We start from the raw sequence: 117,773 nt of genomic DNA on the forward strand, positions 1-117,773 counted from the left end.
GGACCTCCAGGGAACCCCACTATACAAATTCAAACTAATCCTTCATTGTGAGGACCCTTAACACGTAGCATTAAGAGCAACTATGCTATTGTAATTAAGGTACAGAAAGTACTTAGTAGCCCAGGCAATTAGGCAGTACATTTCACTGAAAAGCTGTTGGTGACTCAGACTCAGATGCACATGCACTCTGCATTACTGTTGGTGAGATTCACTCACCACAGTGCTCTTTATGATGGGGATATGGTAGGGATTTTGCTGTAGTTTCCTGGATTAAAAGCCCTATGATTAAGTGGGATACACTGAAATATCCTACATGACTTCATCCCACTGATCACCTGAACCTGCGCCCTGCAGCTATTTAGGCGCCACTGATAGCAAGTGCCGCTGACAGGGTCACTTCTAAACGCCGCCCTGACGGAGGAGGCAACGACTTGGTGCACAGGGAACTTCAGAAGGCTACTTCAATGACTCACTATATGTCATAGGCTGTATAAATATGGGATCTCCCCCCTGTGGATCACATACTTGACCGATTGCGCTGCGCAAGAGTCTGATGGATCGTTTGAATTCAGCGATCCTCTCTGGGTAGATGTGGTACAGTACAGTAGGTAGTTGTAGTGAGTGCGTGCGTGTGTGTGAGTGTTTGTGTGAATGTGCACTCCTAGAATAGAAAGCCAAAGGAAGAAGAAGGAGAAGAAGAGAGGCGGGATCGGTTTGTGCCTTGTTGAAATCCAGGGTGAAGCAAATAGATCGTCTGTAACTGATCGATCAGCAGTTCGCGCTCCCTTTGTGGATTTGATGGATATTTGATCAGTGGATGTGATGCCCATATATATCATCGACCGAAAATTTCCCGACACACCTGGTAAGTCGCTCACGCACCCGGAGCGCTTCTTATAACGCGGTGCCATCTGTGTGCGTCTCTGCCTGTGTGCGTGTGTGTGCATGTGTGTGTGTGTGTGTGCGTGTATGTGCGTGTGTGTGTGTGTGTGTGTGTTAATGCGCGCGCGCGTTATTTTTGAGTGTGCGTGTACGCGCCTGCCGGCTGGGTGACAAGGGGCAGCGTGCACCAGTTGATCATGCCACCCCTCCTTGGAGTTCCCGACGTGCAACAGGATACGAGGATCAGGCACGCATTTAGCTGCGACTTGCTCGATTGCAAATCACTGCACCGTGTGCCGCAGGTTAATATTGGTGTCAGTGGAGTTTTAAAAGCAAGATGCATTTCGGCCTATCAGAAAACACTTTAATCCTCTGTCATGATATTCCTGCTGGGTATCCCATGAGCTTACTTTGATTCACTATAGCCTATTTCAGTTGTGTTGGCACTGATGATGTGTTAGCTTTTGGTTGTTATATTCCTTTAAAAGTTATTTTTCCTATTACACTCCTATCAGAAAAAAACATTAGGAAAGCAATTTAAGAGGTGGGCTTCATTTCAGCTAGATCACAGCACCCTTGGGTATCTAGTCTCCTCTCTCAAAAATGGTTTTAAAATGATTTTAGTCTTCAGTGTACAGCCATAGGCCCAGTGCTGAAAATGATATCCCAGAGAAGGTGTTATTTTAAGTTAAAGTAGGGCACATTCCTGTACTTATTCAAACTCAATTAGTAAATGTGACATGTTCATGGCTCACATGGATGTAAAAGAAGTGACTGTGCAAGTAGTCCCATGTTGATTTGTGTGTGTGTGTGTGTGTGTGTGTGTGTGTATGTGTGTGTGTGTGTGTGTGTGTGTGAGTGTGTGTGTGTGTGTGTGTGTGTGTGTGTGTGCAGGCACATGGGTATTTTCAGGTGTCACAGTGAATGATGGGTTTAATTTCGAGGGGGGTTGTGAGGTCTCACAAGACATGTGGACTGTTTATGTTTTAGATATATCACGACATGGAGACAGAGAGCGGAGAAAAAGAGAAAGAGAGGGTTTTGACTTTTGGTACTCCTTTCATAAACCATTATCTTAAAAATGCAGACTCCTCGGCACACATACCTTCCAAAGAGCGCTCAGGAAAAAAAACATCAGAGCCACATTATAAAAAGTGCAAGAAAGAAAAAGAAAGAAAAAAAAAGTCACTGCATCCTGCAACAGAGGCGGTAACATCAGCAACAGAAACTGCAGCTCACCTTACAAATAACTCATGTTAGGCCTTACTTTCCCCCAAGAGCACACATCTTTAAAGACATCAAGCACATCTTACACTAACAGGTTTTGTAATGGAGCTAGAGGTGATGTTAATGGGTGATAATTGTATTTGTACAATCCCTGTTTCATTATGAGTTATGTAAAGAAACAACAGTAAGCAAGAATGATGCATAAGATGGACATACAGTAGCAAAGTCATACCTTACATGCCTCAGCACACTGAGAGGAAGTCATTTAAACGTGATTTAGGACCTCTCAGTGTCCCACTCTGTTTTTACAGCTTTCCTCCCCCCTCCCTCACTTTGTCACTCGCTTTTGCACATTCCTCCACTCGGTCTCTATGTCCCTTTTCCTTTTAAATAAATTTTCGCAGGCGTTCCATTTCTTGGCATGCACCGTGTCAGGATTAGAGCGAATGAATGTAATATACAGCCTCTCCAACGCTGACATGCACACATGGTTTTATTAGAGCCGTGGGACTCGCTGTCACTGTGATGTGTTTGCCTGCAGACAAAAAAATGGAAAAGTTGATGCAAAGTTTCTTGCCCCCCCCTCCCGCAGCCAGACGGAGCTTGACAGGAAGTTCTGATTAACATACACTATCAAGTTGTGTCATTACACCGCCTCATTGCTTGTTTTATGCCTTCAATCACTCATCGCCGTCCCATACTTTCAGTTGCCTTTATGACCTCACATCCGGTCACCACTCTCCGATAGTAAATCTTATGACCCATGGTGAAGTCATGCATGCTTTAGTGCTGGTGTGGAGTATGGAGAGCAGCCTGTAGGGAGCTGTGGGCTGGTGTGTATAATAATGGCCAATTACCAGGCTGGATAATAACTATTACCAGGAGAGTTTACTTTACATCGGGCTATTGTTTTGTCATAAAGAGGAATGACAGGGGATCTGACATTCAGCAGGACTGTGCGTGGTTGATGTGTGATACCTGTGGACTTGTGTGTACAGCAGGTAGCGTGTGTGTGTGTGTGTGTGTGTGTGTATGTGTGTGTATGTGTCTGTGGCTGTCTGCTCGTTCAAAGGAAGCTAAGAGACTTTGTCCTTTGGTCGTGCGGTGCTCTCATCTCAGCTTGACAGAGAGAGAAACCCACCCATCTACACAGGCGCCTCATGACACCAGCTTGTAGAAGTGTGGGACAGAGCATCGCTGTGGACGAATGTGTATGTGCATGTTTGTGTGCAGTGACTATATGTGTGACGTCGGTAAGGGATTAAGGATTAATTGCCTTCAGAGATAGACTTAACTGCTTGTTACATGAACTTTGTAAAGTTCTCGCTTGGCCCCAGAGAGGAAAACAACAGTGTTTAGTGAGGAGCAGAGGAAAGGTCTCTCCTGTTTTCTGTTCTTCAGAAGTGTGCGTTTCGTGTTTTGTTTTTTTTTTTGTCTGGAGTGTACTGCCACTAGAGGGTAAGAACTTCCATTGTTCTCACCTTTTGCTCCAAGCAAAACATGTTTGTCTTTTTTTCTCATTTGTTTTCTTATCACTGCCACATGTCTTTTATTTCCCTTCCTCTCTTTATTTTCTTTCCTCAGCGCTTGTTAAAAAATCTGCAGACTTAACAGAATGTTTGTTTTATTAATGTCAAAATGTCATATCATCAAATGTTTTGATTGAAAATCATATGTTGCTAAAAAAAATGCCAAAATCATCACATTTGAGAAGCTGCGACCAGCAAGTGTTTGGCGAGATGAACTGATTATCAGAAATGGATTTTTAAATGATGTTGACACAATGAGAATGTACGATTTCAAGATATATGTGTGGAAGAATGTCAAATGTACAAATTCTTTAGATTCTTTAGTTCATTTTTAAGTCCCTTTCTTTTCAGTTGTTTTGGGCTGCAGCTCTTTATTATTTTCATTATCAATCATTTTGCCAATTTAAAAGCGATAAATGCACACCACAATTTCTAAGAGCCCAAAGTGAAATCTTTAAATCGCTTGCTTTGTCGAACCAACAAATTATTCAGTTTACACTGATGTAAAATATAGAAAACGATGCAGCACATCCCAATAGATAAGAATCTGAAAACAACAAATGTTTCCCATGTTTGTTTGATAAATGACAATTTATTATCAGAATTGTTGTCGATTAAATTCCTGTCAGTCCACCAGTCACTACAGCTCTTCTTCTGTGGTTCCCCCTCTCTCCTCAGGTGAGTTGATACAGCCGGCAGCAGAAAGAGGAGACCTGAGAATGACAGAGACCAACCCCCCCAAGTCGGCTAAGAAGCCGCGCTGGACCTCCCTGGAGATTGGCCTCATCACTATTGTCTCCTTGCTCTTCATTGTCATCGTTGCCCTCATCATCCTGTTTGCCACACAGAAGACGGGTGAGTGCTGAGTCTGAGGACGGATAATAGATAGTGAGAAGTATCTTAAACCTTAAAGCACGTCTTGAAAATGTTCTTTTAAATCTTTATCAGGTTCATGTTAATGAGGGTTTGGTAAGAACCAGCTAGTTCAAAACAAGTATGTCATGTAATTAAAAAACTTTTTGGGGGCGACTCAGCCTTGAGGACAGTTTTTCTTGTCTCCTCAATATTAAGTGAACCTTTCAGAGCGTTTGAAGATTGCCTGCTTTAAACGGTGCACGTGCACTGGCCATCACTTCCAGCTGAGTTCATGGTTAATGGTGAGCACGAAGCAGCATGCTGAGGAGCAGGTGAACAGAAAACCCTTGAGTTGGGTGCTTTTAAAGCATAGTGCAAAAGTACAGTCACTGAGCCAGAAAGAAGAATGCAGCGTGCAAAGGTCTTTTTCAGTTTCCTTTGTGTTGTCAGGGATTTTTACACAACACTCAAACACAGCTCAAAACTGTCATGCTACTTCACAGTTCAGACATTTGTGTAAATTATGAAGAACTGTGCAACAGTTATTTTGCTGTGAATGGAATCAATTCATGTTATGAGGAATGGATCATTTAACACTGACACAGTGAAATTGAACCCCTCCATTTCCTCGCCATGGGAAACCTATCGAACCTGCTACAGATCAATATCACAGTATTAAGTATTACATGAGTTTTCTAATCATTAATGTGCTGACTGTTGCTTTGCCTGCTTTTTCTACTTAGATATCAAACTTATTACACTTGTACTTACAGATGACACGAGGTTTGTGTTACATAATATTATGAGTTATATTAATCAAAAGTACATCCAAGGGCAATTGATCACAGTGTAATTGTACAAGGTCTTTAATATTATCAGATTAACACTGATAATAAACTGAACCATAGACCTATTGATTAATTATTGACAAATGGAACAAGTCTGAAAGTCAGCAGGTCAAGAAAACAAAAATCAGTCTACGTTTGAGACACATAAAACAGGTTGTGTTGGCATGTGCAGCATACATGTGTGCTTGTTGAGCTATGATTCGCTTTTGCAGTCTTGTGCTCGATGAATGTGTAATCTGCCATGTCAGGGAAATGGGGAAGTTTAATGACTTTGTCTGTGTTTGCACCTGTGAGTGCACTGACCCATGTGCACATCATGTGCGTCCACACGTAACGCATGAAGTGTATTCAAGGTTACATGGCAGTTAGCTGGTGCGTCAGTACATGTCAGATTCAGTTTGATTAACAGTTTAGCCTCTAAATTATCCCCGACAGAGTGAAAGCAACACTTCTAAGTAGTTTAGGGTTTAATGTGTGATAAGGATGACAAAGAGATGAAACGAAATAAACGAAAAGGGGAAGAGGAGGGAGAGAATATCATTTGATATAATGAGTGATGACTGCACAGATCCCACTGAGTAATGATTTGTTTTGCATTTTCCTGTAGATGAAATCTGCACCACAGCTGATTGCACACAGTCAGGTAAGCATCCTGTGTTTGTTTGTTTGTGTGTCCTTTTCACTGTCTCATTCTGAAGGCTTTGATTTTTCTCAGAGGAGGACAGAATGAGAAAAAATTGAGACTGCCACAGAAGCCCGGGGATTTCGCACATACGTGGAGAAGAAGGCCACTAAAGCTGTGAATATGTTTCCTTTAAGTCACAACAGTGATCGAACAAACAGAAACAGTCCTGATCAGCAGACTTGGACTTATTGTCCCTCAATCCCCTTTGAATAAATATATAAGAAAAGATGGAAAACTGAGAACGGGTATAAGCATGTAAATACTGCTTAAGCAAATTAAGATATAGTGTATGTGTGTCACAAACTGAGGTAATTCAACATGGAGTTTTTATAACTTAACTGTAAATGGTCCTTGACCACATTACTGCAGTAAGGAGCTGAGACCCAAACTCTATTTTTGGATAATTTCAAAGTCCCTGTCTATGTAACTGATATAGACCAGTGGCCTAACATTTTTTAATTAAATTTTTATGCAAATAGACGCCCCCCTTCTCTCCAGCCTTTTCAATATAACATTAGATTTGATTACTTTATTTTCTCACTTCAGTAAAGAGCAGACAAAAAAGGACAACAGTTTATTTTCAATTAAAAAACAAAACAAAAAACAGACATAATAAGCTATGGATTTATAACTGTACCTCTCGTTTCCCACAACATTTCCGGTGCATTTATAAGGATCCAATGCCCCATTTCAGTCAGATTTGACAGACAGCCTTGTCACAAGACATCTCTCAGCTGCCTCATGTAATTTGTTTGCAGCTCAGAAAAGTGAACACTTTTCCATTACTGGTGCTGGACTGAAAACAATTACAGCCATTATTCTGTTCTACTTTTGCAAATGGCTACATATTAAGATTTTTTTTCACAGGTCTATATAAGATATCCCTATAATGAACTGTTAATTAAAAGGAGCAATTTTCTAAAATGGTACATTAGAGGTTTTTTAAATGTGATTTCTTTCTACTAGAAGAGCTTGAAATGTTTTGGCCAACATCCGAGGCTTAAGGTGGTCTGTCAACTGTGCTTCTGTCCAGGTTGTTCAACAACCTGTCAAAGGAGCCCTTACTTTTTTAATCTGCTCTATTCAGCCTACATGTTTGTAAAGGGATAGTTCAACATTTTCTGTATGTTTGGAAGGTTATTTGCTTTCTTGCTAATAGTTAGGTGAGAAGATCAACTCCATTCTTATATCTGTCCATTCGTATTAGGGTTTCAGCCAGCAGCCGGTTAGCTTAGCTGAGAGTAAGATCTGGATACAAGGGGAAGCAGCTAGCGTGGCTCTGTCCAAAGGTAACAAAATCCACCTAGCAGTCCCTGTTGGATCCCTGGAAATGTCAAAATGATGACAAGACTGCAGTTGGCCAAGAAATAGTCCAGCACATAACTTGGCGTAATACCACGTGTCAGTTTTACACTTTGGTTTTTGTGCATAGTTATTGATATAAAAAGAGAGTTTAATGAGCTTTTAGAGGTGCTGGGAGGTGGATTTTGTTTTCTTTGGGCAGAGCAAGGCTAGCTGTTTCCCCATGCTTACAGTCTTTATCCTAAGCCAAGCTAAACGGCTGCTGGCTGTAGGCTTATATTGAACAGACGCACGTGCGAGTTCATTATTCTTCTTGTCTAACTCTCGGTAGGAAAGCAAAGTTTGACATTTCCCAAAAGGTCGACCTATTAAAGGGTGAAATGTAAGGCATCTGTGATCTCCTTATACACTTGTTTAACAGGCTGGGTAGTTGTCCATAGACCTGGTTAGAGAACAATTCACCTGCATAATATCACACTACTAAGGTTTTTGGTAAAATTTGACTGAATCAGCATTTATACTTACAAATATAGCTCTACCTGAATTCCACAGACCGGACCTGTAAAATAGAGTGACTAAATCTAGCATATTTTAGAACAGATAAAGAATTATAGATAATAATATAATGGATAAATGAATAAAGAATTCATAATTCTCGTTAGCCTTTCAAAGAAACATCTGTTTATGAACTATTTTCACTTACCAACTACATTTCTTTTTTTGTACAGCTGGTAATTAATAGCTGTAACACTGTAACACACACATATTACATACTCCTTATAATTAGTATCAAATTAAATAGGCCTTTCTTGGAAAAATCTTATCAGCCAAATACCAGCTATTTTTCTTTTAGGAAATCATGAATCATATTATTTGTTTTGGTCGATTTGACATCATATTCCTCTATCCAGCAGTATATTGTAGTTTCTTCAGGTGAGGATTTTCTCCGTGTCTCTGAGCTTGTTTCCTCTCTGTCCGTGCAGCGTCTCGTCTCATTGAGAACATGGATGCTTCTGTGGACCCTTGTGACAACTTCTACCAGTATGCCTGCGGAGGCTGGCTTAAAAAGAACATCATCCCAGAGACAAGCTCTAGATACAGCACCTTTGACATCTTACGAGATGAACTGGAGGTCATCCTCAAAGGTTAGACACCCACACACACACACACACACACACATACACACACACACACACACACAGACAAAGAAACAAAGATCCACACTCAGAAAGACCTCAACACAGATTGACAGGGGGACTGTTTTTTTTTAAAGATATAGTGCCTGTTTTCATTCAAGTATTAATTCTGTATTTAGTCTAATTAAGAGTTTCTAAAGCACGCTACAACATGAAGTCTTTTTCAGTCTGCTTGCTTTGTAAGAGCACTTAGAACAGCTTGATTCAGTTACTCGAGAATACAAGCTAAAGAGGACTCTCCTTCAGGGACTGACGCTCTATAGATATCACAGATGCCATGGGAGTTTGGCTTCAGTGCTGCTTACCATGTGAGCTGTGAGTTTGTCAACAGAGCTGGCAGTATCACTGTCTGTGTGTATGTGGACATTACATTCAGGCTGTGATCAAAGACATCTACACATGGTGGTGAGAAAAAATTGCAAGTTTGTCAGCGGTGTTTTTACCCGTTTTGCTTGTTAGCGCTCTTGTGGAATGGTTGATACAGAGAGGATCAAGTTACACTGCCAATGTGTGTGTGTGCACTTGTAGATCTCACTCTCTCTCTCTCTCGCTCTCTATTTCTCTCTCTCTCTCTCTCTCTCTCTCTCTCTGTGTGCGTGTGTGGTGTGAGGGTCCATACTTCAACTCAAGTTGTCTATGAGAAGGCCAGTCGAGTCCTGAGCAGTTGGTGCTAAATCTTCAAGAGGCACAAACTTTCCACGGACAACCGAAACTCTTCATATACCATAAATTTACAATTTATATGCCAGTCACTCCCACTATAATGAAGACAGTGCAGATTGGCTGCAGGAGAAACCGAGTGATTCAGAGGGGTGAGAAAGATTGATCCTTAGTAGGGAAGGAAAACCAAGGTTTAAAGTGCAGCCCGTCTTGTGGACTCAGATAATTTACACCAGCCTTGAGCGCTTTATCTGTCCAATCTCAATGGAAAAACATGCGGTCTCCTGTCTCGGGGCACTGTATATCTGCTTTTTTTTTTTTTGCTTTTGCTGTCTGTGTTGTGTTGGCCATTGATGACATGCAGATTATTTTCCATTACGATAAACCTGAACTTGGGTGGTAATGGATAGATTTGTTCATTGAGTTAATATGATTGAATTTTCTTGTGTTTTTGGAAAAAAAAAGAAAATGCTCTTTTTGTAGTGACAACTCTGATTGTCCTCACTTTTCTTCTAATTCTTGATAAACCCTTTTTTACAGATCAATGTAGCATTCATTATGGTTTAGAGATTGCCTATAATATAGTCAACATTCATTTCTATGGCTTTTGTTCAGCGGATGCTTGTAGTGGTTAAAGTGCATCTTTATTCATTCTGTGTCGTCTAATTACAAAAGTGTGTTATTGGAATTCTTGCTTTTACTCCTCTACAATGATTCGCTTGAACATGAGATTCTGTATGATTCAAACATACTGCCTCTTTCTAACATACAACAGGGATTGTATGAAAACTAAACCATAGGAACTTTTTTGCATCGTACATTGCTTCATAATAATGTAAAGCCCGTCTGTTCTGTTCTGCTCTGTTCTCCCTCTCCTCTCCATGGCAGTCTTAACACCCATAAAAATCACACACAGGGGGGAAAGAGGAAAATAAACATTGCTCAACAAGGGCTCGTTTTAGGCATTTTGTTACTGTATGTGCATTTACGTACATAGCATGTTTCTGTGTGAATGTGTGGCGTCATTTTACACTTTTTGGTTGTATTTTTATTGCGATCCAGTGTGTTTATCAGGTCTTAAGGTGATATTTGCAGCCTTCCTGAGAAAGGAGAAAGAGGAAAAACACACTTCTGTGACTAATGAGGAAATATTGGGAGGTTCAAAGGTTGATGTTTAGGAATCATTGGCTTAATTGCTCTAAATGCAGCATTTATCACAGAAAGAAATGGAACAGCCAAAGAACTGCTTCTAATCAGTCGCTTAAATCCCCACCACCGTCAGTGTTGTGCTCATTCCCTCAGGCTGTCTGGCTTACCAATCAGAGTTTGTCTGTCTCCAACTGTACTGCATACACAAATGTTCAGGTTGACTTTGTATGTACATCTGTGTGCGGGTCTGTGTGTATTTTAGAGAGAATGAGAATGCTGTGTGTTTAAGATTATACTTGATCCTCCAAACCAAGGCCATGTGGGCAAGTTTGCTGTCTTGATCACTTTACAGTAGCAACTAAAACCCACTAGCTCTCAAGTTAACATTCATCTTAATGGTTGGTGTGTGTCGGGGTGTAACCCCCGGCAGTGCGAGGCCTCAGTAGAGTTGTGACCTCTACTCTGGAAGTGACATCAAACATGCGACCTCTGATCCTGCGGCTGGCTGCTGCTGCCTGCTTGGATTCCACCGCCCGCTGATGGACAGATCTTTTTCCTGTCAACAGCTGCAGGGGCTTGGAAACACCTGGACACTGCAGCGCTGTAGGCTGCATGACAGTAATAAAAAAGGTTGCATGCATGTATATGTATGTGAATAGCTGTGTAGATTTGCGGTTGCTTGTAAATGCCTTAGATTGTTCTCTGATGCTGTAAAAGGCCATAAAAAGGGCCATAATTCATAATGACGATCTGCATCCTGATTGTGGCCACAGCAGTGGGTAGACGTGTGTGTGTGCGTGTGTGTACACACACACACGCCTGAGCAAGTTTTTTTTTCTTCTTTTTCCTCCTACTCAGGTGTGGCATACTGTGCAATAATGGACCCAATTGACCGTGAGCCTTTTAATTACTAACTAATTTGTATCGGGAAGAGGAAGAGGAGGAGTACGACAGGCAGAAAAGGACGAAAGAAAGGGCTTTCATTCAAATGAAAAATGGTGAACGCTGAGGTGAAAATGAAAGAGAAATGGAGAATGATAGAAGAAGATAGATGGTGAGATACACATGAACCAGAGGGGCTTTGAGTTGAAGTGAGGCTGAGCTCTGTAGCCAGAGGATGATGGTATATTGAGAAAAGCTTTGAGGATAGGTCAGGAAATGTGAAACAGCATGTGGTAGTCATCTCCAAGCTTAGCCCTACGTGCGTACGTCTATCTGTGCATGTGCATGTGACTTTTATGAATGTGAGCACATACTGCTGCTTTTCTGTATTATTTGAGGGGCTTCTTGCATGGCTCCAGGTCTAAATCTCACTCATTAGATTTTTAGCCAGAGGCATGGAATACACCAACTTATTTTTCTTGTAGAATTTGGCATCACCGAGAGCGTTGAAGCATGACTGTTAGATGGCTGTGACATAAGAAAAGTGCTCAGATATTAGATGTTTTTCACAGTCTTTGACAAACAGTACCAAAGAGACTGAATATCTGTTTTTTTATGTGATAACAATAATTGAAACAGAACTTACGTCAAACAATACTGACCACAAAGAGACTTTTTTTGAAATAAATAGTTGTTCACATGACCCCCCTGATATCAAAATTCCAGTCAGAACCATTGCACAACACGATAGATATTGTATTTCTCATAAACATATCAAATAAAGATAGCAGACCAGAGTTTCCTGGCCAAGTAAAATGATTTGAATATTAATGCCGTCATTCTTGTCCAACAAAAACATATTGAATAAAAATCCTGAGTTGAATATGTTTTGCCAGCTAGGATGCTTATGATTAACAAGAAATAGTTTAGACCTCCACCAAGCTAATAATCTGCCCTGTTGGCTGTTTCATAGCCAACTGTGTAGTGGGTACACAACAGAACTTTTGCACATACTAGATACTTATATACTGACTACATGACAGAACTGTTACACGGTGCAGATGGCCAAAATTTGGCTTGATGGCAGTGCTTGTGGAAAAATTAACTTCAATGGCTTTCTACTTGTTTTGAGCAGATACTGTACTGTTCCTGGCAGTACATTAAAGGACACAGTTGAGCTGGATAACCCGCTATACCACTGTAATACCACTGTAACACCACTCTAATACCACTATAATAATTTTGGCTGACACCATAGTTATGAAGAATGAACATCTGGGTCTGGAAGTGTTTCCTCCCCACTGTAAATTCCAATTTTAAGGTTTTCTTTTAATATTATTCTTAATGTTTCTTAACATAGAAACACTGGAGTCTCACAGACAACTTTACAATACAGTAGGTTTATTTTATGGCTACCATTTTCAAATATATGTTTCAGAGAAATTTGAGAGATCATATTTTTTTGTGCCAGTTTGATACCCATTGGCCTTAGCTGCCATTTCTATGGAGAAGAAGCCAGTCAGAGGTTTGGATAACAGTTGTAGCAAAACTCCTATTGAGCCCAGAGACTTCAGTTTTGACTACATTTGCAACTTCCGCTTGTAATATACTCTAAATATCTGCTTCACAATAATAAATTGGAGGCAAAACTCGAACTAAAATCACTGCAATGCTTTGTGGAATGAGAGGTAGTCAAGGATAAAATGGCAAAGGGGAGAGGAGAAACTCAAAATTTCTGATTCTGTATCATGCCGAGTGGTTTGGTTCAAATTGACGTGACGTCTCAAACAAACATCAGGTGGCACAAAATCCATTCTCAAATAAATCCAAACACGCACACACATGGGGCGAGAGAGAGAGAGAGAGGGAGAGAGAGAGAGAGAGAGAGAGAGTTTGTGTGAGAGAGACAGTGAGAGTTAGTGAGAGGGTAAGCCTTTGCTGTGGTTAAACATAAGCACCAGGCAGTCAGTAATCCAATCACACACACATGATCTGTGCCCTTTTGCAGGAAGCGCCCTGTGAAGGGTCCCTATCCCAGGACTTCATTAAGATTAAATGAGCACATAAATAGTGCACACATGGTAATGAGAAAATGGAAGGATTACAAAAATGAAAGGGTAGGAAGAATCTGAAGTGAAATGCAGTCATGCAGGAGGTGAAAAGAAAAGTAGAAATACAGGAAAGAAATAACCCAAAGCACTGAGCAATTGAAAATAATTGAAAAAGGTAATGATTAAATATCGAATTCAATTTAGAATATTTTGGGGCTGCTAAATTGAATGACAAGTGGATTTTCCATAGATTATGCAATAATAGAATAGGTGTATTTAAGACACGTTGATCTGACCTGAAATTAGAGAGTTAATGTAAGGGATAAACCTTATCTTAAATATAGCTGCCTTATCTCCTGTCTTTATTATAACTGTTCTGTCACTAAATCCCCAAAATTACAAAGAAAGAAAAAAAAAATTTTTCTTCATCTTTATCTTGTGATCCCAACTTACTGTGACATGGGTGATGTCTTATTGGACTTATTCCATGTGTAACTGAAGATCCATCCTCTTCCCAGTATTGATCCCGTAGTTGCATTGAGTTGCACAGTGTGATGGTGTTTGTCGGTTGATCCCAATGCAACATTTATAAGATAACTTTATAAATGACAGGCAATACTGAAGCCATGTTGAGATGTGTGATGGCTGACAAAGTCAAAAGGTTTTCACACTAACATGATACCCCTTTGGGTTTCCTTTTAATGACATTCAAAGTTCATCATTTTGATTTTGAGCAATATGCTTATTCTCTTCCTTGCCAAGAAGCCTGGAAGTTGGATTTTGCTATCTTTGGACCTTTGGAGCTTCCCCCTGTTTCCAGTTTGTATGCTAACCTAAGATAACAGGCTGCTGGCTGTGAACGGACAGATATGAAAGTGGTATCGGTCCTCAGAAATAAGTCTTGTCAAGAATGTTGAAATAAACATAATTCTTTGCTGTAGTTAGGTTATTTTCATTTAGAAATTTAGTTTGAATGATTTTACAGTACATGTTTTTTGGTCGATTACTTCATTTTATTAAATTTTATTGCAAAAGAGGCAGGATTACTTTCAGGCATGTTTCTGTTTGTCTGGCACACTAAAAGCCTCATGCAAACAAACCTTAATCCTAGTTTTTGTATTCGGTAAAGACTAAAGGAGCTTGAACAATTGATTCAGTCATTGTTAATGATAAATGCACATTGTTTGCACAGCTTAACCTGGCTAGTTAACATGACTTGGTGGATGTCAACAACTGGCAGCTTTGTGAAGACAGAGAAGAGGCACATTCTGAAATGCTAATATGGCTGATACTGATGATTTACAGCTTTTTCAATCTTCAAAAACTAAACCCAGAGCAAAATACAGCTTAGAAATATTACTACAGATGACAGACGAACAGTAATATTAGAGCGCTCAGTTCATTTCCCTCATTTAACAACTCCATTAGTATGTTGTGCAATGAGGACTTGGGCATGTCATGTAAACACATAAATCATACAACTCCACAATTCTGAGATGGTTGAAATAAATGTATGATAATGAATTCATGCCACATCTATCACACAGATATCCAATAATGTGTGATATAAGGGGAAATCTGCATGAATTTTTAAGGACAAACTTTTTTTTTTACATGTGAAATTCACAAAGGCTCCAGGCTGCTTTTATACAAATTCAACAGTCCATTTATACACTTCTGCTAAATTACCATAAACAATAGCAATCACGAGGTCAACCATTTACATACATTTTGCATGTACAGGAAGTTTATTACAGGCACTTAGACTTTTAAGAGATTTAGATCATTCATAATTCATGATGCAGTCTTTATAACACAGTGGGACACATCATGAATGTTTCCTCCTCATACGTAATAATCCACTGGCTTTTGTAAAATCAGCTGTTACATATAGTTTTACATGGATAAAAACCATTGAGCCCAGAAATCATAAAAAAAACAATACTTTTTCACAGTCAAGAATGAACTGTCAACCTCAAAAAAATATAATGTACCTTACATAAAATTAAATATATGAATATGCTCTTTTGGCATACCACATTGGTTTTAACCGGTCCTCTCTCTTTGTGCCTGTCATTTGGGGTGTGTGTGAGAGTGTGAAGAGCATATGGCTGTATGATTGAGTTCAAGTAGATGGGAGCACTCTGAAGGCAAGGCACTAGTTACTTGAATTTGAGTCAGGTGGCAATGGGTAATCAGTGTAGGTCAATGAGTAGTAGAATGACATGCGCCCTTTTGGGCTAATTGAAGACCAGTCAGGCTGTCGCATTCTGGACCATGTGCAAGGGTTTCACTGTGCACAAAGGGAGGCCCGCCACAAGAGCATTGCAGTAGTTGAGGTGAGAGATAAGCATAGCCTGGACCAAGGTCTGGCCGTATACTGAATCAAGTAAGGCCTGATTTTTTGTGATGTCATATAGAGCAAAGCAGCACAGCTAAGATTCTCTTTAAAATGAGTCCTGTGCCATCCATGAGCCCCTGACTATTTAAATGCATTAAACTTGGTGATGAGAGACTCAAGAGGTCTTTGTAGTTAAGTAGTGCAAAGTGCAGGCACAGTTACATTAAAAATGTTTCATACTGAATGACAAACCACCATCAGCTGAAGTTGAGCTATAGCTTGAGATACCTGTTGAGATGGTGTGAGATTTCTTTTTCCTAAGGACAGAGGGCACAGACTGTTTTACTCCTTCACAACAATACACTTGCTTTCACCACAGTGGTTTTCAGCAAACAGTAAAATTACCATGTGGGCGTTAGATTGAACCTTGATGATCTGAACATTCATTTAAACTCACCCTCATGTTTGATGCTGCTGAAAAGCGACAGTGGATCCAGAAGGAATGGTTACACTTTAAAGCTACAATATGCAAATGGTTGCCTTGAGACGGTGCAGGAAAAGTGTGTTGTTAGTCCCATTCTCCTCCCCCTCAGTTGAGCAAGTTTACACCCATTCACTTATCACTCATTTTGATTAGCTGTCTACCTAGAAACACTATCTAGCTGGAGGCAGAGTTAACTGGCATCCAAACCCACAACAGGTGTTGAAGAGGCAATGAACACAGGCAATAAAACATGCAATGGTGTTCGCTCTTGTTTTCGAATGGCCCTTAACTGTCACACCTTCAGCTTTGCTGCTCCTTGATTTCTTTCCACCTAATTTGCTATGACTTCCCTGCTGAGGTCACTTGCCTCACCTTGATTACCGCTGAGAAGCCAATTTATTGCAACAAGAGATTCAAATATGCATGGCATATTCCCTAATTTGTGGTTTATATGACAGTGTTGACCTCTACAACAAATGACCCAAATAACGTTAATCACCTAAATTAAAAGATTAATTGCACTGCTACTGATAAATAGTTTGTGCTTAATTATTCATTCTTAAAGATTGGCCATAAACAGTACACAGGAACATTTTGTGATTGTGTATTGGTGAACTATTGCTATGTGCTCCTGGTTTCCTAGTTTATCAACTAATCAATGCAATTTTCCAATGCATGTCATCTTTACTTGTTTTCTACGTACCTTTAATATGCTCCCAAGAATATTCCATTTAAAGACCCCCTCCGATGAAAATCAAGTTTTGTCCATATGGTGGTTTTTATGTCATATCATATCACATCATATATCATGAGTGAAATAAGCAGTCAACGCCATGACTAACATATTTCCACCTTGGAACTGCAGTGAACTAATGACAGTCTCATACAAATGGATGCAGTCAGCCAGGGTTTCAGACAACATCACACACCTACGGAACCAATCCTGTCAATTTACGGGGACAAGGGCGAGCAGAATAAATCCGAAACCTTGTCAGAACAGCAAGAGTTTGCATTAGCACAGACACTAACACTGTGACAGCCATTGCCAATTAAAAAGTAACAAGCTATTTCAACAAATAAAAGATGCCAACTACGCTAACCGTTCAGATATGTCTGACTGAGGCTCAAATGTGTGACTGAGCCTCTCTGAGGTTTCCTCTAACGTGAATCATCTTGATATGCAGTGCTCTTTCACCGGTCACCAAAACCCATTTCCGTACAGAGAGCAAGACCTTGCATTAGCAAAACCGCGGACAATGTGTCAACCACTGTCACTGCTCTTTCACCTGTCAAAATAGTGCAAGCAGTGGCGGTGGGCCTAATCCAGAACTTCTCAGTGAGGAATTAAGCATAGATGTGCTTCCAGCTAGCCCCAGTTTCTCATTTTTTGTTTACTTTTTATTTGGGAAAACCATGTTACGGTAAATATTTATCATGGCTTTTTTTCATAGTATTTTTACATAGTTTAAAACATGTTTGATGAAGATTGATTGGTCATTGTTTACAATTCATAACAGCCGTCATCTGAAAATGTTCAAATTCTTAGTTTTTCAGGTAGCTGTTGTACACATTATGAAAAAATTTTATTAAATTGAGAAGAACTGATTTATGTTTGAGTTTGAGTTTTTCCCCCGTTTGAATAACATCATATTGTCTGTTTTGTCACTGGTTGCTATGAATTGCCTCAGTTTGAAGCCATCACTTTATTTTTTTGCTGGTGCTTTGTGACACAGGGACAGACAACATGTCTTAATTAAGATGATTTAATGCATCTGGACAACAGCTGGATTCTATTTTGAATCCACAAAACTGTATATTGTACCTGAGGTTATTTACACCCCTTCCTGTTTCCCCTCCCCTCTGTCCACATTGCCACATGTACACTCATACCTCCTTTATCTTTCTGTCTTTGTCTGTTTCTCTGCTCTGTTTGTAGGTGTCCTTGAAAAAACAGTGGAGGGGGAAGCTGCTGCTCTCATCAAGGCGAAGACCCTTTACAAGTCCTGTACTAATGAGAGTGAGTCAGCAGATTTCAGACCGACTATTTCTTTTTGTAACTTCTCTTGTTCTAAAGTGAACCTTTTGCTGTTATAAGTTGTGTGTGTCTCATTCAGTTTATTTTTTTGTCAAACTATTATAACTATATTAACATTTCTTATCAACCATCAGTTTAAAAAAAAGCATTAAAAGTGGAAATGAATAAATGTAATGTAAATGTAAAAGTAAGAATTGGTCATTCAGCTTTACAGCATTACGTTATGCAAATAAGTGCATTCTTCAAAAGCATTTTAGCTCGAAGTGTCATCAGTAAACTCCTGCAGGCTCAAATTTGCATAGATTAATTATGCTTGAGAAGTACAATATATAAATAATAATGAAAGGTTTCTTTTCTTTTTCGCTCATACTTTTCTGAATTTTAATTTGTAAGAAATAAACACACACATCCATTATTAAAAACACACTTGTGCTTGATTGTAACTACACTTCCTTTAAGGTTTAATTGAGCTCAGAGGAGGGACTCCTTTGCTCTTCATGCTGCCTGATGTGTTTGAGTGGCCCATAGCTGTGGACAACTGGGAAACCAACTATGGTAGAGTATTCTTTTCCACTGTCACGCACAGCAGATGTCATCCTCAGGCTTCTCTTTCTTTCTCACGTCTCCCTCCTTCTCTATTCTTCAGGTAAAACGTGGAAGTTGGAAGACGTCATCGCCAAGCTGAATGAGAAATATGGAACTCAGCTATTGGTTAACTTTTTCGTCGGCACCGATGACAGGGACTCCAACTCACACATCATTCATGTAGGTGTGCAACTGTAGCTAGAAATCCCTCATCTGTCCCTCTGGTTCATATACCTACATTCATACAAATAGTCATATGTCGTATTCATCCAACTTGAACATGACCACCCACCAATTTCTTCAAATCTGACCCCTTTGGCTTATATAAATAAATATGTATGTTTTCTTGTCTTTTCCAGTTTGACCAACAGACAAGCCTCGGCCTCTTGTCCAGAGATTACTACGCCTGCACTGGGCCCTACGCAGAGGTAGGATTAAAGTTCACACACACATACACATGCACACCTACTTGTAATTTAATTAAGGCTTTCAACCGATGCACGATGAAAACAGCTCCATGTGTTCGTTTGGACCAGTGCCACTGAGTATTTGTTTCATGTCCCCTGGAGTTCGTCCCGGGAAACACGATGCCCAACAAATGATGAGGGCATCAGCTTAAACATCAGCACCTGAACTTTATGTTAGTTTGTATGCTTACATGTGTTTGCGAGCGTATGTGTATAGGATAAATAAAAATGTTCTCTGAGGCAGTAAGTGATGATTAAAATCAATGAGGCAAGACAGAACAGATTTGGTTGTGTCTCAATACATACCAGATGTGTGTGATTGGAGCAGACATTCTCTGCTCTGGTTTTGCTTTACAGTTTACCATAGACCCTTGATTGAGATGCAGAAGGCAGCACTTAAAAGAGCTTGGGTTGAGGCGGGCTGAGTGTATGTGTGTGCATCTGTGTGTATGTGCAAGTTGTCACCTCTGGTTTTTGGTCACTGGCTAAATTCAAACCAGTGAGCCCCTTTCTTTCCTGTTAAAGTCAAGATGAGAATTTCATGAATGAATGTGTGTTCGGCAGGCGTGTCGGGCCTATGAGCAGTTCATGATCGACCTGGCTAAGCTGATCCGCACTGATCGGAGACTGGCCATCAATGAAACCCGCATCAGAGAGGAAGTGACACGAGTTATGGACCTGGAGAGGGACATCGCTAACGTAAGCGCGTATTCACATTTTGCATTTTCCCAGCAGAACCCTTAATAGCTTTTTCTATCTTAGAACTTCCTCTAGCCTCTAAAAATGCGCTCTTTTGTTCTTTGGAAAACTAATGGAAGGAGACCTTGTTTTCCAGCAGCACTGCATACCTTATCTTCTATCTCAGCTTCAAACAGCAGGAGGATTTTGTGAGCAAACCACTTTTGACAGTCTGACCTTCTACTCCTGCATTTGTAGCCCAAACCTCTCTCCTCTGTGTGTGTTTGTGGCTCCATTCTGGAGCAGCTGCTGTGTAAAACAAGCTGTTAACTAGCCTGATCCCTACACAACAACTTCTCTCAGACATCAACAGGTTTCCACAGTCTACGTTTGTCATTCTGTGCCGCTCGGTTCTGCTCACTGCCATGCTTCACTTCGCCTCCACTCAGCTGCTGGCTTTTACAAGGCAGTCACACTGTTCAAGCTCTGACATTTACAGACCTGAAGCCTCCTGGGACTCCAAATATGTTTTCTGCTGCTGGACCTGCACTGCATGTGTACGCATGTGTCAGGAGACAAGGAGGGTTGTTTTCTGACAGCATTCTTGATTTTCAACCTCTGTCTTTTTCTCTCCAAGGCTACTGATACTCCAGAGGACCGTAACAATCCAGTGTTGCTTTACAACAAGATGGAACTGGGTGATCTTAACGCCAACTTCACCCTTGAGGTTGAATCACAGGTAAAAATAAACTCTTTTTCTGTCAGAATTTGCTGTCCCTCTTTCACCTTTCTTCCTGTTCCTTATGTTTATTTCTCCTCTTTGTGCTTTCGGACTCATCCTGAAGGTATTTGACTGGAGTTACTTCACAGCAAAGATAATGGATACGGTCAACATCAGCGTTCCTGACACAGAGAAGGTCATAAACTACTCCCCCAACTATTACAGAAGACTCAACCTTATCTTGGCCAGATACACCAAGAGGTGTGTGTGTTTGTATGTGTCACTAGTTGTGCTTGTGTATGAAAGCCTGTTTGTATTGAGTGTGTGTTTGTGGGGGCAGAAGCGCACAGCGTGCAATGAAAACAGCACCTCACCCATTACTGATATCATGCAGCTTTGTGTGAATAAGACACTTTCTTTGAACATCATTCCTCTCCTCACAGGGATCTGCAGAACTACATGGTGTGGCGTTTTGCTATGAACATGGTGGTGGGCCTGAGCAGAGCTTACAGGGACACCAGGAAAGCCTTCCGCAAGGTACACCACCAGGACCCTGACACTGAACATGCTAGAGCCAACTGATATACTGAATTTTAGAGGTGGATAACAACATATCTTAACATAAGCACATGTAGGAACGTGTTTGATGCTAGTGGCTCCTGGAGCGAAATGCTAATGCCAGCATGACAACATGACTGCAAGCACAACACTAACATGTGTTTAGCCGGTATAATGTTCACCCTCCTAATGTAACACGTTATCATGTTGCTAATGAGCACTCAAACACAAAGTGCTGCTGAAGCAGATGGGAAGGTCATCAGGTGTGCAGGTATTTTCTCATGAACCAAAGTAGCAGGTGAAGTCAAACATTGACCTGATCATGGCACGAGATGAAAAGTTAAGGGATCACCTAAGTTATTAGAAGTAATTCTGGAGGGAACATGAATGTCTGTACATATGGTCTGTACCAGATTTCATGAAAATTTATCCAACTCAAAAACAAAAATATCAACTTCATTGTGACACAAAATTCATATTCTTCCTTACCATTTTCTAAGTCTTTCTAATCCTAGCCCTCTTCCTAATCTAGTCATTTCCCTTCTGCGCTATTGCTTATATTCCTTAGTGTAATGGTAATGTATAATGAAGGTGCAAATACAAAATTGCCATGAGACTCTTTAAACAATATGCTGAATTGTTTATCCTGCATCTCTAATTGATCTGTGCCTCATTACTTTCCCTGCAGGCTCTGTCGGGTACAACGTCAGAAGCAGCTGTGTGGCGACAGTGTGCACTTTACGTCAACAACAACATGGACAATGCTGTTGGACGACTGTACGTGCAGGAGGCTTTCTCCGAAAAGAGCAAAGAACTGGTCAGTAGAGGTCGGATTATACTTTATATTATTAGAATAGATTTAATCAGATTTAATCGAGGAATTCCGTCATTAGGCAGGATACATTCTGTGTGATAAATAATATATATGTTTACTTTTTATTGACAGTTGGAGCAGGTACTGAATCCTTCTGGGCACATGTTCTCAGTCTGTGTGAAAGTGTTGATGTATTCAGTTATTCATACATGCAGTTTGATAACATGTGTTACAGGCATATCCCACTGGGTGTATTTTTGTCTCTTACTCACCTATGTTTTTGTCACCTTTGTGTCTCCACCACAGCACTGTATTTATTTTTTGCTTGCACCCATTGAAAGCAGCTGAACAAGGTGTCCTTGTTATCATGCCCACACCACCTACATTGTAAATCTCATCTCTGCGTGCGTGTGTATGTATGTGCGCGCCTTGGCACATGCCTGTCTGTATGTGTGAGTCAGACTGTGTGTGTGTGAGACAGCGTACATCTGTCATACTGCTGAGTGTCTCACACACTTTAAATCTCTGTCATTTTTTGCAACTTTGCCTACTCCAGCATGTGATCTCACATCACACGCTGTGTAAACATGTCTGTGTGTGTGTTTGTGTATGTGTAAATTGACACACAACTCCTTTGAGCATGCAAGTACACATCAACATGCCTTTACCCAAATACATGGCCATACGTTTATGTAAATGTGCTGAGTTGACTGGCATCTTGCATATATGCTGCACCCCTCACGTACCAACCTTCTTTCAGCCACAAAGATATATTTCAGATATGGTTATTAGTGAACTGTAACTAAGTGTATTAAGAGAAGTATTGTACTTGAGTATACCTTACTACTATTGTTATGTTATGTTACTTTATACAAAAAGACAAAAAAGATTGTGCCCTTTTTCCACCACTACATTTATTTGAAAACTATAAGAACCAGTTATTTTGCTGGCAAACATGTCACATACATACAGTGATATATGATTAATTTATAAAATATGGCATCTTGTTTGGATTAAACTACCCAACAGTAAATACATGAGTTAAAACTAGCTCCACCTTGACCAGCTACAACAACAAAAGGCTTCTTACACATTGGCAGACTGGCAATAATGATCAAAAAATGTAAAATATAATAAAGAAATTCAAACATGGGCCATATTTTGTTCATGATGAGTTACACAAAATCTATATCTATATTTCAATGATAATAACTCTAGTTTCTCTGAAGGATTTCAGAGGACTTGAGGTAATGGTGCTGGGTACGTTTTTTAACCATTAGATACGCTACAAATGAACGGTTAAACAAAGACCAAAAAATTCTATAATCCAGTGATTTAAAATGGATGTGACTTTGTTTATTATGTAGAGACTGAGTAAATTAGATCAAATTGAATAGCAGTGGATTAGTGTCCACAATGGGGATTCATTATATTTCTAAAGCATACTGTTATGAAACATACTATTAAGTGGGCTTACCGTTGCATATAAACCCTGCATTTAACCCATGTAATAGGATTTTACATGCAAAAAGACCAGCATGCATGCAACCGCAAACATTTATGCATGCACACAATAAAAACTTACACACACACACACACACACACACACACACACACACACACACACACACACACACACACACACACACACACACACACACATACATACACTGTATGCTAAAAGGTTGTCAGAAAAACCTTGTCAGTGTGGTCCCTGCCGGTTTGTGGTGAACCACAGCGTGTTGTTCGAGTGGTCATGCAGTGTGTTAGTGAGGGGTCTGCTGATGTAATGAGACACTGGAATGCCTCTGTCAGTTCACTGTGGTCTCAGAGCACAACTTTGGTAAGAGGGATCTGGGAGGTTGACCTGCACTGTCATTATCATTTTTTAATTTTTGTCCCCTTCTTATTTTGCTTTCATTCCTTTATTGGTTCATGAACTTTTTTGGTGGATTATTCCAATCATGTTTTTCTTTTTGCTTGTGGACAAAAAAAAAAAACAAAACAAAACAAAAAAAAAAAACTTGGCTTTTCATTGTCCATAGACCATGGTACAGAATTATGCCGTCTCTAGTGGCGTCAGTCAGTCTGTCTCTGTGTGCAGGCGCATTCTTGTAAGTACTGTAACTCGAGAGCAATACATTATAGAAACACTAAACTTACACCGCAGGTTCCCACAGAAAACGGAGCTTTTGATGTGGATTTTGCAGCACCTTGCTGTGTGGATTTGCATATAAAAAGAAAATCTCATCATCATGAGACTACTACAGCTCTGCCAGTGTGTTATGTGAATACAAGTATGCTGACATGGAAGTGTTCGTTCACTTGCACCCATTTACTTGCTTAATAAGAATAGCATAACTTGTTTGTCTAATATATGGTTAAACATTGTGATCAATAACCTGTTCTATAACTTAGAATGATAAGGCTCAGGATTATTTTTCTAACAGAAAATAGAGCCCAAAAATGCTGGATGCATTTATAAGAAAATTTAAATTTTTAAAATATGTGAATCAGTCACAATATCAATAATGTATCTACAGTTTTGCAACCAGCCAGACAGCAGACATCCACTGTAGAGAATTTTAATACAACAAGATGAGCCTTTCATAAATAAGTAGGAATAAGTTTTTCTCACTCCACTCTGAGTTGTCATTGTTAATCACTAAATGTGGTGTATTTCTGGTTGTCTTTACCACATTCTTTTGATATAAAGCATAAAAATAGTTGATATTACTCATAATCATAGTCATATTAATCAAACATATTATTAGTCTACTGGTAATATTTCCCAAGCTCATCAGACTCCTACGCAGAGGGATTGCAAACCTGAGTGCTTCTACATTGATATGTGACTATGTAATGATGAGGCCTAATCCGGGGAAGTGTATTTTTATGACTTTGTTGCACAATGTGTTGCAAGATTGTTCTGTGTGCCTCTCGCTGGATCCTCTCTGCAGACCTTATGAAAAAACAACTCCCACACAATGGATGATTTGCACTGACTGACAGTTTTTTTTCATGATACACATTTGATTTTTATATATCAGTGACATATTTTTGGGATATATTGTTGTCTCATTCTCTCTTTGTGTGTCCTTGTGTGTGCACCAGATGGAAGAGATGATCAAAGATATTCGGGAAGTGTTCATTAGTAACCTTGATGACCTGACCTGGATGGATGCAGAGACCAAGAAAGCAGCTGAGGAAAAGGTATTGGTTATAATTAACTGTCTGTTGTATTATATGCTGCTCTTTAGAATATGTGATGACTAAGGTGTTTGTTTGTCAAATTTTCTTTTCTACTTTCTGTAGGCCAGAGCTATTCGGGAACGGATCGGCTACTCTGACAACATCATGGATGACGAATACCTTAACAATGAATACAAATATGTGAGTGTCAGAAAAGATGCGGTTGTGAATTTCTTTTCCTTCTTTCTCTGAAATAATGTAACAGAATAGAGTGTGGATTCATTGTAGCTGCATATCAGTTCAGTGAAAACATCAGTACATTCTTGGCTTTTATGAGTTTTGCAGGAGAATATATGACCGGGTGTTGATAGCTCTAATCACAGCTAATCCTCTTGCCTCTCTGGCTGTGTGTTGGTGTTAGCTGAGCTACAATGCAGAGGAGTACTTTGAAAACATCCTACAGAACCTGGAGTATGTGCAGAAGAAACGCCTGCGGAAACTCAGAGTCAAAGTCAACAAAGAGGAGTAAGATTCCCCCGTGGGGGCAGAATTAAATCAATGCTCAGCATACAGGCTTTTTCCAGATGTGTAGCAATTTAAAGTTACATTGTGAAGTATTTAAATCGCTGATAATAAATGTCTCATTCACTTATGGTAATAGTGATGTGACACACATTCATGCATTTAGCACAGTACATTCACTTTCTCCCACACAAACTCCTACTCACATATAGAGTTCAGGCTTTCACTAAGCACAGCAGGAATGCTAACATTAGCCTGGTTATTATTAACCACAAGTTAAATTTAATATCTTTCATCAAATTTGAATTGTGCCACACTATATATCTCCTCACCGTGCCATTTTTTAATTCTCCAGGTGGGTAACAGGAGCTGCTGTTGTCAACGCTTTCTACTCATCTAGCAAAAACCAAATAGGTATTTACACATGTGCATGTGCAAATACATTAATTTGCAAACAAACAGTAAATGTATGAATGATTCAACATTCTACATTTTGTAACGACAAACCACTTTAGTTCTTTTTTTTGTTTTTCCCTGCCGTCAGTGTTCCCTGCAGGTATCCTCCAGCCGCCTTTCTTCAGCAAAGGCCAGGCTAAGTCTCTCAACTATGGTGGCATCGGCATGGTAATCGGTCACGAGATCACACATGGCTTTGATGACAATGGTATGACTTTCCGCACGGTTGCTCTCATTTCCTCCCAGAGGCAGTTTTGCCAGATTACTTTGGTCTTTGGTTAGAAATATTTCCCTTTCTGTAACTGGTACCACTTCAGAAAAAAATGATTTTAAAATGCCATTTCTGTGTGCTGTGCTCAGATCATTTTTCACTGCGCTCCTTTTCATTGGGTTATATGAAGTTATTATGGTCAATTTGAAAGATGTCAGGATTCTTTTATACTGATAACCTCATCTGCAAGCCACCCAGAACTACAATGGCAATGAATTAAATGGAATGGAAACACGGAATTGACATCACATGCAGCATTTCAGTGCTGTCTCAGATAATAAGATAATGGGGGTTTGGGCATGGAGATGCATCACAATTTTTTTCTTGTTAATCAAATCCGACCAGCTGAAGCTCCATGAATCTGGCCTCTTTTTTTAGGCCGTAACTACGATAAGGATGGTGACCTGAAGGACTGGTGGACACCAGACTCAACTCAGAGGTTCCTGGAGCTGTCAAAGTGCATTGTCGATCAGTATGGCAACTTCTCTTGGGACCTAGCCAATGGACTTAATGTATGTCCTGGTAGACAGTCACAATCTCTCTCCTTCTCTCCTTTTTTTTTATTGAATTTACACCAGCATTTTCTCAAATATTTTCCTAAACCTTGCTTTTTGTCTCATTTATTTTTCTTTTTTTTCATTTATGAACTTTCCTGTTGACTATCTATTTCCCATTTTTCTATGTTTCCCCTAGTTTTGCAGCCTCATTGCTTCTCTGCTTCAGGTGTCTTTAATATTTTGTGTTGACATATCTATTCCACTCCCCGTCTTTGTCTCTCCTTCTCTGTCCTATTGCTTTGAACAATGCTTCTTTTATCCCATGAGAAAATTATTTCCTGTATCTGAAGAGTGATATTTGTGATTTGTTGAAATACATAGGACAAATTACAGCCCCCCTCTGTCCTTTTTTCCCAGCCAATCTTTGTGTTCTCTCTTCTTATATCCCCTCTCTAGTTAAATGGTAATAACACCCTCGGGGAAAACATTGCTGACAATGGAGGGATACGGCAAGCATATCAGGTAATGAGTCTCAATTCAAAGGAGGAAACTGGGTTTAAGAGTGTGGCTTTACAGCTGAGAGGGGAGGGGATTTGGTTGTGGTTTGTTATTGTGGTCTGCTTACGAACATTAATAGACATGTCATTTTGCCAGGTCACTGACTGGCTCATTAACTTTTGTAAACACAACAGTGAAGGACATGATGTTGCCACTGATTTCATCAGGGGTGAACAGCGAAAGGGATCCACACATCGCAATACAAGATAACAAATGTTATTATTTTAGATCAACCATTATTTCTTTTAAAATGTATTTTCGTTTTCAATTTTGTTGCCCTTTTGAGGCCAAGCAGAGATTTGATTTCCTTCTCAAACATGCAACATGCTGTAACAGAACAGGAAATGTGACATTGTATTTTTTTCTCCACATAAACACAGAGTGACATGAATTAGCATTTAGATGGTAATTTGGATGCTGAAAATATAGCTTATATAAGTTGCTGCAGCACCTTTCAATTTGTTGCAATAAATTCAGAGTTGACCAGACTATTTCCAAAACATCACGGATGTACTTTTAGAAAACACTTGCTAAGGCTGTGTAAAAGTTTGTGTTCGGACCCAAAAGCAGAGTCAGACTAAGGTCGGGTAATATAAGTGGTTTTATTGCCAAAAGAGTTACTCTGGGGAAGCTGATGGCTGGAGAGGGCTGATGGCTGACTGAGGAGGGTTGAAGCAGGGAATGGTGGAGACCGGCTGAGTATGAAAGCAAGGTTGAAGGCAGAGAGATTGGTAGTGGTGGCGGTGAAGGCAGACGCTGGCTGGCGCTGGGATTCTGGACACAGAGGAGAAAGACGTTAAACACAGGCAGGGAAAGGAACAACTACAAAAATATTTCTCAGAGAGCAAGTCTACCGCTAAGTGGAAGAAACAATCTGGCAATGAGTGGAGCATGGCCAGGATTCTTGAACAGGTTGCTTGATGAGTTGATGGGTAGCAGGTGAGGAATGATACCAGGTGCTGGGAGAGAGCAGCCACGCCCACAACAGACAAGAGGGAAAACAAAGAAACACAAGAGAAAAGAACTCAAGATGAGACAAAAGTCTAGAGCTGTGGCAGAGCGGTAACACACGTGAATCACATGGCCAGACAAACAGCCCAACACATAATACACATAATAATTTCAACTCAGTCAGATACTGTATAAGGGGTTTACAGGCAGTGCCCCAGAAATGAGTCACTTTGATGAAGACAATGGAATAACAAGCACCGAAACAAGAGTCAGTTTATTTAAAAATTAACATGCTTGGGGTTTTGCTTGTCTCCCAAATTTACCAGTATTAGTATAAAACAGGTCATATCGAGGCATTACAGATATTTTTTTCCAGTGAGATAAAATGATAACATTTGTCTTGTCATTACTGTAGGCCTACAAGAACTACGTGAAGGAGCATGGAGAGGAGCCACCTCTGCCTGGCATCGACCTCTCCCATGATCAACTGTTCTTCCTAAACTTCGCTCAGGTAGAGGATGGATGGATGGATAGATGGATGGATGGATGGATGGATGGATGGATGGATGAATGGATAATTGGAAATTACAAGATTTGGTGATATTATAAGCAACATTTTTGGCCCATGTGGTACATCCTAATATCTGTCTTTTCAATTCTTCTCATTAATCTTTGCTCAGGTGGTGCATAGATGGATGAATGGATGGAAGACTAGATGGTTGGGTTGAGTGATAAATGGATAGATAGATGGATGGATGGATGATTGGATGGATGAATGGATGATTGGATGGATAGATGGATGGATGGATGGATAAACTGGAAAAAGTACAGGATATTGGAAGAAATCATAATCACTGTCTTTTCAGGTGTGGTGTGGAACACACAGACCAGAGCAAGCTGTTAATTCCATTAAAGTAGATGTACACAGTCCAGGGAAATTCAGGTAAATTCAAACCAACAGTATTTCCTAAAAAAACCTTGATAAAATGGCATGTTATGTAAATTTCAATGTCAAGTAACCCCCTTATACAGGAAGTTTAACATCAACCAACAATCTCCTCTGTATTTGTCACAGGGTACTGGGCTCCCTTCAGAATTTCCCAGAATTTGCCAAAGCATTCAGCTGCAACAAGAGCAGCTACATGGTTCCTGACAACATCTGCCGTGTGTGGTGATCCACAGACCTCTAGGATGGGGACTGTTCTCATGTGGGTCATCCCTGTCCCCCCTACAGTACCTCTCCCCTCTAACTGCTGGAGCACTCGTGGGTGGCTACAAGGAAGTGACAGCTCCCCTTGGCTCCTTACTGGATGGACCAGGGCTGGTGGACTGACACTGCAGTATGCACTTCCTCCGAGGACAGCAGCGGACTGTACCCTCACGGACAGACGGAGAACTGTCTCTCTCCAACTCTTATACTGTAGTTCATTCAATCAGCCTGATTACTCTGCTACTCACTGGATACAATCACTCTTTGTGTTTTTATTTTTCTCTCCATTTTAATCTTGTTTTACTCGTCATTTGTGAGTCTACCAATGTGTATGTGAGTGTGTTTCAGTCAAAATGCTATACAAGTAGTTGGCAAGAGAGGGGCAGACAGACAAATACGCTTAAACCCACTGGCACATGACTACACCACTCACCCACTCATACTCACACACATGTAACAGGGCTGAACCACTGTACTGTATGTGGGACTGAGCTGTATTCCTCTCATAAAACCTCAGCTGGTTTCAGCCTTCATCTACACGCTGATACACTCTCCAATGTACTCGTATTGTACTCTTTGTTAATACATAGAACTAGATTAGGTAAATTATTACAGAAAATCAGAATTTATTTTGTCGAATAGACCAGTAAGTAGTTAATCGTGATCACATATTATACAATAATGCTCTGTATTTAATGTTCATGACTTAACTGCAGTTGACAGGCGGCTGCTGTTCATTAGCAGTATGTCAAATAAACCAAAATGAAGTTTTTGCCTTTAAGATGACAGTTGGTCATGAATCATTGAGCTGACAATCGACAGACACCAGATCCTTTTTTCTACGTTCACTGAGCCTCCTGTGTGTTTCTATGTGGATGTATGTCTCTTTGTGTTTTCCAATCTTTGTAAGTCATTATGGTTGCTGCCTATTGCTTGTCAAGCAAATTGGTATGCCTTACATGATCTGTTGTGCTACTGTTTGAGACTGTGTCTATATATTCACGGGAAAACATGTAATATATCATTAAAGGAATAGTTTGTCTTTTTCATAAATATGCTTATTTGCTTTCTTGCCAAGAGTTAGATGAGGAGACCCACACTCTCTACAGACAGCGGCCAGTTACCTCAGCTTAGCTTAAAGACAAGGGAACAGCTAACCTGGCTGTGTCCAAAGGAGAAAAAGAAATTGCCTAACAGCACCTCTAATTCACAAATTCAATATTTATGTCCTGTTTGTTAATTCAGTGAAAAACCAAAGTGCAAAAACAGTCATGGAGACTCTGCTGGGTGTCTGGCAACCTTACAGTGGCAAAGACTCCAGGACTCGAAGTCTCCACACCTAAATCTTTCTATGGAAACATAACGTGTTAATTCATGAGCTTTAAATGCGCTGTTTTTTTTTTTTTTTTACATTACGACAGAGCCAGGCTAACTGTTTCCTCTGTTTTTCAGTCTTTATGCTAAGCTAAGATAGTCGTCTCCTGGCTGTAGCTTTATATTTAATGAATATGAGAGTGGTGATCTCAACAAACTGTCTGCAAGTAGGTGAATAAGCCTATTTTACAAAATGTTAAACTATGCGTTTAAGAAAGGCATAGTGATGTCACAGTTTGATCTTGGTTTGGCCACATGAAGTCTGCCGTTTTACTCATCGTTTTGTTTAATGATTCTTTTACATAAAAAGAAGTCAGTTGACACATGACAAGATAATTAAGGTTTCAAAGGGATGTTTATCTCAGCCATTTGAAACTGCGGGCTACAGGAGTCTTTGCTGGAGCCTAATGAACTTTTCAAAAGTGCATGCATTTTTACTGAATGCAGAAGGTCGTATGAAATCAGTTGATTCTAATTCACCATTTTGTATGGCTTTATTTTCTATGTTAAACTGTATCCGAGGCTGTGATATGAAGTTATTAATTGTGGAAAAATTTGCCTTTGCCTTTTTATATAGAAATTAGTGCAATGAATGATGTGCCATGATCATGTAAGCCACTTCTTCAGACTATATACAACACTCTCCATGTTCAGCTTTTATACATTGTTGTTTTGTTCTCATCGTTGTTTGTGCAAGCTTTGTGTCTCTCAGTCACTGTCTCTCACTCCGTCAGGCTTTCTTTCTTTCTGCCTCTCTCTCACACACTCCACCTGTAGAAAGACAGATATACCTCAGTTGCCTGTATTTAGATACTTTATAATAATGACTGATAATCATCTTGAGGAGCATTTTTTTTTCTTTCAAAATAAATCTTTAAATAACACACTGAGTCTGCGGGCGACTTGTCCTACAAAGTTTGTGTGTGTATTTATGTGCATGTGCTTTTTTAGCACGAGGCTTCAATATATATACACATACTCTTAAATCTGATGAAATGTTACATTAAGTGTAGTTTGTTGAGTGTTGGCAGGCAGGTGTGTGTGTGTGTGTGTGTGTGTGTGTGTGTGTGTGTGTGTGTGTGTGTGTGATTTCTACATAAAAGAAGAAGAAACTCAGCAGCATTTTAATTTTGCCATTTAATTTTAGAATGCAGTCTGTGATGGATGAAATATAGAGAGATGTTCCTACATTCTGTTTCACTCATAAAGTATTGTTGACTTGTGGGGAGTATTAGGAATATGGGGGGTTTCATTTTGTAATTTCCATAGAGAGGTGAAAAAAGTTAATTCAAATGCAGCAGTAGCCTGAACTCTATACCCGCTAATTGGACCTGTAAGCATTGGGGGAGTAGGGGCTAATGTCTGAAGTTAGTTAACAGCTCGATGCAAATAAATGAATGTGCAATATCTTTATGGCTGCTCCCAAGCTACCGACTGGTAAATATACCCCATGCTGCAATGAACCAGCAAACATATTTCCTGGCAGGGGGATGGCTGGCTCCCAGGCTGAAACTGGAGATGCAAACAGTCGGGGGTGAACAGGGAATAAGAAAAACTCTTAAAAAAGAAGGTTAAACTATAAAGAGACGTTCCTACATTCAGTTTCACTCATAGAGTGTTTTTGACTTGAGGGGAACATTAGGAATATGGGGGGTTTGGAGGTAAAAGAGAGAGCCAAAGAGAATTATAACATACAGGATGTACAATACAGAGGTGCCAGGTCTGAGCAGCAAAAATGTGGCCAAACTTTGAAACCAAGTGTCAAAAATATCTTGAGGAATGGGGGAGCATAGCAGGGGCCGGAGCCAACACACACTTGTGCAAATACACAAAAGTAAAGTTGGGACGTTCATGACCTTTATTCCATTTATTTCTTTACTTTTAAGAGATGTTACCACAATACTCAAACTTCTACCTATTAGTGGTTTATGCCGCATTGTTTCAATAAACAATTCTTTTGTGAATATTCTGCTCTGATTGGTGGAGCTGACCAACGGCATTTGCTCCACATTCCACAAAATGTCACCAATGAGTCAAATAGCTTGGCTTTAAAAATCAATGAGAGACTGCATTTCTGCATTTCCAAATTTTCATTTGGTAATTCTACTTCTACTATTTAATTTGCACTAAAAGTATGTGATTGTGTGTCAACACATTTCCACCTATTGTTCAGGGTTACTGTTTTCAGCTGACTTTAGTGGCAATTGCTTATTTACTGCCTGGCTTCCCCTTTTGCTGTCACTGGCTGGTAGCACTTTGGCATGTAAGGTTCACACCACCCACTTTCCTCGTGCTCTCACCCTCCCTGTCATTAGCAGTTATGCTATCTAACATCACAGCTAACATTACAACACCTCAGCATGTTCCTGGGAGGCTGAAGTGTTCTGCACTGTGAACACTATAGCGTGCTGATGTTTTATGCTGACGTAACACCAAGCATGTTTATAACTTTTAAACTTAATAAGATTGAGAAAAGTGACTTGAATGAAAATATATCTGCCAGTAGAAAAAACACAATTAACACCTCTGCACATTAAACCTTTTATCTTGAAGACCATCTTTAGAAAGTCACCCAGGCTAAACTGTCTTTTGTCTTTGCTCTCAATACAAACTTTTGCTCCCCTCTGTTGCCCTCCAGTCATAAAAGGCTCAATTTTCCTTCATGTGCCCTTTGGGCGACCCTTACAGTGGGTCCAGTGGTATGTCTGTGTGTGTGTTTGTGCGTGTGTGTGTGTGTGTGTGTGTGTGGGGGGGGGGGTCTGAGGGGGCATGCAGCCTCAGGAATGCCTGTCAGTGTGTGTGTGTGGCAGTGCTTAGGGCAGTGTGCGGTGTCTGAGGTTTGTGAAAATGTGCACACACACACACACACACACACACACACACACACACACATAGCATGCACACCTTAGGGAACACGAACATTTGTATGCACACATGTATACATGCAAATTATGCATTAGGATCATGAGTGATAAAGAGTTTCAGGTTATCAGAGTGGGCACTGTGCTGTTGCACACATGATTTGAGAAGGAGCTCTTATTGTAAAGTGCACTCTCACTGTGCTCTCCTTGTTGAAGGCTACTGACAACCACCCGTTCTGATTTTAAAGAGGCTGAATTTTGTACAAAAAGTTTTAATTGCCACAGCTTTAATACCAATACTCTTTCAGGCATGGCTATAAAAGAAAAAAGAGTTATTCTGTCCTTTGACCTTCTGGAGGTCTCACTGTTATTGGTGCTCTTGATTTAATACATGAGAGAAGTGACTTCTTCCATTTAAACACATATTGCTTATATTGAATGAGCGCACAGGCAACAAAATAAAACAGTGCACTTTAACATGTCTTTTTTTGAGACGTGTCAAGGCTTTATGTATATGACAGAAATTACATGCTGCACAACCAATGCTGTACACTCACAAGCAAAACAGTGAGCCTACAGCTATTAAAGAAATAAACATTACAGTCATGTCTAATGATGAATGAATGGCCAACTGATCACTTGACCTAGAAACTGCAAATTTAACTCGATCAATCTGAAAATACACACTTTATATGTCCTGTTTGAGCCTTCACAATGGTTTATTTATTCACTCATTAATGCAAAACAGCGACATCCTGTGGTTGTTCAACATAACCATGCTGTTTGGCTGAGCCTGTGATGATTAACCTAAAACTAGACAAAAGTTTACTTACATCAAAAATATAAGATTTGATTTCTTTTAAGGAGTATAGATTATTTTATTTCTTCAAATAGCAAAAATAAACCTCCTGTTGATTTCTGCATCAGATTTTATTTGCTCAAATGCATGTTAAGACACAGGTTCTGGTACCGACAGCCAACTTGCACTATTCATATCATTTAGCAATCTGCAAAAAGTCTCCTCACGTCTTAACCCGGCTACAACCGTTCACTTACCCTTTGGTTTTTCTATTTAATCATGCAGGGGTTCTGCATATTTCAGCCTCTTTCCCCCACAAAAAGGGACATTAATCTTTCAAGTGCCAACAATTACAGCCATAATCCAAGAATTTGAGAACTAGTTTCAAGCCAGAAAATAGTTTTAATGAATCAAAACAACATTTATCTGGAAAACCCGGTCTTGATGACAGCCGTCTTACAGGGATGGCTGTCATTAAAGTAACAATTGATCCTCTTTTAGCAGCAGACAGATGAAAGATCAGTTTCATTACTTTTACATCTCAGCGCAGTCCGTGACACTGTAGACCATGCGATTCTAATTAACTGCTTCAAGTTCAAGACTGGCATGAAGGTCGCAGCACTTAATTGGTTCAGCTGATATAACACATTTTCTGTCACGATGGGAAATGTCACTTCTTTTTTGACATGCAGTACTCTGTGGGGCCTCTCTTTGTTATCGGCTTCCTTTTACTTTTGCTTGCATTTGGATGGTCTCATTGGGACAAATAATCCAGTAGTAAAGCGCAGTAGCTCAGTAGTTTCTTGCATCATGATACCCATTTACACTCAAATGGCAAGTATATCATAGAGGTATAAACTGTCAGAAGTTTGGTAGAATTCAGCTTTTTAAAGACAGCCATGCAATGTTTTTTCTCAAGATCAATCATCTGAAGAAAGTTACTTGTACTTTAATCTCTACAAGTCTGGACTGCTTTTAACGCTCACGTCAACTTGATGCTTTCACATCTTTAGCTTGTTCAAAATGTAGCAGCTCTGTACTTACACAAGATCACCTTGCTCCAATTGGCTTTCAGTATCTGAATTTATTTTAAGGTTTTATTGATTTCTTTTAAAGCACAGCTGGACCTGGCCTAAAGCTGTTATAAAAAACTTGCGGATTCCCTATGAGTCAGTGAACAGCATCAGATTCACATGCAAGGCCCTTTTTGTGGTCCCAAAAAAACTGTTTAAAACCAAATGAGATCTGGCTATAGCCTCAACACCCCTGGGCTTTGAAACAACCTGCCTTAGGCCAGGTTGTTCCTGGGCTATGCCTAAAAACACCACTACTGGTACTGCTAATCATGTTACTGCTATTATATTGCTACAACTATTAAAAATTATTTTAAAAAAAATTATTTTTTATAGCAAGCATTCAATTAAATATTCCCTATTAAAACTTTTTAACAAGCTGTAACTGTGCACAGATTAAATTTACTATTACATCTACAATTTACTTTGTTGTTGTTCAGCATGGTTGAGACATTTTGTGACACACATTAGTCTCATTTTAGGATGGAACATCTGTCAATTTTTGGACCTAATCACACATTTTCCATATTTTCACCAAATAAACATGTAATCTAAATAGTAGACACACAGCGTTAATGTATCACACCTGGCAGACTGCTTTACACAGCACCATGTGGTGTACCTGCATAATGATCCATTTGAGGACAGAAATGCCAAACTGAATCTGGCTGTGCGAGTTGGAAGGGGTGTGTCTCTCTTGATGAGTGGCGGTGTTCTGCTGTTATCGAAGTAAACAGATGTGGCATGCTAAAAGCATAAACACATAATCATAGTACTAGTTGCAAACAAGATGATGCTACTGAACTGCTATGAAGTTGTGTATGTGTTTAATACACGCTTGTGCTGTATGTGCATGTGTATGAGTGATGGTGTGTTATGTCGTTTTCCTGCATGAACATGTGTGTGCAAGTGTTTATGCATCTGGCGTGTGTTTCTGCTAACCCTAACGCATTGCTGTGGTACAGAAAGTTTCCATCACTAGCTCATTACCCTGTCGGACAGATGTTTACATCTGGCGCACATGTTCAACATGACACCAAGTCTATAGGCTTATTTAGCCTGTGCGGGCCTACAAGGCTCACACCTTGTGCTTACTGGAAAGTGGATGTGGCACGACCTGCAGTAACAACCAGACAATCTAATTCCCTGTTATTAAACGCAGACTTCAAAATGCTCTTTAGCTGACAGCGCTACTATTACAGATTTGGGGGCTCAGTTGTAATGGCAGCTTATGAGCTAACATGTCGGGCAAACAGGAGTTGTTTGATAGCTTCTAGCTGAAATCCAAATACTGGATGAAATATTTGAGGTTGTGCTTAATTCAGCTTTCATATTGAGTTCAGTAGTGTGCCAAAAGTTAACCAGGTCATCAAATGCTTACGTTTGATAAAACAAATTAGCAAAACATTCCCCAAGGCCATCTCTGCACATTACAATTAAAAGTGTTCAAGATAGTGCAGCTCCCGAGCCAATTTTCTTTCCATTGTTTTTCTGTTCACATCCTATGAGAGTGTGGGACTACTCAAAATAAAAAAAAAAGACAGGCTTGTGGTAGCCATGGCAACGACATTGCCAGTCCTAGCACCCAATATTTTTGATGCCCAGCTGTGTGACATGAATTCACAGAGGACACAGATGTGCAAACACATACACACAAAAAGCTGGGTGTATTTGATTGTAGAGTTTATTGTTTTCAATATGTAGAGACAATCCACCACAGAAATATGTTTATTCGATTCATTTATAACAGAACACACGATAAGCCTACTCGTGTCAAAGCAAATTTTACCTCTAGACCGTGGCAGAGTTCAGCTGAAATCTGTCGCTCTCCTTTATTCCTGCATTTCCACACGTCTGCCAAAATAGCTACTGTATTTATCCAATAGAAAAATAATATCAAAATATAGAGATGATCTTCTCTTCCCTTCATTCCTTTCATTTCTGTGATGAATTCAGTTTCTTCCTTGCACACCTCTTTTCTGTCAAAGAAAAAATAAAAATCTATTTGCAGAACAAACACACAGGCAGCCTGCCAGGTAAATTTTGAAAGATGAACAGATGAACAGTATTTAGTGGCTTTTTCTTTTCTTTGTTTTTTTTTTTTTTTTTTACATGCTTACGGTTCACTGACTAAATGAAGGATGCAAATTAAAGTGGAATGCACATACATGCACCTCTATGAAATTAAAGTGGTCTGACATTGGAGGTACTCTGCCCCCCCACCTTGTTTAGATTAAAAGCAGATCATGAAAAGTATTATAATTCATTCTGAGGGATACATGAATGTATATACCAAGTTTCATGACAATCCATCCAAAACTTCACTCAAAACCACAAATATCCACCTCGTTGTGGTGCTAGAGGGAAAGTCAGGGGATCCTGAATTCATACTCTAACAAACATAAATCTCTACACAAAGTTCCATGACAATCTATTCAGTAGTTGCTGAGATATTTCAATCTGGATCAAAGAGGTGGACTCGCTGTCTGACTGACAGACCAACATCCATTGCCATCCCCAGAGGCACCCCACTAGCGGGGCTAAAAATACATTCAAATTTCTTTAGGAGTGTTTTTTCTTCAAAGTCATTCATCCATTCAGGTATACACAGAGAAGCACCTACTGTATTGCTCATACACTGACACATGTATATACACATGCATTTCCACATACTTTAAGGATGGAATCATGTACCCAAGCAAAAATGAAGACAAAGTAGACAACTGCAGTGCAGCCGACGATCCATCCAACCATCAGCAGAGCAGGGAAGAGTTTGTGAGATGAAGCTGTTGGATGCGCGACTAGAAAGATAAATATAGAAACAATAACAAAGTGTTGGGAGGCTGCGGAAAGATTTATTACATTCAACTTTTCAGAATGTGGGTTTCCTACCTCTCTTGTTCATGGCACCTATCTGCGCTTTAATCTTTTTGTTGTGATGGGTGCAATGCCAGGCTCCGTGCTGTGAAGAGTTGACGTTGGCATCCGGCAGGGCAAGGTGGAACAAATCTGGTGGACTTGGAATTAAATCCATTCTTAGCCCGTCAACGGTCCCATCTATCTTTAGCCTGTTCCGCTGTCCTCGGCATTCACAAAAAGCATTATATTACTGACAGAAACTTAAATTGCTCCCTCATCTTTTGGAGGTGAGGGCATTCCCATCACATACTTTTCTCTATGGACCTGGCCCCAGCTGTGCTGGACCCAGAGCACTTCTTCCTGTATCCCCCTGAGGGAACAGCTGCAGCTGGGGCTGGCAACTTTGTCTCTAGAGTGTAATCTGCGTTTTTTTCATTTAGCTCAATAGATCATTTGGGTCAATTTCAGAGGTACAGCGGAATTCATTTCAGTGAACAGCATTCATTTATGAGGGCATCTTGTGTGAATTGGTGCATCAACATTTGTGTTTTGTAGTAAGTAGGTAAGTAACTTAAGGTTTATTTTCAGCAAAAGTTACAAAGTGCTCAGGGGAAATTAATAAATACATAAACACATACAGACATAAACAGATAAATAATACAGAAACTCAGAAAAACAATTGCATATAATGGGGTAAATTATTCCAAAGTTCATCATGTTCGGTCTTCCTTCATTTTCAGTCAGGCTCTGGGAATTGTAAACACTGGAAGGAGACCTAGGTATTGTTTAGTAGCTGAAGGAAATCAAGCATAAGCTTTACAGGAATTGTTAGAGGTACTGAGAAATATGATTTTTTGTTTTCTTGCTGAGAGTGAGATGAGAGCATTCATACCACACTCATAGGTCATTACTGCCAGCAGCCAGTTAGCTTAGCACAGACTGCAAACTGAGAGAATCACCAAACCGACTCTGTTCAGCAGTAATAAAATCCACCTACGAGCACCTCTCAAGCACACTAAAAGCACACTTGTGTTATCTGTGCAAAAACCAAAGTCTAAAAACAAGTTTCAGTTACCCATAAAACCATAGTTTGTCATTCCCAGGCTAGCTGTTTCCCCTTGTTTCCAGTCTTTGTGCCAAGATTAGCTTACCAGCTTTTGACTCCAACTTCAAGAACATGTACATATGTGTTAACAATGTTCTCATTTGACTCTCAACAAGAAAGCAAATAAATCGCTTCCCCAAATTGTATAGAAAGTATATTTCCAAAACAAATTCTTTAATGGCAATGAAGAGGGCAGTCAGGATGAGAGGAGCAGTAATTACTGCAGACTTTTTTCACCAACAAAGGCTGAAGGAGAAGAGCAGAGGAAGAGAGAGATCAGCTGGTCTAGAGAGTGGAGAGCAGCAAGAGTGGCAGGAAGGGAGAGAGAGAACGAAAAAGAGAGGACACTCGTGGTGTAATTGGATGAGCACTTGTCACAGAGAGGGCCTGATCCTGAAAATGACAGCTCTCTCCGTCTAACCCCTCTCATCTTTAATAGGCCTCTCTAATCTATTCCTCCTGCTAATTGTACATCAAGAACCCTCACATGCCCACATACAGCCCATCATCAGTATGGTGAGATCTGAGAGATAGGGGGTCGCGAATCGTAGGATTACATGGAATTGCCCAACCCCTGCAATCACAGAAGAATGTCGTGACCATCAAAAAATCCAAAATGTACTCTTGTTTTTTTATTTTTTTTTATATAATCTTTCAAAATAAATGCAGTAATGAGAGAAAAGCAGTTGTTTATACCATGAACTACAGTGTCTCATATAAAGATAAGAGAAATTACATTGCATCATCTATTTTGAAGCAGCTATCCCTGGCGATCTGAGTGAAACACTTGGGTTTTCCTCCATTACTGTATTAATTCCAAATCGCTGTACCTCATGTTCTCGCCCTTCAATAACAAAGTAATTTTATCCTCCTGCAAAGACAGAACCCGATTCCCCTCCCTGGTGGCCGTGATTTCTGTATATCAGATGCATCGTCTCCGTCTTCCCTCCTTTGGCGTGGCAAGAAATGACCCTCAAACCACTGTCGCTCAGAGTTGCTCATAGTTTGTATTCGTCTGTGTTTCTGCGTTGAGGTATGAGTTTGTGTTTTGAGCATAAAACTGACTATGGCACTTATTTGCAAAATATGTTAAAGAATATGTACACAGTTGTTGGTTTGCTCTCTGTTTCATCAACAGGAAATGAATGATCACAAATCCTCTCCAAAGGCTCTTGTTATACATTCATCACTTTTATCAAGCTGTAATTATGTTGTGTGTTAACTAATCAATGCTGTTTATACATTGTCCTTCATTTCATTTGCCTCCCTGCACTCCTGTCTTCCAGGTGATGTTTATCTGTACTCTGCTCCTCTGCTGCCTTACTGGGATGATCCAGGGCGTTTATGGAGGGCAGCCCTGTCAGCTGATGGTAGAGTCTATCCCAGGTAGTGTTTACAAGGCAGGAGATGTAGTGATCGGGGGCCTGTTCCCTGTTCATCTGAAGGCACCACAGCCTGAGTTGGATTTTCGGCACGAGAAGGTTAATGCTCCCTGTGAAATGTAAGATTTTGAAGAACTGAATATTTCCTTCTTATGTTTATGTAGCAGTATGCTGGGGCTGATTGAATTTAAGTCTGCCGCTCTGCACTTTACCTGGCGCTGTAGCCTATTAACGTAGAGGGCGAGGGAATAAAAGGGGGCCGTGTCCCTCTCTTGTCCTCGCACTTCCTGGCTCGAAGGCCCTCCCGCTTCCCGGCCTTCCGCTTCCTCCTTTGTACTCGAGACGGTGGTCCATTGTGGTTAAGGGGATGGTGGCGATTCTCCCTGTTTGCCAAAGACATTAAAAGGACAAGCTGATCCCGAACGCATCACGCACCACAGACGCTCCAGTGAAGTACGGAGCGGTGCCGAGGCTCCTCGTCACTGTCCTCCTCGGAAGGGTTCCTGTTGTTCGGGACCCGTGGCTAACGGTGGATATAAAGTAAGGTCCAGGAACACTGCTGCTTCGCCGACCCGCAGTTTGTGGTGGCTGGGTGCTGTGGATGGCTCTGTTGCCCCGTTAAATAGACTGTCGGTTGTGCATCTTTTCTGCTTCGCTTGCTTCTTGCTTCGCTTGCTGCCGCTGCTACCGCTGCTACGGTGACGGTTTCTGCAGGCTGCTGCCTGCTCCCCCAGGTCGCCGGTGTCCGGCCCCCCCTTCTGGGCGCCGGGCTTAGCGAGAGCTGCCCCGTCAGGACTGTGTGTGTGTGTGTGTGTGTGCGCGCGCGGTTGTTTGTTTGTGAAGGGATGAATGGTCATATTCACTGACTGGCTGTGTGGACGAGTGAGCGTGTGCAGGGGTTAGATGGGACCAGGTATTTTTATGTTTTCTTTGAATGTATTGTTTTGAGTTAATTGGCTGGTCATTTATCAATTAGTTTATTTTTATTGAACGACTGTGTCCATTGGTTATTTTCTTTATTTCTTTCTTTTTTTGTTTGTTTGTTTGTTTAGTATCTTGTTTGGGTTGTTTGCTAAATTGTCATTAAGCTAATGGTCTAATTATTGTTTTCTTGTTTCATTGAGTTTCAGTCCTAGACTGGTAATATTGTTTTGTTTTGTTTGGACAATCGTTAGTTTACATTTTTATAAGGGATTTGTGTTTATGTATCTTGTTGATTAATTGTGTTTTCCCTTCCCTCCATAGTTGCTGCGAGCCGACGGTGGTGGCGGTGTCCTGGGTGGTGGTTCCTCTTTGTGTGCTGTGATTCTGGATTTGGTTGCTTTGCACTTCACCTTTGTGTGTGTCACGTGAGCGTGGGGTGCCTTTTCTTGTTTTGGACTCCTTCCCCCCACATTGTCCCTCACCGTTGGTGAGCCTCAGCTATTGGAGCAGGGTGTTAATTATTAGTTCGGTCGTGAACTACCCTTTTTAACTTGTGAGACCAACTTCCAATAAACGTGTTCATTATTTTTGCTACCGTGAACCACGTCTCCTGCCCTTCCTTGTATTACTTACCTGTGTGCCTTCCTTTATAGTTATATTTATTTACAATTCCCTGGGTGCAATTCCCAGGGTGGCGTTGTTGGTTTCTTTGTCCTAAATTTAATAATCGTAGTATAACATTCTGAGCCCTCGCATCGCCACAACTTGGCGTTGTCGGCAGGATTTACTTAGTGAAGGCGGACACGTGTGTTCTCTGTAGTTTGGTTTTTTTTTTGTTGTTGTTCCTGATTTGCCCATCTTCTGGATTGTGATTTGAGTGTGAGTGGATGCATTGAGTTTGAGGCGAAGCAGCAGTGGGTTTCCTGTTAAGTGTTGTAAGATTAGCGTCCAGGGATTAGTGGTAACAGTAAAGTAATGGAGGGGGAACTGCAAGAAATGAGGGATTTGGTGGCACAGTTGAGGGCGGAAAATGATAGGTTGCAGCGGGAGCAGGTTGCGGCCGTACCTGGTCCTAGCGCTGCACCTCCCATCTCCACCGAGCCTCTTCCAGCACCTTCCACCTCTAGCGCTCCTGTAACAGAGAGGCTGGTCCTGATCCCCAGAGATAGGAAGTGCCCAGTCTTTAGGGGTAGGACAGGCCTAGGGCTAGAAGGGTGGATAGAAGAGGTTCAGGCCTGTATGAGAGCTCGCCACCTTTCCCTGTCCGATCAGGCATTTTTTCTTTTCGACCACTTGGAGGGAGAGCCGCGGGAAGAAATAAAATATCGTTCTAGCGCGGAGAGAAGTGACCCGGCTAGAATTATCGCTGTTCTGCGGGAGCTGTATGGTTGTACGGACTCTTATGTTGCCTTGCAGGAAGCCTTTTTCTCTAGACGCCAGCAAGAGGGGGAAACGCTTCAGGAATTCTCCCTTGCGCTGATGAGTCTGATGGCTTCTGTGAGACAAAGTGCACCCAGTGACATGTTAAATGCAGATGTTTTATTGCGAGATCAATTTGTCGAGAGCGTTATTGACGGTTCCCTTCGCCGAGAGTTGAAGCAACTTGTGCGCAGGCAGCCTGCTGTCTCTTTGCTTGAGGCAAGGGCAGAGGCAATCAGGTGGGAGCGAGAGGGGTTGCCAGGAGGTGTGCGGGGTCGGAGCCACTCGGTTCCCTCAGTTCTGGGTTTACAGTATGGTGTTCAGAGTGCCCCTCCGGTGGCTAATCGACCTCAGGCTGGTGAGCTGCTGGAGGTGAAAGAAATGTTAATGCGCCAGCAGGAACAGCTTAACAGGCTCACTGATAGTCTTGCTCAGCTGCAGACCAATCAGCAGCGTAATCATTCCACTTACCGTGGTCCAGTAATTTGCAGACGGTGTCAGCAACCGGGCCATTTTGCCAGAGAGTGCGAAGGAGGGCGTGCTCTTCCCCGTCCGCGACCTTTAGCGCCCGCTTCATCTCAGCTGGGCATGCAACATAATTCAGGTCAGCATCCGGGAAACTAGCGCCCGCCGAGCTGCAGAGCCAAAGTTCGGGGGGAGCCACCACCGGCTCAAAAGTTTCTTCAGGGGCTGGGGAAGAAGCTAAGCTAGTTGCCGCTTGTCCACATGTGGATGTGGTCATGGGAGGAGTAGTGGTTCCTTGTCTGGTGGACACGGGGTCTATGGTGTCAACCATTACGGAGAGCTTCTTCCGGCAGCACTTTGAGGCTTGGGGCCAAGAGAGGCTTCGGTCCTGCCATTGGCTGCGACTTCGAGCGGCCAACGGGTTGCCCATTCCCTACCTGGGCTATCTGGAGCTTGAAGTCGAGCTTTGTGGCAGGTCGTTGCCGGAGTGTGGGTTACTGGTGGTCAAGGACCCCCCAGCTGATGAATCTCCTCCCGCACCTGGTGTGTTGGGGATGAATATTTTGCAAAGGTGTTACAGGATGCTGTTTGGGCAACATGGTCTCGCTCTGTTTGGTCTCCCCATTGTCACTGAAGCACCAAAATCTGTTGTGCAAGCACTACAAAGATGCCACCAGGCTTCCGAGGATCCTCCCTCTGAAGCCGCTGGTAAAGTTAAGGTGCGAGGCAAGAAGGCCTGCCGCATCCCTGGTGGCACCATGCAGGTGGTTTTAGCTACCTGTTCTGCACATTGCTCTGGCGCTACGGTGCTCTTTGAACCCTCAGATCAGGGACTTCCTGCTGGACTTCTGGCTTCCCCAGCACTGGTTCGAGTCGAGAGTGGTACTGCATACATCCCCATTGTGAACGTGGGTTCTTCGGATGTGCTGCTCTACCCTCGAACAGTGGTGGGAACCTTGAATGAGGTTCGTGTGGTGAGTTTGCCCCTGGTGTTGAAGAGATTCCATCTCAAATAGCCACCTTAGCATCCCAGGTTGTGGTCCCCCCGCTTCCAGACCAGGTGGATGCAGTCGACCTGTCGGTCTTGTCAGCTGAAGAGCAGGAAGAGGCGCGAGGTCTTCTGCGGAAACACGCCTCAGTCTTTTCGTCACATGATGGTGACTTGGGTTGTACTAACTTGATTTCCCATGAAATCCCGCTTTTGGATAACACTCCTATCCGTCAGCGCTACCGGCGGATTCCGCCATCAGAATATGAGGTGGTCAAAGAGCACATTAACCAGCTGTTGGGTGCGCAGGTTATAAGGGAAAGCAGTAGCCCTTTTGCCTCCCCAATTGTGCTGGTTAAGAAAAAGGACGGCAGTCTGCGCTTATGCGTAGACTACCGACACCTTAACAGCAGGACCAGGAAGGACGCCTTCCCCCTGCCACGTATTGAGGAGTCGCTGGATGCCCTGACCGGAGCCCGCTGGTTCTCCACCATGGATCTAGCCAGCGGGTACAATCAGGTTCCAGTTGCAGAGGTCGATCGACCTAAGACGGCTTTTTGCACTCCATTTGGGCTCTTTGAGTGGAATCGCATGCCCTTTGGGCTGTGTAATGCACCTAGCACCTTCCAGCGGCTCATGCAGAGGATCTTTGGGGACCAGCAGTGTCAGTCCTTGCTGTTGTATCTGGATGATATTGTAGTTTTTTCCTCCACCTTCCAGCAACATCTAGAGCGGCTGGAGGTGGTGCTGCAGCGGTTGCAAAAAGAGGGCCTGAAGGCCAAGATGTCAAAGTGCTCGTTCTTTCAACAAGAGGTGAGCTACTTAGGGCATGTTATTTCTGCCAACGGTGTTTCCACAGATCCAGGTAAAGTGGAGGTGGTAGCAAACTGGCAGCCCCCCACTTCCATCCTGGAGCTGCGGTCCTTTCTCGGGTTCGCTAGCTACTATCGCCGCTTTGTGGAAGGTTTTGCCAAGTTGGCTGCCCCCCTACATCGCCTGGTGGCTGAGCTTGGGGGATCAAAGTCCAAGCGGTCCGAACGCCAGGTTTCAGAAAAGTGGACAGTAGAACACCAGCAGAGCTTTGAGGCCTTAAAGTCCAAGCTTACCAATGCTCCTGTGCTTGCATACGCCGACTTTGCCCTCCCCTTCATCCTAGAGGTGGATGCAAGTCATGGAGGCTTGGGCGCAGTGCTCTCACAAGAGCAGGAAGGAAAGATCCGGCCCATAGCATTTGCAAGCAGAGGCTTGAGGCCGACAGAGCGCAATCCAGTTAATTATAGCTCCATGAAGCTGGAGTTTTTGGCGTTAAAATGGGCCATGACGGAAAAGTTCCGTGAATATTTGCTTGGCCACAGGTGCATTGTCTTTACGGACAATAATCCTCTTAGCCATCTGTCGTCAGCTAAACTTGGTGCTTTGGAGCAGCGCTGGGCAGCCCAGCTTGCAGCCTTTGATTTTGAGGTTCGCTACCGTCCCGGTAAAGCTAACGCTAATGCAGATGCCCTGTCCCGTATGCACCCACCTGTAGTAGTAGACTTTGACACAATAGTCTCTGGTACAGCAATTCCACCGCCCTTGAAGCAAGCTTTGCAAGCTCAAGGGCCTGAAGCCTGTCAGGCTGCTGTTCAAGCTTTGCCCCAGCATCCACCTGCTGATATTGCTGCACTTCAGCAGGCGGATTCTGTGATCATGGAGGTGTGTGCACTTTGGCGGCAGAATCAATACCCTGACCGTGAGAAGCGCCGGCAGCTATCCCAGCTAGCTTTGGTGCTCCTCAAACAGTGGGATCGGCTGACTGAACAGGCTGGAGTGGTTTATAGGCAGGTTTTGCGCTCCGATGGTGGGGAAGCGGTTCTCCAGGTTCTTTTGCCGGCTGCTCTGAAAGAAAAGGTCCTCACTGAGGTTCACCAAAACCATGGCCACCAAGGTGTGGATAGGACCTTGGAATTGCTCAGGCAGCGGTGCTATTGGCCGGGTATGACCTCTGATGTGAGACACTGGTGTCAAACCTGTGAGCGGTGCCAGGTGGCCAAGGATTCTGGGCCACCGGCCCGGAGCTTCATGGGGCATTTGTTGGCCTCTGAGCCAAATGAAATTTTGGCAATGGACTATACCATGCTGGAACCAACCGGCAATGGGCTTGAGAATGTCCTTGTGTTGACTGATGTTTTTAGCAAATACACTCTTGCTATCCCCACTCGGGATCAAAGAGCCTCTACTGTGGCCCAGGTGCTTGTCAATGAGTGGTTTTCAAAGTTTGGTGTCCCAGTGCGAATTCATTCCGATCAGGGTCGGAATTTTGAAAGTGCCCTTATTCAGCAGCTATGTGGACTTTACGGGATTGAGAAGTCCCGAACCACTCCTTACCATCCTGAAGGGAATGGGCAATGCGAGCGGTTCAACCGCACGCTTCACAACTTGTTGCGCACCCTTCCAGCCTCTCGCAAAAGCAATTGGCATTCTTGTCTACCACAGGTAATGTATGCTTATAACACCACCCCCCACCAATCGACTGGGGAGTCGCCCTTTTTCCTAATGTTTGGCCGTGAGGCAAGGCTCCCAGTTGACTTCTTGTTGGGGAGAGTGCAGGATCCTGTTGGTGGGGCAGTAAATGACTGGGTGCAAGAGCACCAGACCCGGTTGCACCTGGCTTTTGAAGGTGTTCGAGAAAGGTTAAAGGTCACAGCTGAGCGCCGAAAAAGGAACCATGATCAGACTGTTCGGTCACAGCCCCTGGTGGAGGGCCAGATGGTGTTGGTGAGAGATCTGGGCAGGAGAGGTCGTTGTAAGATTCAGGATAAGTGGAATTCAGTTGTGCATAGGGTGATCAAGGCTCCCCCTGGAGAAGGTCCTGTGTATACTGTGGCACCATTAGATGACCTCACCAAGGTCAAGTGGGTGCATCGAACGTTGCTTAAGGCCGTGGTTGGGGTCGCTTCTCCGGGCAGCACTTCTGATTCTCCTCCTATTCCCCCGGGCCAGCTGGTGATGCAAGACGAATCATCCGATGATGATTTGTTGGTTTTGGTGAGGGAAACCCCTACCCCATCCGCTGGCCGGATGGCCAGAGAAACCCAAACAGCACCTGCATTGGCACTGCCTGCCGCTGCAGTCGTACCTGTGCCCCCTCCCCATTCTGTCCCTCTGGCAGTCACTCCCCCAGGGATTAATGAAACTGCCATGCGGCGGACAGCCCGATCCACGGCTGGCCAACATCCCAACCCCCATCGTCTTCCCAGGCCTGCCAATGAAATGGCTCAGGCGAGGCCTCCACCCGCCCAGTCCAACGCTGTGTCTGTTTTCTTCAGGCCCTGGCATTGACCCTTATATCTTTTCAGCGCATCGTCGGGTCGACGATGAAAAAGGGGGGGGTGGATTGTAGCAGTATGCTGGGGCTGATTGAATTTAAGTCTGCCGCTCTGCACTTTACCTGGCGCTGTAGCCTATTAACGTAGAGGGCGAGGGAATAAAAGGGGGCCGTGTCCCTCTCTTGTCCTCGCACTTCCTGGCTCGAAGGCCCTCCCGCTTCCCGGCCTTCCGCTTCCTCCTTTGTACTCGAGACGGTGGTCCATTGTGGTTAAGGGGATGGTGGCGATTCTCCCTGTTTGCCAAAGACATTAAAAGGACAAGCTGATCCCGAACGCATCACGCACCACAGACGCTCCAGTGAAGTACGGAGCGGTGCCGAGGCTCCTCGTCACTGTCCTCCTCGGAAGGGTTCCTGTTGTTCGGGACCCGTGGCTAACGGTGGATATAAAGTAAGGTCCAGGAACACTGCTGCTTCGCCGACCCGCAGTTTGTGGTGGCTGGGTGCTGTGGATGGCTCTGTTGCCCCGTTAAATAGACTGTCGGTTGTGCATCTTTTCTGCTTCGCTTGCTTCTTGCTTCGCTTGCTGCCGCTGCTACCGCTGCTACGGTGACGGTTTCTGCAGGCTGCTGCCTGCTCCCCCAGGTCGCCGGTGTCCGGCCCCCCCTTCTGGGCGCCGGGCTTAGCGAGAGCTGCCCCGTCAGGACTGTGTGTGTGTGTGTGTGTGTGTGCGCGCGGTTGTTTGTTTGTGAAGGGATGAATGGTCATATTCACTGACTGGCTGTGTGGACGAGTGAGCGTGTGCAGGGGTTAGATGGGACCAGGTATTTTTATGTTTTCTTTGAATGTATTGTTTTGAGTTAATTGGCTGGTCATTTATCAATTAGTTTATTTTTATTGAACGACTGTGTCCATTGGTTATTTTCTTTATTTCTTTCTTTTTTTGTTTGTTTGTTTGTTTAGTATCTTGTTTGGGTTGTTTGCTAAATTGTCATTAAGCTAATGGTCTAATTATTGTTTTCTTGTTTCATTGAGTTTCAGTCCTAGACTGGTAATATTGTTTTGTTTTGTTTGGACAATCGTTAGTTTACATTTTTATAAGGGATTTGTGTTTATGTATCTTGTTGATTAATTGTGTTTTCCCTTCCCTCCATAGTTGCTGCGAGCCGACGGTGGTGGCGGTGTCCTGGGTGGTGGTTCCTCTTTGTGTGCTGTGATTCTGGATTTGGTTGCTTTGCACTTCACCTTTGTGTGTGTCACGTGAGCGTGGGGTGCCTTTTCTTGTTTTGGACTCCTTCCCCCCACATTGTCCCTCACCGTTGGTGAGCCTCAGCTATTGGAGCAGGGTGTTAATTATTAGTTCGGTCGTGAACTACCCTTTTTAACTTGTGAGACCAACTTCCAATAAACGTGTTCATTATTTTTGCTACCGTGAACCACGTCTCCTGCCCTTCCTTGTATTACTTACCTGTGTGCCTTCCTTTATAGTTATATTTATTTACAATTCCCTGGGTGCAATTCCCAGGGTGGCGTTGTTGGTTTCTTTGTCCTAAATTTAATAATCGTAGTATAACATTCTGAGCCCTCGCATCGCCACATTTAGCTGAACTAATTCGATTTTTACATATCATATGTCTTGATTTTGTGATAGTCATCTTTCTGGTTATTTTTTTTCCTGTGTGCAGTTTTAACCAGCGTGCTTATCGCTGGCTTCAGGTCATGGTCTTTGCAGTGGAGGAAATTAACAATAACTCAAATCTCCTGCCGAACTTCACCCTTGGCTATCTGGCAGCTGATACCTGCATGGCAGAGAGCGCCACTCTGTTATCAGCCATGGCTATGGTAATTGGACAGGAAGTTCATCTGGGGAACTCGGGATGTGGATCTGTGCCTGTAGTGCCAGTTATTGTTGGTGATGCATTCACTTCATCCTCCATTGTTGTGGCAAACACCCTTGGGGTGTTTGATCTACCCATGGTGAGGAGACGTGATGTGCTGCAAACATAATGGTTCATGTGCTTGTTAGTTTTGTATTTAGTTGCATGTAATACTGTGTCACAGTACTATATGTCTCTCTTCTTGTCTTTCACATTTGTGTTTGTGTTCTCTGTGAGTTAATGAGGGTTTCTGTTTGCTGCTCCTGTTAGGTAGTATATATTTTCTGGCAATTGACAAAAGCACCAGCCTAAAAAAACTGGAGCTGATTCTCGGGCACTGTAGCTGCTCACTGCTCCTACGTAGTCAAGATGGGTCAAATGCAGAGGATGAAGTTTCTCTTCTGGGACTTCTTTATGAGTCAACTTATCTGTCTACTTCTGTTTTTCATACTCACTATCACTTGCTTTATTTACTATCTTTCTGTCTCCTCTAACTGTGTAACAACCCTTTTATTCTTCTTCAGGTGAGCTATGCAGCCTCCTGTGTGTGCTTGAGTGATAAGAGGAGGTATCCGCTGTTCTTCCGCACAATGCCCAGCGATGCTGCACAAGCGTGGGCCATGGCTGAGCTGCTGCGCATGATGGGGTGGACCTGGGTGGGGCTTGTGTCTGCGGATGATGATTTTGGCAGATCTGGGATTCAGATGTTACTGGATGCCCTCAGGGGAACGGAAGTGTGCGTTGCCTACCATGAAGTGATTCCAAGGGTATTTTCAAATTGATATTACATATCCTCTCACTTTCTTACCATGTGCAGTTCTCTCTGTCATTCTTAATACCTCTTTTTTTCATTCCAAGGGATATTCAAAGATGACAATGCAAAGAATTGTTGAAACCATCCAGAAATCCACTGCCAGAGTTGTGGCAACATTTCTTATTGATCAAGATGCAAAGGTTATTTACCTATTAAAGCTTTAAGTTGTAATTTTCAGACATACACATATTATGAAGACTAGACGTGCCCACTCTGGTGCATGATACACCTCTGTTTCTTATCTCTTCGTCAGGCTTTGTTTGAAGAAGTGGTCTACAACAATGTAACAGATAAACAGTGGATTGCTAATGATGCTTGGGTTACATATGGGCCTATCTCATCTCCTCATAATATTCCCTCATTGGCTGGGACAATAGGATTTGCTGTACGGAGGATTGATATCCCTGCACTGGGAGCCTTTCTGGCACGCATTAATCCCAGCCTGACTTCACCCAACTCTGATCCTTTCACAAAGGAACTCTGGGAAACAGTGTTTGGATGCTCTTTTAGCCCTGGCCTGGGAGGAACATTGTGCACAGGCTCAGAGGTCATAGGTGAACAAAATCATTACATTTTCTTCAATTTTTAACTTCACTTGCAATATCTGTGTCTTTTACATTGCAATATTGACGTATTTATTCATTTGCTTATCTATTGTCTGTGGTGAGTCTCTTCTAGGCATTGGGGAGTCTTTGTACACAGATGTGGCTCAGCTAAGAATCACTTATAATGTCTATAAGGCTGTTTATGCTATCGCTTATGCAATAAACAACATGCTGGCCTGTGAACCTGGAAAAGGTCCCTTCCTAGAAGGCCAGTGTCCCGATGTCTGGAGGCTGCAGCCTGTACAAGTAAACGAAATTCTACGATCCAGATGCCACAAATGTTATCAATTTCAGAATATGTGATGTGAAACAATTTTTTCTCTCTCAGATAGCCCATTACCTGCGAGAAGTGAACTTTACAACGCCTTTGAAGGAATGGATGAACTTTGACGAGAGCGGAGACCCGCCTGCTTCATACGATATCATCAACTGGCATGTGACAGCTCAAGGGACAATAGAGTATGTCACCGTTGGTCATTTTGTGTCCTCTCAGGGGTCAGATCTTCACATTGACATGGACAGAGTGGTGTGGGGAGGAGGCAGCAGACATCAGGTGTCTATTTTTAGCGCTATTTGTCATCATAAGTCTCTCTTTTAGTTACCCAGAAACCCATTTTGTGAGTGTCTCTGCTTTTGATATATCAGTATGTGCCTGCTCCTAGGTGCCTGTGACTGTGTGCAGCAGTCCTTGTCCTGCTGGTATGAGGAAAGCTTTGCAGAAAGGGAGACCTGTATGCTGTTTTGACTGTCTGCCTTGTGCTGGGGGTGAAATTAGCAGCAAAGCAGGTAGTTTTGAAGGTTCATTTTATTTGTTTGAATAAATGCATATTAATAACTGGTGCTTTTATTCCAATGCATGTAAGCAATCGCTTCCAGAATAATGATTATACATAAATAATGTGTGACCACTATTGTATACCTAGTCTTTTCTAACAACTCTGTGGTGGCTGTGGTATTTTTTTCTTAAATGTTCTTGACATTCACGACTGGCAACAGAGATTAATTCAATTTTACAATTCAAAACCCCTTAAATTTATCATATTATGATTAAGATGGCTTTTGCACGTAATAGGTATTTTAATGTATTAAAACCAGAACAAACTAAGACCAAATTGAAGCCTCTTAATACTGTTTATACTCCTCAGTAATAATTAAAGGCTTTAAAAACTATATCCATGGCTTATTTAAGGATTCTGTGTTGTATGGGAAATCAAACAGACTTTTGAGGGAAGTGTGCATAGATTTTTTTAAACTGCTCTTGTCTTGTCTGTATTTGTAAGTCTTTAACAAGACAAGACAGAAATGTCCAAATCTCTGCTTGTGGCTGGTACTGTCCACTTCTCTCTATATTTTATGAGAGAAGGTCATAAGCATAAGGTTTTAACTCTGCTGTACATTATTTAACATAAGGAGTAAAGAGTAAAAACATCTGCTTCCTCCCTCTCTCATGCAATCCCTCTCCCTTTGCCTCTTCGTAGGGTCACTGGAGTGCATTCGCTGTCCAGAGCGTTTCTGGTCCAACTCAAACCACACAGCCTGCATTCCCCAGCAGGTGGATTTCCTTTCTTACAATGACACCATGGGAGTCATCCTCTCCATCGTGTCAGGTGCTGGGGCAGCACTGACAGCTGCCACATTTGCCACCTTCCTTTACCACCGACAAACACCACTGGTAAAGTATAACAGCATCCTGGATTATGATGCTGAATAGCAGTTTAGACAGTATTAAATTGTAGTTTAATCAGGCTTAGAGAATAATAGTAATTGCATGTATATTGCAGTTTCTTAAAAAACAAATATAATATATATAATGCTGTAATCTCTCCCTGTGTCTCCTTACTTCAAAATCCCTCCCGTGCTTTAAGGTGCGAGCCAACAACTCCGAGGTGAGCTTCATGCTCTTGCTGTCCCTCAAGTTGTGCTTCTTATGTGCGCTTGCTTTCATTGGACAGCCTGTGACTTGGTCATGTATGTTGAGACATACACTGCTCGGAATCAGCTTTGTGTCGTGTATCTCCTGCCTGCTGAGCCGCACTGTGGTGGTCCTGGTGGCTTTTCGTTCCACACTGCCGGGGAAAAACCGAATGCGCTATGTTGGTCCTGCTCAGCAGAGGTTGGGCATCTCCATCTGCACCCTTGTACAGGTGATTGTGTCTTTAACTTATTTCAGTTCCAATGTTATTAAGTCCTGTAGAGATTCTTGTTTGATATCCTGTTTTTCACACCTCCGTACAAGGACTGGGTCAGTTTGAGATTCAGTTACTTGTTCAAGGTCTTGCAGGTTCAAAACTGCTTTCTTTTCATGATTTGCATTTCCCAGAATGATGTCTGCAGCAGTTTATATATTCCTGTCCATTTCCTGAGCCAACCTCACTTTTCCAGGTGCTGATTTGTGTGCTGTGGCTGACCCTGGCTCCTCCTCAGCCTGCAGAAAGAGACATCATGAACAACTGGGGACCCAAGATCATTCTTGAATGCGCTACGGGATCTGTGGTGGGCTTCTCACTTGCTCTGGGTTACATTGGCCTGCTGGCCTTTGTTTGCCTAATCCTTGCCTTCCTAGCAAGGAAACTCCCTGACAACTTCAATGAGGCCAAACTGATCACCTTCAGCATGCTGATCTTCTGTGCTGTCTGGGTGGCCTTTGTACCTGCCTACATTACCTCTCCTGGGAAGTACACTGTTGCAGTGGAGATTTTTGCCATCCTGGCCTCAAGTTATGGCCTTCTGTTCTGCATCTTTGCCCCAAAATGTTTTATTATCCTTCTGAGACCTGAGAAAAACACCAAAAAATGCATGATGGCCAGATAGGTCAATAGAGCAATGAATAAATTGAAATTGAAATGAAATTGCTGTCACTTTGTGCTCACGTTGTCTGTACTTAACATGATCTAAGATATAAATGCTGTTGAATGTACTGCAGAAAAAATATCTGCATGTGTATGCCTAAATAAATGGAAATAAACATTTCATCATACTGTTAGCTCATGAATTAGTGTGGTACCACCCTGACAACCCATCACAGACATTTACTCATCAGATGCTCTTACACATATTATCCAGGGTGAGAAATGCTGTATTGCTGTCTCTCAACTGCATACTGTCAACACATTTCTTCTCTGTTCTCCCATTTTAGAAGACCCAAACATGGATCTTGCTCCTAATTAGCACAGTGACTCAAAAAAAAAATCCATTATCAGTACAGCTTCACAGATTTTTGAGACCTTCTCATCATTCACTAGCCTTCATAATGTAGGCAATGGCGCTATTATGATAGAGACCATTCGTTTCCAGTGCAGTTTCTATGGTGCCCATCTCCTCTGTGACAATGGCTCTGACTGCATAAAGAAAGTTGGAGTAAAAGCTACCTGAAAAGATTTGACAGAATGCCAGGATTTTTATGAAAGAGACATCACCATCCTGAAAAGAGTATTATATACGTCATAGTGTAAATGTAAGCAAGATGCGTATCATTCACTCCGCTCTGTAACCACATTCAATGATTATGTAAAGTCACTGATATGCACACTACTCATACTCCTTTAAAACCCTTCTGTCATGCTACATCATGTCCTCTGATAATGCTATCGCTTGCTGGTGGAGTTATAAAAAGGTGGAGAAGATAACAGTGACACTGAACCACACAATAAAATGCATTTGCCCAACAACGGCACTAAATGATGCAGTTATTCATTCAACTTTCTGGCAATATTTTGAGCAGTTTGGGTTTTTTTTCAAATATTTTTACAAATACCTGGTCACTTGTATTTTTCCGAATGTTGGTAAGGGCTTAATTTGCCCTTTTTTTGCCTTGTCAGTAATCTGTGACGCACTTTGAACTTCAATAACTGGCAGGGAAAGTGTTAAGTTTGTTTGATAGATTAATTGATTTTGCATATTTTATCATACTTTTTGAGACCTGGCAAGAGATTTCTGATCCCTCTTTACTGCTTTTTGCCTTGAAAACTCACAAAAATAACTGCTTGTCAGAGCGAACCTGACACATAATGCTAATTGCGGCTTTTGTGATTGTGACTTGCTGGTGTTACTGGCAGACACTTCAACATTAAGTGGGAGGAAAAGTCTCAAGTAGTATAGTTGTCAAGTAGAAGTCACGAATGGATTGTCAACAGCGCCAACTGGGAGACACTTAACAGAATATTTGCTTAGCAGCTCTCTCCACTAGTTTCTCAAAACAGACTATTATGATAAAGCAACACTTCTGACTTTGTCAAAACAAACCAAAATTACAGGCTGCACCAAAAAGATATTTACTCCAGGGCTGCAGAATTATATTGTACTGTGTTTATCTTATCTTATCCACTCCTAGCCTAATCACTGCTAACACTTCCTTACAGCCCAAGATATCATATCACAACTGTATATTCATGACACAGTACTTTAGATTACTTCTCTAACCTCTTGTAGCAGGTGTGCTGTTCCTGGTTCCTCCTGGTGCAGCGCTGTAGGTTTTGTCCTGCTGATTGCTGGGCGGTGCCACACCTTCTCATATAAGGGTCTGATTCCATCCGCCTCCTCCTCTCTTCTCTTCCGGGGCCAATTGTCCACTGTCGTGGCGTGGTGTGGTGAGGCCGGTGCAGGTGTAGGTGTGGAGGAGCCATTTGTGCTGTGGCTGTGCGCACACTGGCGCTCTGTTGGCGTGTTGGCCATCGTGGCGCATGCTTGTCCTGCAGCATACAGGTGTTGGATCACTGTCGCCGTGGGGACCGGGCTGCCCCGCTGGAAGCCCCTTGCGTGGGTTTGTGCATCCTCGTGTTTGGATCAGGCAGAAGTCGGGAGTAACTCCGCTGCTTGGCCTGCTGTGACGCTGCGCCGGCAAGGCTGATTGGGAAACTGATTCAACGCCACGGCTCGCTGGACGGCGTTGCTGTTTTGGTTCTTTTTGGTTCTTTTTGGTTCTTTTGGCTCTCTTCTTTTTGGCTCTCTTCTTTTTGGCTCCGTTGGAGTACATGGTTTTATTAATTGTTTTATTGTTTTGTTTGATCCTACCAATACTTGGTTCCGCTGTAAGCGTGCCGCTGTGTTGATGCGGCTGTTATAACAGTCTTTGCCGCGGTTCTTTATTAGTTTACACAAACATTTAGTTATTTTGAATATTGATTTAATTTAATTTGATTTCTTTTGTATGGTTGTTTTGTGTTCTATTTTGAGATTTAATTCTTTTGGTTTCGTTAAGAGTATTATTAAATTGAGTACCGTTTTATTGAGTTTGATTTCTTTTGTATATTAATTGCCTGTTATATTATAGTTGAGAAGTTAGATTATTTTGTTATTTACTTTATTACTTATTATTGTTTTGTTTGTGTGTATTGGTAAAGTGTGGCCATTTTATTGTGCTTTTTCTCCCTGTGGACAGGTGCTGTGGGCTCCGGGCGGCGACCCAATCCCTGGTGGTGGTTCTTCACGTTTTCAGTTTGTGTGTGTGCAGTGTCACGGGTGTTTTAGTTTCCCCCCTCCCTCATTGGTTTCGGGCGCCGAGGTAACCCAGCACTGTCCACTTCCCTTTCCCTTATGGCCCCGTGTATAACATTATCTGCTTTGGACAGCATTTATGGAACCTCATTTTAGGAATTATTGTTGAATAAAACTTGTATTATCAACGTTGTCTTTGCCCTGTGGTGATACGAACTTGCGTAAGCTTTTAGTTTTTGGTTATAAGTATTGTTATTTCCTGGGGTGCAATTCCCCAGGTGGCGTTGTTCGGCAACATATTCACCCTATGACCGCCACTCTTGTCACACTCTGTTGGGGTCACGGCTTTTATCATTAAAGGAAAACATCTGGTCAGCGTTTGTCTCAAAAAAAAATTACTGATGACGAGATAGAGTCAATCGCTGTGAGCAAGTAGAAGTCATGCCCTTATTATATCATTCAGCTTCCCTCCTGTGTTTATCTCTATGTCGTCATGTCTCAACATATCCTTTGTCAGTATTCATAGGACTGGATTTCTATGAATTCTGGACGTATTCTCTACACTCACTTACTCTGTTAATATATTTTTCACAGCCATGACACGCTTCTTTTTATGTCTATATGCCTGTAATTTGATGGACCATTCATTTTATCGAAGAAATAATTGCACAGTGTTTTCTCATTCAAAAGAAATTAATTATTTAACCCTCGAATGAAGATGATCTGTTCTGGTTTCCTAAATTCAATCAAGCATATAGTGTGATGATGTGAAGGATCATTCTTTGAGATGAAGCAGAGACTGTGCACTATGAGGGGAAATCAATCCACTCCCTCATATACTGTCTTATAATAAATGTAAATGGGGTAATGCGGTGTCAGTAAAGCACTCTGCTCCTCCCAACACCTTTTCCCCTGCCTGTCCCTGTTAGACGTCAGAGACCCGACATCTCTCCATCTTCCAATTTATTCCTCTGCCTGAGGAGGAACAACAGATCAATCAGCGGTGGATAATCAATGCTAGCCTGAGAGCAGCTGTGGAGAGCCTGAAAAATGTCTGACGTTTTAGTTTGTTATTGTAGGGAACAGCCAGGCGTGATGCTTATATGTAAAGGGCCTCTGGAGTACGAGGATTTAATTAACCAATGACAGCAGGGATTTCAACAAAGCATACCTCAGAGACCCTGGGCCTCATCACTCTATCTCAGGTCAAATCAGCATGGACACTGCTGCCAAATCCCATTCAGATCTCACACTGAGCTGTCATTCAAATTTCCACTGAGGGTATCAAAGTAGTGTCACGTAGTTTGAAAAATAAAAAACACACTTGATCCGAGAAAAGTATGGTTTTCCATGATTTTTTGTAAACTCTGGACTGTGACCATGATTGAAGTCTTCAATTCATCGGTGAGGTGGAGGAGTTAAAGTAAAAGTAGTTCTTTAATTACACCAGAAGTAAGTTTTGTAATTTAATGGGAGTGAAAATTAATGAAATAAATGAAATGAAGACATTGGGGAAAGTAATTGGTGCAAATAAAGGTGTGTGACAGCATTGTTGTGCATTTCCTGATGGGACATATTGAACAGAAGGGAGCACTGACAGCACACTACTACCATCTGGTGGTAAAGTGAAACCGGTTTCATATACCTTGTCTCTGCTACCACTTGCAAACTTTCTTACTTTTTGTCCACACTTTGAATTGAAGTGAGTTTTTTATTGAACTAGAAAAGAGCAAGAAGAAGAAGTACATGAAATGGGAAATATTCTAAAATTTGTCTGTGGCAACTTTGGACATCAAGTGTTTCCTTGTGTTCTTTTCTGGCCTTAGTAGGATTATGTAGCACTTTGGTGCAAAGATGCAGCCCAGCAGTCCATAACTTGAGGCCAAGATAGCAAACACCTCTGTGACTGTGGAGTACTTCCCTGGAGAGCTGATGTAGGCTGGAACAAAAGCTACCCACACGGCGCAAAAGATGAGCATACTGAAGGTGATAAGTCTGGCCTCGTTGAAGTTGTCCGGGAGTTTCCTTGCCAGGAAGGCCAGCACAAGGCAGAGACAGGCCAGCAGGCCAATGTAGCCCAGAACCAGAGCAAAAGCTACGGGTGAACCTTCATCACACAGGAGAATGACAATTGCGCTCTCACGTGGCATGAGTTGGTGTGGAGAAGGGGGAGCAACAAGCAGCCACACTGTACAGATGATTACCTGAATAAAAAGAAATTTGTCTTTTTTCAAACATTTGAATAAGTACTTCTCTAACTTTTCAAAGTGCATAAAGAGTTAGAAGTCCTTACCTGGACAAGTGTACAGCAGATAATGATTGCTTTTTGCTGCTTAGGCCCAAACCATTTCATGACATTTATGCCTGGAAGTGTAGCCTTGAAGGCCATCAGCACCACTATAGTTTTCCCCAGAATACAGGAGACACAGAGGACAAAGGTGATTCCAAATGCTGTGTGTCGCAGCATGCAGGACCACTGAGAAGGCCGGCCAATGAAGGTTAGAGAACACAGAAAACACAGAGTCAGGGAGAAGAGCAGCAAGAAGCTCAACTCTGAGTTGTTGACCCTGACAATTGGGGTGTTTCTGTGACAGGAGAATATGAAGACCACAACGCAGGTGCAGAAGGAGCCAATAAGGGAAATAGCCATCAGGGTGATACCCATAGTGTCACTAAAGGAGAGGAACTCCACCTCTTTGGGGATACAGGCTGTCCTGTCAGCACTGGACCAGAACTCTGGAAGGCAGCGCACACACTCTATGGCATCTGAAGGAAAAACAAGAAAGCTTTAGCTGCTCTACTGTGGCTTTTCCACTGCAACTGTACAATAGGTCAGATTCTAAAACGCAGTGTGGGCATGTAGTCTTTCCTCACCAGTCTGATTGCTAATCTCCCCAGCTGTACAAACCACACAATCATGGCAGCAGATAGGGAAGTTAGGTCTGATTGCCTTCCGGGTACCTGAGGGACAAATGCTGCTGCATACTGACAAGGGAACCTAAGCAGGGGAGGAAGCACATACTACGCTGGTCACAACGCAGTCACATAATAAAAATGATATTGCACAAAATTCTATTCACAAAACATTGTTTTATTCTATAATAGATCCATACTTTGGTTTGGTTGCCATTCCATACAATGTTGTGTTCCTGGATCTGGAGTTTTTGTCTTCCAGCTGTCTCATCGAACTTTCCAATAGTGGCAAACTCCATTTTTCCATTTGGACTCAGCTGCCAGTTAACCAGGTCATACATGGCTGCAGGGTCGCCATTCTGATCAAACTTGATTTCATCACCGAATGAGTTCAAGTATCCCACCTGTTTTATGTAATGAAGCAGCTATGGGAAGAAATTGCTAATGATCATCTTGTAGAATCACCGAAATCTATGAATAATGTTTCAGCTCTGTAACCTTTGTTAATCTAGACTGAATTAGAGAACATATGGGACGATACCTGCCATGGCTGTATATTGTCTGCATCTGGACAAGCGTGGAGAGGAAACGGCCCTTTTTCTTTCACACAGCTTCTCATAGCCTTGAGTGCATGGGCAATGGCGTACACAGCTTTATACACATTGTAGGAAATCCTTAGTTGTGACACATCTGAGTAGATATTCGTCACATTCCCCAGCTCTTCTGCTCCAGAGCATGGAGGTTTACCCTCAACATTATGCTCTTGACCTTCAGCCTGCAAACCCAGGCTGCATTGAAACATCTCTTCCCAGAAAGGTATCATGAAAGGATCTTCAAGGGCATCTGGGGTCATGGGACGCAAGCGAAGAAGAAAGTCTTGCAATCCAGGAATGTGTGCTTGCCGGATTGCAAATCCCATGGACCCCTGGAGGATGTGGTGGTAATTCTTGGGGATGGAAAGGACAGCAGCTGTACTCCACGCCTCACTGGCCAGCCACTGTATCCCAGTGAGTCCCTCTCTAAATTCAAGAGATATGTAGATGCCATTTTTGCACAGACAAACACATCAGACACTCACAAAAGTGAGGTTTTGTCGTGTTATAAATATTATAGTGTGGAAGATTCTGAACAGCTGAAAGGATCATACCTGAGTGCTTCATCAAACAATGCTGCTGCATCTTGTTCCACAGCAAACACTAGAATCACCCGAGCCCCAGATAAGCGGATCTTGGAGACAATAGATGAAATTGCAATCTGTGCTCGGTTCTTAGGGATGATCTCATGGACAGCAACACAAGCACCTAACTTTCTAACCTAAGAGGACAAAAAGCGAGAGAAGTGATACTTTCTTCAGTTTTCAATAGGTTATACAATGAAAATAACAGTTTATTATAACTAAATTATTTATGGGTGTGTGACCCACCTTATCGGCAAAGATATTTGCCCCACTGCGGCCATAGGCATCATCCCCTGCAATCACACCCACCCAAGTCCAGCCAAAATGCTTGACAAGCTGTACAAGTGCATCTACCTAGAGGGAGACAGAAAACAAGAGACAGAGAAATTTATGTTGTTTCACTTATGCTTTTGCTCATGTAGAGAGGTTACATCACATTGTGAGTAATCTGAATGTGTATGCTTCCTCTAACCTGGAAGAAGTCACTGGGCATCGTCCTTAAAAAGGCAGGAAACTCCTTTTTGTCACTGAGACAGGCACAGCTGGAAAAATAACTTACCTGAATGGAAGAAAATGTACATGGTTATTTAATGAAACTGTGTCCAATATCCGTCATTAAAACTGTCTCAACGCGGTCGGTTGGACTTGACACACATTACCGAAAGATTAAATCCACCATACGTTGAATCTGTTGAGCAGTAACAACAAAAAATATTGCAGTAGTGCTATCTCTACCCTGCACAGTCTCTTTCACACACAGTAAATGACTGGTATACAGTTGCTGAGCAGCTGTGACTCATTCACCTGTGGCACATGGAAGACTCCCAGGAAACGGGCCACTACGAGAGACTGAGTAGAGCCTCCGTCTCCTATCACAGCTGGTACAGTCTCATGACATGTGCCTTTACTCTGTGTCACTCCTTCAACCCCTGAAGCCTTCTCAGTCCCCATTAACTCCATAGCAGCCTTCAGAGCCTGATGGGGTGTACTGCATGAATCATAGATCTTATAGCCCAATGTGATGTTGGGAAAAAGTCTGCCATCTCTGTTGATCTCCTCGATGGCAAAGATCATAGTTTGCATCCAACGGAAGGTTCGAAAGTTAAATCTGGAAGAAGAGAGAAAATTAAGTTTGAAGCAATTTCAATTTTCAACACAATTCTAAGCATGGAGCTTAAACTTTCTGTCACTCACAAACATGGATGCACTGAACTATGGAAGCAGGATTTGTGCCATATGAGATTACAGCTGTTTAATCACAATTTTGCACCAAATTTGCTAAAAAGAGATAACCTGGTGCACTGTGTGGGAGGAGGCGTAGAGGTGAAGGACAGACTGGGTTCCACCACCATGTCATGAAGGGAGAAAAGTCCCCCCAAGATAATGTCCCCCTTTCTCTTCAGCACAGGCAGGGGCATGGAGCCTGGGATTATTTTACATTGCTGGCTCTGGTCCTGGTGTGAGTTGTAGGAAAAAATCCCACACAACAGGAGACCCAAAAACACAAGCACAGTCCTTCTCAATGAAAGACTGTGCTGTACCGATCTCATCCAAAAATGATTCATACTTTCTTAAAGCTATTCACAGCAAATATATGTCTATGCCTGTTCAAATAACAGATGTTTGGAACACAAATAAGGCAAACAGTAAATAACAAACCAGATAAGTACCCTGTTAGCCAACAAAGCACCAAACAATCTGTCAGCCGTCAGTAAAAAGCAAGAGCTGGTGCACAGAAAAAAAGACATCATGAAAACAATACATAACACAGCACAGTATCTACAGAACTTTAGAAGTACAAAATCACTAGTGAAGTCAATATAGGTAAATAATGTTTCACTCAAACAAATCAGTAACAAGCATCTAATCAACCTAAACTCATACACAGTACAGTCCTTAATCCAAGCTCATTAAAACTTTCAGAGTGCACCATCTTCATTGTATTAACATGCAGCGAAGACAAGCTATCCAGTATCTACTGTCAAGTTATAGATGCTGCCCTGTGGACTATATATAAGCAACCTCCTACTCCATATCACAACTGTCAAATTGGCTTTATTTCACCTGGGCTACTGATCAATGGAAAAAGAGCCCCCAGTTCCACAGTAAGTAACAACAATAACAAGGAACTAGAATGAGCACTTGAGTAAAATGGAAAAAGACAAGAGCTGTGTCATGTCACAATGTCATGCCTGACTAGGCCCAACTCATCCTTCAGTGATGTGAAGAGGCAGACAGTAGACCCATGTCACCGGGGGCTGCTAAACGAAGTTACATATCTTTCAAACACTCACGCACATGCGCGCGCGCGCACACACACACACACACACACACACACACACACACACACACACACACACACACACACACACACACACAGTGAACTACTGAGTGAGAGGAAAGCTTCACAGTTGTATCAAACATATGGAAACATTAAAACCTTATAAATAATGTTCACTATGATAAACAAAGAGGTGCTTGATTATATTGTTTAATTTACAATTAATGTGCATGTGTTATGCAGTTATAACTCTCAAAGTCATGGTAGACTCACTAGTAGACTCTTTTTGTTTGTTTTTTTCTTCTTTTTATATAAAATATCCTTCTGAGGGGTTAAGCAGGTTTAATATAGTGAGACTAATGAATCATTAGGGTGTTGTGCATATCATTACCAGGACAAACCCTGCAGGCAACAAAACAGAACACCACAGAGTATGAAGTGAAGAAAATATTACATGCTGTATGTTGTGCTGCCTCAGGTCATATTGGTTTCCTTATTCACTTAATATGTCCCTGTGTGATGCTAAGAAGAGGAAGGACAGAAGTGCACTAAGAGAAAGCTCAGAATTATGATAGTTTCCTTTTCTTGGAAGTAAGCCTTTAACAGGATCTTAGACTCAGAACATCCTATATGCTGTCAGGGGAAAGGGGTCAGCCTCGTTTCTGGAAATAAGCTTATTAGAAGTGAACAACAATGAGATTGCAATCGTATCACAGTTGTCCTCACAGGGATATGCGGTGCAAGCTAATTGAAGCCCATGAGTATTGGGCATTGCACTGTACTCTGTAAAGCCCTGGAATTTACAGACAGGCAAACAGACAAAAAGATAGGATGATGGACAGAAAAAGAAACCAGGCACACAGTCCTATTTGAGCGAAAGGAGTACTCCTCTGAAATTGCTCTCTTGAAGGTCTCAAATGATATTTCGATATCTGACGTGGGCATTTATTGGACCTCATTGGAGTTGTTCTCCTCCTACCTTAAAGTTTTTATTAGTCTCTGCAGCTGAATTTGTATCAGACACTACTGCTGACCTGTGGTGTCCCTCAGGGATCTGTCTTGGGACTTATTTTATTTTCCATATACATTCTGCCACTAGGTCAGACTATCAGTAGTTTAAGCAATATCTCCTGCCACTTAAACACTGATGATATTCAGTTGTGTTTCTCATTAAAATTTGAGCTTCATAAACTCTCTGTACTGACTCACTCATACTTTACAAAGTGTCCAAAATACTGCTGCCAGGCTTTAAACATGATACAACAGATGGTCACATATTACCCTTATTTCAAGGCTCCACAGTATATTATTGACCTTCTACAGCTCCACTCCATGAGTTGAACCCTTAGATTCTCTACCCACTGTACCCCGGATTTTTCTTAAGACTCAGGGCAATTGTGCCTTCCAGTCAGAAGCTAATAAGCTTTGAAATAGCCTGTGGTGTTTGGAGTCTGTGGACTTTTTCAAAAATCCGCTAAAAACCCATTTGTTCAGACAGGTGTTAGGTAGTATGTGGTAGTCTATGCTCCAATCTAACGTCCTTTATCTGTTTCCCCATATATATTCTATCTGCCAGTGGATTCTGACGGTGTGATACAAACAGTCATGAGCAAGTCAACTAAAGTGACACAATGAGTAGATTGACTTAAAGCATAGGTTAGAGGTTTGCGGACAGACAGATAGATGCACAGACAAAGAATTGGAAAAAATACATAAACAGACAGATTAAAGCAGGAAGGAAAGACATGAAAAGGAAAGACAGATAGGTTTAGTCATATGAAGGGGAAGAAAGAGAGGTTATTATCAGTCAATTCAATGCTTTTGTGTATTAAAGGGTTTCTTTTTTAAAAAAAATGTGTGTGTTTTGTGACTTACAAGCATGTCTCCTGGGGTATTGCAGGAGTATTGTGTAGGCTACTGAAAGAACCCTGTCTCTTACAAATTATGTTTCTCAATCAACTAAATTGCAACAACAAATATGTTTTGTTGGAAACATATTTGCTGGCTGGAATGTGCTCAAAGGCAACATATTTTTTGAGTGGATGAAGTGCTACATTTATTAACAGCTGCAGAAGCAACAAAAGGTTGCCCAGGTGGATGGTGGGCGTACAAAGTGCATGACTGTCACACCAGAGACTCGGGTTTGGGTATGGTTAAAATCACTTTGATTAGGTTGTTTTAGTTGTTTTGGTGTAAATGTAAATAAACGTATTGTGTCTTTAATTGTATTAAACCAGACCACAATAAACAAAACAATAAAAAGTTCAATAATGCTATAATTGCTACAAGTGGATATTATACCGGATATAGACTGGATATTTTGTCAGAAAACAAATATGTTGTATTTGAATGTTTTACTTGTATCAGTATCAACATATTTGTGTCTTGCCACACATGGAACTCAACATATTTTACAAAGAAACAAATTTCTAGGAGAGAGGGTTTGAGGGTGTTAGCCATTCAGTCATAACTGTAGAGCTGTGTCCAGGAAGTCCTCCATTTTTTCAGAGGGCACTGGGCTCATCAGGGTTGTACCCTGTCACTCATTGTATTTGTGTTTTTCATGGGCTGAATATCACATCAAGAATGCCCCACTTGGCAACCTCAGGACTTTTACAGATGATTTTTTACAGATGATTTTTTGTGTTGGTTTCATTTATTTCAGCCAAGGGTGAAGCAGTGGGTATGGACCTTCAACTATCCAAGAAAATGACGGATGCTCCCTTTGGGTTGAGTGCGTCACTGCCCAAAAGAGTTAAAGTATCTTGAGGACTTTCTCACAAGTGAGGGTAAGATGAAGCATACATTTTACGGACAGATTTGGCGTTGTTATGGCAATAACACTGAGGCTGTACCAGGCTGTTGTGGCGAAGATGGAGCTGAGCATGAAGGCGAAGCTGTTGATTTACCACTCAGTCTAGTTCATAATAAAAATATGAGATCACAGGTACTAGCAGCCAAAATGAGTTTCGTGTGCAGGCTGTTTAGGGGGTGAGGAACTCCAGGAAAACATAGAGTAGAATCACTTCAGTTGAGGTAGGTCGATCATCTGATCTGGATGCTCTCTAGCCACCTTCAATTAGAGTTAATCTTAACACATCCAATTTGGAGGACACCACAGGTCAGATTATTAACATGTTGGAGGGATTACAAATATCTGGGCTGAGAACACCTCAGGATTATAGTTTAAGTGCCCCAAGCAGTTACCATAACTAGGATTAAAATCACACTGTTGGCATGTATATCTGTATACTTAGACTGCTGGATTTGGGCAGACCTATAGTCAAAAGAATGAGTTGCTAGATATGATATGAGGGAATGAGGCTTGGCCCACTATTCTGTGCCATCAGTACCTTGTTGTCCTTCTTACAACTTATGCTGAACAGGGACCTGATGCTTACCTCTATTAGTGTAAAAGCAATTTGCTCCTACAGTGTTGGAAGTCGTGAGGAGAGACTTGTGGTTTATATTCATCATCTATCATGAAACTCTTGCTACAGGGGGTGAGAGGACAGAAGCCGCTCCTATCAGCCCCTGGGGGTTTCTTCTCAGATTGGTCATGGGAGCTGGGGCAAAACGGCTAAGGGAATTGTTGACCTGTTGCTCCATCCAAGCTGTACAGTAATTCAAAAGGACCAACAAGATGCTGCAATAAGGAAAGATACATCTTTTTTTTCTTTTTTGTTATGAAAAATTAATGTGGGGACTTCAGCATTTGTTTACAGGTTTAGCAGACTAGCGTTGCGTATCTCTCTCACGGACTCTTGTGGATCTTTAGTGTTGGGGGACAGGAGTAGAAGCTGTATCATGTCAGTGTGTTCCAAAAACTGATATAATGAGCCACTTGAATAGAGTGGGATAGAGACACTTGCACTGGACTGTGTCTCCAGTACAGAAGGTGAAGAGTCTGCCCCGCCTGCTTGCTCATTAGCACAATATAACTGGGGGAAAGTGGCAGCTGCTGACCATTCTGGCATGGCATCTCTTCTGAATGGTCAGAATGAGTGTGACAGACATTTGATTTTTCTCCATTGTGACACATTCAGAACAACATTTTAATTGCACCATATTTTCTCCTGCAAAATTGCCCTCAAAGGGGCCTTCTGGTGGTTAACTCACATACCATGTAACTGTAACACAACAGCATGTCATACCCCTCTTCCCTGTGTTTCCTGTCTGTACCTCTACTGCCAAATCCAATGAGGCAAACAGCCGTATATGGCAAGTAGCTAATTTTTTGCAGACATCTGAAGGAGTGTTAAGTGGAAATTGAAAATGGCATAGGAAATACAGAAGGTTCAGGACTATATTTTGGATGGGAGATTTGACTGAAAAAAAATTGATAGTTTGAACTTTTGATTTGTTTTTTATTCTCCTCTCTTGATTAGATGGTATATCTTAGCCTTTACATATCTAGTTATGCCTAAGCAAAGAGGATCGCACATCTGAAACTGATGAGTCTGATCAAGCTTGCCTTGCCAGTGAAAGGTTTTGCATTTGTTTCATTAACTAATTAAATGATTCATTCATTCATGCTTTCTGTGCTGTGTGGAAGTTAGTTCCCCTACACCATTGTTTCAGTAATGTTAATATTGTTTATATTGATTTTCATTTTTAAAATTCTGACACACAAGATAAGTTGATGGTAAAAATATAGACATGAAAAGACAGTCTATGTAGCCTAATGTTTTAATGCTGCACAACTTTCTCTTTCCAGCTTGGATTGTTCTCTAAAGCATGTCAGAACAAAATAGGCCACAATTAAAAGCATCACCAGGAGCATTAGGTTTAGTTTTCAAAATGACTGTCCATTACCATTTCACATTTAGCTGAGGACTTCAGGCTATTATTGATGTAATTTTAAGTGGAGAAATTAAAGTATTTACAGAAATCCAGAGGAAGCAATGTGATAATCTAGACAAATTTCTGTTCATACTGTAAAACCCAATGGTACAAGTCTTACCATCTCTCAGAAGAGCATATTTGTTCTTAATCATCTATTACAATAGATATGCTAGAATATAACTGCAAATCACCTCATAATCTAAACTTAATTTGATCATTTTATTTTTATACTATTAAAAATATAAATTATAAAACAACAAAAGGCCTGATTAAATGTTTGGAACATGTACCAGGAGGTTTGCCTGTGTGTGTTGTGTTGAGGGAGATGACTTGTTTGTGAACTTGTACACCAGGGAAATAACCTATCAGCATTATAAGTGTTGTTTTGATTTTAATCAGTCATGAATAAGGACATGCACTGATGTGTAACACACATTTGGGAAGCACTTAAAATTTGTTATTGTGTATATTATTGAAAGGAGGTGGCGTCATGGCATCATCCCTAAACCTGCCAATTTACCTTTTACCCGGGGGGCTGAGGGTGGAACAAGGGGCCAGCTGGGCAAGCAAAGACAAGCAAGTGTTTCCGACAAGACTGATGACATCCTTGCCTGAGGCAATGAAACAGGAGCTCAGCAGGTGTTGTGTTGGAAATTAATTAATTTTGAGTTTTAATGGAAGGTGATCTCGCCTCTTTCAAAACAAGCCACTGACATTAATTAGCAGGACTGCAGCAGAATCATCATTCAGTGCCAACTACACTAATTAGTTTGATATTGGAGGGAATAAACACAATCTTTAGGTTAAATGTGACAAATCTGACATGTCAAAGCCTGTTTAACACACACTGAGTGCTATAAATACTTTGTTTTTACATACAAGAGTATGATTCTCGATGTAATCACAAGGTGCTTATTGAAAAAAGAGTTTATAGGGGCCCTTCAGACAGTAATCTTATAAACTAGATTTAAAAAGACACATTCATCTATTTTAAGTATAAGCCGAGTTACATTGAATGTGTATCATAATTGTCACAATGACACAAAATAAAGACACATAAGCCTACATCCAGAAAATTAATCGTATAGATTATAATTCATTGATTTAGAAAGGGTTCAACATTATATTTTTGGTAACCTTAATTCTGTATTAAAGCTTTAATGCATCTTGGCCTGCTCTCCAACAACCCTTCTCAGTGCTGACTGACGTTCCCACATTTCTGGCCCAAGAACAACTTGGCTTCGTTCACTGAGTTGTAACTCTAATGTCTGATAGCATAACATTACATTTCAAGCAGGATTACATTTGGGCCGACTTCATAGGGTCTGTGTGTTGGATGTAATTTTATACAGCTGTATGGCATACATAATTGTCATCGAAGTTGGGAAGCATGGTAGGATCACCTTTGTATGGTGCATCCCTTACAGAGATGAATCTGTCTGGTTATAGCCTTTGCAAAAGCACCCCAGATCATCAGCAATCCGCTGCCAAATGTCATATTTGGCAGGAGACATTTAGGTTTGTGGGACTCTCCAAGTGTCTGTGTAATCATCAGACAGCCAGGTACTGGGCAGAGTAAAAAGACTCATCACAAAAGATGACCTTACCCAAGTCCTTATAGTTCTGCTGGGCATTGACAAACAAACTTTGGGTGTCTGTAGTGGTACTTCACATCCAATAATGTTTGCCCGTAATTCTAAAAGGTCACATAATGTCAGCCATTGATTCCTGAAGCAATGTCCGATTTTTGAATATTTTTAATTCAGTTGCGAGGCTGTGCACAGAAGCTTCTGTCCTCTGGTATACGGTGACCTTTATTTTGGCAATTTATTCGGGAAAACATTCATTCTAAAAATCACATAGCCATTAACATAATAAACCATGTCAAATGAAACGTTTTAACACTTAGGTTAGCCTCAACGTCACTCTAAGGATAAGTATTTGTACCAATTATAAAGAACCTTTTGGTCAGTATAATTATCCATCAGGGTTTTCTCTGGTTCTACACTAGACTCACATGGTATTTTAGTGAACACAAAAAGTCCAAATATTGATTTAGACCAACTAATATATGTTTATATGTAACCATGATAACTGTACAGATTTACTAACAACTGTTGTTTGCTACTTTCATTGCATGGTTGTCAGTTTACTGTCTTGCCCCAAGTGGTTGTGAATGGAGCAACAAGGCTTTCTTCTGGTTTTAACTGAGGACATCACACTAACCCAGATTTACCTTCTCTTTACTGCTTCTGGTTAACATTCAGAAATAATCTTCGGATTTTAAGAAATACTGTAATTCAGTTCCATTTCCAAACTATATAATAAACATCTTGATCCATTATATATATATTTGAGTCTTTCTGCCAGTGCCTTATCCTTATATCTTTTAGTTTTAATTGTCCTTTATTTATGTAACTGTTGTTGTTTCTGATATGTTATCTTATATTTTTCATTTATTTATGCGTTCATTTTTTTCTTCATCATCATCATCATCATCATCATCATCATCATCATCATCATCATCATCATCATCATCATCAGTAGCATACTCATCTCTTTCATTATAATAGCTTTTCAGCTGTTGCATAATATTGCCAGGAGATGGCAACATTGTCCATGGTATGACTATGCTCCTTAAAATAAATAAAGACTAGTGTGTGGTTGTGTGGGTGCATACTTGTATTAATAATGTATTGGGGACAAAAACATGTTAACAAAGTTAACTATTTAAATTTCTTCCTTTTCCCCATAGTTTTGATCACACTTGCAGTCACTGGTGTTGCCAGAGGCTGGGCTTTTCAATCAATGTATCCATTACTTGTAGCTATCTATTTTGAGTTTTCTGCGTTCTTACTACTTTGCATGTGATGTCAATCTCTACACATGATGGTTTAGGTGTGTCCTGTGCTGTTGGCCTGTTGTAACTAAGGGTTCGTGGCTATTATGATCATAAATATATGAAAAATCAACCTCATATGATTATTTAACCCTCATGTGTTGTATTTTTGCCCTAACCTGAAACATGTGGATGTATATTTAATCTAAATACAATTTCTTCTTCTTCTTTTTTTGTTGTTTTTACAAAACAAAGATTCCAGGCCTTACTTTCCATGTACCCCCAGATACTAGTTCCCCTGATTGCGAATCACTGTTTTAGACAATAAAGTACTTCCAACAAGTTTGGTGAAAACCCATGACAGTGCTGTCCTGCATAAAGCCAGGTCCTTGAAAATGGGAGTTTGGTCTGGAAGAACTTGACTGGCCCAAACAGAGACCTGACCTCAACCCCATGAAACAACTTTGGGATGCTTTGGAAACCAGGCTGTGCACTGTTACATGGAAAACACTATACAACATTGGGAGAACAGACAGACACCAAGGCCACAAGGCTGGGTCCTTGGTTTCTTCTTGATCTTGGTTAAATGTTTTTGTTGTGAGGTGACAGTGCTAACCACTCAGCCTAGCCAGTCTATGTGATAAACTATACTTTTTAAAGGTTAGTATTCATGAGTACCAGCCATCCATGGTTGCATATAGTTGTTGTGCTTCAAAATGCAATATAATCTCTTTTCTTTGGGAAAAGATTGGTGGAGATCCAGAGAACTTAGGCATATTACAATAGTCACATACTGTCCTTTTATTACTTGCTTTAAATCATTTGACTACAATGTAAATGTGTCAACACATTTAATTTAGATTTGTTATTCGTTGTGAGATTGTCACTGTGTGGTATATTTCACAAATTGATATATCATGATATCTAAATTGAAGTCTTCTCTCTACCATCAGCACATCATACAAAGTTTTGATTGAAACCATATCTTTCTTTCTTGAAATTTGTTGAGTTTGAAAGGAAACATCACAGACAAAAGCATTTGTCAAAGTTTTTGCTCCAGGGCGCAGTCCTAACAAAGAGATCTTAAGAGGATTATGATGCAACAACTCTGAAGGAAAGTTTCCAGGCAAGGACAGGTGTGGAGGCAGGTTGGAGACACTGAACTCCAGAGGGAGTTTGTTAGTTTGTTAATGTGCTTTTGAGTGGGAAGGGTCTAAGCTGTAAGTCATGATCAGGCATGAGGCAGCTGCACTTCACCACATGTGTTCCTACTAAATCAGCTCCCAAAAGGCAAACCCTCTAGTGAGCCCTAAAGTGTTTCATAAACTAACAGGCATCTCTACAAACACACAAACAACAATCTCTTTTTAATTAAAAAGGGCCTAAGAGGCATATCGGCTCACTATTAATCACCTCTTTGACTGAAAAATAACAATAACATCAAATTAAATATCACATGGCCCAATGCCTAGTTAAATCAGGCGTCTTGAATTGTTTATTTTGATCAGTTGTCAAAAGTGTAACTTTAATTCCCTCATCCAAATGCAGATTTCCATAAAATAATGTTGTGACATTTATGGTAAAATAATAGAAAATTGATGTAAATTTGCCACAATCATTTAACGATGATGTATGGGGTGATGTATGAGGATATAAATACTTATATAATTTTCACATTTACATTTTCTATTATGTACATAGTTAACTTATACATAGTGTAAAGTGGTGGAGGTTGGAGATAATCATTGATTTGAAAGTAAATATACACCGTACAAAAATGCATCACAATTTAGATTAAAAAAATGAAGATCAGAGAATACACCAAAAACTGACATCAAATGAGCAGTTAAAATTAAGAAATTGTGTTATTTAATTAATAACTAAATATTAAAATTTAATAACACAATTTCTTAATTATAACTGTTCATTTGATAATAAATCAGTTTTTTATATTTTCAGTAAAAGTGGGAGTATCTGAATATATTCAAGAATAATACGTGTGCATGTAATTAACATAATGTGGGAAATTGTTTGTTTGCAATAAGGACAATCCTGGTTGCAAACACTTCAATCAAAAAGTGTCCATAACTTCAAAACTATAGAATAATATTATTTAAATGACAGAAGGAGAATATCAATATGAAGTCTGAACTCAATTTCTGGCTGAAAGTATGAGGAAGTTTTTGAAGCTTAAGAAGCACAGCTGGAGTTGCTGAGTTTAACTCTTTCTTACATAACTGACCCCAATACCTACTTGTCTATACACATGCTAAAACTGAATTAACTTTTGATGTCCAGTAAGTATGATTTACTAAATGAAGATAATGTGAATTTGGCAATAAACAGGATGGATATAGACATGTTTCCATAAGATGTTTTTATTTCAAAAAGCATAAGCATTAAAATCTTACCCTACATTTTATCACATTAACAGTACATTGTAATGAATGTAATTCTGTTTAAGCCTATGGCAGTTCATGGTGAAAAAAGTACTCAGAAACAGAAATACCTCAATGTAGAAATACTCTATAAAGAAATATCTCTATAAATATTTTATTGACAATAATGTACAGTAGTTTTGTCAACAAAATATCCTTGAGTAAATCACTGATTATGCAGAATGACCCCAGTACTGTTATAATCTACAATACACTGGATTATTATTATTGATGCATTGACTTGTTTTAAGTTTGCGGTTGATTACTATAAAGCTTTTATTCTTCCAAGATATTTTCTGTTGGACAGTTTAATTTGTAGCAAAGCATCACATGTGTACAAAGACACAACATGTAACTAGTAAGTTCACCTGCCATTGAATAATAATTTCATGGCAAACTCCAATCAACACTGCCCTAGCTCACTTATCTCTGATTGGTTAGTAGAGGCCAGTGAGTCCTGCCGTCAGCTAAGATTATAAAATGTCACATTTAAGTTTGCTTTGACCCCAGCCTGGGTGTCTCTGCCCCATCAGGATCTGGGAGTAGAGAATGTCACCAGTGATAATAGGACTGGCTTTGGTGGTGCTCCTGGTGGTGTTTGTAGCAGCAGAGGAGGAAGCTCCTTTCTGTCAGATACTGGGGAGTCCAGAGTCCCCTCTCTTGTCTAAAGAGGGAGATGTCATGATTGGGGGAGCCTTTTCCATCCACAGCAAAATCACACAACCTCCACTTTCCTTTACAGAGAAACCAACACGCCTCACATGTTCCAGGTAATTCTATGCACTGTATAACAATGCTTTCTCATGAATTTTGTCACAGTGAACACAAGTTTTTATTATGCTGCTTTTGTCTCAGTGTCAACCTCAGGGAGTTTCGATTTGCCCAGACCATGATTTTTGCAATCGAAGAAATTAACAAAAGTGACTTCCTTCTTCCCAATGTTTCTATTGGGTACCGTATTTATGACAACTGTGGCTCAACATTATCCTCAATGCGTGCTGTGATGGCCTTGATAAACGGTGATGAGTGGACTGTGGGAAAGAGCTGCTCCGGTCAATCAGCTGTTCATGCTATTATCGGGGAGTCTGAGTCCTCTTCAACCATTGTGTTGTCACGCACCACAGGACCATTCCAAATACCAGTGGTAAGATGGATGTCTATGTGTATCAATGTGTATATTATGTGCGACTCTCTTTATTCTGTCCCTCTCTTTGTCTCAGATAAGTCATTCAGCTACTTGTGAGTGTTTGAGCAGCAGGAAGGAGTATCCCTCTTTTTTTCGAACGATCGCTAGTGACCTCTACCAAAGCCAAGCCCTCGCCCAGCTGGTCAAGCACTTTGGCTGGACCTGGGTCGGGGCAGTCAACAGCGACAGTGACTATGGTAACAATGGCATGGCAATCTTCCTTGCTGCTGCCCAAGAGGAAGGTGTGTGTGTGGAGTATACAGAGAAATTTCACAGGGCTGAACCAGAAAAACTCATGAAAGTGGTAGAGGTGATCCGTAAGAGCTCTGCCCGGGTAATTGTGGGTTTCCTAGCCCATGTCGAGATGAACAACCTTCTAGAGCAGTTGAGTCTGCACAACATCACAGGCCGACAGTTCATTGGTGTGGAGGCCTGGATCACCGCTGACAGCCTTGTGACTCCTACCAGCTTTAGTGTGCTGGGAGGTTCACTGGGCTTTGCTGTGCAAAAAGCCAATATCAGTGGCCTGAATGATTTCTTAATCAAAGATTTCTGGGAGAGAGATTTTAAGTGCAATGAAGCAAACAGGGACAGCATGACAGAAACAGCACCTTGCAAAGAAAACAACAATGTAATTGAGCTAAAAGATTACAATGATGATGTGACAGAGCTGAGATACTCCAGCAACATCTACAAAGCCATCTATGCTGTGGCCTACTCTCTGCACAGCATACTGAAGTGCTCATATAGTCAGGGATGTGACAAGACGGTGGAGGTTACTCCCTGGCAGGTAAAATGATGACGACATAATTGTTTATCTCCAAGTTCAATCAATATACTGACATACAGGTTTGTCTCACCCCTTTTAGGTAGTGCAGTCTCTAAAGCAAGTGAACTTTACAATTAAGAATGGGGACCGGGTGTGGTTTGACAGCACTGGAGCAGCCGTGGCCCGGTATGAGGTGGTGAACTGGCAGCGTGGATCAGCCGGGTCGGTCCACTTCAAACCAGTCGGTTACTATGACGCCTCCCTGCCTCCAGGACAGAAGTTTGTCCTCAAGACTGAAGCCATAATGTGGCCTGGAGGAAACACTGAGGCAAATATGTTAATTTATAGTATAACATAAATTTATATAAGGCTACGGTTTAGCAATGCCATGTAAATTGACACTAACTAATAACATTTATTTTTCTTTGATTCAAAGCTGCCTGTGTCAGTGTGCAGTGAGAGCTGTCGCCCAGGAACTCATAAAGTCCTTCAAAAAGGAAAACCTGTCTGCTGCTACAACTGTATACCATGTGCAGAGGGAGAAATCAGCAACATCACAGGTGCCACAAACCTGAAATATGGCAATTTGGTTACACTGTTTGCTTGCTCACACTGCATCATTTTGAAGTTTGCTATGGTACAGGCTATTATTCACGTTTTTAGGATGTAAGTAATCGAATTACAATAATAACATTGTTTCTATTGCAGATTCTAATGGATGCAAAAAGTGTCCTGAAGAGTATTGGTCCAATCAAAACAGAGATTCGTGTATTCTGAAAAATGTTGAGTTCCTCTCTTTCACGGAGGTTATGGGTAAAATACTTGTGTTTTTCACTTTGTTTGGTTTACTCCTTACCTTAATTGTGGCCACTTTATTCTTGATCAATAAGGACACTCCCTTGGTAAAGGCCAACAACTCTGAGCTGAGCTTCCTGCTGCTCTTCTCCTTGACCCTGTGTTTCCTGTGTTCTCTGACCTTCATCGGCCGGCCCTCTGAGTGGTCCTGCATGCTGCGACACACTGCGTTCGGTATCACCTTTGTCCTCTGTATCTCTTGTATTCTTGGGAAAACTATAGTGGTGTTGATGGCCTTCAGAGCTACACTTCCAGGCAGTAATGTAATGAAGTGGTTTGGGCCTGCACAGCAGAGACTCAGCGTTGTGGCTTTCACTCTCATACAGGTTTTAATTTGTATACTTTGGCTGACTATCAACCCTCCATTCCCCTTCAAAAATATGAGCCACTATAAGGAGAAGATTATACTCGAGTGTGCTTTAGGCTCAGCTGTAGGCTTCTGGGCTGTGTTGGGATACATAGGGCTCTTAGCTATGTTATGTTTTGTGCTCGCTTTTCTGGCTCGAAAGCTGCCTGACAATTTCAATGAAGCTAAATTTATCACCTTCAGCATGTTGATATTCTGTGCAGTCTGGATCACCTTTATCCCAGCATATGTCAGCTCTCCTGGGAAGTTCACTGTGGCTGTGGAGATATTTGCTATTCTGGCTTCCAGTTATGGGATACTTTTCTGTATATTTGCACCGAAATGCGTCATTATTGTACTCAAACCTGAGTTGAACACAAAGAAAAATCTGATGGGGAAAACCTGATGAACATGATTAAATCCAGCTATCTGTTTAAAGAAATGACAGTATAACCTGGCTTTCCTTAAATTTTGGCATGACCTGAGCATACTAATCATTAAAACATTACATAAAACATTATTTAGCAATTCCTTTTTTTCCACATCAACACCTTGCTAAAAGTAACAATACTTTTATCGGAGTTAATTCAACATTGTGGACTGGAAGTTTAACTGTTATTTTAGATAATATCATGATGTATTGAATCCTACCTAGCTGGTACTAGACAGTTAAACATGTTTTACAATTTCTGTCATTAAAATTGTTTTTACAGTAAATTAATTAAACTGAAGATTCACTGTATTAATTTTTTTTTTTATTTCATATAAATAAGAAAGAGCTTGCACAGAGGCCCTCATCATGTACAGTGCTGTCACACAACTGTAATATCCATGTATTTTACAAAAGCATGTGGCTCAAATTGACACAATCCCCCAAACATAGCTGATGAAATTATGAATAAAGATCTGAACCTTAATTTATCAGGAACAATCATTCAGACATTCACACCTCGACCCTGACCAGTACAGCCGTAGTATGAGCTGTAGACCACTGCATAGCTCCACTGAAGCTGGTTGGGAGTTAAAGGCCTTGCTCAAGGACACATCACTGGTCAAGAGATTGAGCCGATACTCTATAAGTCACAAGAAAGTACAAGAAGTATCATCAGGTACATGACATTTATTAAGTAAAATAGGTCCAGGGTTTTATTCCTACATGGTATGGCTAGAAGTGAGGTTATACTGTTCAATACATGCCAGAAAAAAACGAAATAAATAAATAAAAAATGTTGACTGGATGAGAAGAATTTATCCTCTGTACAGTGCTTCACTAAGATATTTCAGATCAAGCTTGTAGCTCTACTCTACTACTGAAATTACAGCAGTCTAAGCTGCTTTTTGGTGAGTCCCTGGAGTACTTCATTAGACTCAGATATACTTAGCGTCGGCCATGCCAAATCAGTTATTCTTAGCATGCATTTCAATGGATTAAGTATGAGTACGTTAACATAAGCATACCAACAACCACTGACACATGACAGGCTTGCGTTTAAGACAACCGTTAGCATGTTAGTATGCTACAATTCTGGCTGCTTTTAGTGCCTAACTACTTGACATTTAATATACTATACTCAAACCCCAATTTTTTTTTGCCCATAAAATATTTGCACATGGCAGCTACACTATGTTTAAGATTAAGGAAAGACTTTGGTTATAGCAAATACATTATGGTTAAATTATGGTTAAGCAATTAAAACACTAAGTTTAGAAATATTGTAGATATGGTTGACATAGTCAGACTCGCTTCATGTTGCATCCACCACCACAACCTCCACACCACTACTTCCGGCTGGCGTACTGTGTTTTTCTGGATTGATTTTTTTTTTTTTTTTTTTTTTTTAAACATAATTATACAAAACATGCCACAACATCCCAACATCTCGGCCACAGTCAAGGGCAGCTGAGGCATTTAGTTGTTCAGTTGATACTGATCTACAAACCGCTTCCTTTGTACTAATACACTGTGCCAAAACGGTTCATACAATGTAATCTCAACCATTCGCTGCACTGCACTCTGTCAAAACCTTTCTTTACTTGAAGGCCAAGTGCAGTGTGAAGGCAGTACATGCTTGTGTTCTCATGTAGCAAGAAAATGACATGTATCTGCATTCCTCCACCATCAAAATGTTTTGATCATATTTTTGGTTTCCGGATCTGAAGCATTTTTATTTCAATGCCCCAAACAAACAATACTTTTTAAATTTTAATTATGTAACTGTTTACTTTAGTATTTTTAGTATTACTGTTGTAACTATTAAACTTATCTAAAAAGTATTCAAAAAGTATACAAGTAATGCACATTTTGGTTCACATATTTGTTGGAACAATTATTTTATATAGCCTAGTGTTTCTCCAGGATTTGTTTGCCAGCGGTTCTTTATCTATTTTCCCCTTCTTACTCTTTTAGATTTGGTACAACTTATTTGCTGCAAATAAGTATATAAATAATGAATTAAAAAAAAAACACTTTCTTCTATGCAGGCTTCTTGATATCCTCACTTTGCATCAAAAGAATGTTTAAATGCCCCCCCTCATCACATCTGCCTACAATTTCATTTACAGCTTAAAGTGATAATGACATAATAGTCTTAAGAACAGATTATACCATGGCGGATGAAGAACAGCAAAGTGGTCTGACATCATCACACTATGATTTGATAGGAGGACCTCAATCTTTTCTGCACAAGTATAAAAGCTCTGCCCAAGAGCTACATGTTTTGGTCAATGATAGAAGACGCCTTCACAGCGTACAGGTTTGTGTGAGCGTGTGTGACCCTCTTTGTACCAGATGAGTGACATTGTCTATGTAATGTTATTGTTTGTGTTTTTTATTGGAGCCATTGGAGCAGAGGAATACACTGCACTCTGTGAGATGCTGGGCAGCCCAGAGTTTCCTGTGTTATCTAAGGGAGGTGATTTCACTATTGGAGGAGCATTCTCCATCCATAGCCAAATCACAAAGCCTCCACTCTCCTTCACAGACACTCCAGAGCCTCTCATATGCTCCAGGTACTGTTTGTCGTCTCCTTTCTCAGTTGCTGGTTTCTAAAAACAGAAGAAAAAGTTGCACAAGGTCTGAAAACTGTTCTTACTCTTTTCAGGATAAATTTCAGAGAATTTCATTTTGCCCAAACAATGATTTTTGCCATTGAGGAGATCAATAATAGCAGCTCTCTACTGCCTAATATCTCAATTGGTTATAAAGTATTTGACAGCTGTGGTTCAGCACTGCCTGCAACACGTGCAGTGATGGGTCTGATGAATGGAGAGGAAAGGATTTTGGGAAAAAACTGCTCCAGCCAGTCATCCGTTCACGCCATCATCGGAGCATCTGAGTCCTCCTCTACTATTGTGATGCTACGCATTTTAGGGATTTTCCAAATACCAGTGGTAAATGTTTGTAATATTTATGTTGCAATTTTGATTTTTCCCTTTTTTCCCCCCAAAAGACTTGATCTCACTTTTTTTGGAATCTGGAAAATCTGGTGATATTATGGCTATTTTTTTTTTTTTTTGGGCAATGCTACAGTTGGGATTAAGGTTGCCAGGCCTTACAAAAATGCAGTAGAATTCAGTCTCTGACTGAGATGCTATTGATGTATCATTGTCTCCCTCCTTTTCTTTTCTATTAGATAAGCCACTTTGCCACATGTGCTTGTCTGAGTAACAGAAAGGAGTATCCCTCCTTCTTCAGAACCATCCCCAGTGACTACTACCAGAGCAGAGCCCTGGCAAAACTGGTGAAGCACTTTGGCTGGACGTGGGTCGGAGCGGTTCGAAGTGACACTGACTATGGTAACAATGGCATGGCAACATTTATCACGGCTGCAAGTCAGGAAGGAGTTTGTATTGAGTACTCAGAGGCCATATCAAGAACTGACCCCAGTGAGCAGATTTCCAGAGTGGTCAGAGTGATCCGTAGTGGTACTGCAAAAGTCTTAGTAGCCTTCCTTTCGCAGAGTGAGATGAACATTCTGCTTGAGGAAGCTGTCAAGCATAACATGACTGGGTTGCAGTGGGTTGGCAGTGAATCCTGGATTACAGCAGGTCATTTGGCCAATAAGAAGTACTCTGCCATCCTGATGGGGTCTCTGGGCTTCACCATTAGAAAGACAAGGATCACAGGCCTGCAAAAGTTTCTTTTACAGGTTAACCCACGTCAGGACCCTCAGAGTAATGTGCTGAGAGAGTTCTGGGAAGCAACCTTTGGCTGCAGTTTCCAATCCAGTCTGCATGGACAGACCCAGTGCTCTGGCTCTGAGAGGCTAGAGGACATAAACAATCCTTTCACAGATGTGTCAGAGCTAAGGATATCTAACAATGTCTATAAGGCTGTGTATGCTGTGGCTCATGCCATGCATAGCATGTTTAAATGTGGACAAAGTGGTGAAGAGTCCTGTATATGGAAAGATCATTTAGAGCCAAAACAGGTAAGAGATTGCCTTCAAAAGTCATGTAAATGATTTAAATAATATAAGTTATTCACCACAATTCTCTATTGGTAGATTGTGGAACATCTACAAGGTGTGAATTTTACTCTTCAGTCAGGAGAGAGAGTGTATTTTGATGGAAATGGAGACCCTGCAGCGACGTACGAGCTGGTAAACTGGCAGAAAAACCAAGCAGGAGACACTGTGTTTGTGGCTGTGGGGAGCTATGATGCTTCACTGCCAAATGGAAAACAGTTTACCATGAATGGAATAAACATAATATGGGCTGATGGATCCTTTAAGGTATTAAAAGTCTTGAATATGTTACACTCATTATGGAGGTGCATAAGTGCGTAGGAACAGATGTGATATGGAAATGATAAAAACAAAAATTAGTTTTACTATCACATCACTATGTACATTTTGTATGAGTATGAACTATTCCCTGAGCCAGGCCCATTAAGGATTGTTAGGGAAGTCACATGTAGAAATCAAATAAATCCTCAAAATCAAAATTAAAGAGTGGTTATCATTATATTTTGAACCACTACAGGTAGAGTCACAAAAACAATGTTTTTCATGACATACACATACATTCTTATTTGATTTTTATTCATTTGCAGTTTTCCTACTGCTTTTTAATAAGTGGAGCAGTGTTAACAAAACAGCAGTTGCGTTAATTACTGACATGCAAAATTTCACTTCTAATGTAGATGAATGGGATAGAACAAGGTTTCTAAAGCTCTAGAGTTTGACAAAAAAAATGATTTAAGTAATTTATATATTACGTAATGATGAATAAATCAAACCAATTAAATTAAGTGTTTGGGCAACAGGACGAACAAACTGTAACTGTTGAGCTGTGGTGTTGTTGCAGAGGCCTCATTCTGTCTGTAGTGAGAGTTGTCTGCCAGGTTTCCGGCAGGCTGTGATTAAAGGCAAACCCATCTGCTGTTTCTCCTGCATCGCCTGTGCTGCTGGGGAGATCAGCAACTCCAGCAGTGAGTAAACACTTTCCTAATTGTCATTTATAATAATATCACATTTGTTCATAATCACTCACCTATGTCATTAAATGTAGCCAGTGCTTATTTTAATGAGTGTTATCACAACTTGCAGCATGAAAACATTTCTGTGTTTCGTGTTTTCCATACAGATACAGTAGAGTGTTCACGGTGTCCACTGGAGTACTGGTCAAATGAAGATCACAACCAGTGTGTCCCAATGGTGATCGAGTTCCTGTCTTATGGAGAAACCATGGGGGCTCTCCTCACTACCTTCTCATTATTTGGAGCAAGTTTAACGCTAGTGGTATCGTGTGTTTTCTTTTGGTTTCGTCACACACCTCTTGTCAAAGCCAGTAACTCTGAGTTGAGCTTCCTGCTGCTCTTCTCCCTGACCCTGTGTTTCCTGTGTTCTCTGACCTTCATCGGCCGCCCCACTGAGTGGTCGTGCATGCTGCGACACACTTCATTCGGCATCACCTTTGCCTTGTGCATGTCTTGTATCTTGGCTAAAACCATAGCTGTGGTGATGGCCTTTAATGCTAAAAGGCCAGCAAACACAGTTCCTCAGTGTTCTGTTCCGCTTCAGAGAACAAGTGTTCTCAGCTGTACTTTACTGCAAGTTTTAATTTGTGTGCTGTGGTTAACTCTTGCCCCACCATTCCCCTACAAAAACACAGCTCATGCCACTGAAAGGATTATTCTAGAGTGTGATTTAGGTTCACCTGCAGCCTTCTGGGCTGTGTTGGGGTATATAGGACTCCTGGCTTTGCTATGCTTCATCCTTGCTTTTCTGGCTCGAAAGCTGCCTGATAATTTCAATGAAGCCAAATTCATCACCTTCAGCATGTTGATATTCTGCGCAGTCTGGGCCACTTTTATCCCAGCGTATGTCAGCTCTCCTGGGAAGTTCACTGTGGCTGTGGAGATATTTGCTATTCTGGCCTCAAGCTTTGGTTTGCTTTTCTGTATATATGCTCCAAAATGTTATATTTTACTACTGAAACCAGAGAGGAATACTAAAAAGCATATGATGGAGAGAAACCAGTCAAAACCCCTCTAAATGAGTATAGTAACAAGGACCAACAAGTGTTCTAAAGAAGTTTCTTCTGCCTCCTTTGAACTTTAAACAATATGCAGATTACTCGCTTGTTCACATGTAGTTATACATTGCATTAGATTTGAAGTACAGTACATTTGATTGGGATATACTTTCTCTGTGACATATTTGATGTGGAAAATAAAGTTCAGCTCCTCCTGGTTTTAGCATCCTTGGGGCGATGGGACAGAAATTTTGTTTACCTTGTATTCCATGATTTAGCTTGAAATTAAAAGTCAAAATTTAAATTAAATATAGACAACAGCAGCTCCGGTTTGTGAAATGATTATTGTAAGGAATTGGTTGGGCTAAAAACAAAAGATGATGAGCAAACATGGTAGGCCATCTAATAGGCCCATCTATCTGTCAGTCACACCACAATCGCTGTCATTGGTGGAGATAAATGGTATTCACATATGCTGCACCCAAGCCCCTGAGGCTTTGTGATAGTTAAAAGAAAAACCCTATAAAATGGTTCAGACTAGGGTGATTTTATCTATGGGCCTTGGGTGGTAAATACTGAGGTGAACAATCATGCTGCTGATAGCAGATCTATTGCTTATTTCCCTTCTGGCTGTCAGAGGAGGGAGGCCTGTGTGTCAAACATATGGCACAAAAGAACTGTCTCAGTTTTCTATGGAGGGAGACATCAACATTGGAGGCATTTTCTCCTTCCATCAGAACCCAGTCAGTGTCAATCCAGCTCTACAAGGTAACCCAGGAACAATCCAGTGTGAAGGGTAAGAAAAGCAATGTAATTGTACTTGTAAATCTAATTGCAGTATGTGTTGTTTGTGTAAATCCTAGTGTTCTCATTTAGGTTTCACACTTTTTACTTTTCACAAATTGTACAATTTGTTCTTCTCCTCTCCTTTTTCCAGACTGGACCCAGGAGAGCTCCAGTATGCATACACTATGATGTTTGCTATAGAGGAGATCAACAACAGCTCAGAGCTGCTGCCAGGAGTCACACTGGGCTACCGGATCTTTGACTCCTGCCCCAGTATCCCTCTGTCCATCAGGGCATCGCTAAACCTGATGAATAGGTATTCAGCATTGTGGACTGGACGTTAACTGTTATTTTAGATAATATCATGATGTATTTAAATCCTACCTAGCTGGTACTACAGACAGTTAAACATGTTTTACAATTTCTGTCATTAAAATTGTTTTTACAGTAAATTAATTAAACTGAAGATTCACTGTATTCATTTTTGTTTTATTTCATATAAATAAGAAAGAGCTTGCATAGAGGCCCTCATCATGTACAGTGCTGTCACACAACTGTAATATCCATGTATTTTACAAAAGCATGTGGCTCAAATTGACACAATCCCCCAAACATAGCTGATGAAATTATGAATAAAGATCTGAACCTTAATTTATTAGGAACGATCATTCAGACATTCACACCTCGACCCTGACCAGTACAGCCGTAGTATGAGCTGTAGACCACTGCATAGCTCCACTGAAGCTGGTTGGGAGTTAAAGGGCTTGCTCAAGGACACATCACTGGTCAAGAGATTGAGCCGATACTCTATAAGTCACAAGAAAGTACAAGATGTATCATCAGGTACATGACATTTATTAAGTAAAATAGGTCCAGGGTTTCATTCCTACATGGTATGGCTAGAAATTAGGTTATATTGTTCAATACATGCCAGAAAAAAACCGAAATAAATAAATAAAAAATGTTGGCTGGATGAGAAGAATTTATCCTCTGTACAGTGCTTCACTAAGATATTTCAGATCAAGCTTGTAGCTCTACTCTACTACTGAAATTACAGCAGTCTAAGCTGCTTTTTGGTGAGTCCCTGGAGCACTTCATTAGACTCAGATATACTTAGCGTCGGCCATGCCAAATCAGTTATTCTTAGCATGCATTTCAATGGATTAAGTATGAGTACGTTAACATAAGCATACTAACAACCACTGACACATGACAGGCCTGCGTTTAAGACAACCGTTAGCATGTTAGTATGCTACAATTCTGGCTGCTTTTAGTGCCTAACTACTTGACATTTAATATACTATACTCAAACCCCAATTTCTTTTTTTTTGCCCATAAAATATTTGCACATGGCAGCTACACTATGTTTAAGATTAAGGAAAGACTGTGGTTATAGCAAATACATTATGGTCAAATTATGGTTATGGTTAAGCAATTAAAACACTAAGTTTAGAAATATTGTAGATATGGTTGACATAAATATGAATGGTAATTGCAAAAGTGTAACAAGACCCAAACACCAGTCTGCAGACTCCTGCAAGAAGTCAGACTCGCTTCATGTTGCATCCACCGCCACAACCTCCACACCACTACTTCCGGCTGGCATACTGTGTTTTTCTGGATTGATTTTTTATTTATTTATTTTTTTAACATAATTAGACAAAACATGCCACAACATCCCAACATCCCGGCCACAGTGAAGGGCAGCTGAGGCATTTAGTTGTTCAGTTGATACTGATCTACAAACCGCTTCCTTTGTACTAATACACTGTGCCAAAACGGTTCATACAATGTATTCTCAAACATTCGCTGCACTGCACTCTGTCAAAACCTTTCTTCACTTGAAGGCCAAGTGCAGTGTGAAGGCAGTACATGCTTGTGTTCTCATGTAGCAAGAAAATGACATGTATCTGCATTCCTCCACCATCAAAATGTTTTGATCATATTTTTGGTTTCCGGATCTGAAGCATTTTTATTTCAATGCCCCAAACAAACAATACTTTTTAAATTTTAATTATGTAACTGTTTACTTTAGTATTTTTAGTATTACTGTTGTAACTATTAAACTTATCTAAAAAGTATTCAAAAAGTATACAAGTAATGCACATTTTGGTTCACATATTTGTTGGAACAATTATTTTATATAGCCTAGTGTTTCTCCAGGATTTGTTTGCCAGCGGTTCTTTATCTATTTTCCCCTTCTTACTCTTTTAGATTTGGTACAACTTATTTGCTGCAAATAAGTATATAAATAATGAATTTTAAAAAAAAACACTTTCTTCTATGCAGGCTTCTTGATATCCTCACTTTGCATCAAAAGAATGTTTAAATGCCCCCCCTCATCACATCTGCCTACAATTTCATTTACAGCTTAAAGTGATAATGACATAATAGTCTTAAGAACAGATTATACCATGGCAGATGAAGAACAGCAAAGTGGTCTGACATCATCACACTATGATTTGATAGGAGGACCTCAATCTTTTCTGCACAAGTATAAAAGCTCTGCCCAAGAGCTACATGTTTTGGTCAATGATAGAAGACGCCTTCACAGCGTACAGGTTTGTGTGAGCGTGTGTGACCCTCTTTGTACCAGATGTGTGACATTGTCTATGTAATGTTATTGTTTGTGTTTTTTATTGGAGCCATTGGAGCAGAGGAATACACTGCACTCTGTGAGATGCTGGGCAGCCCAGAGTTTCCTGTGTTATCTAAGGGAGGTGATTTCACTATTGGAGGAGCATTCTCCATCCATAGCCAAATCACAAAGCCTCCACTCTCCTTCACAGACACTCCAGAGCCTCTCATATGCTCCAGGTACTGTTTGTCGTCTCCTTTCTCGGTTGCTGGTTTCTAAAAACAAAAGAAAAAGTTGCACAAGGTCTGAAAACTGTTCTTACTCTTTTCAGGATAAATTTCAGAGAATTTCATTTTGCCCAAACAATGATTTTTGCCATTGAGGAGATCAATAATAGCAGCTCTCTACTGCCTAATATCTCAATTGGTTATAAAGTATTTGACAGCTGTGGTTCAACACTGCCTGCAACACGTGCAGTGATGGGTCTGATGAATGGAGAGGAAAGGATTTTGGGAAAAAACTGCTCCAGCCAGTCATCCGTTCACGCCATCATCGGAGCATCTGAGTCCTCCTCTACTATTGTGATGCTACGCATTTCAGGGATTTTCCAAATACCAGTGGTAAATGTTTGTAATATCTATGTTGCAATTTTGATTTTTCCCTTTTTTCCCCCCAAAAGACTTGATCTCACTTTTTTTGGAATCTGGAAAATCTGGTGATGTTATGGCTATTTTTTTTTTTTTTTGGGCAATGCTACAGTTGGGATTAAGGTTGCCAGGCCTTACAAAAATGCAGCAGAATTCAGTCTCTGACTGAAATGCTATTGATGTATCATTGTCTCCCTCCTTTTCTTTTCTATTAGATAAGCCACTTTGCCACATGTGCTTGTCTGAGTAACAGAAAGGAGTATCCCTCCTTCTTCAGAACCATCCCCAGTGACTACTACCAGAGCAGAGCCCTGGCAAAACTGGTGAAGCACCTTGGCTGGACGTGGGTCGGAGCGGTTCGCAGTGACAATGACTATGGTAACAATGGCATGGCAACATTTATCACGGCTGCAAGCCAGGAAGGAGTTTGTATTGAGTACTCAGAGGCCATATCAAGAACTGACCCCAGTGAGCAGATTTCCAGGGTGGTCAGAGTGATCCGTAGTGGTACTGCAAAAGTCTTAGTAGCCTTCCTTTCGCAGAGTGAGATGAACATTCTGCTTGAGGAAGCTGTCAAGCATAACATGACTGGGTTGCAGTGGGTTGGCAGTGAATCCTGGATTACAGCAGGTCATTTGGCCAATAAGAAGTACTCTGCCATCCTGATGGGGTCTCTGGGCTTCACCATTAGAAAGACAAGGATCACAGGCCTGCAAAAGTTTCTTTTACAGGTTAACCCACGTCAGGACCCTCAGAGTAATGTGCTGAGAGAGTTCTGGGAAGCAACCTTTGGCTGCAGTTTCCAATCCAGTCTGCATGGACAGACCCAGTGCTCTGGCTCTGAGAGGCTAGAGGACATAAACAATCCTTTCACAGATGTGTCAGAGCTAAGGATATCTAACAATGTCTATAAGGCTGTGTATGCTGTGGCTCATGCCATGCATAGCATGTTTAAATGTGGACAGAGTGGTGAAGAGTCCTGTATATGGAAAGATCATTTAGAGCCAAAACAGGTAAGAGATTGCCTTCAAAAGTCATGTAAATTATTTAAATAATATAAGTTATTCACCACAATTCTCTATTGGTAGATTGTGGAACATCTACAAGGTGTGAATTTTACTCTTCAGTCAGGAGAGAGAGTGTATTTTGATGGAAATGGAGACCCTGCAGCGACGTACGAGCTGGTAAACTGGCAGAAAAACCAAGCAGGAGACACTGTGTTTGTGGCTGTGGGGAGCTATGATGCTTCACTGCCAAATGGAAAACAGTTTACCATGAATGGAATAAACATAATATGGGCTGATGGATCCTTTAAGGTATTAAAAGTCTTGAATATGTTACACTCATTATGGAGGTGCATAAGTGCGTAGGAACAGATGTGATATGGAAATGATAAAAACGAAAATTAGTTTTATTATCACATCACTTGCTGTACATTTTGTATGAGTATGAACTATTCCCTGAGCCAGGCCCATTAAGGATTGTTAGGGAAGTCACATGTAGAAATCAAATAAATCCTCAAAATCAAAATTAAAGAGCGGTTATCATTATGATATTTTGAACCACTACAGGTAGAGTCAAAAAAACAATGTTTTTCATGACATACACATATATTCTTATTTGATTTTTATTCATTATTTTGCAGTTTTCCTACTGCTTTTTAATAAGTGGAGCAGTGTTAACAAAACAGCAGTTGCGTTAATTACTGACATGCAAAATTTCACTTCTAATGTAGATGAATGGGATAGAACAAGGTTTCTAAAGCTCTAGAGTTTGACAAAAAAACGATTTAAGTAATTTATATATTACGTAATGATGAATAAATCAAACCAATTAAATTAAGTGTTTGGGCAACAGGACGAACAAACTGTAACTGTTGAGCTGTGGTGTTGTTGCAGAGGCCTCATTCTGTCTGTAGTGAGAGTTGTCTGCCAGGTTTCCGGCAGGCTGTGATTAAAGGCAAACCCATCTGCTGTTTCTCCTGCATCGCCTGTGCTGCTGGGGAGATCAGCAACTCCAGCAGTGAGTAAACACTTTCCTAATTGTCATTTATAATAATATCACATTTGTTCATAATCACTCACCTATGTCATTAAATGTAGCCAGTGCTTATTTTAATGAGTGTTATCACAACTTGCAGCATGAAAACATTTCTGTGTTTCGTGTTTTCCATACAGATACAGTAGAGTGTTCACGGTGTCCACTGGAGTACTGGTCAAATGAAGATCACAACCAGTGTGTCCCAATGGTGATCGAGTTCCTGTCTTATGGAGAAACCATGGGGGCTCTCCTCACTACCTTCTCATTATTTGGAGCAAGTTTAACGCTAGTGGTATCGTGTGTTTTCTTTTGGTTTCGTCACACACCTCTTGTCAAAGCCAGTAACTCTGAGCTGAGCTTCCTGCTGCTCTTCTCCCTGACCCTGTGTTTCCTGTGTTCTCTGACCTTCATCGGCCGCCCCACTGAGTGGTCGTGCATGCTGCGACACACTTCATTCGGCATCACCTTTGCCTTGTGCATGTCTTGTATCTTGGCTAAAACCATAGCTGTGGTGATGGCCTTTAATGCTAAAAGGCCAGCAAACACAGTTCCTCAGTGTTCTGTTCCGCTTCAGAGAACAAGTGTTCTCAGCTGTACTTTACTGCAGGTTTTAATTTGTGTGCTGTGGTTAACTCTTGCCCCACCATTCCCCTACAAAAACACAGCTCATGCCACTGAAAGGATTATTCTAGAGTGTGATTTAGGTTCACCTGTAGCCTTCTGGGCTGTGTTGGGGTATATAGGACTCCTGGCTTTGCTATGCTTCATCCTTGCTTTTCTGGCTCGAAAGCTGCCTGATAATTTCAATGAAGCCAAATTCATCACCTTCAGCATGTTGATATTCTGCGCAGTCTGGGCCACTTTTATCCCAGCGTATGTCAGCTCTCCTGGGAAGTTCACTGTGGCTGTGGAGATATTTGCAATTCTGGCCTCAAGCTTTGGTTTGCTTTTCTGTATATATGCTCCAAAATGTTATATTTTACTACTGAAACCAGAGAGGAATACTAAAAAGCATATGATGGAGAGAAACCAGTCAAGACCCCTCTAAATGAGTATAGTAACAAGGACCAACAAGTGTTCTAAAGAAGTTTCTTCTGCCTCCTTTGAACTTTAAACAATATGCAGATTACTCGCTTGTTCACATGTAGTTATACATTGCATTAGATTTGAAGTACAGTACATTTGATTGGGATATACTTTCTCTGTGACATATTTGATGTGGAAAATAAAGTTCAGCTCCTCCTGGTTTTAGCATCCTTGGGGCGATGGGACAGAAATTTTGTTTACCTTGTATTCCATGATTTAGCTTGAAATTAAAAGTCAAAATTTAAATTAAATATAGACAACAGCAGCTCCGGTTTGTGAAATGATTATTGTAAGGAATTGGTTGGGCTAAAAACAAAAGATGATGAGCAAACATGGTAGGCCATCTAATAGGCCCATCTATCTGTCAGTCACACCACAATCGCTGTCATTGGTGGAGATAAATGGTATTCACATATGCTGCACCCAAGCCCCTGAGGCTTTGTGATAGTTAAAAGAAAAACCCTATAAAATGGTTCAGACTAGGGTGATTTTATCTATGGGCCTTGGGTGGTAAATACTGAGGTGAACAATCATGCTGCTGATAGCAGATCTATTGCTTATTTCCCTTCTGGCTGTCAGAGGAGGGAGGCCTGTGTGTCAAACATATGGCACAAAAGAACTGTCTCAGTTTTCTATGGAGGGAGACATCAACATTGGAGGCATTTTCTCCTTCCATCAGAACCCAGTCAGTGTCAATCCAGCTCTACAAGGTAACCCAGGAACAATCCAGTGTGAAGGGTAAGAAAAGCAATGTAATTGTACTTGTAAATCTAATTGCAGTATGTGTTGTTTGTGTAAATCCTTGTGTTCTCATTTAGGTTTCACACTTTTTACTTTTCACAAATTGTACAATTTGTTCTTCTCCTCTCCTTTTTCCAGACTGGACCCAGGAGAGCTCCAGTATGCATACACTATGATGTTTGCTATAGAGGAGATCAACAACAGCTCAGAGCTGCTGCCAGGAGTCACACTGGGCTACCGGATCTTTGACTCCTGCCCCAGTATCCCTCTGTCCATCAGGGCATCGCTAAACCTGATGAATAGGTATGAGAGCGGGGAAGGCAGCTGTAACAAACTCTCCAGTGTGCATGCTGTCATAGGGGAAACCACATCCACCTCTACAATAGGTATTGCACGCACCATGGGACCCTTCCATATACCTGTGGTGAGTGCTAAGGGCATGCACATTCACACACATGAAATGTCAAATGAATGTGTTGTTTAATGAGAAGTATTAATATGTGAAAATGCTTTATAATGTGTGGTTTATATCAGGTATTGAAGACATCCTTGCCTTAATGAACTGCAGAAACGCGATGAAAATGTGCCATTTCTCTCCATTACTTGTGTTTCAGATCAGTCATTCAGCTACTTGTGCATGTCTTAGTAACAGAAGAGACTATCCTTCTTTCTTCAGAACCATACCTAGTGACCTTTACCAGAGCAAAGCATTGGCAAAACTGGTGAAACACTTTGGCTGGACATGGGTAGGGGCTATTAGAACTAACAGTGACTATGGGAACGGTGGCATGGCCACTTTCCTGGAAGCAGCTGAAAAGGAAGGCGTTTGTGTTGAGTACTCAGTGGCTATTTATAGGACTGACCCAAGAAAGTGGTTCTTAGAGGTGGTGAACATTATAAAGAAATCTACCTCTAAAGTAATAGTGGCTTTTGCTGATGGCACAGACCTTGACATCCTTATCAAAGAGCTCCATGCTCAAAATGTGACAGGCCTGCAGTGGGTGGGCAGTGAGGGCTGGATCACTTATCGCTATATTGCCTCTTCAGTAAACTATGCTGTGGTCCAGGGGGCAGTGGGCTTTGCAGCACTCAATGCTTACATCCCTGGACTGCAGGAGTTTCTGGCTAACAGCAGGCCCTCCACGACACCAGGTGACCGGGGATTGGTGGAGTTGTGGGAGATGGTGTTCAGCTGCACCCTGACTCCCCAAGCAGAGACTCACACTCAGGGATCAGTCACAGCCTGCACTGGGAGGGAGTCTCTGCGGGACACAAGCACACGCTTCACAGATGTTTCAGATGCCAGTCTGCTGAATAATGTTTACAAGGCCACATACGCTGTAGGTCATGCACTGCACATGCTATTTACTTGCAAAGATGGACAGGGGCCTTTTGAGAACAACACTTGTGCTGATAGGGAAAATATCCAACCATGGCAGGTAAACACAGCATGCAATGTTCCGACATAAAAACCACTGAGCATGCTAATAATGATGCAGTAAAACAACATCACTGTTTCTCTGCAGGTGCTGCATTATCTGACCCAGGTCAATTTCACCACGAAGATTGGTGAAAATGTGTTCTTTGATGAGTTGGGTGACCCTGTGGCACGTTATGCACTGGTAAACTGGCAGATGGATGAGACAGGTTACATACTCTTTGAGACCATTGGTTACTATGATGCCTCCCAGCCTGAGGGCCAGCAGTTTGAGATGAAAGCGGACGTGAAAGCCATCTGGGCAGGCGAGAATCTCGACGTAAGTTAATGTATTGATGATTTAAAAAAAAAAAAATTATTTTATTTTGGGTTATCATTTTTCATTCACTATAAACAGTTGTGTGACACTTATGAGTCTAGAAGTGAAGTTATGAAAGTTTTTTTTTTTTAATGCTGTCATTGTGATGCAGGTGCCGAGGTCCATTTGCAGTGAGAGCTGTCTGCCTGGGACCCGTCGGGCCTTTGTTAAGGGCAAACCCATCTGCTGTTTTGATTGCATCACCTGTGCTGACGGGGAGTTCAGCAACAGCACAAGTGAGACAGCAGGATTCCTAGCTGTTACTCTTGCATTTACCGTATTTTTGCTGGGCAAAATCACTGCCAGCACTTTAATGATGTATCTGAAGATGTGTGTGCTGTACAGCCTAAACATATTTATGTTTTCAGATGCAGTGAAATGTGACAAATGTCCCCCTGAGTACAAGTCCAACGAAGAGAGGAACAGCTGTGACTTGAAAGCCATTGAGTTCCTCACCTTCAGGGAACTGATGGGCATACTGTTGGTCACCTTCTCTGTCTTTGGTGCCTGCCTGGCAATGACTATAGCCCTGATATTTTTCCACTACCGACAAACTCCTATTGTCAGGGCCAACAACTCTGAGCTGAGCTTCCTGCTGCTCTTCTCCTTGACCCTGTGTTTCCTGTGTTCTCTGACCTTCATCGGCCGGCCCTCTGAGTGGTCCTGCATGCTGCGACACACTGCGTTCGGTATCACCTTTGTCCTCTGTATCTCTTGTATTCTTGGGAAAACTATAGTGGTGTTGATGGCCTTCAGAGCTACACTTCCAGGCAGTAATATGATGAAGTGGTTTGGGCCTGCACAGCAGAGACTCAGCGTTCTGGCTTTCACTTTCATACAGGTTTTAATTTGTATACTTTGGCTGACAATCAACCCTCCATTTCCCTTCAAAAATATGAGCCACTATAAGGAGAAGATTATACTCGAGTGTGCTTTAGGCTCAGCTGTAGGCTTCTGGGCTGTGTTGGGATACATAGGGCTCTTAGCTATGTTATGTTTTGTGCTCGCTTTTCTGGCTCGAAAGCTGCCTGACAATTTCAATGAAGCTAAATTTATCACCTTCAGCATGTTGATATTCTGTGCAGTCTGGATCACCTTTATCCCAGCATATGTCAGCTCTCCTGGGAAGTTCACTGTAGCTGTGGAGATATTTGCTATTCTGGCCTCCAGTTATGGAATGCTGTTTTGTATTTTTTTGCCCAAGTGCTACATAATTTTATTAAAACCTGAAAACAATACAAAGAAACATTTGATGGGTAAAGTGACATCGAGAGCCCTTTGAGTTTGTCACATCACAACAATAGATTGAATGTTATAATCTTTCTATGTCTCTTCTTATCTTAGTTGATACATAGCTAAACTAAACATAGTGTAACTACACTAAATTATTCAAGAAGTAAAAAGGCTGAGTCTCTAGCTTGAATGAAAAATCAATTTAGAGCTTTACACAGATATTCTTACAGTGTCTGTATCTCAACAGTCGAGATGACATGGAAATTATTCTCATAAGCTAAATATTGCATACATGAACAAACAACACCTGGAATGTGGCAGCTGTCTGTCATGTAAGTTGATTAGCTATATATTTTTCTTTTTGGGGGAGGGAGAAATTTAAACAAATAAATATTTGCATTTGTTAATATGTATTAATGAACGTGAAATAAAATTCAAATGTTATTAAAAGGTGAACCCTTTTTTGTGTAGTTTTTGTCACAGACATTAAAAAGATATATATTTATTAACCCCTTAGTACAGACACGGTACATATGCACTTCAGTAAACGATATAAAGACATGAGAAGGCAGTACACATTAAAGAGACAGGATTATTTCAGTGTCAGGAAGGCACAAACTCCTAATTAAATATGAAAATGATTGAATTCCTTCAGCCCAGTCTATCACTCTAGTCTCTTGAACCATAAGGTAATGACATACAGTGGAGCATATGATGACGGAGTTTTCATACGTTGTTGGCTCATGCATGTCAGTTTTGCTGATTAATTACACAGTGCCTGTTGGGGTCAAGCCAGTTGGGCTTCTATGTGTATCAGTTATAGTATAAACTGTGCTCATACACACAGTCTCGGATATGTTCTATATACAGCATAAACCATAAATGAATTCATTCAAACGTCTCTCCTATTCTCAATGAGAGGCTCGTAATAGATGGATGTGTTTTTGTTAAATATTTATATGCCAACATGTGTTATCTTGTTTTAACCTTACCGAACACTTTGATATGGCAATGTCAAGAATACATTTTCATACATATTTTATGCACTGCATGATTGGAAAACTTCTTGACCTCGGTGTTAAATGGATCAAAAAGTATTTAAATGACAGAGCCCATGAGATGCAGGGGGGCGTGAACTGTCATTGCTCTACATGCTATAAATAACCAGAAGCTGATTAGATATGTTCACCCTTACATTAATTGTGCATAAAATATAAAAAGTGCGCTGAAGGGATTCTCAAAGGAGAAACAAGGAGCACTAACCTACTCTGTGCACAGCTATAGGTTGAAAAACAATAAGCAGTAAGCAATAAGTGTCCTGTTAAGGAACTGACATATTTGGAGAGAGAGGACCTCCATGAAATATCAGACAGACAAGGTTAGCAACTAGCTAGTGAATATAGGAAAGTGTTGCAGCTATAAAGCCAGATATTTTTCTCAGTAGATGGTGGAGTCCAAAACAGAGATAAAAAAAGAGACTGACTATTGGACGTCTCGGCTCGATGTGTAATTAAGCTAACATAAGCAATTATCAACTTTAGTGGGTGATAATGTTATGTTTACAGCGTGTTGCTTGTCCCAAGTTGCCAAAAAATTAATTTGATGCAGGTTTAGTAAGAGTTATTGTTCTGAACCTGTAACTGTACTGTTTAATTTTCCGTGAACCTGTTGAGCCTACTCTTTTAATCTTCGTCCATTTTTCAATCTGTTAAGTGCCAGTATGAATTCAATTATAAATCACATCTTTCTATGGCACATTTCAATATTCTTGTCTGATATCACGCACTAAGAAATTTAAAATAAAGTATAGACAAACTCTGTTTGGGCACCTCCCTTCACTTGCCCCAACTTCAAGGTCCACAGAGATCAAATATGTTCTATAATTTTTTTATGCTGTTCCAAAATATATAAATACCAGTGCAAGCTTCTGATTTACATTAAGGTACATGTGATGCCACCCAGTGGTTTAGTTCTCTCAGGCAGAATGACATCCACACAGAGATGGCCAGAACAAGGTTGGGCATTTTTACAGCTGCTGTTGGTGGCGTCTTTCTCTCAGGCTGAGGAGTTGGTGTGCAGGCAGAGAGGGGATCCTGAGAACCCTCAGCTATCTAACTATGGGGACATTATGCTGGGGGGAATCTTTTCTTTCCACAGCAGCTGGAAAGACAGACAGGATACCTACATGCATGAACCATTGCCACTGGAATGCAGCAGGTAAATTATACTGCAGACAGATATTTAGATTAAAAATATCTAAGAGAAAATTGGTACAGATATAAAACATTCACAAAATAGGTGATCAAACTGAGTATTAAAGTGAGAAATACTTCATGTAGTGTGCATTAGTATCAACAAATGCGTTCATTTACTGTGCTATTGTTTCTATTTCAAGTGCCTCAACAAGAAATAATTATAACTGTTTGCATTTAGTTTGAATTTCAGAGGGTTCCAGTTTGCCCAGGCTATGCTTTTTGCCATTGAGGAGATTAATAACAGCACAGACCTACTGCCTGGCATCTCTCTGGGCTACAAAATGTATGATGCTTGTGGCTCCATTGCCAGAAGTGTGAGGGTCGCACTGGCCTTGGCCAATGGCAATGAAATTGAATCTGCACCCTCTGATGCACCATGTACCAGACCTGCACAAGTGCAGGCCATTATGGGAGAAACCTCTTCCTCTCCCTGCATGGCAATAGCTACTGTCATCGGACCTTTTCATATCCCAATGGTGGGTAGGTTTGGTGAATAGTTTATATATTTGTTAAACATTTGTATTGTGTAATTCTACCAGCTGCTCAGAGAAAAATAATGTGTGAATATTTTATGTTTTACATTTTTATCTTGGGAGGTGATTTCTTTTTTCTTTTAGATCAGCCACTTTGCCACCTGTGCTTGTCTCAGTGACAAAACCAAGTACCCATCCTTCCTCAGAACAATACCCAGTGACTACTATCAGAGCAGAGCCCTGGCCCAGTTGGTCAAGCACTTTGGTTGGACTTGGGTTGGAGCCATTAGAACCAATGATGATTATGGTAATAATGGCATGGCTACATTCACAGAAACAGCACAGCAGCTGGGCATCTGTCTGGAGTACTCAGTGTCTTTCTTTAGAACAGATCCACCAGACAAAATACAAAAGATAATTGATATTATCAAAGCTTCCACCTCCAAGGTGATTGTTGCTTTCCTCTCCCACATGGACATGGATGTGCTAATACACGAGTTGTCCAACTACAACATGACTGGGTACCAGTGGGTAGGTAGTGAGGGCTGGATCTTTGATTCCCAAACTGCAGAAATGGATAAGCATCACATTCTGGATGGTGCCATAGGCCTCTCCATTCCCAAAGCACATGTCAGCGGCATGAGAGAGTTCATACTCGATGTGAAACCACTCAATTCATCCAGTAATGAAATGTTTACAGAGTTCTGGGAGACGTTATTCAGCTGTAAGTTCAAGCAGTCAAAGTCATCAGCAGGGAATCAGAGAGAATGTACTGGACATGAGGATCTGACTGGAGTGCATAACAGCTTCACTGATATGTCACTCATGCCTATATTCAACAATGTCTACAAAGGAGTGTATGCTGTGGCCCACGCACTTCATAGTATTCTTGGCTGTAATGAAACATGTAACAACAAGGTGAAGCTAGATCCGTTCATGGTGAGTTCAACACTAAATACTTAAATTTTAGTTTTTACATTAGGTCACAAGAGAAAAAGTTCTAATGTTTTTAAAAATGAGTGTTGCAGTCTGTCTATCATGCTGTTGGGCCAACAGGCCTACTAGACGTTTGTCAGATAATTAACCAAATGAATACCCGTCTTCTTAGATTTTACAGCGTATAAAAAACATTCAATTCAAAACAAAGGAAGGAGATGAGGTTTACTTCAATGAGGATGGAGACCCAGCAGCAAAGTATGAAATTATAAACTGGCAGCCAGCAGAAAATGGCATTGTTAACTTTGTCACAGTTGGTCTTCATGATGCATCTTTACCTGCAGACAAACAGCTGAATCTGCAAAATAAGTCTTTAATTTGGGCACAGAACTCAAAACAGGTAAGTTACCATGTAACTGTGATTATTAATAGTATAAGTAATTAACAATGTTTGGCTTTACTGCTTGTTAAGGTGAATACGAGTACAGTTTTCATTTGCATTTCTCATGTTGTTTTGTGTATTGCAGGTGCCTGTGTCAGTTTGCAGTGAGAAATGTCCCGCAGGAACTCGCAAGGTTCTCCAGAAAGGAAAGCCTGTCTGCTGCTATGACTGTATAAGATGTGCAGAGGGAGAAATAAGCAACATTACAGGTCTAGTAATGTTTAGTGTACAGCTTTGCATTTCATTGTGCTGCAAACCTAAATTATCTTGATCACATGCCAATCGTATGAAATTATTTTCTAAATTTCCAAAGCAGGGAACCTGCCGCTGGGAAATATGTACTTAGTGTTTGGTATTTTCATTAAAATATTTCTAATATCATCAGCACCAAACATACATATACAGATACAGATGTATCCAAATGTATGGATGGTGAATATTTATCGTACTAAGAGCATTAAAATTCTACATTGAAAAACTTAGCAACACAATAATGCATATCAATTAACCTATTTAATAAATTATAAAGTTTAGATCTCACGCTTGTGACTGAATCAATGATCATACTATGTTGCTGTCTTACAATTATACGTCTATTATCAGGTAGTCATGTAGTGTGTATGTATAATATCTATAGAATAGATGCAAAAAAGGAAAAAAACAAATCTACTCAGCAAGTCTGAAATCTGCTTTAATATTCTACTTTTCAGATTCTATCACCTGTGTGCGATGCCACCCAGAATTCTGGTCAAATGAAAGAAGAGATGCCTGCATAAAGAAAGAGGCAGAGTTTCTATCATATGAAGAAATTATGGGAGCATTGCTCACTGCAGCATCCCTGTTTGGAACATGTATGACTGCTGTTGTGGCATTCGTTTTTTTCAGATACAGGAAAACTCCTATTGTCAGAGCCAACAACTCTGAGCTGAGCTTCCTGCTGCTCTTCTCCTTGACCCTGTGTTTCCTGTGTTCTCTGACCTTCATCGGCCGGCCGTCTGAGTGGTCCTGCATGCTGCGACACACTGCGTTCGGTATCACCTTTGTCCTCTGTATCTCTTGTGTTCTGGGGAAAACTATAGTAGTGTTAATGGCCTTCAGAGCTACACTTCCAGGCAGTAATGTGATGAAGTGGTTTGGGCCTGCACAGCAGAGACTCAGTGTTCTGGCTTTCACTCTCATACAGGTTGTTATATGTATCTTGTGGTTAACAATTTCTCCTCCTTTTCCATTGAAGAATTTTAAGGATTTCAAGGACAAAATCATCTTAGAGTGCGCTCTGGGCTCAGCTGTAGGCTTTTGGGCTGTACTTGGTTACATAGGACTTCTGGCCATGTTATGTTTTTTTCTTGCTTTTCTGGCTCGGAAACTGCCTGATAACTTTAATGAAGCCAAGTTTATCACCTTCAGCATGTTGATATTCTGCGCAGTCTGGATCACTTTTATTCCAGCGTATGTCAGCTCTCCTGGGAAGTTCAGTGTTGCTGTGGAAATATTTGCTATTCTGGCCTCTAGTTTTGGACTTCTCACTTGTATTTTTATTCCAAAATGTTACATTATCTTACTGAAGCCAGAGAAGAATACAAAAAAGAATATGATGGGGAAGGTGGCACCAAAATCATTCTGAAGTTAAAATAATAATGTGGTGGCAAATGCATGCCAATGCAATTATAATTTTTACATAATTAGTTGACCTGACGGTCAAGCAGACACTTACATTCATTTTAAAGAAGACTGTACCACTGTATTGTACCGCTAATTTTTCCTACTATCATTCATTTTGTGATATAGCATATGGACATTCAACACAAGATAATACACAATTATATAAACCAATATATATATAATGAATAAATGCACCCACCTAATACCTGATTTCTTACTGCCTTCATAACAAAATAGAGTTGATAAAATGTGATCAAACAATAAAATCTACGTTTTCAAGGACAACAACATCTGCAGCTTGTTTGGTTTTGTCTCCGATACCCCTCCTTGCTGTTGAAGGTGTCCAATACCCTGCCATGAAATTTACAGCGCTTTTCCACTGTGTGATACCTAGTCAACTCCACCCTACTTGACTACTCATTTTTGGTTCTTTTTTCCACTGCAGATAGTACCCCCTCAATGCAGCGTCGTTTCTATGGTGACAATCCACAAAGCTATCATGACGTCATCTTCAACACGACATACATGAGCAATGGAGGATATCAAAAGGATACCAAACGGAGAAACATCTGCACCTCATCAATTGACCGCAGTGCTGTTTTGTGGGTTGCAATACTAAAAAGTATCATACAATAAATAATAAGCTTTTGCTTCGTCATTGCTGGACACAAGTGAAGTCAAGCAAATGGGGTGTCAGCTTTCACTCGAATTTGGAACGTGTGTCCATAGTTCCAAGCATCAGCTGCGTCATGGTTGGACATCTTAAGGCCAGGAACACACTGGATGCAGGGTGTGTGTGTGTGTGTGTGTGTGTGTGTGTGTGTGTGTGTGTGTGTGGGGCGGCTGCAGAATGTCTTGGTTTTTCCATCAGAGTACATGTTAATGGGTTTGAACAGACACGCATGGCCTCACGCCTGCGTCACTTTATATAGGGATTCGGCATGTCACTTTTTTTTTCCTTTAAGCGTGGTGCGCACCTCCCAGCAGATATAGACAGAAAAGACCTGTTGATAGTCATTGACATCATAGCAGCAACATTACTTAAAAACTGACACCTTTCACTGTAGTTGTCAATGTCTAGGTTGAATCTGAATGTGTCAGACATGAAAAGATATAAATATATATTTAACGATTTTAGCAGCTGCATGTGGAGACAGTGGCACTTTAGTGGTGTTTTTTGTCTGAAATAATTCAGAAATGAATTTATAATGAAAAGAAATTTATCATTCCAGTAACCTGCAAACTCTACGTAGAAAGATAGAGCTGGCAGTAGCAGCAACACAGCAGACATGCAGCCAGTGTGAACACACACGTGTTTCTCCGTAGTAGGTAAACCATGGCACCACCACGCAGGTTTTGTGAGGTTACTGTAACCTTGACCTTTGACCACTGAACTCTAAAATCAGTTCATTGAGTCAAAAGGAAAGCATTTGTGCCAAAGTTGAGAGGATTGCCTCGAGTAGCTGAGATAACCGTGTTCACAAGACCGAATTCATTTTTTGTGGTCACTGTGATGTTCACCTTTAAAAAACAAAATCTAGTCAATTTGTCCTTGGGTCCAAGTGAACATTTGTGCCAAATGTTATGAAATTCCCTTAATGTGTTACAGATATACCACATTCACAAGGCCAAAACAGTGTTTTTTGAGGTCACTGTGACCTTGACCTTTGACCACCAAAATCTAATCACTTCATATTTGAGTCCAAGTGAACTTATCTGCCTAATTTGAGGAAAATCCCTTAATGCATTATTGAGAATGGGATGTACCATACATACGTAAGGACAGACAACCTTTGGTACAGGTACCACTGTCAGTCACCATGCTGTTAGCTCTGATTTCCTAAATACCACTCGATTTCATCAAACTCCTTTTTAATCTTAATCTTATTTTTAATCTAATTCTTAAAGAACCCCTCCAATGAAAATCAAGTTTTTAATCTTGTTAACATGTATATATGGTGTTTTTTTATGTAGTACATGACAAATAAGCAGTCAATGTCATGAATGTGTATTTCCACCTTGGAACTGCAGTGAACTAATGAGTCTCATAAAAACAGATTCATGCAGCCATAAGTTAATTCATTGTAGAGTCTACCTAAGGAACCAATCCTGTCAACCCCGCCATATAGTTCCCAACCATCACCCACTAAATCTATCAAAAGGATAACAGAAGATTGGACATAAACCAAAATTTAGAGGAAGTCACAGAGAAGGGGGTAAATAAAAATGGCCAAATGAGAAATTCTTAGAAGAGGCAAGACCAACACAAAACTCAGAGACCCAACTGAAGGTGTTACCTCTCTGACAGCAAAACAAACAAAACAAAACAAAAAAAAAACCCAAATGAACAAGGAAACCAAACCTCCTTATAAAACCTCCTCAGCTAATTGCCACCAGCTGAGGGAGATCCCAGGTGCATCCCATTGCTCCTGATTAGCTGGGGAACCTGTGACCTAAATTCTGATCTCCATATGATCTCTATAGCCATGACACCTCCCCCCTTAAAAGATAACAAAACTGTATAACAGATTTGTTGGTATGACACAAAAGAAACTCCCACTATATTATAAACAAAAGTAAATGTTGCTCACATCAACCTAATGGATCAAGATGCTTGAACAGGCCCCAAAACCATAAATGTCCAAAACATCAACTTAAATAGCCAGTACCCACACTGGGTGACAGTCAAACAAATTTCAAATACATTTTTCACTGTTTTCTTTCGAACTCAAAATCACTAAGTCACAAAAATGAATCATTACAGCACAAAGTAAATTAACTTTTGACAGGCACAAAAAACATAAACAAAAAAGAAACTTCTAGCTTCAAGCTACTAAATTGTCCTTCCCTTTCACATGCTTGATTTCAAACGATAGCTCTCGCAGGGCTAAACTCCTGATGAGCCATATTCCCTGCATGCTCTAAGTTGCTCTAATTTCCAAATGAAGTGTTATTGGGACCACTATTTGAGATACTGTTGACCTGGCACCTTCCGCCAGGGCACGGGGTTGCAATTTTCTCATGAAAACACCACCCCTCTTATAGTTAGTTATGGTTCTGTAAACCAACTCATCTCCACTCCCTGCCTTAGAGCGCTATTATCACTCTCCATTTCCTAGGTTAAGGGTAACACACCCTTCAGCAAGATGGATTGCAATGCTGCTGTGTCTCGCAGTATTGTCACTGGTTGCTTGCTAGCAGTGTCTCCTGGTAGAGACACAAATCCTTCTAATATAAAAGGCTTAAACTCATCTGGCACTTCGTCCTCTACAGATTCACAATCTGGAAGCAAAGTTTTATCAATCAGGGGACCTCCCAGCAAAGCTACAGTTTTCGATTTCTGATCTTTTTTCAATAAAACTACGCATTCATGGATAATATGACCTTTTATGTGTCAGTAGTGACATTCTATTTGGCTTATGTTCTTGTGCCTTGGTTTTTTTGCCATGTTTATGGTGTTGGTGCTTGGTGACTTTGATGGGAATGTAGACTTATGAGTAAAAGTAAACTCATCAGCCAGAACAGCGGTTCTGGAACAGCAGTCCAATTGGGAAGAGCAAATACCTGATTCAGAATCTCTCAATGAGGAAGTAAGCACAGATGTGGGTTTAGCTCCAGTTTTCCAATGTTAAACAAAATATTAACCATAACAGAGTATTTTTGCATACTTTAAAACATCTCTGGAGAGGAACTTTAATTAATTTCCCCTCCGATGCATTATACAAATGTTTATCCTCTTGATGAATGTTGCCCTCACTTTATGCTCTTTTCCTCCCCCTGTTGGTTTATGCACAGTCAGAAATCGTATACCTTCTATTTTTGGGATAGGTTTCCCTCATACTGGAAGCACCTAATTCAGAGGACTGCTTCCCATGGTGATCAACCTTTTGCTGGGGCTGAAATGCTAACATCTACTCCTCCTGTTAAGAATATATTTTGGATTTAACTTAAATTATTTTCTCTTTGTCTTTCATGAGTTTTACATTTGCATTCACTAGTGGGACACAAACACGACTCCAAATCAATGCTAATATCACTCTATGTCAAATGAATGTATAAGCAACTGTTTGCTAACTAGACCAACATATCAACTTAAGGAGATCATAATATGTTTACAGCATGTGGTGCTGCCCCCAGATGGCCAAAAAACATTAAGTGCAGGCTTAACATGATTATATTTTTTACCGATTTGTACTGAACCAATTATTGTAAATTTGTGGGAATTTCACAGAACATGTTTAAAGGCAATTTTTTTTAAAATTTTACTTACAGTAACCTTTGTCCCACATTATTTTCACTGTTTAAAATGTAAATATTAATTCAAATGTAAACTGCATCTTCAAAATGTAAAAATGATCATTAAAAATCGAAAAAAAAAATGTGCGGCATAACTGAATATTTTTGTCTCATAACACACACACACACACACCAAACATACTTAAGATAGGCAGCAACCCAAAACTCTTTCTGTTTGGGCACCTCCCTCCTCTCGCCCCAACTTCAAGGTCCACAGAGGTGAAATATCACTCATCAGTTGTTTTTTATATGCTGTACCAAAATGTATAAATACCAGTGCAAGCTTTTGATTTACATTAGGGTACATGTGATGCCACCCTCTAGTTTACTTCTCTCCGACAGTATGATGTCCACACAGCGGTGGTCAGAACAAGGTTGGGCGTTTTTACAGCTGGTGTTGGTGGCGATTTTCTCCCAGGCTGAGGAGTTGGTGTGCAGGCAGAGAGGGGATCCTGAGAACCCTCAGCTGTCGAAGGATGGGAACATTATATTGGGGGGAATCTTCTCTTTCCACAGCAGCTGGAAAGACAGACAGGATACCTACATGCACGAACCATTGCCACTTGAATGCACCAGGTAAATTTAATGAAATTAATGAGAAATGAGAAACATTCCCCATTATGTGCATTAATAACGATGCTTTCATTTATTGTGATATTGTTTCTATTTCTGCTATTACGAGTACAGCTGTTAAAAACTGTCATTATCAAGTTTGAATTTCAGAGAGTTCCAGTTTGCCCAGGCTATGATTTTTGCCATTGAGGAGATTAATAACAGCACAGACCTACTGCCTGGCATCTCTCTGGGCTACAAAATGTACGATACTTGTGGTTCCATTGCCAGAAGTGTGAGGGTCGCACTGGCCTTGGCCAATGGCAATGAAATTGAATCTGCACCCTCTGATGCACCATGTACCAGACCTGCACAAGTGCTGGCCATTATGGGAGAAACCTCTTCCTCTCCCTGCATGGCAATAGCTACTGTCATCGGACCTTTTCATATCCCAATGGTGGGTAGGTTTGGTGAATAGCTTATATTTGTTAAACATTTGTATTCAGTAATTCTACCAGCTGCTCAGAGAAAATAATGTTGTGTGAATATTTTATGTTTTACATTTTTATCTTGGGAGGTGATTTCTTTTTTCTTTTAGATCAGCCACTTTGCCACCTGTGCTTGTCTCAGTGACAAAACCAAGTACCCATCCTTCCTCAGAACAATACCCAGTGACTACTATCAGAGCAGAGCCCTGGCCCAGTTGGTCAAGCACTTTGGTTGGACTTGGGTTGGAGCCATTAGAACCAATGATGATTATGGTAATAATGGCATGGCTACATTCACAGAAACAGCACAGCAGCTGGGCATCTGTCTGGAGTACTCAGTGTCTTTCTTTAGAACAGATCCACCAAAGAAAATACAAAAGATAATTGATATTATCAAAGCTTCCACCTCCAAGGTGATTGTTGCTTTCCTCTCCCACATGGACATGGATGTGCTAATACATGAGTTGTCCAACTACAACATGACTGGGTACCAGTGGGTAGGTAGTGAGAGCTGGATCTTTGATTCCCAAATTGCAGAAATGGATAAGCATCACATTCTGGATGGTGCCATAGGCCTCTCCATCCCCCAAGCACATGTCAGCGGCATGAGAGAGTTCATACTCGATGTGAAACCACTCAATTCATCCAGTAATGAAATATTTACAGAGTTCTGGGAGACGTTATTCAGTTGTAAGTTCAAGCAGTCAAAGTCATCAGCAGGGAATCAGAGAGAATGTACTGGACATGAGGATCTGACTGGAGTGCATAACAGCTTCACTGATATGTCACTCATGCCTATATTCAACAATGTCTACAAAGGAGTGTATGCTGTGGCCCACGCACTTCATAGTATTCTTGGCTGTAATGAAACATGTAACAACAAGGTGAAGCTAGATCCGTTCATGGTGAGTTCAACACTAAATATTTGAATTCTAGTTTTTACATTAGGTCAGAAGAGAAACAGTTCCAATGTTTTTAAAAATGAGTGTTGCAGTCTGTCTATCATGCTGTTGGGCCAACAGGCCTACTAGACGTTTGTCAGATAATTAACCAAATTAATACCCGTCTTCTTAGATTTTACAGCGTATAAAAAACATTCAGTTCAACACAAAGGAAGGAGATGAGGTTTACTTCAATAAGTATGGAGACCCAGCAGCAAAGTATGAAATTATAAACTGGCAGCCAGCAGAAAATGGCATTGTTAACTTTGTCACAGTTGGTCTTCATGATGCATCTTTACCTGCAGACAAACAGCTGAATCTGCAAAATAAGTCTTTAATTTGGGCACAGAACTCAAAACAGGTAAGTTACTATGTCATCACTGTACTTTAAATTAGAGAATAATTGTTAATGTATCATATTTGGTTTCAGTGCTTCAAAATTGATAATAGAGTTTTGCAAAGGCAACAACTTGATGAATACCAGTACAGTTTTCACTTACATTTCTCATACTTGTTTTGTGTATGCAGGTGCCTGTGTCAGTTTGCAGTGAGAAATGTCCCGCAGGAACTCGCAAGGTTCTCCAGAAAGGAAAGCCTGTCTGCTGCTATGACTGTATAAGATGTGCAGAGGGAGAAATAAGCAACATTACAGGTCTAGTAATGTTTAATGGAAGGCTTTGCTACTGAATGTGACAGAAAAGAAAATTCTACACATTGTCATGTTCACATACTAATTTTAAGAATTGTGTACCCTCTTAAAGTAATATTGCAGTGATGCTATTTGTAGTTGTATTTGAGCATGCAGTCATCTATTTATTATCTGGTAATCATGTAGTGTCTGTCGTCTATGCATGGACAAGATTCAGCATAAAGACAAAATAAAAAGACAAAAGACAAATGTATTCAACATCTATCAAACATACACATACAAATACAGATATATTCAAATGTACGCAGAGTGAATAGAATTGTATTTATGGTACTATGAGCTTTAAAATTGTACTTTGGAAAAATACAATACTATTTGTAAAATACACTTTCTAATAAATTAAGTTTTGATTTTATGCTTATGACTGGATCATCGATGATCATGCCATGGAGCTGTCATACAGTTATCCATCTATCATCCATCAGCACTGCATGTATTGTATAATATGCATAGAATAGATGTAAAAATAAATAAGTAACAAGGAAAGAAATAAATCTACTCTAGACTAATACCTGCTTTAAAATTACTTTTCAGATTCTATCACCTGTGTGCGATGCCACCCAGAGTTCTGGTCAAATGAAAGAAGAGATGCCTGCATAAAGAAAGAGGCAGAGTTTCTATCATATGAAGAAATTATGGGAGCATTGCTCACTGCAGCATCCCTGTTTGGAACATGTATGACTGCTGTTGTGGCATTCGTTTTTTTCAGATACAGGAAAAGTCCTATTGTGAGAGCCAACAACTCTGAGCTGAGCTTCCTGCTGCTCTTCTCCTTGACCCTGTGTTTCCTGTGTTCTCTGACCTTCATCGGCCGGCCGTCTGAGTGGTCCTGCATGCTGCGACACACTGCGTTCGGTATCACCTTTGTCCTCTGTATCTCTTGTGTTCTGGGGAAAACTATAGTAGTGTTAATGGCCTTCAGAGCTACACTTCCAGGCAGTAATGTGATGAAGTGGTTTGGGCCTGCACAGCAGAGACTCAGTGTTCTGGCTTTCACTCTCATACAGGTTGTTATATGTATCTTGTGGTTAACAATTTCTCCTCCTTTTCCATTGAAGAATTTTAAGGATTTCAAGGACAAAATCATCTTAGAGTGCGCTCTGGGCTCAGCTGTAGGCTTTTGGGCTGTACTTGGTTACATAGGACTTCTGGCCATGTTATGTTTTTTTCTTGCTTTTCTGGCTCGGAAACTGCCTGATAACTTTAATGAAGCCAAGTTTATCACCTTCAGCATGTTGATATTCTGCGCAGTCTGGATCACTTTTATTCCAGCGTATGTCAGCTCTCCTGGGAAGTTCAGTGTTGCTGTGGAAATATTTGCTATTCTGGCCTCTAGTTTTGGACTTCTCATTTGTATTTTTATTCCAAAATGTTACATTATCTTACTGAAGCCAGAGAAGAATACAAAAAAGAATATGATGGGGAAAGTGGCACCAAAATCATTCTGAAAAGTTTAACTAATATGGTGGCAAAGACATTCCAATGCCATTATAATTTTTACATAATAATTTGTTGACCTGACTGTCAAGTAGACACTTACATTCATTTTAATGAAGATTTGTATTATATCTCTGTAATATGTTCTACTGTTTATCATTTAATTAGGGACATAGCACATGGGGGTGACAGAATTTTACACTATCATATCAACCAATATATATAGTATATATATATATATATATATATATATATATATACAGTCAAACCCGAAATTATTCATACCCCTGGCAAATTTAGACTTAAAGTTACTTTTATTCAACCAGCAAATGACACAGGCTTCTCCCAGAAGATAATAAGACGATCTACAAGAGGAATCATTGTGGAAAAAAATATTTCTCAGCTTTTATTTACATTTGAACAAAAAGTGGCATGTCCAAAATTATTCATACCCTTTTCAAACTGTCACAGTCTATGGGAAAATCCAAAGTTCTATACCATTCCAAATAGTCCAAGCTGTTCTAAAGCATACTAATTACCCTGATTCATTGGGAACAGCTGTTTTAATCAACTTAACAGGTGAAAAACTGCAGCTCTCTGCAGTTGGTTTGTGGACAGTCATGGCTAAGACAAAGGAGCTCACTGAGGACCTGCGGCTGCGCATTGTGGCTGCTCACAAGTCAGGAAAGGGCTATAAGGCCATATCTAAATGTTTTCAAGTTCCAGTGGCTACAGTGCAAAGTATTATTAAAAAATACAAGACGTTCTGCACTGTGGAAAATCTCAGAGGATGTGGTCAGAAGCCAAAAGTGAAACCTGTGCTGGCCAGGAGGATGGTGAGAAAGGTGAAGAAGAATCCAAGGCTCACCACCAAGGCCGTTCTGGTGAATCTGGGCTCATGGTGGCAAAGTCTCAAGGCAAATGGTCCAACGGACACTGCACACTGCTGGGTTCCACGGACGCAGACCAAGGAGGATGCCACTTCTCCAGATAAGGCACACAAAAGCCCGCTTGGCCTTTGCAAATGATCATCTGGAAAAAGAAGAAAACTTCTGGTCTTCTGTTTTATGGTCAGATGAAACAAAAATTGAATTGTTTGGCCACAATGATGTATCCTTCATTTGGCGTAGAAAAGGAGAAGCCTTCAACCCTAAGAACACCATCTCCACTGTCAAACATGGTGGTGGGAACCTAATGCTTTGGGGGTGTTTTTCAGCCAATGCACCAGGGAACCTAATCACAGTAAACAGCACCATGAAAAAAGAGCAATACATCAAGATTCTCAAAAACAAAATCAGGCGGTCTGCAGAGACACTTGGCCTTGGGCACCAGTGGACATTTCAGCACGACAATGACCCAAAACACACAGCAAAAGTGGTGAAGAAATGGTTGGTGGACAAAAACATTAATGTTTTGCATTGGCCCAGACAGAGTCCTGACTTGAATCCAATTGAGAATCTGTGGAGCGAGCTAAAGATTAGGGTGATGCCAAGGAGACCCTCCAACCTGAAAGAGTTGGAGCTCATCGCTAAAGATGAATGGGCAAAGATACCAGTGGTGACATGCAAAAAGCCAGTCAGCAATTATAGGAAGCGTTTGATTGCTGTAATAGCCAATAAAGGCTTTTCTATTGATTATTGAGAAGGGTATGAATAATTTTGGACATGCCACTTTTTGTTCAAATGTAAATAAAAGCTGAGAAATATATATTTATATATATATATATTTTTTTTTTACATAATGATGCCTATTGTACATTGTCTTATTATCTTTTGGGAGAAGCCTGGGTCATTTCCGGTCAAAAAAAAACTTGGTGGTTGAATAAAAGTAACTTTAAGTAACAAAGTTCATACCCCTTTGCCAGGGGTATGAATAATTTCAGGCTTGTATGTGTGTGTATGTGTGTGTGTATATATATATATATCACACTATTTAACACAGTGTATGAAATGTGAACAAGCAATAAAAACGTATGTTTTCATGAACAAAAACATCTTTGGCTACTTGTTTGGTTTAATCTCCCAAGGGTTGAGTTCAACCCCTCCTTGTTGTTGAAGGTGTATAAAGACCTGCCATGAGATTTACAGTGTGTTGGCTTGGCCTGAAGAGCAGAGCTATGCCTTTGTTGAGACTGCTGTTCTCGGTTCTGCTAATAGGGAAGGGAGACTCTGTGTGTCGACTGCAAGGCTCAGCACAACCACCTGAACTGGCCCAGGATGGCGATCTTGTTATTGGAGGCATTTTTTCATTTCGCACAGGGCAGGATTATGTAACTAACACATTTCAGTCAGTTCCAGAAGTACGAAAGTGCAAAAAGTATGTATGTTTTAAATGGTTTATGTGTCTATGTGTATTATGTACTGAATTTGAGACATTAACCCACTTATATATTATTTCACACTATCTGTCACCACTCCAGCTTCATCTTAAGAGAATTCAAATTTGCTCAAACAATGATCTTTGCCATAAATGAGATCAACAATAATCCTGAAATGCTGCCTAATGTTAAACTTGGCTACAAGATTTATGATAACTGTGGAACTATGGACATACTGAGAGCGGCACTGGCATTGGTGAGTGGACTAAAAGGAGAAATCAGAGATGACAACTGCACTAAAGCTGAGACAGTACAAACCATCTTGGGACATTCAGGATCAAGACCAACTATTGCATTTGAACAGGTTGTTGGAAGGTTTCATATACCTGTGGTAAGTAAAAGAAGAAAAGCAAATGAAGTTAGTGTGAGGTGTTATTTATTATTGTGTTGGCCTCATATACTTACAGTATATTACTCTGTTCTGAAAAATCATTACTATTGGATGAATTTAAAGGTGATTATGCTTGACTGTTTGTATATTTCATTGCAGATTAGCCATTTTGCCACCTGTGCCTGTCTGAGCAACAAGAAAGAGTATCCCACTTTCTTCAGAACGATTCCCAGTGACTACTACCAGAGCAAAGCCTTGGCAAAGCTGGTCAGGCACTTTGGTTGGACCTGGATTGGGGCTATAGCTGTAAATAATAAATACGGCCTCAATGGCGTAGCTGCATTTGTCCAAGGTGCACAAGAAAATGGAGTGTGCATTGAGTATTCTGAAGCATTTTCATCATCAGATCCACCTGATAGACTACAGAGAATAATAGAGATCATTAAGCATGGCACCTCCAAAGTTATCTTGGCTTTTATGTCTCACAGAGAAATTAAGTTGCTCTCAACAGCACTGTACAAACAGAATGTTACAGGACTGCAGTGGGTTGGCAGTGATGCCTGGATCACAGATCACTCTCTGACTGACAGCGAGGGACACAGCATCCTGGTGGGTTCACTAGGCTTCACTGTCAGCCGGGCTCAGATCCCCGGGCTGGAGGAGCACCTGAGGGAGCTCCTCCCCTCACAGTTCCCTGACAGTCAGTTTGTCAGAGATTTCTGGGAAAACACGTTCGACTGCTCTCTGAATGAAACTGCAAACACACAAAGAAAGCCTTGCAGCGGTTTTGAGAGCTTACAAAATGTTGAATCACAGTTCACTGATGTGTCTGAGCTGAGATTCACTAACAATGTGTACAAGTCAGTTTATGCAGTGGCTCATGCTCTTGACAACCTGATCAAATGTGAGGATGGTAAAGGGCCCTTTTCAACCGGGGGCTGTGCTGATATCAAACACATTCAACCATGGCAGGTGAGGAACCATCAGTCAAGTGTGACAGTGAGTGTGACAAGCAGGAATCTGTCATTTAATCTCTGTACAACTTCCTAACTAGGTTCTGCAATATCTCAGCACTGTGAATTTCACCACTGGGGAAGGGGAGAGAGTCTATTTTGACAAAAATGGAGACTCACCAGCAAGATATGAACTTGTTAATTTACAAATGACCAACAAAGGAACAATGGATGGAATAACAGTTGGCATTTATGATGCCTCTTTTCCAGAGAGTCATCAGTTTATAATGAATAACATCCCAGTTGTCTGGGGAAATGGGCTGACTGAGGTAAGGCAGAGACCGAAGTCTAGACTTAACTGTTCACTGATTTATTGAAAACTGCTTAATGTGAATGTTGGGTTTTATATTTCTGATGTGTATTAAACTTTACATATAGTACAAATTGTATACGAATTGTGTTTATGAATTATGTAGGAGGTGCCTGTGTCAGTCTGCAGTGAGAGCTGTTTGCAAGGAACTCATAAGGTCCTCCAGAAAGGAAGGCCAGTCTGCTGTTATGATTGCATACCCTGTCCAGCAGGCGAGATCAGTAATTTAACAGGTAAATAGACAGAATGCCAGTATTTAGTCTGCTGTTTGAAAACAGAAAACCAGTGCATGCAGTTTAACATCCATTTAATAATCACATTTCTCTATATTGTTTTTCATTTTGCAGATTCAATACACTGTATGAAATGTCCACCTGAATACTGGTCCAACAGCCAAAGAGATGCCTGCATCCCCAAAGCAATAGAATTCTTGGTATATGATGAAATCCTGGGGATGCTTTTAGCATTATTTTCATTGCTGGGAGTTTTTGTGACTATGATCACAACACTAGTCTTCTACTGCCACAAAGAAACCCCACTAGTACGAGCCAACAACTCTGAGCTGAGCTTCCTGCTGCTCTTCTCCTTGACCCTGTGTTTCCTGTGTTCTCTGACCTTCATCGGCCGGCCCTCTGAGTGGTCCTGCATGCTGCGACACACTGCGTTCGGCATCACCTTTGTCCTCTGTATCTCTTGTGTTCTGGGGAAAACTATAGTAGTGTTAATGGCCTTCAGGGCTACACTTCCAGGCAGTAATGTAATGAAGTGGTTTGGGCCTGCACAGCAGAGACTCAGTGTTCTGGCTTTCACTCTCATACAGGTTTTAATTTGTATTCTTTGGCTGACAATTAGCCCGCCATTTCCCTTCAAAAATCTGTTGCTCTATCAGGATAGAATTATCTTAGAATGTGATCTTGGCTCAGCTGTAGGCTTCTGGGCTGTGTTGGGGTATATAGGACTCCTGGCTGTGCTATGCTTCATCCTTGCTTTTCTGGCTCGAAAGCTGCCTGATAATTTCAATGAAGCCAAATTCATCACCTTCAGCATGTTGATATTCTGTGCAGTCTGGATCACCTTCATCCCAGCGTATGTCAGCTCTCCTGGGAAGTTCACTGTGGCTGTGGAGATATTTGCTATTCTGGCCTCCAGCTATGGGCTGCTCTTCTGCATTTTCATGCCAAAATGCTTTATAATTCTGTTTAGGCCTGAGCAGAACACTAAGAAACACATAATGGGAAAGACATTTAATAATGATATACATCATTAAACATTCTTAGTTCATTTTTAAAGTAATTCTTTCTCTATTGCTGCAGTGTTCTTCATGTGACCAAATCTGTGCTATTATTATTTGTTTTGTTGAATAAATCTTTAAACATATTCAAATGGTTCTGTTATTATTCAGACATTTATACTGCATCTAAAGTCAGAGTTAGAAATTCTGAGAAAATTGTTCATATATAGCCTACATATTCTGACACTATAACAATGAGTAAAATAATTCCCTATATCATGAAAGTGATATAGAAAGCCACCGGCACTAACAGCAGCAATATATATTTTAAGTTAGTTTTTTCTGTAGCAGCAGTAGCATCAGCAGTTTGGTATAATAAAAGAAACCAGAAACTGAAACACACAAATTCTGGAACTACTATGCAAGTAGCATTTTCAGTTGGAGATCTGGACTCATGCTTAATATTACAGCCTGCTAACAGTGCAATTTTATTTAACCAATGAAAACCTTATACCTACCAGTGCAAACAAATTATGAAGAAACATGTATTGCCTTCAAAGGAGGCAAAAATAGAAGTTGCACGTTTGTAAGCACTCACAGCACATTTCATATAAGTTGCCTGAGATTTGACTGAATTTCTTGTTTGAAACCTTTGGCAATTTTGAAGAGCAAAAATCATCAAAATCAACAGTATTGACAGTATTACAAGAAAAAGAATTGTGTTTTTAAGGCAAGCACATCAATGGTAAGCCACGTTTTGGCTTACCATTGATGTGCTTGCCTTAAAAACACTTATTGCAGCGCCCCCTAGAAGTCCAAATTTTGATTGACTGTGATGGAGGAATGTTTTTAAAAGTTTGACAACATTTGTGAGACTTGGTCTGAAGATCATCTCTGCCCACTTTGGTAAAAAAATTTGTCTGAGGATTAGCAAAAATGCACATTTACATAAAATCCAATATGGCAGAAATTGACATCATAAGGTTCACTGAACCTGGCTTGATCCAAGGGATCCAGCGGTATCTCCTTTTTGAAAATACAGTTCAAAAGTTACATGGGTGAGCACGCCTGCCGCCTGCCACCTGTTGGTGGTGCTAAAGGGCGTGAGGCAAAGACATGAAACTTGGTGGAAAGCATGAGGGGAGTGTCCTAGTGTGCCAAATTTTAAAAAGTTTTTACCATACAGTTCTAGGGGCTACCATTAACTGCCATAGACCTTGGCATAAGACGAAAAATAAGATGAAGAATAAAAGACAGAAACACACCCGGTGCCTATGCACAAAATCAGGGGCCTTAAAACCTCAACTTTTTGTTGAAAAAAAGTTGTGTTGGGGCACCACGGTGGCTCACCTGGTAAAGCGCATAATATTTATGCTCAGTCTTTTCCGCAGCGCCCTGGGTTCAATTCTAACTCAGGCCTTTTGCTGCATGTCATCCCCTTGCTCTTCTCTAACTTTACTGTCTCTCTCTTACTGTCTCTATTGCAATAAAGCCAAAAATAGAGAAATAAAAAAGTCTTGGACCTTCAGCCACCCCTTCGAAGGATGTGGCCCCTTATTTGGGACAAAGCTAGTGTGTCTGCACTGAGATTTGTGAGCGTATTACAAAGAGGAATATTTCAGCAGTCTCCTGATTTGCCATACATCACCTCTCATCACCTGTCACCAAAATTGCCAAAATATCACAGATATTTGTGTCAGCCATTTTGTGACATCCATAACTGCAATTTTCAGTTTTCTGCATCCAAAGGGAATCTGAAAAGTTAAACAATAGTTGATAGAGGGGAAGTGAAGGGAAAGAAAATGATTACAAGCTTCATGTTCTTTTTATTTCTTAAAGATGATGAAAAGATGTGCATGTTGGGCTTAATAATAAATGGGTTGGTGATTTTGAATATGATACAAGGTAACCGGTGGTTAGTGTGCAGGGTTTACCATAATCTAATACCACTTTTAGCTGTGTTACCAAAACCGATACAAAAATGTCAGCCACTAAAATATCATCCCATTCAGAACAAATATTTATGAAGAATTGTTTGACAACTGTGTAACTGAGAGACTTTATGTTAGCACTAGTAAAATATAGTTCTGATAAGGGTCACAAAAGCACAAGGCCTGCAGTCAACACCCAGATTTCCCCTGGCAGTCATATTGAAAAATATTTGTGCTGACAGTGTTTCTCTCAAGTTCAGATAGTTAAACTACACAATGATGCAACACAACAGAAAAGGTTACATGTTTACACAAAAACAACACTGACACTGACAGAACAAGATAGATAAGTCCCCATCTGTTGTGCACATGACTTTATTACCCAGTGGCTTGACTCCAGTGGGAAAACTGGCACAGGGCCCCTTAACGCAGACACAACAGATTGTTTCAACAGGAACAACAGGTGGCATGTTGCTTCAAGCTGAAAAAAACAGGGTCTTTACTAATCAACACCTTTGTCACAACATGTAAATGTTAAATTTAAATCAATTAAGAGTTTGTTTTGATCTCTCTCTACCTTCCTCGTTATTTTTTTCTTAGCTCTAACCCCAGGTCGACTGTACCATGCCACTGATTGCCTAATTAGCAATCTAAACTAATGTTGTAACTTCAAATGTTTGACAAAGTATAATTAAAAACAGGGTGAAAATTCATTAAAATGTAAGCACTATTATATAATATTATGATAGCTATTGTTTCTGATTATTCTTCAGTTGGACAGCCATCTCCTGTCCGGTGTTCTTCAGTGTGTGTGTTAATATCCAGTTGCTGTCCATAAAGACTTAGTTCCAAACATTACGCAATATTATAAAGTGCAAATCAAATAATTTCATAGCCCCAACAAATCCATCACACCATGTGTCCTGTTTTTTCTGATTGCTCAGATACAGTGTGCCAGGTCTACATGACACCACATAAGGAACACTCGGACATTTTTTGTTTTGGATTCAATTTAGATTTTTCATTGATCACAAACAAGAAATAACTAAACTACTGAGTGTTATACTTTTTGTTTTTTTGCTTTCAACCTTTATTAATTCAGGGTAGTTTCACTCAGAGACAACTTCTCTTTTCATGATAAAATTACAATTACGACATAGACATTACAAACACTCAGAACTGGAAGCAGCCCAGTACAACCACAGTCTGATCTGCTTGCCATGGACATTAGTCTTGCCCCATGGCACCACATTGATGGAGGGTTAAATCTGTGTGGCACTTTTTCCACCCTGATTTTAATCCTACTTGTCACAAGTTTGCTTCTCTACCCTTCAGGCCATCACTGCCCTCATCTTGACATACTTGTGAAACTCTCATGAAGACCAAACCCACAAAACTTTTGAAAATGTTGAAATAATGTTTAATATGCATCTACATCTGGGTTGGCTTCAGAACACAAACATTGATATACTAGATAATCACGGCGAACAGTAGACGTGTTCCATGTATCATTTTGTTTTTCATTCAAATGATTTCAATTTTTCCATGAGAAACTAATAAAAAATACAATATAAAGAAATCATGACCTAACTTTCTTTGAAATTGAAATATCCTGCTGAAGTATTGTAACAACCAATAGAAAACATGACCTCCTGTCACAGAGCGAAAAATGGATTTCAGCTGTAGTTACTGATAACAAATATTGTTCAACTCACTGCATCCCATATATTTTAATTGACAAATATGTGGGATCCCCTGTTAGGGACCAAGCAGTGAGGCAACAAGAACACAGGAATTGCTGTTGAAAAACCAGAAGTTGTATTTACCCGAATATTACAAAACAAGAGTATAATGATTAGGCCTATAAAAAAGGTCACATAACTATACTCAAGATAACCACTAAACAACATGTTAAATGAACAAACTGACCCAACACAATGAGACATGAGGGAACATATATAGTGGCTTGGCCAAACCAAAATGGACTCTAACTATAACTTAGCAAAGCTAACTTTTAAGTATATTTTTTGGGGCTTTTTATGCCTTTAATGGACAGCACAGTGGAGAGTGACAGGAAACAGGGAGGCAGAGAGAGGGGGAATGACATGAAGTGAAAGGCCATCCGATACGGGATTCGAACCGGGGCCAACTGCAGCGAGGACTGTAGCCTCTACACATGGGGCGCCTGCTTAAACTACTACGCTACACGACGCCCCAAGCAAAGCTAACTTAACCCAAAATCCCCCCATGATGTTTGGGTGTGGTTGACTGCAAATAAAAATAACCTGTATTAATAACTAATAGAGGTGAATAAGGTTTTAAATGATATTACCCTGTGTGGTTGTTCTCTTGTGTGACTGTGGCCATCACATTTCCATAAAAATATTAAAAAAAAAAAAAAAATATTGAGAAAAATGTAAACATTAAAACATATCTGTTTAAGAGTTTTGAATACAAAACTAACA

At 40.8% G+C, this 117,773-nt stretch overlaps 10 protein-coding genes and 1 pseudogene across 10 annotated transcripts; 10 read left to right on the forward strand and 1 right to left on the reverse strand.

Moving 5' to 3' along the window:
- Nucleotides 1–355: 355 nt before the first annotated feature.
- LOC130167180 (neprilysin-like) lies at nt 356–31,870 on the forward strand. The gene is made up of 23 exons (XM_056373134.1): nt 356–865; nt 4,317–4,493; nt 5,949–5,984; nt 8,312–8,473; nt 18,028–18,108; nt 18,586–18,681; nt 18,773–18,891; nt 19,071–19,139; nt 19,743–19,877; nt 20,494–20,595; nt 20,702–20,838; nt 21,021–21,114; nt 21,824–21,952; nt 25,064–25,162; nt 25,265–25,342; nt 25,563–25,666; nt 26,019–26,077; nt 26,208–26,327; nt 26,769–26,902; nt 27,344–27,409; nt 28,812–28,907; nt 29,263–29,339; nt 29,472–31,870. The coding sequence occupies exons 1-23, from the start codon at nt 823–825 to the stop codon at nt 29,569–29,571; spliced, it is 2,313 nt and encodes a 770-aa protein (XP_056229109.1). The 5' UTR covers nt 356–822; the 3' UTR covers nt 29,572–31,870.
- Nucleotides 31,871–41,041: 9,171 nt separating this feature from the next.
- Nucleotides 41,042–54,269, forward strand: LOC130168066 (extracellular calcium-sensing receptor-like). The gene is made up of 11 exons (XM_056374645.1): nt 41,042–41,178; nt 49,848–50,139; nt 50,564–50,773; nt 50,898–50,993; nt 51,107–51,407; nt 51,532–51,704; nt 51,787–52,011; nt 52,121–52,244; nt 52,937–53,130; nt 53,324–53,602; nt 53,841–54,269. Exons 1-11 carry the CDS (start codon nt 41,045–41,047, stop codon nt 54,267–54,269), a joined length of 2,457 nt encoding a protein of 818 aa, XP_056230620.1. The 5' UTR covers nt 41,042–41,044.
- Nucleotides 41,304–44,739, forward strand: LOC130168067 (uncharacterized). Its single transcript, XM_056374646.1, has 2 exons — nt 41,304–41,599; nt 42,305–44,739. Exon 2 carries the CDS (start codon nt 42,959–42,961, stop codon nt 44,024–44,026), a length of 1,068 nt encoding a protein of 355 aa, XP_056230621.1. The 5' UTR covers nt 41,304–41,599; nt 42,305–42,958; the 3' UTR covers nt 44,027–44,739.
- A 4,385-nt stretch (nt 54,270–58,654) lies between the features above and the next one.
- Nucleotides 58,655–62,546, reverse strand: LOC130167735 (extracellular calcium-sensing receptor-like). Its single transcript, XM_056374215.1, has 10 exons — nt 62,275–62,546; nt 61,786–62,089; nt 61,454–61,540; nt 61,228–61,335; nt 60,952–61,118; nt 60,346–60,823; nt 60,005–60,229; nt 59,766–59,889; nt 59,185–59,657; nt 58,655–59,095 (listed from the first exon to the last, which is right to left on the reverse strand). The coding sequence occupies exons 1-10, from the start codon at nt 62,544–62,546 to the stop codon at nt 58,655–58,657; spliced, it is 2,679 nt and encodes an 892-aa protein (XP_056230190.1).
- An 11,504-nt stretch (nt 62,547–74,050) lies between these two features.
- LOC130168062 (extracellular calcium-sensing receptor-like) lies at nt 74,051–76,946 on the forward strand. The gene is made up of 6 exons (XM_056374642.1): nt 74,051–74,154; nt 74,240–74,528; nt 74,605–75,360; nt 75,440–75,667; nt 75,776–75,899; nt 76,048–76,946. The coding sequence occupies exons 1-6, from the start codon at nt 74,066–74,068 to the stop codon at nt 76,944–76,946; spliced, it is 2,385 nt and encodes a 794-aa protein (XP_056230617.1). The 5' UTR covers nt 74,051–74,065.
- Nucleotides 76,947–79,352: 2,406 nt separating this feature from the next.
- LOC130168052 (extracellular calcium-sensing receptor-like) lies at nt 79,353–83,037 on the forward strand. The gene is made up of 6 exons (XM_056374632.1): nt 79,353–79,549; nt 79,642–79,930; nt 80,173–80,970; nt 81,046–81,273; nt 81,848–81,971; nt 82,127–83,037. The coding sequence occupies exons 1-6, from the start codon at nt 79,413–79,415 to the stop codon at nt 83,035–83,037; spliced, it is 2,487 nt and encodes an 828-aa protein (XP_056230607.1). The 5' UTR covers nt 79,353–79,412.
- A 3,431-nt stretch (nt 83,038–86,468) lies between these two features.
- LOC130168051 (extracellular calcium-sensing receptor-like) lies at nt 86,469–90,178 on the forward strand. The gene is made up of 6 exons (XM_056374631.1): nt 86,469–86,620; nt 86,713–87,001; nt 87,244–88,041; nt 88,117–88,344; nt 88,927–89,050; nt 89,206–90,178. Exons 1-6 carry the CDS (start codon nt 86,484–86,486, stop codon nt 90,114–90,116), a joined length of 2,487 nt encoding a protein of 828 aa, XP_056230606.1. The 5' UTR covers nt 86,469–86,483; the 3' UTR covers nt 90,117–90,178.
- Nucleotides 90,179–90,703: 525 nt separating this feature from the next.
- Nucleotides 90,704–94,367, forward strand: LOC130168046 (extracellular calcium-sensing receptor-like; annotated as a pseudogene).
- Nucleotides 94,368–96,094: 1,727 nt separating this feature from the next.
- Nucleotides 96,095–99,654, forward strand: LOC130168049 (extracellular calcium-sensing receptor-like). The gene is made up of 6 exons (XM_056374629.1): nt 96,095–96,141; nt 96,358–96,655; nt 96,797–97,591; nt 97,761–97,988; nt 98,116–98,239; nt 98,741–99,654. The coding sequence occupies exons 1-6, from the start codon at nt 96,110–96,112 to the stop codon at nt 99,652–99,654; spliced, it is 2,391 nt and encodes a 796-aa protein (XP_056230604.1). The 5' UTR covers nt 96,095–96,109.
- A 4,716-nt stretch (nt 99,655–104,370) lies between these two features.
- On the forward strand, nt 104,371–108,126 carry LOC130168048 (extracellular calcium-sensing receptor-like). Its single transcript, XM_056374628.1, has 6 exons — nt 104,371–104,564; nt 104,700–104,997; nt 105,139–105,933; nt 106,103–106,330; nt 106,498–106,621; nt 107,213–108,126. The coding sequence occupies exons 1-6, from the start codon at nt 104,533–104,535 to the stop codon at nt 108,124–108,126; spliced, it is 2,391 nt and encodes a 796-aa protein (XP_056230603.1). The 5' UTR covers nt 104,371–104,532.
- Nucleotides 108,127–110,553: 2,427 nt separating this feature from the next.
- Nucleotides 110,554–113,413, forward strand: LOC130168057 (extracellular calcium-sensing receptor-like). The gene is made up of 5 exons (XM_056374636.1): nt 110,554–110,823; nt 110,983–111,795; nt 111,878–112,105; nt 112,253–112,379; nt 112,494–113,413. The coding sequence occupies exons 1-5, from the start codon at nt 110,569–110,571 to the stop codon at nt 113,411–113,413; spliced, it is 2,343 nt and encodes a 780-aa protein (XP_056230611.1). The 5' UTR covers nt 110,554–110,568.
- The last annotated feature ends 4,360 nt before the right edge of the window (nt 113,414–117,773 follow it).

The sequence above is a fragment of the Seriola aureovittata genome, chromosome 4 (genome assembly GCF_021018895.1).
Source record: "Seriola aureovittata isolate HTS-2021-v1 ecotype China chromosome 4, ASM2101889v1, whole genome shotgun sequence".
Lineage (NCBI taxonomy): Eukaryota > Metazoa > Chordata > Actinopteri > Carangiformes > Carangidae > Seriola > Seriola aureovittata.

Coding starts and splice junctions, on each gene's coding strand:
- LOC130167180 (XM_056373134.1), top strand. CDS start 823: ATGCCCATATATATCATCGACCGAAAATTTCCCGACACACCTG. Junction 26,328..26,768: donor ACATGGCTTTGATGACAATG/GTATGACTTTCC, acceptor CTCTTTTTTTAG/GCCGTAACTACGATAAGGAT. Junction 27,410..28,811: donor GGATACGGCAAGCATATCAG/GTAATGAGTCTC, acceptor TCATTACTGTAG/GCCTACAAGAACTACGTGAA.
- LOC130168066 (XM_056374645.1), top strand. CDS start 41,045: ATGGTAGAGTCTATCCCAGGTAGTGTTTACAAGGCAGGAGATGTAGTG. Junction 52,012..52,120: donor GAGGAGGCAGCAGACATCAG/GTGTCTATTTTT, acceptor GCCTGCTCCTAG/GTGCCTGTGACTGTGTGCAG. Junction 52,245..52,936: donor TGAAATTAGCAGCAAAGCAG/GTAGTTTTGAAG, acceptor GCCTCTTCGTAG/GGTCACTGGAGTGCATTCGC.
- LOC130168067 (XM_056374646.1), top strand. CDS start 42,959: ATGGAGGGGGAACTGCAAGAAATGAGGGATTTGGTGGCACAGTTGAGG.
- LOC130167735 (XM_056374215.1), bottom strand. CDS start 62,546: ATGAATCATTTTTGGATGAGATCGGTACAGCACAGTCTTTCATTGAGA. Junction 60,230..60,345: donor ACAATATACAGCCATGGCAG/GTATCGTCCCAT, acceptor TTCTTCCCATAG/CTGCTTCATTACATAAAACA. Junction 59,096..59,184: donor TCTGCTGTACACTTGTCCAG/GTAAGGACTTCT, acceptor CTTTTTATTCAG/GTAATCATCTGTACAGTGTG.
- LOC130168062 (XM_056374642.1), top strand. CDS start 74,066: ATGATTGGGGGAGCCTTTTCCATCCACAGCAAAATCACACAACCTCCA. Junction 75,361..75,439: donor TGGAGGTTACTCCCTGGCAG/GTAAAATGATGA, acceptor CACCCCTTTTAG/GTAGTGCAGTCTCTAAAGCA. Junction 75,900..76,047: donor AGAAATCAGCAACATCACAG/GTGCCACAAACC, acceptor TTTCTATTGCAG/ATTCTAATGGATGCAAAAAG.
- LOC130168052 (XM_056374632.1), top strand. CDS start 79,413: ATGCTGGGCAGCCCAGAGTTTCCTGTGTTATCTAAGGGAGGTGATTTC. Junction 79,931..80,172: donor GGATTTTCCAAATACCAGTG/GTAAATGTTTGT, acceptor CTTTTCTATTAG/ATAAGCCACTTTGCCACATG. Junction 81,972..82,126: donor GGAGATCAGCAACTCCAGCA/GTGAGTAAACAC, acceptor TTTTCCATACAG/ATACAGTAGAGTGTTCACGG.
- LOC130168051 (XM_056374631.1), top strand. CDS start 86,484: ATGCTGGGCAGCCCAGAGTTTCCTGTGTTATCTAAGGGAGGTGATTTC. Junction 88,345..88,926: donor GGGCTGATGGATCCTTTAAG/GTATTAAAAGTC, acceptor GTGTTGTTGCAG/AGGCCTCATTCTGTCTGTAG. Junction 89,051..89,205: donor GGAGATCAGCAACTCCAGCA/GTGAGTAAACAC, acceptor TTTTCCATACAG/ATACAGTAGAGTGTTCACGG.
- LOC130168049 (XM_056374629.1), top strand. CDS start 96,110: ATGCATGAACCATTGCCACTGGAATGCAGCAG. Junction 96,142..96,357: donor TTGCCACTGGAATGCAGCAG/GTAAATTATACT, acceptor GTTTGCATTTAG/TTTGAATTTCAGAGGGTTCC. Junction 96,656..96,796: donor GACCTTTTCATATCCCAATG/GTGGGTAGGTTT, acceptor TTTTTCTTTTAG/ATCAGCCACTTTGCCACCTG.
- LOC130168048 (XM_056374628.1), top strand. CDS start 104,533: ATGCACGAACCATTGCCACTTGAATGCACCAG. Junction 105,934..106,102: donor TGAAGCTAGATCCGTTCATG/GTGAGTTCAACA, acceptor CCGTCTTCTTAG/ATTTTACAGCGTATAAAAAA. Junction 106,331..106,497: donor GGGCACAGAACTCAAAACAG/GTAAGTTACTAT, acceptor TTGTGTATGCAG/GTGCCTGTGTCAGTTTGCAG.
- LOC130168057 (XM_056374636.1), top strand. CDS start 110,569: ATGATCTTTGCCATAAATGAGATCAACAATAATCCTGAAATGCTGCCT. Junction 112,106..112,252: donor GGGGAAATGGGCTGACTGAG/GTAAGGCAGAGA, acceptor TGAATTATGTAG/GAGGTGCCTGTGTCAGTCTG. Junction 112,380..112,493: donor CGAGATCAGTAATTTAACAG/GTAAATAGACAG, acceptor TTCATTTTGCAG/ATTCAATACACTGTATGAAA.